The sequence below is a fragment of the Pipistrellus kuhlii genome, unplaced genomic scaffold, assembly GCF_014108245.1.
Source record: "Pipistrellus kuhlii isolate mPipKuh1 unplaced genomic scaffold, mPipKuh1.p scaffold_m20_p_77, whole genome shotgun sequence".
Classification (NCBI taxonomy): Eukaryota; Metazoa; Chordata; class Mammalia; order Chiroptera; family Vespertilionidae; genus Pipistrellus; species Pipistrellus kuhlii.
Genome location: NW_023425581.1, coordinates 35,142 through 174,698, shown reverse-complemented (window position 1 = coordinate 174,698; position 139,557 = coordinate 35,142). Strand labels below are relative to the sequence as shown.

The following is a 139,557-nucleotide window of genomic DNA, read 5'->3' as shown; positions in this document are numbered from 1 at the left end:
GTTGTCCCAGAGGCTCCTTACACTATCTTCAACTTTCTGGATTCTCTTTTCTTCTTGCTTCTCCAGAGGAGTGTCTTTTGGCTCTTTGACCTGGTTCTTGTGTTCCTCCATTCTGCTATTGGATCTCTACATAATATTTTCCCATTTAGTCAGTTTATGTTTAATTTTTAGTTGGGTCTCATGAAATTTATTGGCCTTTTCTAGGATATTCTTGCATAATCTTAAAACCGTAGTTTTGAACTCTATATCCTCCATCTCTTTAGTTTGAGATCTCTTTCCTTGTCTCGGCATTTTTGCTGCTTCCCAGAGTTGGTAGGATGGCTTTGTGTGTTTGGTGTCCTATATGGCCCAGGGGGTCAGCCTCCTCAGTGCTCCCCTTTGTGGACTGCGTGTACAGCCTTGTTGTAGTTAAGTCTTGATTGTTGGTACCCTGGGAGGAATTGACCTTCAGGCCAATTGGATGTGAGTATCAGTTGTGTATACTCTGGGATACCTTCTGTATTGGAGACAGTCTTATAGGATCAGATTTGAAAAATTGCAGAAGCCTCTGTACTCAGCTTGGATGGGGAGGAGTCTCAGGGCTGAGTTGACAGTCTTGGCTTTTCGTCAGCCCTGCCCTTGTGCGTTTGCCTGAGTTTCTGCCTGACCTCTGCCTTCCGAGGCTCCCAGATTCCCCTGCAAGAGTGTGGGTGCCCCAGGGGCTCATCCGGAATTGGGTTGGGTCTCTGTAATCTGGAGCTTCTGACTCTTTCTGCTACGGAGAGGCTGCGGCAACCTCTGTGATCAGACCTCTGCGTGTACTCCCTCATGCGTGCACAACTGCAGACCCTGCCTGCTGCAGCTCCCCTGGTCTCCCAGTCTCTGAATCTCTGGGTGTCTTTCTCTACATTCCAGACTCCACCCATATGAGCCTGGGTCCATGGGGTTTCGGCCGGGGTTGGGGTTCAGTACAGTCGGAAAGGATTCAGTGCAATCGGGAGTTCCTCCCCTCCCGCCAGCCAGGCATTTGGCCACACTTCCTCTCTGTGTGCGAGCATCTCCCTACCTCAGCGCTTTGCAGCTCCCAGTCTGATCCCTGAGCCTCTCTCCTTCTTTCTCGGTGTAGATTTCCCACTCCGCCAGCTTTCCTGTGTTTTTAGATGAAGTTCGTTCTGATTTTAGTTGTTTTTTAAATTGTTGTGTGAGGTGGCAGCTTAGATGCTTACCTAGGCCGCCATCTTGGTTCCTCCCTTCAACAATAAAAATTTTGTTGACACTTTAAGAACAGCTTTTTGTACAGTACAATCAGTTTTTCTAGAATATCAATTAGCCAATTTAAATTACTCTGAAAACTTTTCCTCTGTTTTTATATATTGCAATCAAAGGAGGGGAAGTAGGTGGGTTACATGAAATCCACTGGTGATAGACTGGAGAGGCGGGAGAAAGCAAAGCGGGAAACCCCGGGATTGGGTAAAAAGTAAAATGATGGACACGTCCTCAGGTGGGTGCAGGGCCAATTAACACGGTAATGAAGGACTTTGTGGTCTCTGTCCTGGCGTCCAGCACGTCAGGCTCTGCCCCAGGGGCTCCGAGAAAAGGGAAGTGACAAGCTACCAGACACTTCCACGGTGTGTTATCACTGATGCCGAAAGACTGACGGGCTCCGGGAAGGTAAAGGCTGGCCTTGTCAGGGAAGATACCGGCCTAGGAGGTGACTGCACCATCACTGCTTTAGTAAAGGTTTCATTTCACACCATCCTTGTGGTGACTTTGGTCTGAGTCTGCAAGACCGCCATGCAGGCCGCCCTGAGCTGTCAGGTCCGCACACGGCCCCTCCGGTCCACACCCCCAATGGCTGTTTCTGTCCTGGTCGCACACACAGACAGTTCTGTGGTCACAGGGAGCTTTCTGAGTGCAGAGAGGGAGAGAGGAGAGCCCGCTGGCTTGAGCTGGATCAGGACCCATGTGAGTGCTCAGGCCTCTCTCCGCAAGCTGCACCTGGGCCCTGGGAGGCTCAGGGGCCTCCCGCACGGGCCTCAGGCCCAGCGGCATCTCTCACCCGCACTGGCAGGCGAGCAGCCCACATCCTGGCTCCTGCGGCACAGCCGCTCTGGCTGCCGCCCCACAGAGAGAGGCCGCCTGCTCCCGCCCCCCTCCACCGCCCCCGCCACCGGCTGCTCTTCCTGCCTTTTTCTTTCTTTATGAAAGCTTTTACCAACATTCTGACAGAAACATATCTGTTCATTTACAATCAAATTAACCTGGTAAACAGTTTTTTAATCAACGCTTTCTGGAATGCCTTTTGGAATTAAAAATAAGGTTTTGACATCAAACCGATTGTACTACAGAAATTTTCCCTTCGTAATTTGAAGGTGAAATAGAAATGTGCCCAGGTCTCCGCACAGACTCTGACATCCACTGCGGAGCCAGGTGCGGGTCACCGCGACGATCCTGTGGAGGGGTCACCGCGACGATCCTGTGGAGGGGTCACCGCGACGATCCGGTGGAGGGGTCACCGCGACGATCCGGTGGAGGGGTCACCGCGACGATCCGGTGGAGGGGTCACAGTGGGGGGTCACCGTGACGATCCCGGTGGAGGGGTCACAGTGGGGGGTCACCGCGACGACCCGGTGGAGGGGTCACAGTGGGGGGTCACCGCGACGATCCGGTGGAGGGGTCACAGTGGGGGGTCACCGCGACGATCCCGGTGGAGGGGTCACAGTGGGGGGTCTGTGTGACGATCCCGGTGGAGGGGTCACAGTGGGGGGTCACCGCAACGATCCCGGTGGAGGGGTCACCGCGACGATCCGGTGGAGGGGTCACAGTGGGGGGTCACCGCGACAATCCGGTGGAGGGGTCACAGTGGGGGGTCACCGCGACAATCCGGTGGAGGGGTCACAGTGGGGGGTCAGTGTGACTCACCGCGACGATCCCGGTGGAGGGGTCACAGTGGGGGGTCACCGCGACGATCCGGTGGAGGGGTCACAGTGGGGGGTCAGTGTGACAATCCCGGTGGAGGGGTCACAGTGGGGGGTCACCGCGACGATCCGGTGGAGGGGTCACAGTGGGGGGTCAGTGTGACAATCCCGGTGGAGGGGTCACAGTGGGGGGTCACAGTGGGGGGTGTGTGTGACGATCCCGGTGGAGGGGTCACAGTGGGGGGGGGTCTGTGTGACGATCCCAGTGGAGGGGTCACAGTGGGGGGTCACCGTGAAGATCCCGGTGGAGGGGTCACAGTGGGGGGTCAGTGTGATGATCCCGGTGGAGGGGTCACAGTGGGGGGTCAGTGTGACGATCCCGGTGGAGGGGTCACAGTGGGGGGTCAGTGTGATGATCCCGGTGGAGGGGTCACAGTAGGGAGGTTAGTGTGATGATCCCGGTGGAGGGGTCACAGTGGGGGGTCAGTGTGATGATCCCGGTGGAGGGGTCACTGTGGGGGTCACCATGATGATCCCGGTGGAGGGGTCACAGTGGAGGGGTCACTGTGGGGTGTCATAGTGGAGGGGGTCACAGTGGAGAGGTCACTATGGGGAGATCACCATGACAATCCTGGTGGTGTTAGTGTGATGATCCTGGTGGGGGGGTCCCAGTGGGAGGGGTCCCAGTGGGGGTCCCAGTGGGAGTCCCAGTGGGGGGGACACAGTGGGGGGTCCCAGTGGGGGGGACACAGTGGGGGCCCCAGTGGGGGGGACACAGTGGGGGCCCCAGTGGGGGACACACAGTGGGGGTCCCAGTGTGGGTTCCAGTGGGGGACACAGTGGGGGTCCCAGTGGGGGGACACACAGTGGGGGGTCCCAGTGGGGGTCCCAGTGGGGGTTCCAGTGGGGGGACATACAGTGGGGGGTCCCAGTGGGGGGTCCCAGTGGGGGTTCCAGTGGGGGACACACAGTGGGGGATCCCAGTGGGGGTCCCAGTGGGGGTCCCAGTGGAGAGTCACTGTGGGGGGTCACTGTGGGGATCCCAGTGGGGGTCCCAGTGGGGGGACACAGTGGAGGTCCCAGTGGGGGGTCCCAGTGGGGGTCCCAGTGGGGGGTCACTGTGGGGGTCCCAGTGGGGGGTCCCAGTGGGGGGACACAGTGGGGGTCCCAGTGAAGGTCACAGTGCGGGTCCCAGTGGGGGTCCCAGTGGGGGGACACAGTGGAGGTCCCAGTGGGGGTCCCAGTGCGGGTCCCAGTGGGGGGACACAGTGGGGGTCCCAGTGGAGGTCCCAGTGGGGGGTCCCAGTGCGGGTCCCAGTGGGGGTCCCAGTGGGGGTCCCAATGGGGGTCCCAGTGGGGGGACACAGTGGAGGTCCCAGTGGGGGTCCCAGTGCGGGTCCCAGTGGGGGTCCCAGTGGGGGTCCCAGTGGAGGTCCCAGTGGGGGTCCCAGTGCGGGTCCCAGTGGGGGTCCCAGTGGGGGTCCCAGTGGGGGGACACAGTGGAGGTCCCAGTGGGGGTCCCAGTGCGGGTCCCAGTGGGGGGACACAGTGGGGGTCCCAGTGGAGGTCCCAGTGGGGGTCCCAGTGCGGGTCCCAGTGGGGGTCCCAGTGCGGGTCCCAGTGGGGGTCCCAGTGGGGGGACACAGTGGAGGTCCCAGTGGGGGTCCCAGTGCGGGTCCCAGTGGGGGGACACAGTGGGGGTCCCAGTTGAGGTCCCAGTGGGGGTCCCAGTGGAGGTCCCAGTGGGGGTCCCAGTGCGGGTCCCAGTGGGGGTCCCAGTGGGGGGACACAGTGGAGGTCCCAGTGGGGGTCCCAGTGCGGGTCCCAGTGGGGGGACACAGTGGGGGTCCCAGTGGAGGTCCCAGTGGGGGTCCCAGTGCGGGTCCCAGTGGGGGTCCCAGTGCGGGTCCCAGTGGGGGGACACAGTGGGGGGACACAGTGGAGGTCCCAGTGGGGGTCCCAGTGCGGGTCCCAATGGGGGGACACAGTGGGGGGTCACCGTGACGATCCCGGTGGAGGGGTCACAGTGGGGGGGGTCACCGTGATGATCCCGGTGGAGGGGTCACAGTGGGGGGTCAGTGTGACGATCCCGGTGGAGGGGTCACAGTGGGGGGTCAGTGTGACGATCCCGGTGGAGGGGTCACAGTGGGGGTTACCGTGATGATCCCGGTGGAGGGGTCACAGTGGGGGGGGTCACCGTGACGATCCCGGTGGAGGGGTCACAGTGGGGGGTCACCGCGACGATCCCGGTGGAGGGGTCACTGTGGAGGGGTCACTGTGGGGTGTCATAGTGGAGGGGGTCACAGTGGAGAGGTCACTATGGGGAGATCACCATGACAATCCTGGTGGTGTTAGTGTGATGATCCTGGTGGGGGGGTCCCAGTGGGAGGGGTCCCAGTGGGGGTCCCAGTGGGGGGGACACAGTGGGGGGTCCCAGTGGGGGGGACACAGTGGGGGGTCCCAGTGGGGGGGACACAGTGGGGGTCCCAGTGGGGGTCACTGTGGTGTGCAGCATCTGGATCATGATTGCCCCGGAGCTGTCCCCTTGGCATTGGGGACACAGTGCCAGGCTCTGCTCCGGGCACAGGGCGCAGTCAGGGCGGAGGCAGCCGCAGCCTCTGACCTCGCAGACGTTGTGTGCTGCCTCTGCAGATGGTGGAGGCCCAGGCCTGGACCTGCCCTACCTGGGCTCTGCTTTGCCTCTGCGGCTCTGCCGTTCTGCTGAGGAGAGGCAGGAGGGGCAGGGTGTGCCCGCGGTTCCTAGGGGTGAGGTGGTGCCACTGGGGAGACCCCCCTGCCCCCGCCCCCCTGGGCCCTGCACCGGTCACCCGCTGCCCGCACGCCTCTGAAGCCTCTGCCGGCCTCACCCGGTGCGGACTGGCCCCCGTCCTCTGCCGCCTCGGACGTTTTGCCCAGGAGAAGGGAGTCAATGGCTAACTGTCCTCTCTCTGGCTCCCCAGTGATCTCTCAGAGACCCCGCCGCCCGCCGGGCAGACAGAGGCGCCGGCCTGGGGACCCGCGGGGACTGTCCCAGGCGGCCCGGAGGCCTCCAGGAAGAGGACAGCGGTTCTGTCAGCCACGGGCACTTTATTCTCCTCTCCGCAGAGCCCAGCACGGTCCGGAGGGAAGGGACCTGGGAGGGCAGGGGGAGGGGAGGGGAAGCTCCGCGGACCTGCCAGCCGGACCCAGGGCGGCGCGGAGCGTCCCCGAGGGAGAGCTGGGCCAGCGGACGGCAGGGGGACAGTGAGGGTGGCGGCTTGGTCGCAGGGGCAGGAGGGCGCTGAGGACCCCAGAGGAGGGAGGAGGGAGTGTGGGGAAGAGCAGACGCAGATGTCCCGGCCGGAGTGCAGGGTGGTAGGTGAGTAGCGCCATTTCAAAGAAGGAAGCAGCAATATCCTGGGATGGCTTCCAGCAGAGGTGCGGGAGGGGGGAGCGTGGGGGGGGGGGGCGGGCTGCAGGGAAGCTCCCCTCCGGGCAGGGGGACGGATCTCCTGGGGTCCAGGGCGGAGCGGTGCCGGTGCCGGGAGAGGGAGGAGCCTGCCACGGGAGGCGGGTCCTCAGGAGGGTCAGACGCCTCTCTGGTTCAGTCCGGAGTACAGGTCCCTCTGGCCTTTCCTGATGGGCTGGGGGGAGGGAAGGAGGTCAGCAGGGCGGGAGCACGCGGGGGCCTCCGAGGATCCAGCTCCAGAGCAAAGCAAGAGCCTTGGGCCGGCGCGGGAGGCAGGCTGGCATTGCCTGGCATTGCCTGGCTCCGGTCCCTCCCTGGGAGCCAGCGACCCTTCTCAGCAGTGAGAGTGGAAAGACGCGCCTCCGGGCTCTGGCCAGAGCTGCAGTCACGGGGGCACAGTGACTGCACGTGCTTCTGGTGCCAGTGAATGTCTGTGGGTGTCCGGGTGAGAGCAGCAGTGTTTAACAGCTGCAGTCACACACCGCGCCACTCAGAGGAACCCGATGGCCGTCCGCTAGCCAGGCAGCAGCCCTCCCCTGGCCAGTCAGAGGCGGGCCAGGGCGCCGAGGCTGGGTGTCCGGCCGTGTGTGTGTGTGTGTGTGTGTGTGTGTGTGTGTGTGCTCGCGTGTGTGTGTGTGAGGGAGAGCTCTATGTCCGTGACATTCGACAACTGGCATGGCTGCACAGGTGCATGCGGGGAGCATTTACACGTGTGTTTTTCCCATGGCTGTGTCCCAGCTGAGGGAGAAATAAGCCAGCCTTGTTTGTCTGGCTCAGTGGATGGCGTGCCGGCCCACAGATCGATGGGTCCCGGGTTAGATTCTGATCAAGGGCCGCACCCCCAGGCTGCAGGCTCATCCCGGAGGGGGACGTGCGGAGGCAGCGGATCAATGATTCTCTTCATCACTCTGTCTCTCTTCCTCTCCCAAATCAATGCAAATACGTTAAAAAAGGAGAAAAGAGCCAGCCGCTCCGCGGTGGTGGAACTGGCAGCCTCCCGGTGAGGGCAGAGGCGGCCTGGGGGGTCTTGGGGTTGAGCGGGGGCTGTAAGGTGTGACAGGGATGAGCAGTCCCACTGTCCCCCCTCTAGACCCGGCCCCTCCGTCCGCGTTACCTCATAGTCCGGGTTGGGCACCGGTGGCGGCCTCTCCTTGTTTTGTCCTGCAGGGGGGGGGGGGGATTGGTTTTCATGCGGGAACGCCACCAGATGGAGGACGCACCCCCTTCCCTCCTCTCCCTCTCCCTCTTCCAGTCCAGCCACCTCTTCTCTCTTCCCCGAGCCCATCCCGAACGCCCCCCTGCTCCACCATCTTGTGGCTCCTCAGCTCCAGGTGCTCCCCGGCTCCCTTTGGGGAGGAAGGGAGGGAAGGAAAGGCGGAGCGGTGCCCCGGGCGGGCGGAGCCCCAGGCGCTGGAGGGAGCCCTGCCCAAAGGAATGCTCGCCCTTTCTGAGGGGAAGGCGAGGCGATCTGAGGCTGGAGCCCTGTCAGGATCACGGCCACACAGTGAGGGCCCTGCGGACGCCGTCCTGCCCGCGGGCCTCGCTGCCCGCCCCGCCGGCCGCTCCTCCCGCAGCCCCGCTCTCACCGCCGGGCCGGCCGCCGCCCCCGCCTCTGGCCACCGGCTTGGCCCTGGCCTTCCTGCTCTTGCTCCAGCGGTACACCAGCAGCAGCACGCCCAGCGTGAGGCACACGTCGGCCACGATGATGCCGGCCACGGCCATCAGGTCCACCTCCATGCAGTTCTCACACACTGCGGGCGGCGGGGAGGGCAAGTCACCGAGACGGCAGACACAGGACCCCGAGGCCAGGAGGGACAGGCCAGGCTCTCCCTTCAGGCCTCACGCCCGGCCATCGCTAGCACCAGCCCCCGTGCAGGACGTTGTAACAGCCACAGAGCGTGGCGTCCTGGGGAGAAGCTCTGGCCTCAGACAGTCCGGCTCAAGTCCCAGCTCCTTGCTCTCTGCCGCGAGGACGAGAATGTGCTCTCAGCCCCCATACATGCCCCCTCATCTCTGTGGGAAGCACAGGCTACTTCACTTGTATGGTTGTTGAGAGGACGACATGAGAGGAAAAAGTCCGCCATGGCCGGTGTGGCTCAGTGGATAGAGCATCTGCCTGTGGACCAAAGGGTCCCAGGTTCAATTCCGGTCAAGGGCATGTACCTCGTCGCAGGCTCCTCCCCAGCGCGGTCCTGGTCAGGCGCGTTGCAGGAGGCAACCAATCGATGTATTTCTCTCACATCGACGTTTCTCTCTGTCTCTCCCGCTCTCTCCCTCTACCTAAGAATCAATGGAAAAATATCCCCAGATGAGGACTGACAAAAACACAAAGCCCCCGGCCAGTCTATGGTATAGTGCTTGAGACGTAAGCACCCCATAAATGCCAGCTGCCGTCAGGGTTTACTGCGATGCCTGGGCGCTGCCATTTACCACAGCATCTTTGAGTCTCTCTGCCAGTCCTTCGGAAGGATGCACATCTGGCTAAAGCGTCAGGTGAGCTCACGTGGTGTGCCGTCACGGGGTGTGGGGTGTGCGTAAGGCCAGGGCCCCCTCCTGTCTCCCAGGAGTTGCTGTAGATGGCGTGCTGACGGAGCTGGCCTAGGCAGTCCCCCCGCCCCCCGTTGGTGTTTAACCGGAGTTGCAGAAAACGTGGTGCCGTGGGGCCCAGAGTGTAGGGGAGGCACAGAGAGGCGGGGCTGTGAGCTGGGGAGGGGGTGACGGAGGAGCCCTTTGAGATGGTCCTCCCTAAAGGGCCTAGCAGTGCTTGCTGAGACCCGCATTACCTCTTGCTTTCAGGTAGAGATAGTGGCGACTGCTATCATCTTTGTAGCAGCTGTAATGGCCACTGTCTTTCATTTCGGAGAAATTGTCTATTAACAGATGTTCCTCGTTATGACTGGATATTTCTACGCCATCTTTTGTCCATTTTATTTGATCAGAATCAGGGTCCTCAGGACATGTCAATTCCACGCTGGTTCCGGAGATGGAGACTTTAAATGCTGGGGAGTGGAGAGAAGAGAGGGAAATCAGAAGAAGAAACCAGTAAGATTTCAGGAAATGCAAAGTAGTAACAAAAGAGCCAACCATGCCGAAACCAGTTTGGCTCAGTGATAGAGCGTCGGTTTGCGTGTGGACTGAGGGGCCCCGGGTTCGATTCCGGTCAAGGGAATGTGCATTGGTTGTGGGCACATCCCCGGTGGGGGGTGTGTAGGAGGCAGCTGGTCGATGTTTCTCTCTCATTGATGTTTCTGGCTATCTCTCTCCATTCCCCTCTGTAGGAAGTCAATGGAATATATTAAAAAAAAAAAAAAAAAAAAAAAAAAAGAGCCAACCAGATGCAGAAAGTCATCTGTCATTCAGGTCTTAGATTTTGTTGTCAAAAGGGAACTCTGTTGGCAGGAAGGTATGACAATGGGGTCATACAAAAGGGGGCTTAGCCATGGCCAGTATTGTTCAGTGGTTAGGGCGTTAGCCCACACATGGAAGGGTCTTGGGTTGGATTCCTGGTCAAGGGCACGTAGCAGGGTTTCAGATTTGCTCCCTGTCCCTGGTTGGGGAGTGTGCGGGTGGCACCCGATCGATGTGTCTCTCTCACATAGATGTTTCTCTCTCCCTTCCTTTTTCCCTCCCTTTCTCCCACTCTTCTCTCTCTGAAAACCAATGGAAAAAATATCCTTGGGTGAGGATTAGCAAAACCAACCTCCTCCCCCCAACAATAACAACGGGACTAGACAACTTTTTGAAGGTGACGCTAGTGCTTAGGAATGGACACGGGGACTTGGGAAGGAGCGGGTGGAAGCAGAGAAAGACTTCACAAGTCCCTGCTTGCAACGCGTCTGAACAGGAGCTGGGAACACACTGTTGGCAGGGCCCCCTCTCGGGAGCGCCTCACTCCTTTCCTTTCCTTCTGGCCTTACTGACTCGCACCCTCACCAGGCACACCTCAGCGAGGGCTGACTTACTCTTTGCAGGAGATGGAGAGTCACCTGGAAGTGAGAAGAGGAAGGGATGGTGAGGAAATGACGTTGTTGGTAAAAATTTTCAAGTCCCCAGGGATCCCCAAGAGGGCCCGTCCTTAGGGTACCCTAAGCCGGAAAGGGGTACACTCTGTTGTTAGTCCATGAGGTAACTTTATAGATGCAACTCAGACACGTCAAATTGAAAACATACCAGCATGTGCCCTTAAACTATGGAAAGCACTATAGACATTTTAAGGGAATGGTTCTTCCCATAAAAAGTGGCTTTATTTTAAATGTCCCTGAATATAACCAACTCCCGGCTATTTTGTGGAGGGAGGACGCCTGGAATCCCTTATGGAGTTGGGGGTCCAGCACGTCCCCCACAGCGACGACCTCCCCCGCGGCTGCGGGCTGCGGTGTGTGCTCGCCTCTTGGAAGGCTGCTGGCTGGGACTCTGGCGGCACTGGCTGTGCTGCAGCCCGGACAGGGCGCCTGAGAGGAGAGGGGCGGTGCAAAGGGACAGCCTGCCCGCCGGCGTGGCTCAGAGGTTGTTGACCTATGAACCAGGGGGTCACGGATCCATTCCTGGTCAGGACACAGGCCCAGGTTGCAGGCTCGAACCCCAGTGTGGGGCGTGCAGGAAGCAGCCGATCAATGATTCTCTCTCATCATTAATGTCTTTCTCTCTCTCTCTTCTTCTCTGACATCAATAAAAATATATTGAGAGAGAGAGAGAGAGAGAGAGAGAGAGAGAGAGAGAGAGAGAGAGCCCTCTCTCTGTTGAGGGTGTTTTGCTACAGGTGCTACTGGGGACAGGTCACTGGGCCGAATCCAAAGTCCCGTGTTTGAATTCCAGATCTGCCTTAGGCTGTGGCCAGGGCAGGCAAGGCGTTTTAACTGCTCCAAGCCACAGTTCTTATCTGGAAGATGGAGCTATAAAACATCTGCCTCACCAGGTATCTGTGAGAACCAGATGGATTAGGAAGGAGAGAACGGGCGGCGCAGAGCAGATGCGTGAGAACAAGGTGAGTTCTCCCTCCCTTCGCTGGAAGGTTCCGCTCCCGAGGGGCACAGTGCTGAGCCTCTCTCTGGCTGAGATCCCAGAAATGTAAACAAGCCGTCCCCACGTCTGTCCGTCTGCCACTAACTGGGAGTGGAGTATAATGATAATAGACCGTCGATAATATTTTGACTTAGGAATAATTTTTCAGCACTGCCATTTTTTAGAAATGTTAAACAAATGAGAAATCGTACATAAAACCATTTAAAAGGAAGTAGACATTTCACTGCTTGGTGTGTGGACAAGAAAATGTAAAGAAAATTGTTCACAGCCTATATCAGCACAAATTTAGCGGCAGAGCCTCGGCTCACAATGCTCACACAAAGGCCCAGTGCTCACGCTCTCCACACAAGCCCGGGCGCAGTGTTCACAGAGGCTGAGAACGCGAGCTTCAGGGTCAGCTAGGCCTGCATTTTCACTAACCTCTGTGACTGGACTATTGACTTCCGTTCTAACCTTGGTTTTCTGCAGAATAGGGATGTTAGATGAGACGTGAGTAAATATGCAGGGTAGAACCCAGAACATCCATGCTCAGTGACCTTCAGTGCCTGTTATCTAAGCTGCATGCTTCCCATATGATAACAGCTAAAATTCACCAACTGTCTTCCAGCCCAGATAACATCCTGTGAGAACTACTCATCAGCCCTCATAACAGCCCTGCAACCTGCGTGTCCTTGTTCTTTCCATTTCACACATGACGATGCTGTGGGACGGAGAGGTTCCAGAAATTAGTCAAAGGAGCCAGCAAGCCAGCCCTGCCGGGACTCAGATACGGCCGCCAGCCTCAGAGTTAGACTCTCAGCCTCCTCCTGCGCAGCCCACCCTTCTGCCTAAAATACTATTTTCCCCTAAAATACAAGCTCATGATTTCAAACTCAGCTTCCCCAGCTACTCTCTGCAGAGTTTACCACTCTTTATATTTTACTTTGCTCTGCATCTGCCCACCTCATAGCAGACAACACACTGTGCCACACACATTTGCTTCTTGAGGGGAGGAATTAATGATGCGTGCATGTGTCTGATCACTCACGCTCTCAAAGAATATGCATGGAGCACCTGTTCTGTGCCGGCCAGCTGACTCAGACACCGTCTCTGCCTGCAGTGACCTCGAGATTCACACCAGCGCTGTGGTGGCTCTGCCCTCACCCACAGGCATCTTCCCGGAGTGTGCGCTCAGGGACACGCGTGGCCCACACGCCCACTGGAGGAGGCTGGCACGTTTCCTCTAGCAGTTCTGGTCCTCAGTGTGTGTTATGGCGACTGTCCCCCACCACCATTTGGTTCCACATTTGAAAGGAGGTTGTAAAGAGGAAACATTCTCTTACCACTGTCTTTATTCTCTGAAAGAGAAAGCATGAGAAACCGTTAGCAACACTTCTAGCAGCTGTGAGATCAGAGCCCGCTCCGGGAGTGAGCACTGTCCCCCAGCCTCTAGGCACATGCTCTCCGCGTGGCCCTTCGTCCTACGTTAGACAACCGATGGCCACGTACACACGTGAATTCTGAGTCATCATCTCACAACACATACACAACCATCACACTGCACACCTCACACTTACACCGAATCAGCTGTCCCTCTACCGCGGGGAGCGGGAGCAGCAGCTGGTCCGCGTGCTGCCGCAGCGAGCCTGAGGCCTACACCGAACAGAAGCCAAAGCTGAGCACAGTCAACGCCAAGCGGCAACAGCCTTCAGAAGGGACGAGCTGTCTGCAGCGCACTGCGTGCTGCACACCCCCCTTTGTCAGTGCTGAGCGCCGGAGCCTGCTGCGTGGCAGGAGAAGGAAAAGGAAGAAAAGGCCCCACGGACGCTGAGCGCAGGTCGGCACCGTGACGGCTCCCAGGTCCTCGCTCAGCCTGGAGCAGCTGGCAGGCTGGGGAGTCTCCCCACACTGGGACACGGACACTGCTGCTGGACAGAGACTGCAGCCCCGGCATGTCCCACATGCAAGCATGTGCACGCGTACACACACACACACACACACACACGCACGCACACACGCACACACATGTACTCGCACGCAGAGTATTACATTCCCTCCTTAAAACCTCACACCAACTATGGATGCAAGTGATTAAATGGTTGGCACTTTCATCTCGCAGCCGTACTTGTTTCCTCTGAATTGTCAGGGCTCACTCATTGCCACGGTCTCTACAATTCCCCTCTCCCTGGCTACAGCCAGACCTCCAGAATCAGGAAGGAAAAGCAAAGACCAGGTGGCAGGAACCCCTGCTGCGTGCCCAGGGAAGCCCTGTGGGAGGCCAGCTCCCCTCACACCTAAAGAATGTGGGCGGGTTTCATAACGAGGAAAGAACAGGAAAGAACGCAACTCACCTTCTTGCCCCCAAGCGCCAACTGGAACAAAATCAGAAGGAAACCGTTAGTCAGTGTGGTGCCTGCAGTCCCAGGCAGAGGCCTGTCCTGTCCGGCCCTTTCTGGACACTGATTGCCCTGCCCACACCCTGCGGGTGAGTCACTTCTGTACCCCAACTCCTAGCCAAGCCAGGGTGAAACAGAGCAGGAGAGCACCTCGCATTCAGCGCGAAAGCAGTGTTTGACAAACAGTGGGGAGACAAAGCCGGCTGCTTTCTGGGTGATGGGAGGGAGAAGGCAGCCACGCCTTCACGGTGGAAACTGGTCTCCGACCAGGGAGGCCCATGAGCTCCTGGCAGGGCCGTGGGGGGGGGGGACAGGGACGGGGGAGGTGTGCATGCGGGGGCCGATGTCTCAGTGTTTCCGTTTGTTTTGCATTTGGGAGACGGACATGTTTGAGGCCCTGGTTGCTCACAGGTGCAGTCTGTACAACAGAGAAGCCTGGCCCCTCCCAGGCCCCGGCCCTCGCTCTGCAGTAACTGGGATTCGTCACCCTGACCAGTTTCCCTGGGTTTGCCTGACAGGTCTCTGTGTGCCCAGCCCTGTCTTACCCAAAGCCCCCACACTGGCTGAGACTACGCCAGTGCCCCTTTCCTACACTCACAGCAGGTGGCACATCCTCATGGGGCCAAATGGCCATTTCTCCCTCCTTTTCTCTCCCTTCCTCCCTCCCACCCCCTCTCCTTTTCTCTCTGCAAAGCATCCTTTATCCTATAGGCCTCTAAGGGAACTGCCCGCCCTCTTCCTCAGGAGCCACCCCTGCACCTGACACTCAGCATGTGTCCCTGGGACCAGGACCAGGAATGGACTGAGCCTCAGAGCCTGTTAGACACAGAATCACAACCCCTATCCCAAGCCCCAGCCCAAGCTGCAGCCTAACAAGGTCCAGCCGGTGTGTGCACATTCAGGCCCAAGACACTCAGGAGGAGCCGGCCGGGCAGACCCTGCGGTGACGGCTGGGGTGCAAGCCCGCCAGGGGCACTTCCCAGGGCCCTGAAACCAGGGTCCGGGACCATCGCCTGTTGCGGTGCAGCCCCTATGGGTGCAGCTTGCAGAGAGAGACAGTGCTCAGGTGAACTCAGCACTCCCATGAGGTTTGAAACAAGCTCTTTACCCTCAGTAAGGATCAATTTCTTCATCTACAAAATCGGAGGTGATGTTTACCCTCCAAGATGGATGTGAGGATAACCTGGGTAACACATGTGAAGGTTTTTATTTATTTATTTTTTTACAGAATATCTAGAACTCAATAAATGGCCACCTTAAAGAAATGTATCATATATAAAATATTAGAGGCCTGGCGCACCAATTCAGGCATGGGTGGCATCCTCGTCCTGGCTGACAACCGGGGCGATTGGGGCCGGCTGGCAGGGTGAGGGTCTGCAGGAGGTTGGCCGTGGGAGCGCACTGACCACCAGAGGCCAGCTCCTATGTGACTCCCCTGGTGGTCAGCACATGTCAAAGTGACCAGTCAACTGATTGTTTGGCCCACTGGTTGTAACGGTCACTTAGGCTTTTATATATATAGATTGAAAACACTCTTGGTTATTTACCCATCATTCCACTTTGCTTCACAAATGACTTCACACCATGGAAAGCTCTTGAGTCACTGAGAAGAACCGAAAACTATGGAGTATTTTGCTGTCTCAAGTGAAGCTGGCTACGCCCTGCACAGAGCTGGGGTTCAACCAGTCAGCATCCCCCTAACAAGGAGCACCCTCAGCTCTGCTCATTGCCTTCAAATCAGCTCCCAAGGGCTGGGAGGCCAGGGACGGGAGGAGATGCTACTTGAAGGTACAAAGCCCAGTTTCAGGAGAGATAATCACCCCACTGCTCTCCTCAGCTGCCTCTGAGAATCCAGCCACGTTTCCCCATCAGCCTCCGCTACCGTGACACATGCAGCCCCTTACACCTCCCAGTGCATGATGCCCCTGGCCTTGCCCTTTTCGATTCATCCTACTCACCGGATAAGAGGCAGAGCCCCAGGACGCTCCAGAGCTTCCCCGATGGCATCTTCCTCCCCGGAACTCACTGAATGGAGATGGTGCAGGCCCGCTGGCCTAGAGCTTCTGGAAGAGAAACCAATGACCTTTTGCGGACTCCCGCTGAGGACGAGGACTCTGGGCCACTGCTCCCAGTGCTGGGTGAGAAGGGGGCTTTGGAAGAGGGAGACACACCATCACCCGAAGCAGGCACCAGGGCTGGGAGGGGAGGCGGGCTCTGAGCCGACACAGGAAGTGGGGGGGTGGGGAGCCTTGGGCCTGCTGGGCTCAACGTCACTTGGAAACGGTCGGTCGAGGCAGAGGCAGCCACCTGTGTTGGTGGGGAGCTGGGTCCCATCTCTTTTCACAGGACAAGTGAGAGGACTGGCAGAACTGAGGGCACAGCGAACAGTACGTGCCATTTAGCTGCTGGGGCCTGGCACAGTGCACCCCCACATTGGAGACCCCTTCCCAGGCACCCTTCCCCCAACGAGTTGTGACAGGAAGAGAAAAGCTCTGTGCGGTGTGGGCTGGGAGCGGCGGGTGCTGTGATCTTACTGACAAAACTATTGGCTTAAAAGCACGTTGACTTAAAACTACAAGAGGCCATTTTTTGGCCTAAAAGATTTATAAAAACACTTACAAACACAACATTCAACACTGGAGAAGTAAAGAGTGAGAGTGTCAAAATCTGCTGGCGTGTATAGACTGATATAGTCTTTCTTGATTGTTAACAATGCATGGAATCACATGCCTACTTTATGCCAGGAGCCATGCTAAGGGCTTTACCAATACATCGCATTTAATCCTCAAAACAACCTGTGAGGGAGGCATTATTATCCCCATCTCATACTCTAGCAAACAGATGCTCAGACAAGTGATCTAACTTGTTGCAGAGCTGAAATCCTAGGAGTTGCTTTGGCAAAATCCACTTATTTAGTCAATATTTAATGTCTACTGTCCTGTAGTATATGCTGCATACTAGTCATATAGCAGTAACATGCTAGCTAGTCCTTGTGGAGAATGAAAAGAAGTGTGGACACTAAATAGATTATTTCAGGGGATTGAGGCTGAGAAAGAGAAAAAAGATGCTATAGGAGTGATGGAAGGGGGTTTGACATAGTCCAGGAGGCGGAGAAGGTCTTGAGGGTGACATCTGAGCTAAACTGTGATGGGTGAATAGGAGTGAACCAGGTAGCAGGGAAACAACTATTCCAGATGAACTCCTTTAACTTTTTCTTGTCTAAGCCCTTTTCTGTCCTTTAATTCTAAATGATAGTCTTGTTGGGTAGAATAACCTTGGTTGTAGGTCCTTGCTTTTCATCACTTTGAATATTTCTTGCAATTCTCTTCTGGCCTGCAAAGTTTCTGTTAAGAAATAAGCTGGGGGAAAAAAGAAAAAAAAGAAAAAAGAAAAAGAAATCAGCGGACAGTGTTATGGGTACCCTTGAAGGTAACTGCTTTTCTCTTGCTGCTTTTAAGATTCTTTCTTTGTCTTTAACCTTTGGCATTTTAATTATAATGTGTGTTGGTGTGTGCCTCTTTGGGTTCCTCTTGTTTGGGAGTCTCTGTACTTCCTGGACTTGTAAATCTATTTCTTTCACCAGGTAGGGGAAGTTTTCTGTCATTATTATTATTTTTTTTTTCCAATTTCTTGCCCTATCTTCTCCTTTTCCATGATAAATGTTGGTATGCTTGAAGTTGTCCCAAATGCCCCTCACAACTATTCTCATATTTTTGGATTTGTTTTAAAAATATATATGTTTTTATTGATTTTTAGAGAGAGATGGAGAGGGAGAGAGGGATAAAAGCATTGGTGAGAGATAAAGATTGATGGGCTGCTTCCTGCATGCCCCCCTACTGGGGATCAAGCCCACAACCCAAGTATGCACCCTAACCAGGAATTGAACCAGTGAACTCTTGGTGCATGGGATGACACTCAACCAACTGAGCTACACCAGCTGGGCGATGGATTCTTTTTTCTTTTTGCTGTTCTGATTGGGTGTTTTTTGCTTCATTATATTCCAAATTGCTGATTTGATTCTTAGATTCATGTACTCTACTGTTTATTCTCTGTAAATTATTCATTTCAGTTAATGTAGCCTTCATTTCTGATTGGTCCTTTTTTATGCTGTTAAGGTTCTCATTAAGTTCCTTGAGCATCTCTATAACTAGTGTTTTGAGCTCTATATCCAGTAGATTGCTTGTCTCCATTTTGTTCAGTTTTTTTTTCTGGTGTTTTGTTCTGTTCTTTCATTTGGAACATGTTTCCTTATCTCCTTACTTTGGCAGCCTCTCTGTGTTTGTTTATATGGATTAGGTAGAGCTGCTATGTCTCTCAGACTTGATAGAGTGGCCTGCAGAAGTAGGTGTTCTATAGGGTCCAGTTCCACAGCCTTCTCTATTATCCCAGCTAGAAACTCAAGGTGTGCCCCTGAGTGGGCTGTATACCCTCTTATTGTAGTTGAGTCTTGGTTGCAGTTGGTATTTCAATGGGAACAATTTACCCAGTCTGATCAGCTGCAAGGACTGGCTATGACCACTGGCAACAGACCTTCAATCAATTTGGAGGATCAACTGTGTAGGGACCCGTTTCACAGAGCAGGACTTACTTCAGCAGGGCTCTGGTACCCACTGAGTCTGCCCTTGAGTGTGTTGCTCATGAAGGTGGTTGGGTGATGGTGCTGTGATGTGACCTGAAGCTCTCCACTGGGTGCACAGGATCTGAGGTCTTCCAGAAGGTGCAGGTCAAGGTCAGCCACCATCTGTGTTCTGCCTGGGGCCACCTGACATAAACTACAAAGCCATCTGCAGATGGCTGCTTCTTGTGCTGGGCTTGGAGGTGCCCAGGTGAGGCCAAGCTGTGAACCAAGGCTGGCTGCTGTTAGTGTGGGGCCTACGTCAACTTAGCTAGATGTACAGGGCTCCCTTAGGCCAACTTCAAAGACTGACTCTGACCACTGACCACTGACCTCCAACCACCTTGGAGAATCTCCCACGTGTTTGAGAGATTTTAGGAAAATCTGAAGCATGAGCCAAGAAAGGCCATTCCTATGGTAAAGCCCCTGGAAACAGCATGGGTGGGCTAGAAAGTTGTGTGGAGAAGGGTCTCAGGGAATCACCATGGTGGGGCAAACAGCGTAGGCCAAGTTGATGGAGTCTCAGATATGGTGCCCACCTGCTGGCTCTATGGGGCAGAGCTCAGAAAAGGAACAATGGCCTCTGCCAGCACTTCTGTCTGAGAGAAAGCTGCCCCTCCAGCTCTTGCCCTAATGCCAAACAATTCAGTTCCTTCCCACATGTCTCTGGTGCCTTTCAAGATGCTGGATTTCAGAGGGAATGAATCCAGGTCAGTATATGTGCAGGCCCTTTGGGAGGAACTGCCTGGGACTCTAGCAGCCTCAGACTCAATCTCCACTGTTTACAGCCAGAAGATATAGGGTCTTCTCTTCCTGGGATTGGGACCCTAGGCTGGGAGTGGGTCTGGGATTCTCACTCCTCAGGGGGGATTTCCACAAACAAGGTATCACTCCTGATTTTTATCTGCTGCACATGGGTGTGAGACCAGCCCTATCCATTCCTCTGCCTCTCCTATCAGTCTCCACGTGGATTCTTTAATTTTATAGTTATAGGACTTCCATTCAGCTCGATTTCAGGAGTTCTGAATGACGGATTTCTGTAGTTTAGTGTAATTTTGAGGTGGTAGTGGGAGGAGGTGAGCACTGTGTTTACCTATGCTGCTGTCTTGGCTGGAAGTACCTCTGTGTCTAAATACTTTTGTTATAAAGTGGATCTAGACAAGATCAAATGCTGGTGGATTAGACAATATGTGAACTTTTGGATAGCAGGGCTAGCTGAGGCGTTGCATGCAAGGAAATCAAACCCATATCTACAATATGTGCCAATTTCTATAAAATAAAATTAGCATTTTGGGGGAGGAGTACAATTTAATCAACTTGTCCAAGAAGTGACTGCTTGGTTTCCCCCAGGGATGATTCCAAATCAGATGCTCAGCGGTGGACTCTGTTTTGGCAGCAGCAGTAGGTAGACCAGTGGGAGCCCATAGAGTTGGACCCCTAATGTCACCATAGTGACTACACTCATAAACCATTGTCCTTCTATTGGGGTGATTAAGACAGAGGTCAAGTCATTTTCTTCTACTTTGCGTTGTAGTGTCTCTTCCATGATGGCCATCCTCTGGTGAGTGTTAACATGTGACACAAAGATCTTCACACATTATTATTCCCACAGGTCCATACACAAGCTTCTTCTCTATATTTTCTTGCCCCCAATCTTTTAATCTTACACATTCTAGGTCCCTGACCAATAAATTAAATTCTTCACCACTGCCTTCGGATCTCTATATATTCTTACACCAGGTTATGCCTCTTTTCACATACAGGGGGTGACCAGGTGCAGTACCAGAAGCTCAGCCCTTTGAGAGAATTTGCCCTCACCACTGTCTTTTTTGGCCACTTCTGTGTGAGCCTCTAGGGCTGCTGCAATCTATTTGGGCTTGCATCCATGCACTTCGTTCTCTGCTGTGAGCTGGTCCTTGAGGGTGGTCCACCATGCAACTGTGGGTCAACTGAGGGTGAGGTGCTGGTGCTGCCAGGGTGATGACCGAGGGGACTTGTTTCCTCAAGCACTGCTTGGACCTGATCTAGATTGTATTCCTTCCATCTTTGCTGCACCCACCCAACTTCCTAACTTGGATCTGACAGTGCCTCCCTTAGAGCAGGATGTTCTGGTTCAGTGGCTGATGGATGTTCCACAGTTGGCCACTCTACTCTATCGGTGTATCGACTCTAGCAGCAACCCAGGATGTCAGAACCCCAGGGTCAACATTATGATTCTCCTACTAGATCTTGCCATAAACTTCAAAAGACATCTTCTCCACCACAGATTCTTCTCATTACCATCAGGAGGGCCAGAATGTGGCCCAAGTGGCACAGTCCCATGCACAGCAACCTGGACTTGCCGTTTACTGCTCTATACTCCATTCAAAGCTAGAAGAGTTCCATGTCACACGGAGAATAAACCAGGTATGGAATACGCTTCTTCACAGCATGTGCCTATACAATATTTTGTTTCGTTCTTCATGGTGATGGCAGTGAAAGGCCAGTAACATGTCCTTTACTTCCCCAAGACTGGAGTCCTAAAAGGGTCACATACGGGGCAGCCCTGAATCTTCACCGAGTTTATCTCCCATTTCCAAGATCTCCAAGTACTCGCTGTGTCTTGCTTCCTTGACTTGGTGAGCAGATGCCATTGAGACAGGGAACCAATGCAATGCTATGAAGAATGTCCAGACTATCCAGGACTCTTCTGACTGTGTTATGACAGAGTGGACACAGCCCTGGGCAAGACCAAGAAGTATTTTATTGTGTGTGAATGCTTTAGTAAAGACATGACATTTGGCTCAGCGGCGGGGATTGGGACAAGTATTTGGCTAAGTTTGAAGTAGTCCACTCATGCACATGAATTCCTCATGTTTTGAGAAGGCCAGATTAGTGAGTTAAATGGGGACGTGTTAGGACTACCTCCCTGCATCCTGTAAGCCTTTCAGAATGACACAAATCTCTACCTTTCCCTTTAGGATGCAATCTTGTTTTCTTTAAAAATATTCTTATTGGTATCAGAGAGGAAGGGAGAGGGAGAGAGAGATAGAAACATCAATAATGAGAGAGAATCATCAATCGGATGACTCCTATACTCCCCCTATTGGGGATCAAGCCCACAACCCAGGCATGTGCCCTGACCGGGAATCATACCGCAAACTCCTGATTCATGGGTCGATGCTCAACCACTGAACCACACCGGCCGGGTACAATATTGTTTTTTATTTACATTCTTAGCTGGGAGTCATAGAGAGCACCCGGGGTTTCACTAGCTTCCCCTAACACAGTAGCTCTTACTAATAGGTAAGCAACTGAGGTGAGGGTTCTGCCAATTGCTATGTCCATGAATGTCCCTTGGGCCATTTACAAGTCACATGAGATGTAGGACAATACTTTGTTTTGCTGACCTGTTCTGTGCATTGCAAGATGCCAGTGTTTGGTTGATTCTGTGTCACTAGCAACTTCCCCAAACATCCCATGCATTTCTGTGCCTTCTCAGTTTGGCTGTGAGTCATGTTCTAGAGCCTTCCTCCATCCTGGGCTCATAGAACCTCATCTCTAGTTTCTTCCCCAGATGAACAGAAGGAGGCAACAGTTGACTAGGAAACCAGCATTCCGGGCACACAAATGCTCAGGGTGAGATGATTGTTCCTCCCAACCTTGCCTTCAACCTGTACCACAAGCTACGGGACAGCCCGAAGGCACCTCTGGCTACGGGGTCTCCTGATGCATGCCCCCCTCTGATTTCTTAACGATCCCACCTCCTCTCAGGTTCTGGCAGACTTGCAGCCCCTAAGCAGTGGCTCTATTTTTTTTTTTTTTAAAGGATTGTTATTTGTTAAATTGTGGTAAAATATATACGACATAACATGTACTATCGTAACCGTTTTAAGGTGCACAGCCCAGGAGTGTTGAGTACATTCATACTTGTGTGCAGCCAATCTCCAGAACTTTTTCATTCTGGAAACCAACACTCTGTACCTATTAAACACCAACTCCCCATCGCCCCTCTTCCCGGCCCTGGCAACCTCCATTCTACTTTCGGTTTCTCTGAATCTGACAATGCAAGGCACCTCATACAAATGGAATAGGACGGCACTGGGTAGTTTGGCACCGTGGAGAGTTGGCCTGTGGACTGAAGGGTCCCAGATTTAATTTTGGTCAGGGCGCATGCCTAGTGGGCTCAATCCCCAGTGGGGCTGTGCAGGAGACAGCCGATCAATGATTCTCTCTCATCATTGATGTTTCTCTCTCTCCCTCTCCCCTCCTCTATGAAATCAATAAAAATATATTAAAGGATAAATGGAGTAAGTATTTGTCTTTTGGTTTATTTCACTTCACAAATGTCTTCAGATTAAGGCTGAATACTGTTTTATTGTATGCGTGTCTCTGTTTCATTGTCTGTTCGCCTGTTGATAGCCTCTTGGTTTGCTTCCACTTTTTGGCTGAGTCATCCTGCTACAAACATGGCATGCGAATAGCTCATCAAGACCCTGCTTTCAATTCTTTGGGGTCAATACCCAGAAGTGGAGTTCTTAGATCATATGTTAATTCTATGTTTAATTTTTGAGGACCTGCCATATTGTTTTTCAACATTTTACATTCCCACAGTGCATGAGGATTCCAAATTCTACACATCCTTGCTAACACCTGTTATTTTCTGTTTTTTTTTTTTTAAATTCTCACTCAAGGATATGTTTATTAATTTTTAGGGGCAGGTGGAGAGAGAAAGGGAAGGGGGGAAGAGAGAAGAGAGAGAGAGAGAGAGAGAGAGAGAGAGAGAGAGAGAGAGAGAGAGAGAGAGAGAAACATTGCTGTGAGAGAGAAATATTAATTGGTTGCTTTTCATAAATGCCCTGACTAGGGATTGAACTGCAACATAGGTATGTGCCCTGACTGGGAATCAAACCTTTTGATGTACAGGACAACGTTCCAACCAATTGAGCCACCAGGCACCAAGCGAGGCTGTCTTTTTTTTTTTTTTTTTTTTTTTTTTTTTTTTAATAGCAGCCATCGCAATGGGTGTGTGGTGATATTTCATTGTGGTTTTGATTTGAGTTTCCCTGATGGTAGTGATGGTGAACATCCTTATCCATGCTTACTGGTCATTTTGTATATTCTGGGAGAAACAGATATTCAAGTCCTCTGTTCACTTTTTAATTGGGTTCTTTTTCTCTCCTTCGGTTGAGTTGTGGGAGTTCTTTACATGCTCCAGACACAGCCCCTACAGCTGTATGATTTGCAAGTACTTCCTCCCAGGCTGCAGGGCGCCTTCTCTGTGTGCCTGTGTCTCCTGAAGCAGGTTTAAATCCCGATGTGGTCCAATTTGTCTGTTTCTTACCGCTGTTGCCTGCGCTTTTGGTGTCATGAAGTGACCCCTGTGCTGCCAGCCTCGAGAGCCCCTGAGGCGGGGGGATCGGAGGAGGATGGGATCGGCCGTGTGAGTCTCACCGACTAGCCAGGCGGCCGCTCTGCCTCCAGCCTTGGTTCCCTCCATGGCGGCACAGTGAGCTCACACCCCCACAGCCGTGTGTGCTCCAACAGCCCATCACCCTCGGGGCGACTCCAGAGCCCAGGGCTGGGGGCGAAGGGGCGCTGGGATCTGGCCCCTGATTCTCTGACTTTAATTTCTCCCCCCTCCTCCTTCGTGCTTTAGTTATTAGAGAATTGTTAGGAGATGCCTTAAGCACTCCGTGCTTTTCCTTTTCTTCGTTCCAAGCCTCAATATACCCTTGTTTTTCCGCTAGAAAACTCACCCTCATCTTGGCGATTCCTACTCCTGCTTCAGGGGTCCGTGTGGACACGTTTCCTGCGGGAAGCCCACCAGGCCCCATGTGGAAGGTCAGGCGAGGCCACCCTGGACCATTGGCTCTTGGCCTCCCCCTTGAGACCGTGTGTCCTCAATGTTCTCCCCAATCCAGCCCTTCGCGAAGGAGCAGGATGGTGGCTGCATGGAACCAAGGTCTCAGTCAGATCAGAGCTGTGGTTCTCAACCTTCCCAACGCCACTGCCCTTTAACACAGTCCCTCATGTTGTGGTGATCCTCAACCATAAAATCATTTTCGTTACTACTTCTTAACTATAATTTGGCTACTGTTAGGAATCGTAATGTGAATATCTGGGTTTCCGATGGTCTTAGACGACCCTGCTCGCGGCTCTCAGCCTGTGGGTTGGAGCAGGCAGCCCTTGTGGAGTGGCGGCCGGCTCTCATGCCACATCCCTCAGCCTTTGGGATGCCGGCTGCACTGTGGTCACCTCTGAGCGCAGACATTGTCCCACAGCGGAGCTGCCACGGGGACACGCAGCCTCTGCCACCTCTGCCACCGCTGTGGGCAGCGGGCAGCTTCTGAGTGCGGAGCGGAGGAGCTGGTTTCCGCAGAGGCAGCCCTCCATGCGGCGATGGCGAGGAGTCAGGGAGCCTGCTTGGCCTCCCGTCAGTCTGAACATTCACTTCGGAAGCCCATTCTCCATGGCTCCTCAGGGGACCCCAGAGAGAGTGTCCCGCGGCGGCGAGCAGTCCCTGGCTTCGTCATGCCCTCTCAGGTGGTGCTCTCTCTTTCACTCCCCTGGTGCCTCATTGGGACCCATCACATCAGTTCCCAAGTAAAGCCAGTTCCAAAGCCACTCCCTCCTCCTGCCTGAAGAGCTGCCCCCTGCCTCTCAGCTCCCCCCACACTCACTGGCGAAGAAAGCCCCTGGTTTGTCCTCTTCTACCCTCAGTGTCTGAGGGACTCTGCACGGGCCAGCCTTCCCACTTCTGGCTTCACAAGTTCTCGGTCTCCTCCACTTCAGTGGCTTTTGTTTCCGTTCCACGCAGACACTCCTTGAGCCACATTTTGGCTTTGTCATCACCTGGCATTTTCCTGTGTCCAGCGTTCCCACCCTTCTCCTTTGCTCGTGCTCTCCGCAAAATGGTCCATTGACCAGAGGGACCGCCATGAACCGAGCATCCCCTGCTGATGGGCATGGCTGTATGGAAGTTTTGTGGTTATTGGAAACAATCTTGCAACAAGCATCCATGCACCCGCCTCTTTCAGCAAGAGTGTTTGCAGGAGAAACTCCAACGAGAGACATTGCCGGACCAATGGGTGTGTGCCGTTAACCTTTGACAGATATTTTCAAATTGCCTTCCCAAAACATGGTACCGATTTATGCTCAGTTAGTATATGAATGTTATTTTCATCATAACTTTGTTAACACTGGAAATTTCTCTCTCTTAAAGCATTTATTTAGGTCCTGGCCAAGTAGCCAGCTGGTTAGAGTATTATCTCAATACTCCACGATTGCAGGTTTGATCCCCAGCCAGGGCACATGCAGGAATCAACCAGTGAATGCAGAAATAAGGGGGACAACAAATCAATGTTTCTCTCTCTTAAAATCAATAAAATAGCTTATTTATGTTTTTAGAATTAATAAATATATATTGCAATTTTAATATATTTTCATTAATTTCAGAGAGGAAGAGAGAGGGAGAGAGAGAGAAACATCAATAATGAAAACCATTGGTTGGCTGCCTCTTACACACCCTCTACTTGAGATTGAGCCCGAGACCTGGGCATGTTCCCTGACCTAGAATCAAACCATGACTTCATGGTTCATAGGTTGATGCTCAACCACTGAGCCACACCAGCCAGGAGAATTAATTTATATATATATATTTAGAGTTTATTTATTATTATTTTTTAAAATACATTTTATTGATATTTTACAGAGAGGAAGGGAAAGAGATAGAGAGCCAGAAACGTTGATGAGAGAGAAACATCGACCAGCTGCCTCTTGCACACCTCCTACCGGGGATGTGCCCGCAACCAATGTGCATGCCCTTGACTGGAATCGAACCTGGGACCTTTCAGTCTGCAGACCGATGCTCTACCCCTGAGCCAAACTGGTTTCGGCTTAATTTATATTTTTATTAAAATAACACAACAGTCAGATGTTACTGCAGGCTCATCATGAAACCAATAATCTCCTGCCTGCCTGCCTCCCTCCTCCATTCCTTCGGGCGCCATCTGCTGTTAATTTTTTTGTAGATGTAAACAAGAGATCTGATTGCATTTTTTCCATTCAACATTTTTCTTTTGTTGAGGTATGATCCCTCTAGTCCCACTTTGCTCAGAGTTTTTATCAAGAAAGGGTGTTGGATTTTGTTGAATGCTTTTTCTGTATCTATTGATATTATCATGTGAATTTTGTCTTGCAATCTGTTTATGCGATGTATAATGCTTATTGATTTGTGAATATTGTATCAGCCTTGCATCTCTGGAATAAATCCCACTTGGTCATGATATATAATCTTTTTAATGTATTGCTGGATTTGCTAATATTTTGTTGAGGATTTAGCATCTATGTTCATCAGGGATATTGGCCTGTAATTCTCTTTCTTTTAGTGTCTTTATCTGGTTTTGGAATTAGGGTAACGCTGGCTTCATAGAAATAGCTTGAAAGCGTTCCTTCCTCTTGGATTTTTTGGAATAGTTTGAGGAGTATAGATGTTAGTCCTTTTTTGAATGTTTGATAAAACCCTCCTGTGAAGCTGTCTGGACCAGGGCTTTTGTTCGCTGGATTTTTTTTTTTTAATTACTGCTTCAATTTCATCAGTAGTTCCATACAGCATTTTTCTAAGCTCCATAATTTTAAGATCTTTTCTTTCCCCTCATATCTGACATGACATCTGTATTATATATCAAAGTTTCATACATTGCAGGTCTAATTAATGGGCTAAGCATTGTTTCATCAGTTAGTTTTTCCATCAATACCACTGCATCTTATTATCTATATATATAAAAGCCTAAGTGATGTTTACTACCGGACAACTGGATGACCGGACAACTGGCTGGTAGCTATGAAATGCACTGACCACCAGGGGACGGATGCTCAACACAGGAGCTGCCCCCTGGTGGTCAGTGTGCTCCCACAGCCAACCTCCCACAGCCTGCCAACCTCCCTCGGTTCCTCTCCTGGGCCAGCCCCTATCAGGACTGGATGAAACGGCTCAGATCAGCCCAATCACTGGCCAGGCTGAGGGACCCCACCTGTGCATGAATTTGTGCACTGGACCTCTAGTAACTTTATAATAAATATGAATTCTTGCACTTGGGGGGGAGGTCCCTCAGCTCAGATTGCAAGAGGGCTCAGGCCAGGCTGAGGGACCCTACCAGTGTGTGATAAAGGCCAAGGAGGAATGCAGGAGGTTGGCCAGCAGGGGAGGCACGGTGGGAGGGCTCCAGAGCATTTCCAGCCTGTCTTACTCAGTCCTGATCAGCTGGACTCCAGCAACAAGCTAGCCTACTGGTCAGAGTGCCTGCTCCCTGGTGGTCAATGCACATCATAGTGAGAGGCTGAGCAGCCTTAGCATATCATTAGCATATTATGCTTTGATTGGATGAACGGACTACTGGACACTTAGCATATTAGGCTTTTATTATATAGGACTAGAGGCCCAGTGCACAAATTCGTGCATGGGTGGGGTTCCTAGGCCTGGCTGGCAATCAGAGCCCATCAGGGCTGGACCTATCAGGTCCTGCCAGCCAGGGGAGAGATAGGGAGGGACTGTAGGCTGATCAGGACCTGCTGGCTGTGGGGAGGGACAGGGTAGAGGGAGTTGGCTGCAGGCCTTAGGAGGGAGCCAGCCTTCAGCTCCCCTGGGAAAGAGACTGTGTTTGCCACCACTCACCCCCGGTTCCCTGACTGAGCCCAGAGCCCAAAGGCCCCAGTAGGGTCGGGAGAGAAGATGATGGTTGCCAGGTGGGGCATGGAAGGAACATATGCCAGGTGCCGATGCTGCTGGCTGGCCATAGGAAGTTGACTGTGGGAGCACCCTTGTCCACCAGGGGGCAGCTCCTGCATTGAGTGTCTGCCCCCTGGTGGTCAGTGCGCATCATAGGGACTGGTTGACCTGTTGTTCCCTGTCAATCTGGTCATTTGGTCATAACGATCGCGTAGGCTTTAATATATATATAGATTGGTATCTAATAGAACAAGTTCTCTGTCTGCCCTGCTCCTTTCTTTTTGGAGGTGTCCTGGCTATTCTTGGCTTTTTACTTCTCCATATAATTTTCAAAATAATTTTTCAATTTCATAAAAACCCTGCTGCGATTTTGATAAAAAATGAAATAAAATTTTAGATAAATTTGGGCAGAATTGATATCTTTATGATATAAAGTCTTTGAATACATAAACATTGTCTAGCTCCCCATTTACTTATTTAAGAATGTCTCTTAAGGTTGTTTTATAATTTCCTTATCCAGGTCATCTATATTTTGTTGGCTATACTCTGACACAATAGTAAATGCTATCTTTTTTTTTTTTTTTTTTTTTTTAGCTATGTTTTTAGATGATTATTGTTGGGACATAAAAGTAATTGTCAATATTATGTATATTAATTTGATATCTTCATTGCTAAGCTATCCTATTCTTTCTAATAATATGTTTATATAATTTTTTAATGTGGAAAATCATGCCATCTGCATTCAGTCTTAGCCTCATCTCCTCTTTGTGTTCTAGAAGCCTCTGCTTCCTTTCCTCCATGTCCTGCCTGACAGGGCCTCTGGAAGGGTGGGGCCAGTGCGCATTCTTCTCGACTCTGAGTTTGGGATGAATCTGCTATTTCCCCGATAAGGACAATGCGTGCTGTAGGATTTTAATAGTTATTCTTTTAAAAAATATATATTTTATTGATTTTTTACAGAGAGGAAGGGAGAGGGATAGAGAGATAGAAACATCTATGAGAAAGGATCAGCTGCCTCTTGCACACCCCCTACCGGGGATGTGCCCTTGACCAGAATTGAACCTGGGACCTGAGCGTCCGCAGGCCGACGCTCTATCCACTGAGCCAAACCGGTCTTGGCTAATAGTTATTCTTTATCAGGCTAAAAAACTGCCCCTAGTTTCAATTTACAAAGAGTTTCATCTTGAATAGGCATGGGGTTTTAGTCAATACTTTTTTGCTTCTATTGAGATGGTCACATGGTTTGTTTCTTAATCTGTTTATGTAGAGCGTTACATTGGTGAATTTTTTATGATATTAAACCATTTTTGTACAATTGGATGAATTCTAGTTGGTGCTGGTGACTCCTTTCTTTGCCTGGTTGGGATCCATTTGCTTATACTTTGTTTATGATTTTTGCCTCTATTTTCACTAGTGAAATAGGCTTAATGTTTCCTTGTTATAGTGTCTTCATCCAGTTTTTGTATCAGGATTATTATGTTGTCCAGATGAATGAATTGAATAGTATTTTATTTCTTCAATATTCTGAAAGGATTTAGCTTTTCCAGCATGTTAATTCATTTACTACGTTCCATTTCCTATCTGCTGTTATCTTTATAGTTTCCCTATCTCCTATGGGTATATGCCATCTCTGTAGGGTTTCAGGAGAGAAATATGTATGTGTCCAGTTTGTTATCTTTAACCCAAAGTCTGGTATCTCTGTTCCTTTTCTACTTGTGCATTTATCTGTAAAGTTTGACTGTTTTTTCCCTCAAAATACATTTTTATAGATTTCAGAGAGGAAAGGAGAGGGAGATATAAACATCAATGATGAGAGAGAATCATTGATGAGCTGCCTCCTGCATATTGCCTACTGGGGTTCAAGCCCACAACAGAATTCAACTAAGTAAAATTGAACTCTCATTGGCTTTACTAGGCAGTTCCCGAATCAGGCAGCAACCCATCTTTGTAGGAATCTTGGGAGGAGTGCCTGGAGACCTGCTAGCTGGATGCCATTTAAAATCAGAATTACCACAATGTAATCATTTTCAGTCACTTTCTTCTATTTTTATATTTCTAGATTCTTAACTGGCTTTTCTTTCATTTGTCCCTACCCCTTCAATTGGCAACCGAGGTGTGAGCCCCTTGCTACTGACCTCCGTAACCTTGAACAGGTCCCCGTCTCTCTGGGGTGCAGCACGCCCACATGCACAGCATAGAGCGGCCGGTCCGTGTTTCCTGCACCAGTTTCTGCAGCAAACGCCACGTGTGACGGAGCTGCTTTTCTGGGGCCTGTGACCCCCGAGGCTCACACGCTGCCTCCGGCCACGGGGGGCGCACCTCTGATCGCGGCCTCAGAGAGCGGGGCCACGGTGCTGCCATCCAGCAGCTTTGTGTGCGCTCAGGGTTGTGTCTATCGCCTTGGGCCCGGGGACCGCTCCAGGCCATCTGCAGGCCACGCTCTGAGAAGCACTGTCTCTGATCTGCTCAGTGAACAGAAGGTTCCAGAAAGATTAACAGGTGATGTGTGTGTAAACGACAACCACCCCCAGACGTGCCCATGCTAACAGACGTAGAGAAAACAAAGTGGCATCTGTTCAATGAGACTGAGCCCAGCCTCCTGTGAGCGCAGGGCCCTTTCCCATTCGGACCTCCTGGGCCGGAGGAGTGGGTTCGCCCAGTGCCCTCGGGGTGCCAGGGCCCAGGGCGCCCGGGGCCCCGCCCTCTCTGTCCCCGAGCACCAGCTGCCTCTGTGGAGGAGAGACCCTCTTCTCGCTGTGACTGGCCTCGCCTGCTGCCATGCACCCCGCTCCTTACACCGCTGCACAGGCAGAGGGGCGGTGGGTGCAGTGCCAGGAGGCCTGGGCCAGAGCCGCGGGCTGAGCGGGGAGAGCATGGCCGATGCGGATATTGAGTCAGGTTCAGGCTCCTTGCCAGTGTCCCTGGAGCAGTGGCTGCAGCCCAGCCTCCCTCCAGCAGCTCAGGTCACTTTCCAGAGGTGGGTGCACGCCTCACGATGTTTATGGAGCAAAGTGTCTGCAGGGGTTGCAAAGGGGAAGCTTTCCCGCCCAGCCTGGCACAGGGCATGTGTGCGGAGACTCCGCCTTTTCCTGGGCCAGCGGGCGATCCGTCACCCCTCCTGCTCTCACCATCCAGCCAGGGCCCGGTGCAGCCCCTTCTGTTTATGCCGAGCCCTGCCCTGTGTGCAGCTCCTGGCTGCTGTCCGGGACCCTTAGGAAAAGGAAAAGCCTCCTTGGCACCGCTGACAAGTCCTATTGCTTCTTTCCCCTCACCCAAATTCCCACTCCTTTAGAGTGTACAGCAGGGGTCTTCAAACTTCTCTCATTATGAGAATCACCTGGTGGAGGTGTTAAAACACAGATTCCTGATAGCACTTCTTATAGTTGGGATCCGGGAATCTGTGTTTTAACAACTCCACCAGGTGATTCTCATAATGAGAGAAGTTTGAAGACCCCTGGTGTACAGTGTCTCTCACATTGGAATTTAACTGAAACGTCATGTGATACAATGGATACAAAAGAATCTAAGCTTCAGATGAAAACAGACCACCAGCTTATACCAGACACAAGAATAAACTCAAATGGATAAAAGACTTAAAGAACTGTAAGGCGCGAAACCATAAAAACCCTACAAGACTCACAGGCAGTAAGATCTCAGGTATCTCCCAGAGCAGAAGGTTTGCTGCTACTTCTCCTAGGGCAATGGAGACTAAGGAGGAAATAAACAAATGGAACTACATCAAAATAAAAAGCTTCTGCACAGCAAAGGAAACCATCACCAAAATGAAAAGGGCACCCACTGCACGGGAGAACATATTTGCCAATAGTACAACTGATAAGGGTTAATCTTCAAAATTTACAAAGAACTCGTACAGTTTAACAAAGGAAGATAAATAATCTGATCAATAAGTGGGCAAATGCCAAAACCGGGTTGGCTCAGTGGATAGAGCATTGGCCTGCGGACTGAAAGGTCCCAGGTTCGATTCTGGTCAAGGGCATGTGCCTTGGTTGCAGGCACATCACCACTGTGCAAGAGGCAACTGATTGATATGTCTCTCTCATCGATGTTTCTAACTCTCTATCTCTCTCTCTTCCTCTCTGTAATAACTCAATAAAATATATTTTAAAAAAATAAGTAGGCAAAGGACCTAAATAGACATTTCTCCAAAGAGGACATTTTTTTTTTTTTTTTACCATTTGCAACAGCATGGATGGAAATAAGCCAGTTGGAGAAAGATAAATAATACATGATCTCAGTCATGTGTGGGATATAATTATCAACATAAGCTGATGAACAAGAATAGATCCAGAGGCAAATGGCAGGGGAGGTGAGGGGGTAAGAGATCAACCAAAGGACTTGTATGCATGTACATTAGCATAACCAATGGACATAGACACTGGGGCCGTGGGGTCTTGCCCTTGGGGGTGAAAATGGCTTGGGAGGGTCAATTGGGGGGAAAAGGAGACATATGTAAACTGTAGCAATAATAAAAAAAGACAAAGCTAAAGTAAAAAAAAAAAATGACTCAAAGTATGGAGGCATGAAACAGACTGACATCTCATGATATGGGGGTGGGTGGATGAGAAGAGATAAACCAATGAACTTACATACTTACATGCACAGCCCATGGACACCGGCAGTAGTGTTGTGAAGACCTGGGAGGAGGGATTGGGAGGAGGGGAGTAAAATGGGGGCAGGGGGAGGCAGGAGACATTTATAACATTATCAACAATAAAAAATAACAACAACAAAAAAGATTCTAACCTTCAATAGCTCATTTCCTGCTGTTCCACCTCTTATGATCTAAGCTTGTTATGTAGAGAATGGATCATAGATGTCAGAAATAAAGCCCAATGCCATTGCCTAGCTGCGTGACCTTGGGCAAGTTAGTAGATCTCCCAGCCTCATTCTTCTCATCTGTGAAATGGGAATGTTAGTAAGGTGCTTTCTGAGGTGGCTGTGAGATCCCAGTGTAAAGATATTAAAGGCAAATTATAACATGTGGCAGTGACACCATCGCCACACTCCCCTCTCCTACGTGGGTTCCTACAGCGCTGTGCCCCTTCATCCCTGACTCCAGGCCTCGGGCCCGAGCGCCCTTTCCTTTCGCCACCTGGTCTTCATTGCTCAGGAATCACTGTCTGTCTCACCTTCCCTGTGTCTGTGCTCCAGCCAGAGTGTGTCCTGATTCTTGCGCTACCGCGTGTACCTGGCAGGTGCTTCATTATTGCATAACAACCTGTATTGCGACTGCCTCTTTTTTTTTTTAAAGCCTGTTCACTCTGTAAGGGCTAAGATATTATCTTAAAAAAAAATTTTTTTTTTGGTTTCATAGAGGAAGAGAGAGGGATAGACAGAAACATCAATGATGAGAGAGAATCATTGATCGGCTGCCTCCTGCACACCTGCCACTGGGGACCGAGCCCACAACCCAGGCCTGTGACCTTGGTCGGAATCGGACCTGGAACCCTTCAGTCCCCAGGCCAATGCTTTATTCACTGAGCTGAACCAGCCAGGGCGAAGATATTATCTTTTTTTTAACCCTTGACTTTCTGAGGACAATGGCTGACACTTAGTAGTTGCTCAAAACTATTTTTTAAAAAAGACACAGAAGAAACAAAATGGTAAGATTTTTGGCCCGGTCTAAACCTTACTTTAGACACAATTTACAAGTATCTCCTCATCAAATCCTTTATTTCAGGAGAGATGCTGAAAAAGGATGCTTACTGCTAATTTAAGTTCCGTTTGCTCCCGAGGTCTCCTGGGACTGGGAGGTGGCAGGGCCGGGAGAAAGGGAAGTTCTATGGTCAGAGCGCAGTTAGGCTGACTCGGAGAAAAGCCAGAGGAGGAGAGGCTGGCACTGCAGAAAGCGTCCACGTTGGCTCTGCCGTTGGCTGGGGAGCCAGGCAGCCTGGCTTCAATTCTGACCATGTCCCCAGTGTGAGGTTTGAATCCATACCCCTCCCCTGGGAATGACCTGCAGGCCCTTTCCGTGGACCTGCCCTTTGCTGAGACCCACGTCACTTGCTGAGCCGCATTCCATGTGTCCCCTGGGGATCTGCACAGGATTCTCCGCCCGGAGGCTCCCTGCAGCCCGCAGACTGTCCCTGGCGCAGCCCTCAGGCTCGGCCACCCGTGTGCAGCTGAGCAAGCAAATTCGTTCCTGACGCTCAGGTAGCCAACGGCGAGGATGCCGCTTGACTCCGAGTCCCAGACTGTGCCTGACTTTCATTCTCATTCTGTGCCAACCCTGTGAGCCTCCTTTGAAATTTCTTTCATTTTTTCAGATTTCTGCTCCTTCATCTCCTTGTCTCACTCTAGTTCTCATCTAACTCCTCCAGGAGGGGAAAAACCACTTTATTCACACACACACACATACACACACACACACATCACACTCACACACGCTCACACACACACTCACATACACACACTCACACACACACTCACACTCACACACACTCACACTCACACTCTCACACACACTCACACACACACTCGCGCACACACACACACACTCACACTCACATACACACACACTCTCACACACACACTCTCACACACACTCACACACACATCACACACACACACTCACACACACACTCACACACACACTCGCACACACACTCTCACACACACTCACACACACACACACTCACACACACACTCACACACACTCACACACACTCTCTCACACACACACTCTCACACACACACTCACACACTCACACACACTCACACAGACACACACACTCACACACACACTCTCTCACACACACACTCACACACACACTCACTCACACTCACACACACACACTCACACACACACACGCTCACACACACACTCACATACACACTCACTCACACACTCACTCATACTCACTCACAAACACACACACTCACTCACGCACTCACTCACACACACACACACACACACACTCACACACACACTCACTCACACACTCACACACACACAGACACTCACTCCATGTTTGGTGCCGGTTACCTTCACAGATGGCCACCCCTGTCGGTCCCGGGGTAACATGTGTGGAGGGGTACTCATAGGACAACAGGTGCGCACCACACTGATGTGAGTGACCAGAACATTCTTCCCCTCTGTCCACAGAGAAAGAGGACTGCTGCTCCTGTTCACGGGCTCGTTTCTGTAAGCATTCCTTCTAACACGTAAAACGTCGCCTTCTTAAAACCACAGTGAGCCCCACACTGAAAAAATGTCCCCTCCCTCCTCTCGGCTCTGCCCTCAGGTCCCCGCACAGGCTCTGCATCTGGAGATGACTTCCTCCTGCGCCCTCCACAGCATCTCCTGCGCGGCCTCTGCCCTCCTGACTTGTCTGTGAAACTGCTCTCACCAAAATCACCAAGTAGGAGACCTGGTGGGGACTCCCAGTCCTTGATTATGTGACTCTCTCCGCATTTGCTATTTTTTAGGGTGGCTCTTAAAAAAAAAAAAATCTTTATTATTGAAATTATTACATATGCCCCCATTTCCCCCCATTGACCTCCTCCACCCCGCACCCACCTGCTCCAGCCCCTCCCCGTCTGTGCCCAGAGCCATGCAGAGATGCACACAGGGTCTTTGGTTGATCACCTCCCACCCACTCCCCCTCCCCGCCTTCCCTCCGAGAGTCCGCCCTCTGCGCCATGCCCCATGGCTCTGGGTCCACTCCGTCCATCAGTTCATATTGCTAATTAGATTCCTCATATGAGTGAGGTCATGTGACACGTGTCTCTGACTGACGGCCTTCACTCAGCATGAGGCTCTCCAGGCCCCTCCGTGCTGTCCCAAGGGTAAGAGGCCCTCCTTTCACCGCTGCATCGTGTTCCGTGTGTGAATGCCCACAGCTGCTACCCACTCCTGCTGACGGGCACGTGGCTGTTTCCAGGTCTCAGCTGTTGTGAACTGTGCTGCTGTGAACACAGGGTGCAATATACTTTCTGATTGCTTTTTTTGGTTTCTTAGGGTATATTCCTGAAGTGTGATCACTTGGTCAAGTGGCAGTTCCATATTTAACTTTTTGAGAAACTGCATACTGTTCTCCACAGTGGCTGCACCAGTCTGCATTCTCGCCAGCAGTGCATGAGAGTTTCCTTTTCTCCACATCCTCACCAGCAGTTTCACCAGAAAAGTCGTTTGTTGATTTGCTGATGGTAACCATTCTGAAAGGTGTGAGGTGATATCTCATTGTCATTTTAATTTGCATCTCTCTGATGATCGGTGACTGAGTATTTTTTCATATGTCCCTATGTTCACTTTGGAGAAGTGTCTATTTAGGTCCTTTGCCCATTTTTGGGTTGGAGTGTTGGGGTGTTTATCTTCTCTTTGTTTAGTTGTATGAGTTTCTTATATATTTTGGGTATTAACCCTTTATCAGATGTATCATTAGATGGCTCTTTTTTAAAACCTCCTCTTCCCTTAGCTTACACTATTCTCTTCTCTCCTATCCTCTCTCCCTCCCTCCCCCCACCTCCCTTTCTTCTGGTTACACTTATTCAGTCTCTCCAGGGATCTCATTCTCTTCTTGCCCCTTAGCTGCTGCTCAGCCTGTGGATTCTGTCTTGGACCTTGTCCGTTCTCACTCTGCAGGGGTCCTGGAACATCTTATTTCTTCTCATTCCTTCTACGAGGGCTAAAGATCTCACACAGGCCCCTCTAGGAAATCCCTACCCCTACTCCCCTACTCCCCAAAGAGAAAATACTGTTATAGTTTTGCCTGCATTACAACTTCATAAACATGGAAACTAAGAGTATGTAGTACTTTAAGTCTGGCTAATTTTGTTCAACCTATTATTGAGATTCATGTGTGTGGTTGTGTGTATCAAGTCGGTTCCTTCTTATTGCTGAGCTGTCTCCTGCTGCATGACTGTTCCACAGAGTATTTACCATTTTTCTGTCGATGGGCCCCTGAGCTCTTTCCAGTTTGGGGATGTTATGAATAAAGCTCCTACAAAACTTCAAGGCTTTTTGTGCATCTATTTCTTCACTTCTCTTGGGTAAATACCTAGGAGTGGAACTGTTAGGGTGGTTAGCTTTATATTTTCATATAAACTGCCGGACCTTTCCTAAAGTGGTCATGGGAATCAGTTTTCAACATTCTAAGTATAACTACAAACAGCTAGATTTACTGAGCATTTTCTGTGGGCACTGAGCTTTATTTATTTATGTTCTCTTTACAAAAAATCTTTGAAGGAATTACAGATGTCCCCCCTTTTCCGTCTATTATTCCCCTCCACCCAGTTTGTGCCCCACCCCAGACCTTCACCATTCTGTATGTGTCCACAGGTAACGCATACCTATATATATATAAAAGTCTAATCAACTGGCTGACTATTCAATCATCCGACCAGTAGCATGATGCACACTGACCACCAGGGGGCAGATGCTTAATGCAGGAGCAGAAACCATGGAACTGAATCTCAGAGGGAAGGGGAAGGGGGTAGGGCAGGGAGGTATTAACCAAACATCTTATAGGCATGTTAGAGGCCTAGTGCATGTATTCATTCACTGGTGAGGTCCCTTGGCCTAGCCTGTGCCCTCTCGCAACCCAGGACCCCTCGGGACATGTAGCAGTACTGAAACAACAGGTAGGCCGCTTATCTCACCCCATTGCACCTGCCACTGCTGCCCCGCCATGAGCCCGACTTCTGGCTGAGCAGTGCTCCCACTGTGGGAGTGCACTGACCACGAGGGGGCAGCATCTGTGCACATCATAGTGACCAGTCAACCAGTTGTTCCAGTCATTTGGTTGTAACAGTCATTTAGGATTTCATATATATACACCAGTGACCTGGCACATGAAATCACGCAGCCCCACCCAACCATGTGCACTCCGCCCACCTGCCCGCTCCCCTGCCTTGATACTCTAACCTCTCCACCCAGAGCTCAAGCACGCTTGGCCCTGCCCCTGACCCCTCTGGCCTTTTCTGGCCACTTCAAGCCCCGCCCTTGGTCCTGAGAGTCACCTTGGGCTGGACCCACCTCCTCTGGGTAGCTTCCCACTTCCACCCCATCTCCAGAGCATCCCCACGGCTCCACCCAGTCATGACACTGGAGGAGAGCGTGGAAGTCTCCCACCTGCTCCAGAGTTTTGAGCACTGCTTCCTGGTGGCATACGCGCTACGTTCCTTCCCCTGGCAGGTGGGCAGCAGGCACACTGAGTGCAAGCAGAGGGTGGCAAAGGACTGGTGAGGGGGGCACTACAGGCTCTCACCCCCGTCCTCCCCACCACTGATGGCCCCGCCTCCTCCTTGAGAACTAGAGTGAGACAAGGAGATGAAGACACATGCAGGCTGCTGCTGAATGGTCATTACGCCATGAGGGCATCACAACCATTAGCATATTAGCTCTTTATTATACAGGATGATACTGGTTTGGTGGTGACAAACTCCTTTAGCTTTTTCTTGTCTAGGAAGCTCTTTATCTGATTTTCAATTCTAAATGATATCTTTGTTGAGTAATCTTCGTCCTTGCTATTCATCACTTTGACTATTTCTTGCTACTCCCTCTGACCTGCAAAGTTTATGTTGAGAAATCAGCTAATAGTTGTAGGGTGCTTTCTTGAAGGTAACTAACTAGTTGCTTTTCTCTTGATGGTTTTAAGATTCTCTCTTTGTCTTTAACACTTGGCATTTTAATTATGTGTCTTGGTGTGGGCCTCTTTAGATTCCTCTTATTTGAGACTCTGTGTTTCCTAAACTTATAAGTTTATTTCTTTCACCATGTAGGAGAAGTTCTCTGTCATTACTTTTTCAAATGGGTTTTCAATATCTTGTTCTCTCTCCTCTCCTTTTGGCATCCCCTTAATGGGAATGGTGGTACGCTTAAAGTTGTTCCAGAGGCTCTTTACACTATCTTCATATTTTTGGATTATTTTTTCTTTTTGCTCTTCTAATTGGGTGTTTTTTTGCTTCCTCATATTCCAAATTGTTGATATGATTCTCAGAATCCTCTACTCTACTGTTGAATCCCTGTAAATTATTCTTTATTTTAGTTAGTGTATGCTTAATTTCTGACTGGTCCTTTTTCAAGTTTTTGACATTTACACTAAGATCCTTGAAAGTCTCACTAAGTCCCCCAAAGTTCTCTTTAAGGTCCTTGAGTAACCTTATGGCCATGGTTTTGAACTCTGTATCCAGTACTTGCTTACTTCCATTTCTTCCATTTGTGACATGTTTCTTTATCTTTGCATTTTGTCTGTTTCCCTGTGTTTGTTTCTGTGTATTAGGTAGGGCTGCTATGTCTCCCGGAATTGGTGGAGTGACCTTGTGCATGAGGTGTCCTGTAGGGGCCAGTGGCTCAGCCTCCCTAGTCACCTGAGCTGGGCACTCTAGGTGCACCCTGTGTGGGCTTTTCGCACAGTCTTGTTGTAGTTGAGCCTTGATTGCTGTTGGTGTCACTGGGAGGAATTGACCTCTGGGCCAACTGCCTATGAGGACCAGCTGTGACTGCAGTGGAAGAGCAGCTGTGCAGGAGACGGCCCTGTGGAGCAGGACTTGCTTCATTGGGCTTGGTGCTCACTGAGTCTGCTCCGGAGTGTGTCACTGTGGATGTGCAGAGTTGTAATATGGTGTGGTCTGAAGCTGTCCACCAAGCACACTGACTCTGGGGCCTCTGGGAGGTGCAAGGTCAGCCACTGCCTGGGGCTACTTGGCAGGAGCTACAGAGAGTTTTGCAGATGGCTGTTACTTGTATTGGGTTTGTGAAGGCAAACTGGTGTTAGTGCCCAGTCTTGGTCCTTTTATTGATAGGTTTGGGGCACACTGATATCACCTGCTGCTTGTTTGAGAGATTTTAGCAAACTCTGAAGCCTAAACCAGGCCATTCGTATGGCAAAGTCACTGCCAACAGCTTGGGTGGGGCTGAAAATTGGATGGGATGGGATCTTGGGGAAAGCAAACAGTGTGAGCCTGGTTGATGGAAAGTCAAATATGGCTGCCAGTTAGCTCTATGATGGGGGAGGCCCCAGCACAGGAACAATGATCCCCATGAGCACCCCTGTCTGGGAAAAAGCCGCCCCCGAGTTCCTGCCACGATGCTAGACAATCCAGTTCCTCCTTGTATGTCCCTGGGTCCCCCAAAGCTGCCCGCAGTGGAGCTCAGAAGGATCAGGTCTGAGTAAGTCTGTGTGCCAGCCCTTCAAGAGGAACATCTGGGTCTAAAGCAGCTTCCACGCCTCAGCCACAAAATGCAGCTATAGAGGCTTCTCTTCCCAGCTCTGGGACCCTGGGCTGGGGCTCTGGTGTGGGGCTGGGTTCCCTTGCTCCTCATGGGAGGCCTCTGCAGCCAAGATATCCCTCCCAAATAAAAAACACCACATGTGGGTGTCATCCAGCCCGTTTGGCCCTCTGCCCCTCAGTGTGCTTTCTTCTTTACTCCTCTAGTTGTGGGACTTCCACTCAGCCAGCTTTTAGGCAGTTCTGAATGATGGTTGTTTTGTATTTTAGTTTGTAATTTTGATGTGGTTGTGGGAGGCAGTGAGCACCTGCCTTTATCTACACCGCCATCTTGGTTCTTCATAGAACTTTATGTAAACACAGCATTTCACAGTGATCCTTGTATGACGCCTACTGGGTAGATGTTACTATTCTCACTTCACATGTGAGATAATTAGGGCACAGAGAGTCCCTTAACTGCCCACGGTCAGTGGTCAGGTTTGGATTTGGATCTAAGCAGGTCAGGCACAGCTCCTGTGCCTCATGCTTCTTGGCATTTAGTAGAGAAAAAAAAAAGTGGCTAAATCAACGATTCTCTCTCATCACTGGTGTTTGTATCTCTCTCTACCTCTCCCTTGCTCTCTGGAATCAATAAAAATGTATTTTTAAAAAGTGGCTATTTCTTTTCTCAGGAAATGAATTACTTTCCTAAGAGTAAAAAGTGGTCATGGTAACCAGGAGATACCGTGTTCATAAACACACACAGTATAAATGTAAACCCTCGCCCATTCTGTAGATATGGTCCGGATGGTGAAGAGAAAGAGAGGAAAACGCACCCATCAAGGCCCTTCAGTCTCATGGGAGACTCAAAGTTCCTTTGAAGACACACCACCGCTCTGGCCCTTAGATGAAAGCAGCTATTAGTCGGAGAAGCTGGTTAATAGGAGCCTGGTCTCTCCTCTAATTAGGAAGGAGCCGCAGGCTCTCCTGGATGGTGTCTCAGCTGCAGAGAGGGGAGGTGGGCCAGGCCCTCCAGGTCTTCTAAGCATCAGAGCTCAGGCTCAGACCAGACCTGCTCCGGAGTATCTCCAGGAAACGTGAAACAGGAGGAGAACCACAGGGGACAAGAGCCCTCTCATCCAGGACTCAGCCCCTTCACCTCCCTCTCTCATCTGTAAAAGGAAGTTTGTTTTTTCTAAGGAGGTATAAATAGGAATTGTTGGTAAGGGAAAACTGGGAATCTCTGAGTCCTTTGAAAACTCGTGTTAAGTTTCTACTTTCATTCTGGCTCCTAGTCCGGGAGCCCCATGACTTTCATTAATTCCCCTCACTGTTTCCCCTCAGGCTCGATGAGCACCTCAACATCCAAGCCCTGCATCTCTTCCGCTCCTGCCTGGCCCTCCTCAGCATTGAGGGATTGCTTGGGGACCCCAAGGGACACCATATTCCTACCCATTTGTTCCAACAGGAATACCTTTGTTTCTCGTCTCTTTCTAGAATTCTTTAAAAAAATATTTTTATTGATTTTAGAGAGGAAGGGAGAGGTAGAGATAGAAATACCAATGATGAGAGAGAATCATTGATTGGCTGCCTCCTGCATGCTTCATACTGGGGATCAAGCCAGCAACTTGGGCATGTTCCCTGATCGGGAATTGAACTGTGATCTTTTGGTTCCTAGGTCAACGCTCAACCACTGAGCCACACCGGCTGGGCATCTTTCCAGAATTAAAAATATATATATATTTTGTTGGTTTTTACAGAGAGGAAGGGAAAGGGGTAGAGAGTCAGAAACATTGATGAGAGAGAAACATTGATCAGCTGCCTCTTGCACACCTCCTATTGGGGATGTGCCTGCAACCAAGGTATATGCCCTTGACCAGAATTGAACCTGGGCCTCTTCAGTCTGCAGGTTGATGCTCTATCCACTGAGCCAAACAAGAGTTAGGGCTCTTTCCAGAATTCTTATTGGTCCTTTAGGTTCAGTTCAAAGGTCACAAATGTACTTATTGTTTATTTACACCCATACTTTACTTTCTCTTTAGATTCTGATCACCCACACCAGGCAGAAATGTCTAATTCTACTTTACATGTCTAGCCCAGTATCTGACAACAATGTAATAAAACTTTTACTGGTAAGAAAGACACGGCAGAAACCTTTGAGTAAACACACACTGTACTTGAACCACCCAAAGAGCTAAATTTACCTGCTTCACAGAATGCCAATTCCATCTTTTTTTAAAAATATATATTTTATTGATTTTTTACAGAGAGGAGGAGAGAGGGATAGAGAGCTAGAAACGTCAATGAGAGAGAAACATCAACCAGCTGCCTCTTGCACACCCCCTACTGGGGATGTGCCCACAGCCAATGTACATGCCTTGACCAGAATCAAACCTGGGACCTTTCAGTCCGCAGACCGACGCTCTACCACTGAGCCAAACTGATTTCGGCACCAATTCCATCTTGTGGTGAGGAAACCCCTTGTGCGGGACGTTGAGACGGCCATTTTACAAATGATGACCTGGGCCCTCTGTCCTCTGTGTCTTCTGGGCCCTGCGAGCCCTCCTGGCCAAGGCCGACCTCTGCCAGGAATGTGTGGGGATGTGTGTGGGCGGCTGGGACAGAGGGAGGAGCTTCACTCCCCTTTTAGTCTCTAGAATTCCTCTTCCTTTTCTTTCATTTGCCTACACACCAGCTCTAATCTAGGCCTTATCTGGATGCCTCCAGTTGTTGTTTTAATAATTTTTACAAACATTTGGTTTATTTCAGTAGAGCTAATACAGACAATGTCCACTGAAAGCCCACATCCCCAGAGTAGAAACGAGGTGAGAAGAGCAGTGTCCTGCTACACACACGGCTGCACAAACAGCTGCTCTGCCAACGGGTCAGAGCTGCTCGGGGACCTGCTGGCAGAGCTCTCCTCCCGCTGGCAATGCTTCTCTCCAGCGAGTGGCTTTGGAGGTGGTCTTCATCTCACCGTCTGTCATCGGACTCCAACCTGAGGCCCCTCTTCTCTCAGTCCAGACATTCAGGTTTTAATTTTTTTTTAAAACATATTTTATTGATTTTTTACAGAGAGGAAGGGAGAGAGATAGAGAGCCAGAAACGTCAATGAGAGATTAACATTGGCCAGCTGCCTCTTGCACACCCCCTACCAAGGTACATGCCCTTGACTGGAATCAAACCCGGGACCTTTCAGTCTGCAGACCGACGCTCTACCACTGAGCCAAACCGGCTTCGGCTTTATTATGTTTTTTAAATCTTCACCCAAAGGTATCTTCCCAATGATTTTCAGAAAGAGGGAAAGGCAGAGAGAAACATCGATGTGAGAGAGACACATCGATTGTTGCCTCCTGCATGTGTCCTGACCAGGTCAGGGAGGACCCTGCCACTGAGGCACATGCCCTTGAACAGAATCAACCCAGGACCCTTCGGTCTGCAGGCTGGTGCTCTATCCTCTGAGCCACACCGACCAGGGTTAGACCTTCAAATTTTAAAGGAAGCTTAAGTCAAGGAAAGATAATTTTCCCAGAGTTCAGGTCTCTGGGAACTTCCCCCATGGGAAGTCCCCATCCTGAAGTGAAGTCACTGGCTGGAAACCAGGGCTGTAAGATGTCATTGTGAACACTGCGTCCATTCACCTTACTCATCACTTAGGTGAGGATTAACAAAACCAAACCAAAGGAGAGGCGCTGTGGGGGGCGGAGGTGTGACCTCCCGCACCATGAGAACAAACGAGGTGCAGATGGGCGCTGGCAGGCCCATGAGCAGGTGTTTTAAGGGGTTCAATTCCATTGTGAACACCGCGCTACAAAAGGACGATTTTTAACAACAAAAAGGGGGAAATAAAATAAAACAAATACCCGAATCATCGAATGAGCCCCCCATGGACTTCAACCCCATCATCCCGCCACTGCTCATCCTCCTGGGGTCTGATCACCAGCGTCCCCGACCGCAGGGGGACCGGAGCGCAGCCCCTGGCCTCCCACGGCGGGCGGTGCGGGCCCTGAGCCTCCTGGGGTGCGGGGGCTTTTCCACTCTGAAGTGACCCTCACTGCTCTCCCGCCCAAGGACTCCGAGTTACTGTCTTCTCCTCCCTGCTCACCCAAGTCCTCAGGTGCCGGTCTTGGCCCCCCCCCATCAGACATGGGGGACCATACTTTTTGCTCCATTGGGTCTCCCACAGCAGCGGCCTCCCCGCCCGTGGGCAGAACCCAGCCGATGCCTCCAGCTTTGACCCAAGTCCTGCTGACTGGCATTCTGGGACTCTTAGGGGCAACCCTCCTTCTTACGTTGTGTTTTCTCTACTTAGTCCCGCCCTGGCCTCCTCCCTCCCCACCCAGGGAGGGAAACTGGGTGACTCCTGCTAACTGGAAGGAACTGGGCGTCGCCGGGCACGAGGCCAGGTGCTTGAACTCTGCTGGCCCCCCTGCGGGGCTGGCCTGGCCCCGGGCGGCGGGCTACCTGGGGGTTGCTCTCTGCTCCCGACAACAGGCAGTTTGTTCGGCTTCTGGCCCCGTTCCTCTCCGGCTGCTTCTCTGCCTCCCGCCGCGCTGGTAACCCGACCTGCGCACACTGGGCTCCGACCTCAGTCCTCTCCTTCCCGAGCTGCCCCTGAGGGGACCCTCCCTTAACCCCTGCTTTCCGGTCCCGGTCCCGGTCCCGGAGCTGAACTCCCGGACCTCTCCCCAGGACGGCTCTTCGTCCGCTCCCTGTTGCAAAGGGCCCGCACCCTTCACCCCATGTGAGGTGATCGCAGGCCGGGCAGCTGGCAGAGGAGCCGCACACCCACTGTTTTCAGAAAAACCCTCCCCGCCCCTGGCTGCGGCCTGCATCCGGGCGGCCTGGGGCGCAGCCTCCACTTTTGTTTCTCACCTTTCTCCCCTCCCTTCGCCCGCTACTTCTCTCCTCCTTCGCTTCTCTTGTTCTGCACTTTTGCACTCTTCCTCTCAGTGGCTTTCTCTCTCCTTCCCCAGGTTTTAGCCTATACAGGCGGCTGCCCCGCCTCCGCTTCTGCCTCTGCCTCTGCCTCCCGTCCCAGGATTTACCTCTGCCTCCTGTCCCAGGATTTAACTGCCTCCTGTCCCAGGATTTAACTGCCTCCTGTCCCAGGATTTGCAAGGGCCATTGGTCTGCGTGGGAGAGACCCCGGGCTAGCCGAGCCCACGCCTTCGCTGCAGGGAACCTGTGCTCTGCCTCCCTCTCGCTGCCTCCGGGGCTGCTCACCACCCCACCGGCCTGTTTCTGGAGAGGGCGGCCTGGGCCCAGCGGAACCTCTGCCGGAGGGGTCTCCCCGCAGCTGCCCCAGAAGCGGCCGGAATGTGCGGCCTTTTCCGTAGAGGCCTCTGTGGGTGGCTCCAGAGTGTGATTTTGTAGAAAGAGCAGTAGGTTTAGGACTCCCAACTTTGGGCAAAACATTCCCCTCCTCTGGGCTCTTCGCCGGTGAAGGGAACACTCTCCCGGTGAACGGGCGCACGGGGGAGGGTGGCGGAGATGGGATAGGTCAGCGTTTTTCAACTGCTGTTCCGCGGCACACTAGTGTGCCTCGAGATGTTGCCTGGTGTGCCGTAGGTGCAGACAAGACAAGAATTTTATAATTTTTCACTATTTTGTTTACTTAATATTTCATAATAAAGTAATTATAAAATACTTTCTTTGTGTTTATTTGATTCCTATTCAAGAGAATTACTTTATATATAGTCAATATAGGCACAGAGTTAAATTTTTTAACATTTTCTAATGGTGGTGTGCCTCGTGATTTTTTTCATGAAACAAGTGTGCCTTTGCCCAAAAAAGGTTGAAAAACACTGGGAGAGGTAACAGGCGGAAAGCGCCCTGCGGGCTGCGGGCGGAGCAGGGCACGGGGTGGTCTTGAAGCGCCGCGGCGGAGGCGCAGTGCGCAGGGGCTGCGGGCCGGCTCTGGCAGGCGGCCTCAGGGAAGCTGGCCCGCCGGGTTCAGGGCTCTGGGCAGCTTCGCCTCGGGCTGCGGCGCAGGAGGACTTTGCCCACAGGGCGCCGAGCGGAGGCGCGGAGCGGGGAGGTGCTTCGGAAGGCCAATCCCGGCCCGTCAGTTTCGACACTCGCCTCCCGGGCCGCCGAGCTGCCGGTGAACGGTGTGCAGGGGCCACGCCGAGGCAGCTGGGACGGCGCTTCCGAGGGCGCCGGGAGGCCGCAGGAGGGGCTGCGGCCGGCTCTGTGCAGACTCGCTCCGGAGAGGCGGAGGGAGGGGAGGCGCCGAGCGGAGCCCCGCCTTTCATTCCAGCGGAGAGCACCGCGGGGCGGGATGAGTCACAGGCGCGGGTGCTCGGGTTCCCACAGGTGAGGCCGCCGCGCTCCGGGCACGCAGGCCGCGCCGCTGGCCCTGCAGGGGGCTGCCGCCCTCCGTCCGCCCGTCTGGCCGGCGGGCCGGGGCCGGGCGTCCTCATGTCCGGCCGGAGCCTCCCGCGCGCCGCGCTGCTCCTCCTGGGCTTGCAGCTCACAGGTGAGGCCGTGGTGTGTGAGTGTGTGTGTGTGTGTGTGTGTGTGAGTGTGTGTGACAGTGTGTGTGTGTGTGAGTGTGTGTGTGAATGTGTGTGTGAGTGTGTGTGTGTGTGAGTGTGTGTGAGTGTGTGTGTGTGTGAGTGTGTGTGTGAGAGTGTGTGTGTGTGTGAGTGTGTGTGAGTGTGTGTGAGTGTGTGTGTGAGTGTGTGTGAGTGTGTGAGTGTGTGTGAGTGTGTGTGTGTGTGTGTGTGTGAGTGTGTGTGAGTGTGTGTGTGAGTGTGTGTGTGTGGGGGGGGGGGGCGCTCAGCACCCCTCACCGTCCACCCCTGGAGGAGCGAATCGTCTCGGAAGGAGCAGAGATTTCCCTGGAGCTGGAGCCGCGGGGCAGCCGTTTGGGGGGGACTGGACTGAAACCCAAGCTGGTGGGCACTGGGAGGAACTGCTTTTGGACAAACAGGTTTCCGTGTGTTTCGGCTGCCAGCAGCTCGGGCACAGAGAGGGTTTTCAAATCTCGGGTTACCAGCCCTTTTCCTGGCAGGCGGGCGGCGGCTCTGGCGGGGCCTGGCAGCGCCCTGCCCCGGGGAGGCCACCGCGCCCTGAGGGCACGGTGCGGGGCAGGCCGTGGGGGAGGCGGCGGGGTCCGGGGGAGCATGAACCGCTGGCCTGGAACCTGCTTTCTGCAGAAGACACAGCAAGGGCCCCTCAGACAACCCCTGGCTCAGGGACCGCACACACAGCTCACATGCTGTGCTCGAACCCTCGCCAGTGCCAGTGCATGCTAAGATCTGTTCAGACGTCTAGGTTTCTGCTTTCCTTCCGAGTTGCTGTGATTGTAGTTTCTCCAGCAGCTTGAAGTGGGTGTTGTGCGGGGTGGGGGTGGGGGGAGTGAGGGCGCAGGAGGCTCAGCGGGGTGTCTGTTGCTGGCACAGCGAGGGGAGGGCAGGCTGGGGCGCAGAGTCCGGGGGGCCGGGGCCTCTGAGCTCTGCCCTCCGGTGGCTGTGGTGGGGGCAGCGCTCTGCTCGCCGTTAACCCTCCCCCGCCCCCCCCAGCCCTGGGGCCTGCGGCTGCCGTGGAGATCTACACGTCCCGGGTGCTGGAGGCGGTGAACGGCACGGACGTGCGGCTCAAGTGCAAGTTCTCCAGCTTCGCCCCCGTGGGCGACGCTCTGACCGTGACCTGGAACTTCCGCCCGCAGGATGGGGGCTCCGAGCAGTTCGTAAGCACACGAGCGTCGTTTTCTCAGGGGCCCTGCGCCAGGAACACACACCGATCTGTTCTCCCGCCCTTCCCGTGTCTGTGTACTCTTTTATTGAACTCAGAGAGGAAGGGAGAGGGAGGGAGAGAGAGAAACATCAATGATGAGAGAGAATCATGGATTGGCTGTCTCCTGCCTGCCCCACACTGGGGATGGAGCCCGCAGCCCAGGCCTGTGCCTGACGGGGAATCAAACCGGGACCCTTCGGTCTGCAGGCCAATGCTCTACCCATTGAGCCAAACCAGCTAGGGCTGGCTATGTATTTATTTGATTTTAGCATGAGCACAGGCTAGGGGTGGGAAGCGGTTCTGGGATGGAGGCCGCTGGCAGGGGGAGCCGGGAGCTCCTGCCGAGTGCTGCCGTGGGGGGCCCCCCCCAGGCTGGCGGGGTCTCTCTGCTGCCCGCGGCCCCCGGCCCCGAGGAAGACCTTTGCCACTTCTCCTTCCCAGGTGTTCTACTACCACATGGACCCCTTCCAGCCCACGAGCGGGCGGTTCAAGGACCGGGTGGTCTGGGACGGGAACACGGATCGGTACGATGCCTCCATCCAGCTCCAGAGGCTGCGGTTCGACGACAACGGCACGTACACCTGCCAGGTGAAGAACCCGCCCGACGTGGACGGGCTGGTCGGGGAGATCCGGCTCAGCGTGGTGCACACCGGTGGGTGCCGGGACGGCGGGGGAGCCTGGGCGCTTGTCGGGAAGAGAGGGCAGTGCTCGCCGGGCGGCTCCGTGGATGGAGCGCCGGCCTGCGGACCGAAGGGCCCCAGGTTGGGTTCCGGTCAAGGGCGCATGCCAGGGCTGCGGGCTCAATCCTCAGTGTGGGGCATGTCGGAGGCAGCTGATCAATGGTTTTCTCTCATCATTGACGTTTCTATCTCTTCCTCTTCCTTCCTCTCTGAAATCAATAAAAACAAAGAAAACAAAAATAGTAAAAACAAGAAGAGAAAAGAGAGGGCCATCTTCTGTGATGAGCCCTGTAAATCCAGGCGCTACTGAGCGGGCGGGGAAGCAGAGAATCGGGTGTGAAAGACAAAGCTCTCCAGTGAGAGACACAGAAAGAGAAGCAAGGGCATCCCAGGAATGTGCTAGGAACTGGAGGAGCCTGGGAGGGGGCGGCTCTGGGGAAGGTCTGGTCTGCTCCTCCAGCCCTCCTCCCGAGGGCCCCTGCCGGCCTCCGCTGGGCCTGCGCTGGCTCCTGGTCTCACAGCCCCTGGTCCAGGCGCCAATCAGGGCTCTCCTTACGGAGCGGCGTCAGGGGCTGTGTGTACCTTCCTTAATCCTCACATATCACATCAGTTCATGTGTTCTTAGGACCCCCCCCCCCCCCCATTTTCCTAACGGGGACACTGAGCTCACAGAGGTGAAGGCACCTGTCTGCAGTCACGTAGCTGAGGGCGGGGCATCTTTGGCTCCAGAATGATGTTCCCAGCAAGGGCCGGCTGCAAACTCTGTGTCCCAGGAAGCCAGCCGCCCGCACCCGGAGGAGGGAGGTGCGGGCGACGGCAAAGACTGAGGCACTGCAGCTGTAGACACATCTTTCCCTCCGGGAACGTGAGAGCAACATAGCGAGGATGGTGGTGAGGGTAAATGAGATGACAAATGTAAAAATCCCCAAACTCTGATTGTGCTGGAAATTATAGCAGTTACCGTATACTGGGTGTTTATTACATGGAGGCACAGCCTGGACCATTTGAATGAACAGTTTTATTGTTATTGTTATTTTTATTTTTATTTTATTGATTTTTTACAGAGAGGAAGAGAGAGGGATAGAGAGCTAGAAACGTCGATGAGAGAGAAACATCTACCAGCTGCCTCTTGCACACCCCCTACCGGGGATGTGCCTGCAACCAATGTACATGCCCTTGACCGGAATTGAACCCAGGACCTTTCAGTCCGTAGAACGACGCTCTACCACTGAGCCAAACCGGTTTTGGCCAATTTTATTTTTAGTAAGAACTCAGGAAGTGGATATTGTTATCTCTGTTTTGTACATCACGGAAACAGACGCTCCAGGAAGTTAATTATCCCAATCGCTCAGCTAGTGAATGGGGAGCTGGTATTTTAACGGCGCTTGCTCTGCTGTGCGCTCTGAACTAACACACAGTCCACCGCCCTGTGCAGCGGTGTCTCCTCCTCCCTCCCCCACCGCCCTCCAGGCCCTGCCAGGAGAGAGCTGGGGGCTGGAGAGAAGTAACACCCTATCCTTGGGCCTCAGTTTCTCCATCTGAAAACCGAACAGATTAGGCAAGACACGTGGTTCTTGAACATACGGGTCACTGCTCTGAGAGCTAACGAAAGCCGCGGCCCTGCGTCCACAGAGAATACACACACAGTGTGCCGTGGCCTCCAGACCGGGAACCCCCGAGCCAGCCCTCTCTACTGTCCTTTCTGTGCTGAGGGTTTATTGATTTTAAAGCAGAAACCAAGCCCTAGACGATTTGGCTCAGTGTATACAGCGTCCCAGGTTCGATTCTGGCCAAGGGCATGTATCTCGGCTGGTGTGTTTCCCTCACATTGGTTTTTCTTTCTGTCTTTCCCTCTCTCTAAAAACCAATGGGGAAATATCCTCAGGCGAGGATTGAAAAGAACGACAGAGACCCAGGCGTCACAGACGCAGGCCCGGTTTAGGCTCCTGGCCTGGGGGCTCCCTCTTGCATCGTTAACCGTGTGCCACATGACGATGCTTCGGTCACACAATGACAACGGAGCCGAAAAATCCCATCCTCCTGTGGTGCTGGAGCCACGTCACCTCACAGCCCAGAGGTTGCAAAGAGCAAGGATGTGGTGCGATGGGAACGATGTTAGCTCAGGGTGAGGCCAACCCAAGGAGTCCGAACGGACGGACGGGGAGTGGCTGGATTGGCAGGGTGGGCACGGCGGGCATGCTGCAGAGGAGGCAGAGGACAGAAACTGCAGGGCACGAAAAAGACCCTCAGGAAGAGCCACAGGGAAGCTGTAGCAGGGCTTTGCAGACCCAATAAACTCTTTAAAAAGGCGGAAGACCCGGGCCTGGCGGCTGTGACCTGGTGCTTGGGTGTGGCCCATTGGTCAAAGGGTCACCAGTGTGATTCCCAAATGCCCAGGCTGCAGGCTGCCCCCTGGTGGTGGACGGCAGGGGCAGCAGCTTGATGCTGTACTCGCCAATTAATATTTTCCCCTCCCCCCTCTCTAAAAATCAATAAACTATGCTTTTAAAACATTTTTTTTAAATTTTTACTGATTTCAGAGAGGAAGGGAGAGGGGGAGAGAGAGAGATAGAGACATCAATGATGAGAGTGAATCATCAATGAGCTGCCTTCTACACACTTGATCTCCTATTGGGGATCAGAGCCTGAAACCTAGACAGAATCGAGCTTCCTGGCTCATAGGCTGATGTTCAACCAAGGAGCCCCGCTGGCCAGGCTTCTATACCATACTATGGCCCGGTGCATGAAATCTGTGCATGGGGGCGGGTGTCCCTCAGCCCAGCCTGCACTCTCTCCAATCTGGGACCCCTTGGGGGATGTCTGACTACTGGTTTAGGCTCAATCCCTCAGAAATAGGGCCTAAACAGGCAGTTGGATGTCCCTTTCACAGTCTGGTACCACTGGCTCCTAACCACTCACCTGCCTGCCTGCCTGATTGCCCCTAACCACTCTGCCTGATGGTCTGCTTGCCCCAACATTCACACCCACCTCCCTCCCCAGCCTGCTCTCCTCTGCCTCAGCCCCACCACCATGGTTTTGTCTGGAAGGACATCCAGAGATCTGGTCTAATTAGCATATTACCCTTTTATCAGTATAGATTTTTATCATACCTTTTCTATGTGTAGATATGTTTATTTGCACAAATACCCCTGTGTTACAACTGCCTGTGGAGTTCAGACAGTAACGTGCCGGCCAGGGCCGTAGCCTGGGAGCAGTGGGCTGCACCAGACAGCTGAGGTGTGCAGCAGGCTCTCCGGGATGTCCTCAGCATCGCCTCGAGGCCGTTCCCAGAAGGCGCCCCTGTTGTTAACGAGGCACGACTGTAGTCACTGACTTACTCACTGTCTTCCCAGGGGCGTGAGCTCCTTGAAGGTGATGTCTGATTTTGGCTTGGTGTTTCCATCAGTGCCTGGAACATCTGAATAAATGACTGACTGAACGGCAGAGGGACTGAGGGAGAAGGTTTGGGCCCTGCATGTGACTAGGTCAGCAATAATCTTACTCAACCGGCCCAGTGGTGCTCCCAAGGCTGGTCGGTCACCCGCAGGACCTGCTGGAACAAAGCCGGGCCCCACCTGCAATTCAGTAGGTCTGGGGCGGGGCCTGGTCCTTTGCGTTTCAAAGTCCTGCTGCTGCTCCTCTAGGGACGTGTCTGAGAACCACCAACGTATGCGTGGCTTTCCTGTGCTATGGAGTTCACAAGGTAACATGGCGGGTGAACGAGTCCATCTGATGATAAAAGCACCTCCCGCCTGCCTCAGTGGGTGAGCATTGACCTCTGAACCAGGAGGTCAAGGTCACATGCCCAGGTTGTGGCCTTGATCCCCAGTAGGGGTCATGCTGGAGGCAGCCAGTCAATGAGTCTCTCATTATTGATGTTCTATCTCTCGCTCCCTCTTCCTTTCTCTCTGAAATCAGGAGATTGCAATAAAAAATATTTTAAAAGTGCATCCCTATGGGATCCATAGCTGACATCACAACCCTCCTCCGTTAGAGAACCTCACTGGACCGCTTTTCTCTCCCCAGTGCGCTTCTCCGAGATCTACTTCCTGGCGCTGGCCATCGGCTCCGCCTGCGCCCTCATGATCATCATAGTGATCGGCGTGGTCCTGTTCCAGCACTTCCGGAAGCGGCGGTGGGCTGAGAGGGCGCACAAAGTGGTGGAGATCACACCGTAAGGCTGCCCGGGGCCTCTCCTCGCTCTCGTCCAGGGCGGCGCCTGGAGCTCCCAGGGCGGCTGCTCACTGCGGAGCCGTGCTCTGCCGTCTGGGTGAATCTTAGAGGAAGGGTCAGAGCCACAGGATGAGCACATGGGTGGGGACTGGTGACTTTACAAAAGGACTCTTAGTTTTACAGACTTTCTTTATGATGGAGGATTTGATATTGAAATCTGTTTCATCAGATGGGTATGAAGTTTATCCGGGAGATCACTTAGTAAGTTATGTAATGTCTTATCACCGGGGTGTGCACCTGAAACTAATATAATAATGCATAAGAAACTAAAATCTGTTAGATAAAGCTTTTTGAGGTCACTCCTGCCATGGCCAGCATGCTCGGTGGTTATAGTATACCCTGTGCACCTCAGGGTCCAGGGTTCAGTTCCCGGTCAAGAGCATGTATCTGGGCTGCAGGTTCAATCCCTGGCCCTGGTAGGGGCACTTGCAGGAGGTAAGTAATTGATGTGTCTCTCTTAGATCCATTTGTTGTTTTGTTCTCTCTCTCTTCCCCTCCCTCCTTCCCACTCTCTCTAAAAAGTCAATGAAAAAAAAAATCCTCGGGTGAGGATTAATCAAAACAGAAAAAAGAGAGAAAGAAAAAAGAATACTCCTTACCTTTAATGTAAAGCATACATTTCTAAGAATCCCTGGGCAGTTAGCAGGTGACTATGAGTCAGTACCTAGGGAAGTCAGCCATGCTGCTGTTAGGTGCTCAATAAATATTTTTTACTGAGATAAAATTTGCATACTATTAAGATTCACCCTTTTAGTAGTCCACAGTCACTACTAATGCCAGGACATATTCATCCCTAAGGGAACTCCATACCCTCTTGCTGTCACTCCCTACGCCCCACTCTCACCGGCCCCTGCCTACTCTGCCGTCTGCTCTGTGGGTTGGCCTGTTCTGGACATTTCCCCTAAATAGAATCATACAACATGTGGCCTTTGTGTCTGGATTATTTGACTCATTATAGTGTTTTCAAAGCTCATTCATGTTATAACATGTAGTAGCACTTCATTCCACTGTATGTGTATATCACATTGTTTATTCATTTAATCAATGGACATTTAAGTTTTCTCTACTTTTTGGCTACTATGGCTAATGCTGCTATAAGCATGTGCCTATAAATTTGTGTGTAGTCATATGTTGTTTTTTTTATAATTTAAATTCTTTATTGTTGAAAGTACTACATATGTCTCCCGTTTCCCCAAGTGACCTCTCCCGGCCACTCCCGCCCAGACACATGTTCTCACTCTTCTGGGTCTGTACCTGGGAGTGAAACTGCTCTCATACCCGGTAACTTTATGTTTACCTTTCCCAAGTATTCCCAGACCATTTTCCAAAACAGCTGCACCAGCTTCCATCCCACCAGCGATGTGTGAGGATCCCAGTTTGTTCGCGTCATTGACAACACTTATTATTGTCTGTCCTTTTGATTATAGCCACAGTGGTTGTCACGTGGCTTCTCGTTGAGGTGATTTAAAAAATTTTTACTTATTGATTTGAGTGAGAGAGGAAGAAGAAGAGAGAGATTTGTTGTTCACTTATTTTTGCATTCATTGGTTGCTTCTTGTATGTGTCCTGACTGGGGATCGAACTGCTAACCTTGGTGTTTGGGGAGATGCTCTAACTAACTGAGCTACCTGGTCAGGGCTCATTGAGGTTTTGATTTGCATTTTCCCAAGGACTAGTGATACTGAACATCTTTCCATGAATTTATTGACCATTTGTATATCTTTTTGGAGATATATCTATTCAATGTTTTGCCTATTTAAAAATTGGGTTGTCTTTTTTATATTGAGCTGTAAAAGCTCCTTATATATTTTGGAATGTCTAAAAGTGCTTCATTAGATGGATGATTTGCAATGATTTTCTCTCATTCTGTGGGTCGTCTTTTCACTTTCTTCATGGTGCCTTTTGAAGCACAAAAGTTTAAAATTTTGATGAAGTTCAATTTTTCTTTCTGTTGTTGCTTATGTTATTGGTGTTGTATCTAAGATACCATTGCTTACCCCAACATGATGCAGATTTGTGCTTATACTTTCTTCTAAGACTTTTACAGTTTTAGTTCTTACGTTTAGGCCTTTGATTGATTTTGAGTTAATTTTTGTAGATGAAGTTGGAGTCCAAATTCATGCTTTGCGCAGGGTGCAGGTTTTTGGTACTCCCAGCACCATTTGCTTCTTTTCCTCAAGAAATATTTACTGAACTAAATAGAATCGATTTTAAGGAGCCTAAGGAACTCACCTCTGAGGCTCTGGTTTAAACAGAATATAATGAATAAAGATGACTTCTAGGTCAGCACAAAACCTTTTCTGTCTTTTTAAAATGTTCAGGTACAATTTACTCTCAATATTATTTAGTATTGGTTTCAGGTGCACAGTGTAGTGGCTGGGCAATCATATACTTTTCGCAGTGTTCCCTCGATATGCAGGGCTCACCTGGCCCCAGCTGTAGTTACTGACTGCATTCTCTCTGCTCCACTTCACACCCCCTGGATTATTTTGTAACTACCATTTTTACTTAATTCCTTCCCCTCCTTCCTTCCCCTCAGACTATTTTCTATTTTGAACAAGAAGTAGAATTAGAGGTAAGATACTAATAGTAAACTAAAATGTCTGCTTTAAATCCCTGGAATCCCCTAATTATATGATTCCCTTCTAAAGATATTCTGGAAAGTGTCTGAGTTCAGACACCCAGGGTCCTGGGAAGGCACTGAGTGAGAGAGGTTAGACGGCCTGGTGCCCTGGCTCTCTGGAAGCTGGGCTCCATATCCAGGTGCCTTTAATTCTCCCCCAAATGTGGGGAAGAGTGCCTTGCCTGAACCTATGTAGGATCCGCCTCTCTTGCTCTGGTCTTGTTGGCTTGACATTGGTTTCCGCTTCTGTCTTCCAGAAAAGAAGAAGAAAGACTCAACCAAGAGAAGAAGGTCGCCGTTTACCTGGAAGACACAGACTAGCGTTCCTCGGCCTCAGCGGTGAGGTCACAGATGGGTTCCTTTCTTTCCGCATCTTGTCCGCTCATCTCCAATGTGGGCCTCCCAGATGATATGATTGTTAAGTGTTTCCTATGTGGAAGGAGAGGAGCTGGGTCAGGGAGGTAAAGTCTGTAATGGATGGCTTCTCCTTTGAGTGTGATTTGTGCAGTCTTAGGAAGCTAGGCTGTTAAAGCTGGGAGAATTCTGATTTGAGAATTCTTTATTTAAGAAGAATAAATTAACTTTCAACATGGAAATAAAATAGTTTTATTGATTAGGTTGGGAGAGAGAGAGAGGGAGGGAGATTGGTGTGTGTCCTACTTATTTATGCCTCAGTGGTTGACCCTTGAACATGTTCTGAGCGGGGATGAATCTGAAACCTTGGGGTCAGGATGACACTCTAACAACTGAGCTACCAGCCAGGGCCTACTGAATATTGCTTTAAAAGAGATAGGCCCTTCATTTCAAAAGAACTAGTCACTCCTCTCATGTCGTTATTGGGACCATTGGTCCAGTTTTAATAGTGTGTGATTTTGTTTTTCTAGTTTTCCGGTTTATCAGGCTTAAAACATAGGATGATTTTTTTATATGATCAGAATTTCTTCTATTCTCTGAAGTAGGTCCACTATTATTATTTGTAAAAAGAGTCACATTTTTATAGCCTAAGACTCCAGTGAAAGTACCGTCAGGATCTATAAAGCAGACTACGGAGAGAAAGGATTCTATCGTAAACCCAGAAAGACAAATTTGGTGTCAGAGAGATTTTTCAAAAGGCTATTTTCTTTTCAAAATCAAGCAGATTTTCCAACATGTGCGGGTCCTGGAAAAAAGATGGGGCTCTTTTACATACAAAAAATGTAAGGAGCTGACACAGTCAAGTGCGATGTGTGGACCCCGACTGGATGGCGCTAGTTTGAACAGACTAGTTGTAAAAAGATTTGGGGGACAACTGGGAGTCTTGAATATGAAACTTTGAATATGGATATTAGGAAATCATTAATTTTATTAGGTATAACAAGGGTGTTGTGGTTAAATAGGAAAATGTTCCTATTCTAAAAATCGGAATATTTGCCAGGGAAGCAATGTCAGCCGAAAAGAAAATCTAAGTAAGGCAAATGCTTTAAGATTAGGCGATGGGTGAATGCCTAGCTTATCTACTTTTCTGTTTGTCTGATTTTGCTTACAATTAAAGGCAGAGAGGGAGGGAGGAGAGAGGAGAAATGTGTGTGAGAGTGAGTATAGATCAACCAGTATCCAAAGGGGCAGCGGCCATGAATTAAGGACACTGACTCTGAGAAAAAGGATTAGGAAATGACTTTTAAAGCTAAATCAGGGGAGGATAAATACATTTAAGAACATTTTCATTCACAATGGGGAACAGGTCTATCAATATGTACTGACAGCAAACCCTCCGTGTGTCAGACTAATTCTGGCGAGGGGGTGTCCGCCAAAGCTCAGTCTCTTTCCTAAGAACGCAGGTTTTCCGAATGCATGTGCTAAGAAATGGACACATCGGACAGTTTCCTGCTTTCACCTGTGTAGGCCCATCTGTGTAACTGGGATTATGCAGAAGTTTAACTTCTTGGGCTTCTTTTGGTAGTGCTGGAACTTTAGTGTGTGTGGAGTGGGCCTCTAGGAGAGGGCCTATCTCCTTTTCCTCTTTGCACACAATATGCCACAACTGCCTAACCCTCACCCTTCCAACCGCTCCGGAACGTTTAGTATGAATGCGTGTGTCCCCTGCGGGGGAAGGGCTGACCCTCCCGGGCTGACCAGCCCCGGCTCCTGGGTTCACAGACACTGTGGCTGCAGATATGAGACACTTATTTATGTCGGCGAAGTCACAGTGCTATTTCCAACATGTGGCCTACTCAGGACAATTTGTTAGAAGTAACGGAATTGACAACAACAACAACAACAACAACAAAATAACCGTTAACTCAATGATAAGCAAAGCCGGGCTAAGAGCGTGTTAGGAAGAACAGGTGCTCGTTTCCCACCCAGCAGCGGTTATGGAGGCTCAGAGCCGGGGCTCCCTGCAGGCGGAGCGGGTCCCCCGCCCCTCCCGGGGCACCGCCCACTGACGCTCTGTGTTTCAGGAGGCGGAGGAGCCCGGAGCTGCCGTGGATGGACGCGTCCGCCGACTCCTGTCCCGGTGACCTGTGTCCGCCAGCTCTGCACTGACCCCCCACAGCACCCCGAGCAAGCACCCCACCGAGGACTCCCCCTGTGGGGCCAGTGCTGCTCCGGTGAGAGCCCCTCATCCCAGGCAGCGTCTGCACCGGGGAGCACCGGGAGCGCCGGGAGCACCAGGGAGCAGGCCTTGCTGCAGCCCTGTGGATGCCGTGGCTTCTGTCCCTCCCACACCCGCTCTGAGAGCCCCGCTCCTGCTTCGGGAGGCTCTCCGCCCTCTCCTCCTCCCTCTACGGCGGGGAGGGGCCGCCCTGCTCTGGGACAGGAGAAGCCCGCGGTGGGTCTCATGCTCCCTGTAACCTGGGCCACGTCTCACTGTGTGGCCTTCCCTTCCATGTCCCGGATGGTGGTTTTCCCCTTATCTTTGTCAATTGATCCGTTTACCAGAGAGCAAGTCTGAATCACAGAGCCCCAAGGAAAGGTTTCCCGGGTGCTCACCGGTGGACAGATGCCACCCTGCGTGAACTGCTCCCACCTTTTCTGTTTGGTGGAAACAGTCAGCAGCTCGGGGCCTCCCTGGGCGGGAATGGCCGTCTCCTGCCCGCCCGCCTCTGCGACCTGCACCGCAGAGCTGTCTGTGCCCTTCACTGGTAGCCGGGATCACCAAACAGCTAAATAGAAGAATTCTTAAATGGTATTTTATGACTTTAAAAATTTAGGGCTGGTGAAAAAACAACAACCCTAACTGATGGTGATTTTGTTCAGTGGTGCACAAAGCTCTGAGAACTGGAAGAGATTCCCTACTTCTTTCTTTCTTCTTCTTTTAAACTTCACTTGTTTTGGGGGAGAATTTGGTGCAGGGCAAAGAAATGCCAAAACTGACAGAATGAAATCGACTTTACTTTTTTTTCTCTTATACTAGCAGATAAAATAAACGTTGTGAGCTACAAAAAGAGAGCTTTTTAAAAAGTGTCTAGTTTTCTGGTTTATTTCCAAACTTAAGCAATAGCAGCATTTATTCAAAAGACAGAAAACAGCTAAAATTTAGGCCTCCCCCAAATCTTAAGAACATGATATGTTAGTTTTCACTGACAGGGCTACAGATGTTATTTCTTTTAATAAACTGGAATTTTCAAACAGATGGTCTGTGTTTAAAGATACTGAAGGAAAGGTTAAATGCGTGGTGGGCAGGCAGGCTGAACAGCCCTCTCAGGCGGTGGATACAGGAAAATGGAATTTCTCTAAGGAAAGGGGCTGGAGGTGGGGATATCCCAAGGGAAGGGCTGCACAGCACTGAGCCTGAGGGCACAGGGCCCATGGCGGCAGCAAAAATGGACTCAGGACAGTGAAGCAAGGACAGCAGGGAAGAAGCAACGGGAGAGCCCAGGCTGAGCTGCTCTGGCTTGCCAGGAAGTCAGAGCAAAGGGGCCTGCAGACAGGACGAGCTGGCACTGCCCACTGCTCCCCTGGGGGCAAGTCTCATGAGGCGGGGACCCGTGCCTGTGAGGGAATGGCGGCTGTGTTCCTTAGAGGGAGAGTGCCCACAGGGCCCTTTGCTCCGAGCTGTTGCTCTCTCCTGCAGGTGGGGTCTGGGGGCAGTCTCAGGGGAGGGCCTTTAGAATATTCACCAGCTTTCCCGGTGAGCTCTCCTAGGGCCCTGGTCTCCGCTGATTGGTGGGCACCAGGGCCAGAGGCCATTGGTCAGTTTAGCTGGACCTAAGGCGGCCACGGTGTCACTTGTCTGGTTTCGCTGCTTTCCTGGGCCTCGATGCCATCTCTGCGGAGGAAAGGTCAGGGGGTCTACACCGCCTCAGCAGGCTCTGATGACCTGGGTCCGAACCGCAGGACCCGTGCTGTGCTAGGGAGGAGAGTGGCCCTGGGACGAGGTTGTTTTCCCAGCTCCGCCCCTGGCTGCGCATCTGGAGCTTTCTGTGCCTGGCCTTTGCCCTCGCTCTGCTCACGTCCAACACTGAACTTGGATATGTTTTCCCCCAAGAGTTCTTTAAAAACTGGTGTAATTTATAATACATACAAACCTTGATTCACAAATACATTCCATACCTGTCTTGTTTTGCTCATTACACAAAGTAAAGTTTCAAAACCCAGTTTTAAAACTAAAAATCAGATTTAGAGTCTATATTATTTTTTATTCACATTTTCTATTTTTCTCCATAATACACCCTTTTAAAATATAAACACTGGATGTTTCTTTTCACAGATGGCCTGGATGATGTCCCAGAATAATGAGAAAGTAGTTACAAACTCAGGGAATGTGTTTCCAGCAAAACTTGTAGCTGTGTCTTGGCCAAATACCCAGTTATTCATTGTCTTCTTCCTAAACAGAACTTAAACATTTACGTAAATAACCTTTAGCAATAAAAATTTATCAATTGTACAATTGGCTTTATATACACATCTAAATTTTAAATAGTAGGTCACAGAAAGCAGATGGATATGCATTTCATCTTCACTAACCATTTTCTTACTGGCAGCCTGGAAGTTAATAATGGATAGAATTAACATCTACTGGAGAAATAAACTGACATGGAATTTCACAGAATTTTCACATTGCCATGGACAACTCAGAATCCGGCACAATGAGATATCGGGTCTAGTAATAATTAATGTCGTTTTTAAACATTCGTTTAAAATCTTGCTTGGTGTTGACTTGTATTGACATAACCTTCAAACACGTGGTATCTACAGAACGTGTGAAGTGCAATTAACAAGTTTTGCTTGAAAAAGTTTGTGTTTGGTTTGGTTTTTGTTGCAAAACTAGGGCTAAGAAGATGGCGGATGAAGAGCATATTCGGCACTGCATGCTTTACGAGTTCCAATTAGGAAGAAAAGCAAGTGAGGCTGCAAAAAACATCTGTAGTGCTCTTGGTCAAGATGCAGTTAGCGCCAGAAAATGCCAGCGTTGGTTTGAGAAATTTCACGAGGGAAATTTTTCGTTAGATGACAAGAGTGGTCGAGGCCGTGTGTCCAATTTTGATCAAGAAGCTCTTCAAGCTCTTTTGGTGCAAATTACCCAACAAGAGCTTGCGACAACTTTAAATTGTTCACAAAAAACAATTTCCAATCAATTGCGTGCACTTGGCAAAGTCCAAAAGTTTGGAAAATGGGTTCCTCATGAGTTGACCGACAACAACCGTAATCAAAGAGTCACAATTTGCAGTTCGCTCCTCTCTCATCAAAACCGTTTGCCGTTTTTAGAGCAAATTGTTACCGGAGATGAAAAATGGGTGAAAAGGCGGCCTCAATGGTTGGACAAAAATGAGGCTCCGCATCCCACGCCAAAACCTGACTTGCATGCGAAAAAAGTGATGTGTGGAATTTTAAAGGAATTCTTCATTATGAACTTTTACCATCTAACCAAACCATTACAAGTGCAGTGTATAGTGCCCAATTGGAAAGGTTAGCCCAAGCTTTAAGAGAAAAAGAACCTGCGCTGATTAATCGGAAGGGCGTAATTCTTCACCACGATAACGCACGACCGCATACTGCAAGAATCACTGCTGAAAAACTGCGCCAGTTGGAATGGAAGTTCTCCCTCAACCTGCATATTCTCCTGATATTGCCCCTTCTGATTACCATTTGTTTCGTTCTTTGCAAAACTTTCTTCTTGGAAAAAAATTTAATAATGAAGAATGCCTCAAAAATGCATTGACTGAATTTTTTGCATCAAAATCACAAGAATTTTACAACAGAGGGATTAAAATGCTTCCTGAGCGTTGGGCACAAGTAGTAGAAAACAACGGCAACTATATTGTTGATTAAATTTTGTTGTATTGTTTAAATAAATTCGATTTAAAAAAGTATTAGAAAACGACATTAATTATTACTAGACCTAATACTTAGTTTGGGGATTCTTTTGTGAGAAACGCTCACCTGTCTGAATTCAAATAACAGACTTGGAGACAATATGGCAAAAAACGAGACTTTTAATGCCATCTTGCAAGATCGGGCACTGGTTGAGCAGGCATGCTGGGCGCGTGGGTTCCAGGCAGTGTACTCCCAGTCCGGGACAGCCCCTCCCTGGCTGCTCATGGCTGAGCACTATGGGGCTAACAGTTTCCCCAGCCTTGCCTATGGCTTACTGTCTCCTACAGGATTATTTTAAAAATGGACTGAGGCCTTTTCTAGTTGTCTCCACCTCCCCTTGTCTAGTTGTGGAGGGTGGATCTTCCGGGGAAATGTGCTGCTGGTCATGCACACAGTTCTTTTTAAAAAAATATTTTTATTGATTTCAGAGAGAAAGGGAGAGGGGTAGTTAGAAATATCAGATGTGCCTGCAACCAAAGTACAGGCCCTTGACCTGAATCGAACCTGGGACCCTTCAGTCCACAGGCTGATGCTCTATCCACTGAGCCAAACTGTTGGTGCAGACAGTTCTTTGTGCTTATACCCTTTCCCCTCCTCCCTACATCCTTTGCCCCGCCTCCTGGACACCCCCCTCCCGCCCCCGCCTCTGAAAATTCAGTAACCAACTGGCAACTGCGCTGTCAGTTTTCTGCATGAAAGCTGACTTGCTGGAGATGGTCACACAGGCCTGTGACCTGTACTTTAAGGCAGAGCATCATCCATTCCATTTGGGGCCCTTCCATTATCTTCTTAAAGGTGAACACACCGGTTTTCACCTCTAGTAGACTCTAAGTAGAGGAATGAGGTTGAAAATGGAAAGTTATGAAAATTCCCGAAAAGTGAACAGAGTCTGGCTCCCCTCTGCTTTCACTCACTGAGAGGCCAGGCTGGCTGGAGAGGGGAGCAGGCACCGGCCGCTGCTTCTTTAGAGAACATGAGGCCATGGCTTCCTTCCATGGCCAGCTCGGTGAAACTTCCTCCTCCCTGGCCCAGTGAAAGGCCGGTGTCCGGCCCGGGCCCCGCTGCTCCGTCTGTAATGTTAGCCACTGCTGGTCACCGCACCGCAACAAGCAGATCCCGCAGGACAACGGGGATGACCAGCTGCTCCGCTGAAGGCACCGACTGCTCTTCTCTAAGGCCCAGCAGTTTAAGTTCTGTTTAGGAAGAAGACAATGAATAACTGGGTATTTGGCCAAGACACACACACCCTGTCCGAATGCACACACCTATCCGAATGCACACGCCCCTGTCCGAAAGCACACACCCCTGTCCAAATGCACACGCCCCTGTCCGAAAGCACACACACCCTGTCCGAATGCACACGCCTATCCGAATGCACACGCCCCTGTCCGAATGCACACACCCCTGTCCGAATGCACACACGCCCCTGTCCGAAAGCACACACACCCTGTCCGAATGCACACACAAGCACACACACCCTGTCCGAATGCACACGCCCATGTCCGAATGCACACGCCCCTGTCCGAATGCACACACCTGTCCGAATGCACACACGCCCCTGTCCGAATGCACACACCCTGTCCGAATGCACACGCCCCTGTCCGAATGCACACGCCCCTGTCCGAATGCACACGCCCCTGTCCGAATGCACACGCACCTGTCCAAATGCACACACCCGTCCGAATGCACACACCCCTGTCCGAATGCACACGCCCCTGTCCGAATGCACACGCCCCTGTCCGAATGCACACGCCCCTGTCCGAATGCACACACCCGTTCGAATGCACACATTCCTGTCCGAATGCACACGCCCCTGTCCGAATGCACACGCCCCTGTCCGAATGCACACACACCCTGTCCGAATGCACACGCCTCTGTCCGAATGCACACGCCCCTGTCCGAATGCACACGCCCCTGTCCGAATGCACACACCCGTTCGAATGCACACATTCCTGTCCGGATGCACACATCCTTCTCCGGGCACCGGTGGGACGGCGGGAGGGAAAGACCAGAAACGGGAGAACGACGGCCTGGCGGCAGGATTCGCACCGAAGAGCCCGTTTCCAGGCGGAGAAGCCGCAGCGCCCGGAGGTGCGGCCTGGGAGAGCCCTCCCGCCTCCGGAACCGCCATCCTAAGCGCTTCCGACGCCACCTGCGCGAGGCCACTTCCGGTGACACCTGCGTGACGCCACTTCCGGTGTCACCTGCGCCGTCAGGGAGGTAAACACGGTGCGGACCAGCCGCCGGGATGCAGCCGCCTGGAGCCGCCCCGCTGGCGCTGCTGGGCGTCCTGCTGCTCCGGGGTGAGCGGGGGGCAGAGGGGTGAGCGGGGGTGGGGGGTGAGGGGGGTCCTGCTGCTCCGGGGTGAGCGGGGGCAGAGGGGTGAGCGGGAGGGGGGGTCCTGCTGCTCCGGGGTGAGCGGGGGGCAGGGGGTGAGCGGGTGGGGGGGGGGTCCTGCTGCTCCGGGATGAGCGGGGGTGCGGGCAGGTGGGTGGGTCTTGCTCCTCGGGGTGAGCGCGCGGAGCTGGGGTGGGCGCGGGGTCCGGGGAGGAAGGAAGCACGATGTGGGGAGGATGCTCGCCCCCTGCCATCACCCCCGTCGGCCGGTCCGCACTTTTGGGGGCCCGGGACTGACCGCGGGCCACGCGGGAGGGTTCCGGAGGCGGAGGGGACCGGGCTGGTGAGGGTCAGGCAGGGGCAGCCTGGCGTCCAGGACTTGGTCCCAGGATGTGGGGGGAGAAGAACATGCCTGGGTGACTTATTTTGGGGGGAGTGAGTATCAGAGCCTAGGACACAAAACATTAGTTACAGGAAAGATGCGCTGATTTGGTTCTGTAACAGAGGCGCCTTTTGTTGAGGAAGAAGCTTTAACAGTTTAATAGCAATTATTTTATTTTATTTTATTTATTTATTTTTAAAAATATATTTTATTGTTTTTGTACAGAGAGGAAGGGAGAGAGATAGAGAGTTAGAAATATCGATGAGAGAGAGTCATCGATCAGCTGCCTCTTGCACACCCCCTACTGGGGATATGCCCACAACCAAGGTACATGCCCTTGACCGGAATCGAACCCGGGACCCTTCAGTCCCCAAGCCGACGCTCTATCCATTGAGCCAAACCCGTCTCGGCTAATAGCAATTATTTTAAATAAAAGAAAGGGCACATTGATTCTGTTAGAAGCTTAGCGTGTAGCATTAACTGATATCAGAGTACAGAATCCACACTGACATATTCTTAAGATTTGGGTAAGTTTTGCTTTCATGCAGTTCCCAAATTGCAGAAATTTCAATCCAGCATAATCACTTGGTTTTAAGTTTCAGTTGTTGGTTGGATTTTTGAAAACGTGTGTGTATCTTTCTGGGGAAATCCTGTTAGGAGAGCTGGCAGGACTGTTCCCATGGTGACATGGCCGGTGGGGAGTAGGGCCTCCCTCGGGGACCTTAGCAGGAAGACAGGCGAGCTGCATCCCGCGGGAAGGCGGGGAGTTGTCCTTCGTTTGTGAGTAATATTCCTGCCCGCACGCACGCCCATCCCTCCCGCTGCCGCTGTCATTATAAGTGACCAGTTTTTCAGCTAAATTATTTTGCAACAGGATACTCCGCTTGACTTGTCACTCCTTGTATCCGACCCCTCCCCATAAAAGCGTTCAGATGTTGTCACACGGAGATTAAAAAAAAAGTAGAAATGATGGGTGGTTTCTTAAACTTGATGTCATTTCACATCTAGCCTGCATCAAACCTAGCAGCCACATAATTCACACAGTAGAAGTGGATTTTATGATCGGTGTACTTAAGGAATTGATTTATCTTTTGCTTTTAAATATAAGTTGTTTTAAAAAAATAAATATTTCTATTGACTTCAGAGAGGAAGGGAGAGGGAGAGAGAGAAACACCAATGATGAGTGAGAATCACTGACTGGCTGCCTCCTGCATGCCCCTCACTGGGGATGGAGCCCACAACCCGGACATGTGCCCTGACCGGGAATCGAACCGCGACCTCTTGTTTCAACCACTGAGCCATGCCAGCTGGGTTATAAATAAGTTCTTTTTGAGATACAATTCACATGCCATATAATTTGTCCATTTAAGTGTACAAATTGGTGGCTTTTAGTATATCCACAGAATTCTACAATCATTTCACCATCCATTTGGCATCATTTTCATCACCCCGAAGAGAACCCCATATCCATGAACAGCCACCCCCCATCCCTCCCTTCCCCTCGCTCCTGGCACACGTCAGTCGCTTTCTATTGTGGTGGGTTTCCCTTTCTGGACACTTCAGAGCCTCAAAATCCTATAATCTGTGGATTTGTGAGTGTGTGCGTGTGGGACTGGCTTCTTTCAATGAGCGTGTTTTCAAGGTTCAGCCTTTAAAAACAATCCTTTGAATCTGCTAGGGATACCTTTGTTCCACACGTTTGTCTTTACTCTTCGGAGATAGGACCCGTTACTTATTAGCGTGTTTGAATTCTCCCTGAGTTATACCGCGGTCCGGCTGTATCAGTTGTCTGAGTGCACCTAAGGTTCTTACACTTCTCTCCTTTTCATTTAAGCCGAAGTTTTATGAATCAAAGGCTGAGAATGTATATTTTGGAAAACTGGGTGTACAAAATTGGGAGTTTGGTCATTTAAAAAATTTCTTCCATGTCTAAAATTACTTATGTTTAACTGTGATTTCCCTGCTTTCTTCCCAGATGAATTTTTTTTTTAATTTACTGATTTTAGAGAGAGAGGGAGGGGAGAGAGAGAAAGAGGGTAGGAGAGAGAGAGAGAGAGAGAGAGAGAGAGAGAGAGAGAGAGAGAGAGAGACATCAGTTTGTTGTTCCACATATTTATGCGTTCATTAGTTGATTTCTGTATGTTCCCTGACTGGGGATTGAACCTGTAACCTCGGTGTATGGGGACAACGCTCAACCAACTGAGGTACCTAGTCAGGACAAAATTAAATCTTAAAAAGGCAGGGAAGTTACTTAGAGAAAGGGAGTGAGGAGAATTCCAGACATACAGAGGAACATAAACAGCACATGGAAGCATTAAATAACTCTCCAAGCAGATTTTCTAAACAAGCCTTTCCTGGGTTAGCACAAAGCGCGCAGGCTGGCCGGACGTCTCTGATCAGCAGGGCGTGCGCTGGGGTCAGCCCCCACGGGTATCGGAGCGGGGCGCACATTCCCTCCTAACGGCCTCCGAGACTTCACCTCTGTAGCTGGGAATTAGCCATGGTGGGAATGTGTTCTCACACAAATTGTCAAACCCTATGTATTTGATTTTTTTTAACTATTTTTTTTTATGGATTTCAAAAAGAAAGGGAGAGGAAGAGAGATAGAAACATCAATGATGAGAAAGTATCATTGATCAGCTGTCTCCTGCATGCCCCTCACTGGGGATCCAGCCTGCAACCCAGGTATGTGTCTGACTGGGAATCGAACCTGGTTCATAGGTCAACCAACACTCAGTCACTGAGCCATGCTGGCCGGGCTTGAATTTTTTTCCTTCTAGCTGTTTCCCAGCACACCTCTGGATGTAGTGATTGTTTGAATGATCTGGGTCCTGCCCCCACTGCCCAGGCCGGGGCAGGGTCAGCTGCGGGGTACACCGCATTTGCTCCTCCCTCCCCTGGCCCATGCACTCTCCGCTCTGCTCTCTCCTCCCGAAGGCGGACCTTTGGCGCCAGGCAGGCTCTCCCGCTGGCCTCCACGCAGGTCTGGCCGCTGGTGGCACGGGCAGGAGGTGAAGGGCATCTGCCCTGCTCCCTCCTCGCCGTGGTGCCCTGGCCTGGGTGCCGAGGCCCTCCGTGGCGACAGCCCCTGGTGGGTGGCCTGGAGCCACCTCCACCAGACTCTGTGACGCCCTGCTCCCCCTTCCCCCCTCAGGCTCGGGGGCCACGGGCTTGTGCTCTGCGGCTTCCTTGACCCTCTGGAAAGGGCCCATGCGCGTTTCAGGCTCTCAGCTGATGATGGCTCTGTGCTGCCGGCCTGTCTGATCCGGGCATTCCCCCGGGCTACGTGGGGAGGGCGGGCATCCGAAGCGCATGCGTGTATGTTAGGAGGGGGTGAGGGGATGGATCCACCTCGCAACACAGCTCATCCCACTCCACCTGAGACCCTGCGGTGGTGTGTTCAGGGCTGTCCCCAGGCACACGGGCGCTCGGAGGTCAGTGTGACCAGCGATTCAGGCGGGTATCCTTAGCCGGTTGGCAGTGGTTGCAACTATAGAAGTGGGTAGGGTTGTCCCGGAACGGTGCTGTGTGAGGAACGTGGGCCCAGGGGACGCTAAGGAACACCGGTGTTTAAGGGGCGGGCAGGAAGGGAAGAGCCTGAGAAAGAGATTTTATAAAAACGTCAGAGCTGCGGGTGGTGTGTGTGTGAGTGTGTGTGTGTGTGTGTGTGTGTGTGTGTGTGTGTGTGTGTGTCTGTGTGTGTGTGAGTGTGTGTGTGTATATGAGTGTGTGTATGAGTGTGTGTGTGAGTGTGTGTGTGTGAATGTGTGTGTGTATATGAGTCTGTGTATGAGTGTGTGTGAGTGTGTGTGTGTATATGAGTCTGTGTATGAGTGTGTGTGTGAGTGTGTGTGTGTGAGTGTGTGTGTATATGAGTCTGTATGAGTGTGTGTGTGTGTGAGTGTATGTGTGAGTGTGTGTGTGTATGAGTGTGTGTGTGTGTGTGAGTGTGTGTGTGTATGAGTGTGTGTGTGTGAGTGTGTGTGTGTGTGTGTGTATGAGTGTGTGTGTGTGAGTGTGTGTGAGTGTGGTGTGAGTGTGTATGAGTGTGTGTGTGAGTGTGTGTGTGTGTGTGAGTGTGTGTGTATGAGTGTCTGTGTGTGAGTGTGTGTGTGTGTGTGTGTGTGTGAGTGTGTGTGAGTGTGTGTGTGTTGAGTGTGTGTGTGAATGTGTGTGTGTGAGTGTGTGTGTATATGAGTCTGTGTATGAGTGTGTGTGTGTGTGTGTGTGAGTGTGTGTGTGTATGAGTGATACAATCAGGGAGGAGAGTTGGTTGGAGGGAGATTCTGAGTTGTAACTCTAACCCATATTCTTTGCTCTAAATCAGGGTGGCAGCCTTCAGTAAAGGACGGGAGAATCAATAGCTTATGGTCTGCCGCAGCCACCCGCTCAGCTCTGCCCTGGAGGCAGGACAGCGATGGCAGTGTGGTGTGTTTCTGTGGATATCATGGGCTGACGTGGCCGTGAGCCACAGTTTGCCGACCCTGCCCTCAGCCAGCTACCCGCTGGGCATTATCGCTTCCATACATCCGAGGCGCCGTGGACTCCTCCAAAATAAACTCGTATTCTTCCCTTCCAAGCGTGGCACCGTGCTCGTCTTCCTGAGAGTGCAGTGAACGGCAGTCCCAGGCTGGTACCCGAGCGTCCTGATGCCTCTCTCTCCTGCATCCACATCGGATCTGTCACCAGTTTGGCTGATTTTACCTCGAAAGTGCCGTCTGCCCTGCCCCCTCATGCCCACGGCCACCAGCGTTGTTCCGGCTCCCGGCCCCTCACTGGCTGCTGCAGTGGCCTCCTGTCTCCCTCCCTTCCTCTCTCTGTCTCTCCCTCCCCGCGGTGTGTTAAGCCACACTGCCTTCATTTCAGTTCCCTGCCTTGGCACAGGGCCTTTGCATCCGCTGTGCCTTCTGCCTGGACGCTCTCCCTCTCTTGCTTCATCGCCCTCAGGACTCACCTCAAAGCAGGCTTTTCCGGGGTGCCTGCGGTTCCGGGGTGCCTGCGGTTCCGGGGTGCCTGCGGTTCCGGGGTGCCTGCGGTTCCGGGGTGCCTGTGGTTCCGGGGTGCCGGCGGTTCCGGGGTGCCTGCGGTTCCGGGGTGCCGGCGGTTCCGGGGTGCCGGCGGTTCCGGGGTGCCGGCGGTTCCGGGGTGCCTGCGGTTCCGGGGTGCCTGCGGTTCCGGGGTGCCTGCGGTTCCGGGGTGCCGGCGGTTCCGGGGTGCCTGCGGTTCCGGGGTGCCTGCGGTTCCGGGGTGCCTGCGGTTCCGGGGTGCCGGCGGTTCCGGGGTGCCTGTGGTTCCGGGGTGCCTGCGGTTCCGGGGTGCCTGTGGTTCCGGGGTGCCGGCATGGCCACTCCCTGCCCGGCCACACGGGGGTTTCCAGGCCACGCTCTGGTCTTTTCTTCATGGTACTCACCGAGTTTGTCGTTATGATTTGATTAATGTGTTGAACTTCTGTATATTAAGTTCCAAAAGCTAATATACAGAAGTTCATTAAGGAATGAATACGAGTTTTATTTTGGAGGAGTTCTAGGTGCCTTGGATGTATGTAAGGGATAATGTCAAACTTATTTTGCTCACACTTAATTTGTTGTTGAGAAAGTGGCACAAACAGATGCTCAGTAAATCTAAGTTAAAGGCTGAGCGAATGAGTGAGAGCACGTGTCCTGGGAGCCGTGGGCAGAGAGGCCGGGAGCGGAGCGGGACATCGGAGCGGAAGTGCCTGGCGGAGTTTTCAGTTCCCTGTGGCGGGCCCAGAAGCGGAGGGAGTGCGGCCGTCATGGCTGCCGGCCCAGGAGGGGACGGACGGACGGACAGGGCGGAGGGGGCGGGCGGAGAGCCCAGCGGAGGAAGGGGAGAGCAGTGGTTGATAATGAATAGCGTTACAGGTGCAAGGGGAGATTGTTATTGTTTTTGTTGTTATTTATTGGTTCGCTTGTTTTTCAAGGCGAGAGTCTCCGCTTAGAGGCTGAGGGAGAGCCTCCGCGGGAGGGAGGCTGCGGCTGGAGGAGGCTGTGCCAGGGCCGGCGTGGAGCGGAGGGGCTGGCAGAGGGGCTCGCCTTGCGGAGGAGAGGGGGAGGGGAAGCGGGATGGATGCCCATGTGGGAGGTGGCGGCTGGGCCGTGTGATGGCCGCAGTTTCCTGAGGAAGAGGAGACATTGTCTTCTGAGAGGGAGGGATTTGTGGGCGCACAGAGGGTGAGAGGGGCTCCCAGAGGGCGGGGAGCTGGCCAAGGCCGTTAAAGGCCGTCCTCCATCCAGGGCTCCGCGGGGGCAGATTCAGGAGTTTCCGAGGTGACTGCGGGGGTGAGTTTCTCCCTCCGCACACCAGCCACGGGCGGAGGCCACGGAGCCAGGGCTGAGAACGCTGGAAACGCTGTGACACGGCCTTTCCCCCAGAGGGACTGTCGTTTGAAACGGTCTAACCAGCGGCATGCGCACCTGAGGAGCGTTGTGTACTCTGTGCACCGAGAACACTCAGAAATGCGGGGAGCTGCCTCCATCAAGGGCTGTGACCTTGGGGGGCAGCCCAGGCAGCACCCGTGGGGTGGGGAGATCCTTCCGGACAAAGACAAGGCCCGAGGAATAGCACGTTAGGAAATGGCAGGGCATTCGGGGCCCGGGAGGGAGGGATGGGCAGAGGTTTGGGTCAGATTGTCACTATTTGGATTTATTCTGTGCCCCGATAGAGAATTCCTGAAGGGTTTTGAATGTTGGTGACATTCATTGTAATGATAGTAACTTCCAGGGGAGGCTCCTGTTCCAGGTGCTGTGTTAGCGTTTGTGGTTACCTCACTTACTCTGTCACCCTCCCCTGGTCCGGGAAGTAGGTCTCCCATTATCCCCACCTGCCGGCTGAGGAAGCGGGTGGAGCAGAGCAGGTGACTGATCAGGCCCTCAGCCAGAGGGTGGCTGGGCTGGGAACGCAGCCCAGACCTGCTTGACTCGGAACGCGCTCCCGTAAAACGCTGCGTTCTGGTTAGAGGATAGGCCTGGGGTCTGGGAGGGTGCGGCGTACCATCCGCTCCCACCTTCCTTTCCTCAGCTGCAGCTGGGGTGGTGAAAGGGGGCTCGGGAGGGAGGGCCCAGGAGAGAGCTGGGCGCGCACCCCAGAGGCCTTGGCAAGGGCAGCCTGGCCCGGATGCTGCAGACACCCGGAGCCGGCGGCACCGTCATCGGCTCCGTCATCGGCTCCGTCATCGTGGGGCAGGTCAGAGGCTTAGCAGCGCAGTGAGCAGCCTGTGCCCTCCTTCCGGAGGAATGTGCCCGGGCGGGATGGTCTGGAGGAGCGGGAAGAAGGGCAGGCCCTGGCTGGCCAGGCCCACCCGCCTCGCCTCGCCTCGGCCTGCCTGGGCGCTGGCAGGACAGAAGCGGCCCTGTGAGGAGCTCGGACACGGTGAGCACTCGCTCTGGGTGGGTTGGGCCTCCCAGGCTGTACGTGTCTTAACTCAGGAGTTTCTCACCTGCGACAGAGCGGGACTGAAGCAGGAAAGTCACCTGCTGAGGGCACAGGGCCACGTGTGACGGCCCGGCCTGCGGCCAGCGCTGCCCGGGAGCTGGGCTTCGGGTCGTGCGTGGCTGCGGCCGTCAGCCTCCTGCCTGTGAGCCCAGAGCCGGCCTTCGTTCGCCTGAAGAAGGGGGCAGGAAACAGCCCCGGCGGCTCGCTGTCCTCAGAACCGGTGCCCCCGGGGAGGCCGAGCTCCACTCACCGTTCTCCGGACGCAGAGGGGATCGGTCAGAAGAAAAGGGCCAGCTCTTTCGGAGGGTAGAGCTTTAGAGCTGGATATGTGAGGTGGTCTTGGAAAGAGTAAGTCTCTAGAGAATTTATTTTTACTTTAAAATACATATATTTTTTATTGATGTCAGAGAGGGAGGGAGAAGGAGAGGGAGAGAAACATCAATGATGAGAGAGAACAGTCCATCCGCTGCCTCCTGCATGCCCTCTGCTGGGGATCGAGCCCACAACCCAGCAAGTGCCCCGATGGAGAATCCAACTGTGACTCCTGGTTTATTGATGAGAGAGAGAGAGAGAGAGAGAGAGAGAGAGAAAGAGAGAGAGAGAGAGATAGAGGGAGAGACATTAGTTAGTTGCCTCTCCCACTGGCCCCAACGGGACCTGGGGAACCTGCAACCAAGGTACCTGAGGAATTGAACCCACGACCCTTTGATCGCAGGCTGACAAGGCTAACCATTGGGCATCTGGCCAGGGCTTTTATTTTTACACCAGAGGCCCAATGCATGGAGATTCCTGCAAGAATGGGCCTTCCTTCCCTGGCTGCCGGACCGCCTTCACTCTGGCTGGAGCCCCGTTTCCGCTCGGGCCCGGAGCTGCCTTTTCACCCTCCCAGGCTGCCCAGAGGCCCGGAGCGGTGGGGGTGGTGCGGAACGCCTGCATGGTCACCATGGTGCCTGTGTATGCTAATGAACCCACCATCTTTGTTGGGTTAATTTGCATACACACTCCTGATGGCTGGTGGATGTCTCGAAGGTATGGTCACTTAGCATGTTACTCTTTTATTGGTGTAGACCTATGGTCGGCAAACTGTGGCTCATGAGCCACATGCGGCTCCTTGGCCCCTTGTGTGTAGCTCTTCTACAATACAAAATACCACGGCCTGGACGAGTCTATTTTGAAGAAGTGGTGTTAGGAGTTTAAGCTTAAAAAATTTGGCTCTCAAAAGAAATTTTAATCATTGTACTGTTGATATTTGGCTCTGCTGACTAATGAATTTGCCAACCAGTGATGTAGGGGCCCAGTGCACGAATTCATGCATCTTGAAAGGAACTGTGGGCCGCAGTGGGCACAGGGGCAGGTCTCGGCCCATCCTCTGCACCCCTGCCCGGCCCCTCCTGCCACGGCCCCCTGTCCCGTCTGCTGGCAGCCCTGCTCCCTCTGCTGCTGCTCCCACATGCTGACGGCGCTGGCCCCGCTCACACCTGCTGACAGCGCAGAGCGATTGGGGCCGGTGCCAGCAGCAGGTGCGAGCAGGGCTGGCGCTGTCCCGATTGCCCCTCAGGAGCAGGGGGAGGTGGAGAAGAACTCGGGGGCAATCGGGCCAGCAGCTGCTGCTCACACTCACTGATGGCACCACGTGATCAGGACCAGTGCCGGGAGCCAGCAGAGGGTGTGAGCGGCGGCTCCAGCTCTGGCAGTGGGTGTGAGCAGGGCAGGCAGCGGGTGGGAGCGGGGCTGGCACCGGTAGCAGGTGTGAGCGGGGGCGGGGGGGGGGGGCTGGCAGCGGGTGGAGCGGGGCAGGCAGCGGGTGTGAGTGGGGCTGGCACCGGTAGCAGGTGTGAGCAGGGGGTGGGGGGGGCCGGCAGCGGGTGGGGGGGGGGCAGGCAGCAGGTGGAGCGGGGCAGGCAGCGGGTGTGCGTGGGGCTGGCACCGGTAGCAGGTGTGAGCAGGGGGTGGGGGGGGCAGGCAGCGGGTGGGGGAGCAGGCAGCAGGTGGAGCGGGGCAGGCAGCGGGTGTGCGTGGGGCTGGCACCGGTAGCAGGTGTGAGCGGGGGAGGGGGACAGGCAGCAGGTGGAGCGGGGCAGGCAGCAGGTGTGAGCAGCAGGTGAGACTGTGGCTCATGGGAACAGAGAATTTTCAGTAACCACCAGAGGCTCACCCCAATGACACTGACTGGCACCCCGCCTTGGTCTGGCGCCCCCACTCACCTGCTCCACCATCCTGCTGCAGCTGACACCCGCCATGCTCTGTGCTCTGCTGCCTGCTGCCAATGCCCTCCATGTTCTGCACGTGCCCCCTGGTGGTCAGTGCACGCCATAGTGACCAGTTGTTCGGTTGTTCTGCTGTTTGGTCTATCTGCATATTAGGCTTTTAGATTTTAGAGTGATTAGATTGTGCTCGCTTCAGCAGCACATATATTTAGAGTGATTAGGTTGTTTTGTTTTCCTCCCCCTGGTTTACTTAAAAACATTTTTTTCTTTAATATATTGTATTGGTTTCAGAGAGGAAGAGACAGGGAGAGAGAGATAAAAACATAATGATGAGAGAGAATCATTGATTGGCTGCCTCCTGCAGGCCCTCCCATTGGGGATCCAGGGCACAACTCAAGTATGTGCCCTTGACCAGAATCGAACCCAGGACCCTTCAGCCTGCAGGCTGACACTCTATCCACTAAGCCAAACCGGCTAGGGCACCCTGGTTTACTTCTAATGGATGTGTGAGTCATTAACCCACTTTAAGACCCAAAAAACCAAAACAAAGCTAGACAGAACCTTAGGGCAGCTTTTTATGATTTTTTGAAATGTAAACACACACACACACACACACACACACACACACACACACCCCTGTTCTTTTCCATCCACATGGTGCCAGTGGCTGAGGCAGAGGTAGCTGCAGGTGGCAGCCAGGCTTCCGTGGGGCAGTCCCTCAGACCACGGGGGTGACACATTCCCCGAGGAGCGTGAGGCGTGGGTGGGGGCGTGGGTGGTGCCGCCGCTCAGCCTGCCGTGGCTGACCCACTTGTTCGCACCAGCCCAACCACACGTCTCTGTCGGGGAAAACCAGCTTTTACACCTTACCCAGCATTCCTCCTACGATTTCAAATGTAAGACGACAAAATACTGCCCATGATGGATGCAGGTGTCCACGCCTGTCCCCGGCCGGTACGGGAGGTGTTCATTGCGATGGTTATAGGAGGGCCTGAAAAGCGATAAATAGCACGTTTATGCTGTTCGGCCATCTGTGTATTCCAAATGAACCCATCTCCAGTGTCTGGGCTTGCTTTGACCAGGTGTTCACACGGTCCTCACCTTGGAGATTAAAGTGGATGCGCATGTCCGGGGTTACGTTGGAGAGAAGGTCAAGTTGAAATGCATTTTCAAGTCGACGTCATCTGTCACTGACAAGCTCACCATAGACTGGACCTACCGGCCCCCCAGCAGCAGCCGCACCGAGTCAGTAAGTGTGCGGGGAACAGCGGTCCTCGCCTGTCCTGTGCTCCGCAGGGGGACCTGTCATTCCTGTCCAGGCGCCCTCCGCGTCCCTCTCGGACTGGAGGATGTGTCCCCGCCTGACCTTCCCGGAGTCACGCGAGGCCGTTGGCTCTTCCTGCGAGAGCCCTGCAAACAGGCGATGGAAAAAGCTTGTCCGGTGGAGAGGAAATGTACGCAGTGGTCCCGCCAGGACTGGCGGGTGGAAAGGTGCTCTGGGCCTGCCGCGGGCACCCTGCTCTGCCAGCTGCTCACTTCCGCCGCCCAGGTGGCCAGTGGGCGTGTTGCTCTGAGCCGTGCTCTGTGGATTCAGCGGGCCGCGCCCGTCTGTAAACCTCAGCACTGATTTCCACAGTTCCTTTGATGACTGACAGGTGCTGTCGGTGACAGATGGTCTGTCCATAGTAGAAGCAATATCTTTGTGTCACACATATAAACTGCATTTATGGCTCAGGTCCCATGTGGATGTCTATTTGAAGGTGGCAGTGCTTAAAAAGCCCCTTCTCTTGCCCTGGCTGGTTTGGCTCAGTGGATAGAGCATCGGCCCTTGGACTGAAGGGTCCCAGGTTCGATTCCTGTCAAAGGCACGTACCTCGGTTAAAGACTCCTGGCCTGAGCCCTGGTCGGGGCATGTGCAGGAAGCAACCAATCGATGTGTTTCTCACAACGATGTTTTCCTTTCTCTCCCACTCTCTCTAAAACATCAAAGGAAAAAATCCTCCGGTGAGGATTAACAACAAACAAACAAACAAAACCCCTTTCTTGTATGTTTCCAGCAGTATCCTGAGCTCAGGATAGCTGCTGTCACGAGCGTGGATGTCACTGCTGTGTACAAGACCGTATTTCTGGAAGTCCCTTAACTGAACTTGGAATCGAGGCCACTTCCATCTCCAAGTGCACAACAGGCCTTGCTTGGACATAAGGAGTTTCAGACCCTTTCTTTTATGATCATCAGCAGCAAGCACTCTTTTTTTTAAAATCCTCACCCAAGGGCATTTTTCTAGAAAGTGTAAGAGAGGGAGGGACAGAGAAAGTTTTCATTGGGAAAACTTTCCGTTTGTTTTTAACGTGCAGCTTTGCATTGTGTGTTAGGAGTCCTTGTTGAATGCCAGGAGCTCGGGGTGAGGGAAACCAGGCTGTGTTCGTGGTCCTGTAGACTTACAGGAGCTCCCTGTGTTTGAGTGGTTGGAAACTGTGGCTGGCCTTGTTTCGCTCTGCCCCCGGGGCCAAAAGTAGGACAGGAGAAGCCAGGGGGCTTTCTTGGGTCAGAAACCCCAGATGCTGACAGCACGCGGTTCTCGGTGGCGCTTCCTGTGAGAGGGTCAGGAAGCCGTTCGCCCGCGCGGAGTCCTGGCCTTTAAAGGCACACGAAGCGGTGCTGCCAGAATGTGGCCGGTCAGGGTCCTGGCGGACTAACAGGATTTGCACCTCAGCTGAACTTGGAATTGAGGTCACATCCATCTCCAAGTGCACAGCAGGCCTTGCTTGGTCAGTAAGGAGTTTCAGACCCTTTCTTTTATGTTAATGCTGATCATCACAGCAAGAATTTTTTAAAAAAAATCCTGACCCAAGGATATTTTTCTAGAAAGTGGAAGAGAGGGAAGGTCAAAGAGAAATATTGAAACACATTGATTGGTTGCCTCCTGCATGATTGGTTGCCTCCCTCGTGCGTCCTGACCAGGACCTGGGCTGGGGAGGAGCCTGCAACCGAGATTCGTGACCTTGCCAGGGATAGAACCTGGGAGCCTTTGTCCGCAGGCCGACACTCTGTCCACTGAGCCACACCAGCCAGGGCAGCAGTAGGCGTTCTCTACGTCCCTTTGTGGAACACAGAGCACACATGCTCTTGTTCATTGATGTCTGTATTTCCCACTGACTGAGGCTCCATGAGAGAGGGCCTGTGCTCTGAGGCTCCCATCGTCTCCTTTGGCGCAGCACACAGTAGGCGTGCAGTACGTAGTTGTTGGATGAATGCATGAACAAGTGAACCCATCAGTGATTCAGCGTCCGCTTTGGGAAGTTGCTCTTCGCAGTTGGGCAGTGCTTCCAAAGTGGGGAGGTGCTGAGTAAGCAGAGAAAGGGGACAGCCGGACTCCGCATGAGACGATAGTGTGGTGCTTCTGCTGGGAAGCGTCCGGTCACCCGAGCAGCGGTGCTGTCACTCAGCACATTTCTTATTTCCCTCTGCCCCCTGGCCACGCGTAGGACTGAGTGCTGATCATGCATCAACCGCCAAGACAGGTAACCTGAGAGAGGCTTGGCTGTAGTATACCCTCCTGGTGATTTTGAAAATATACGAATATCCCCCCTTTTCACTTTCTAGCCATGTGCCTTTGATAATTCACTTAGTTGTTTGTTTGTTTTTTCTTAGCCTGTTTCCCTTTCTGTAAATCTGGGAGAATTACTAGCATACTTGCCCCAAATGTAGTTGTAATGAGGCTCAAATGAACAAATGCATAGGAATCACTTGTAAACCCTACAGGGTTATAGGAATACTGGAGGCCCAGTGCATGAATTTGTGCAGGGGTGGGGTCTGGCCTGCCCACCCCCATCGGGCAGATGGGGCCCGGGCTAAGGGGGGTGGGTTGCAGGCCGCTGGCCGGCCCCACCTCCTGGTCGAAATCTTGGCTGAGGGGACAGTTTGCTTGTTAGGCTTTTATTACCTAGGATTAGATGCTACTTTGGCCTGGGGTTTCTCACCTTTGGCACTACTGCCATTCTGAGCTGGAGGATTTTTTGCGGTGGGGGCTGTGCTATGCATCATAGGATTTTATTTTATTTTTGTTTTTAACTATATTTTTTATTGATTTCAGAGAGGAAGGGAGAGGGAGAAAGAGATAGGAACATCAATGATGAGAGAGAATCATTGATCGGCTGCCTCCAGCACACCCCTCACTGGGGATCGAGCCTGCAATCGGGTGTGTGTCCTGACTGGAATCGAACAGTGATCTGGTTCATAGGTTGACGCTCAAGCACTGAGCCATTGCAGGATTTTAGTAAGATCCTGGCCTCCATCCACTGGGTGCCGGCAGCTCCCCCTGGTAACAAGCAGAACTGTCTCCAGACGCTGCCCGGTGATCCCCACGGAGAGCCCCTGCCTCAGGCCGGGAGAAAGCCGCAGAAGAGGCTGCAGAGGCAGGCCTGCCTCTGTGCTCCTTGGCTGCCTTGGACCTGCAGGAGGGAAGCAAACCAAGAATAAACAGTGCTCCCCGGGGAGGACCCCTGACACAGGGCATTTTGCTTTAGACTACTAAGCTTGCCACTGTTCTGGGTTTTCCGAATTAACTGCTTCTCTCCTGTGCTGCTTTCTTAGATTTTCCACTACCAGTCCTTCCAGTACCCCAGCACCGCAGGCACGTTTCGCGATCGGATCTCCTGGGTCGGAGACGTGTACAAAGGGGACGCGTCCATAAGCATAAGCAACCCCACCACCAGGGACAACGGGACCTTCAGCTGCGCCGTGAAGAACCCCCCAGACGTGCACCATAACATTCCCCTGACGGAGCTCACAGTCACAGAGCGGGGTGAGCCTCCAGCCTGAGGGCTCACAGTCAGAGAGGGTGATCCCCCAGCCCTGAGGGCTCTCAGTCAGAGAGGGTGATCCTCCTCCAGCCCTGACAGAGCTCACAGTCACAGAGCGGGGTGAGCTTCCAGCCCTGAGGGCTCTTAGTCAGAGAGGGTGATCCCCCAGCCCTGAGGGCTCACAGTCAGAGAGGGTGATCTTCCCCCAGCCCTGAGGGCTCACAGTCAGAGAGGGCGAGCCTCCTCCAGCCCTGAGGGCTCACAGTCAGAGAGGGTGATCCTCCAGCCCTGAGGGCTCTCAGTCAGAGAGGGTGATCCTCCTCCAGCCCTGAGGGCTCACAGTCAGAGAGGGTGATCCTCCAGCCCTGAGGGCTCACAGACAGAGAGGGTGATCCTCCAGCCCTGAGTGCTCTCAGTCAGAGAGGGTGATCCTCCAGCCCTGAGGGCTCTCAGTCAGAGAGGGTGATCCTCCTCCAGCCCTGAGGGCTCTCAGTCACAGAGGGTGATCCCCCAGCCCTGAGGGCTCTCAGTCACAGAGGGTGATCCCCCTCCAGCCCTGAGGGCTCACAGTCAGAGAGGGTGATCCTCCTCCAGCCCTGAGGGCTCACAGTCAGAAAGGGGTGTTTCTCCAGCCCCTGAGGTCATGGGACTCTCACTCTTGGGAGAGACCTGTGACAGCAAAGCTGCCTGTTTGCAAGCCAATTGAATTGTCGATTAGGATGCAATTTTAAATCTTTTTTCTGCAAACTGACGTTTTTCTTTTCTTTTTTCCCCCCTTTATTCATTAATCCTCACCCAAGGTTTTTTCCCCATTGATTTTAGAGAGTGGAAGGGAAGGAGGGAGAGAGTCACAGAGAAGGAAACATTGATGTGAGAGAGACACATGGATTGGTTGAATCCAGCCTGCAGCCAAGGCTTGTGCCCTTGACTGGAATTGAACCCGGGACCCTTGAGTCTGAGGGCCGATGCTGTATCCACTGAGCCAAACTGGCAGGACCAAGCTGAAGTTTTTCTTCAAACATTGTCATAGTTTCTCCTTTATTGTGTTTAGACTCAGGTGACCAGGGGTCTTGTGGACAAGGCGGGACAAATCCTCACAGAAACGGAGGGTTGTTGTCTCTGTGATGGAAGCCATCTGGTTTCCCTCATGTGCCCTCACCCTCAGTGATGAGACAGTGTGCTTGCCTGGGTCATGAGGGTCCCTCCCCCAGTGATGGAGGGTCCCCCCGTTTGGTGATGGAGGGTCCCTCTGCTCTGTGATGGAGGACCTCCCAGCATGTGCTGTGCTATGAAGACCAGCAGTGGCCTTCGGTGGCCGCAGAGCAGGTGAGGGACTCACCTTTCCATCCTCCTTCCTGCTGGGCCTGGCGAGGGGCCCTACCAGTCCTTGGTTGGATCAGACCCACAGACTTGGAGAGACAGGACCACATTGTTTTTTTAAAGACCATCACCCATAAATTTCCAAGACAGGTGAGCACATCCCTCTGGCGGAGGAGAAACGGGTACGTTTCCAGAAGACAGTCGGCAGTGTAACGGGTCTTGAAGGTGTGCACTCTTTCACCCAGAATTCCAGTTTAAAAAGTTATCTTAAATAGAGCACAGCATGAAGGTTTCTGGACAAGGACGATCATGATGTAATTCATAGCTTCGGAGAATGGGGGTGACCTGAATGCTCAGCACCCGAGGACCGAGTCCTTAAACTACGCGGAGTGACAGACTGCTGCGCAGCCATTGAAAAGGTCTCGCCCGCCGGTGTGGCTCAGCAGGTGAACGCCGACCTAGAAACCAAGAGGTCTGGTGACCGATTCCTGGTCAGGGCACATGCCGGCTGCGGGCACAGTCCCAGTGCAGGAGCAGCCCATCGATGTTTCTCTCTCTCTCCCTTCCTCTATCTCTAAAGATCAATAAAAATATTTTAAACAGGGTCGAATCTGGAAGGAACCTTTAATGACATGGAAAGTACTTATGTAGTGAGTAAATAGGCGTGATATGTAAAACATGACTCACACTTTTAAAAACACACACCGCCCTCCCTGTCGCAGACCCCAGTCACGTGCTTAGAAAGAAGATGGAGCGGGCAGGTGACAAAGTGTTACTCTAGGTAGTAGGATTCGGGTCAGTTTTTCTCCTTTCTGCGTGTTTAGTTCTTACCTTTGTGTATGTTGAATCTATTCCTTTTGTAACAAGAAGAGACGAGCGTGCAAAAGCGAGACCCATCTCCTGTCCAAGAAACATCTCTGCAGGGGCCTCTCTCCTCCCTCCCCCAGGCTTCGGCACCATGCTGTCCTCCGTGTCCCTGCTTTCCATCCTGGTCTTCATCCCCTCGGCAGTGGTGGTGGTGCTGCTGCTGGTGAGGATGGCGAGGAAGTCTGCGGGGCTGAGGAAGAGGGGCAGGTCTGGCTACAAGAAGTCCTCCATCGAGGTTTCCGATGAGTAAGTACAGCCGGAGCCCCAAGCCCTGAATCCTAACCCCCTCAGACCCCTGCCCTGTGGGTGGTGCCCGCCCTGCCCTGTGGGTGGTGCCTGCCCCTGCATCCGTGCTTTTCTTACTTCCAGGCTGAGCTTAGTTCTGCTGGTGAAATTTTCTTTTTTTCTTTTTAAATATATTTTTAATTGTTGGTAGTATTACAGATAGCTCCCATTTCTCGCCTTCCCTCTCCTCCCTCCCCACCCCCCGGTCTTCACCACCCTATGGCCCATGTCCATGGGCTACAGGCCGTGCATTACGTATGTAAGTTCTTTGTTTATCTCTCTCTCCCCGCCCACACGGAGGTACGGCTGCCTGTCCTGCCCCGGCTTCGGTCTCATTTGGTTGGTCAGTGCCTTTGTTCATTAGGTTTCCAAGTAAGTGAGACCACGTGATGTTTGTCTTCGTGGTTTGGCTTATGAAATCTCCTCTTCTTCTTTTTTTATTGTTTACAGTATTACACATAGTAGTACATATGTCTCTTCCCCCCATTTACCTTCCCCCAGCCTCCTCCATCCCCCGGGACATGCCCTCACCCCTCCACACCCCAGTGTCTTGCATCCATTGGTTATGCTTATATGCATGCATACAAGTCCTTTGGTAGATCTTTACCCCCTCCCCAACACTCCCCAGCCTTCCCGCTGTAATTTGACAGTCTGTTCCATGTTTCTCTGTCTCTGTATCTATCTTTTTGTTCACTAGGTTATAATGTTCTTTATTATCCATAAATGAGTGAGATCATGTGGTATCTTTCTTTCATTGCCTGGCTTATTTCACTTAGCATAATGCTCTCCAGTTCCATTCATGCTGCTGAAATGGTAAGGATTCCTTCTTTTTTATAGCAACGTAGTATTCCATTGTGTAGATGTACCATAGTTTTCTAATCCACTCATCTGCTGATGGGCATTTAGGCTGCTTCCAAATCTTAGCTATGGTGAATTGTGCTGCTATGAACATAGGGGTGCATATATCCTTTCTGATTGGTATTTCTGTTTTCTTGGGATATATTCCTGGAAATGGGATTACTGGATCAAATGGGAGTTCCATTTTTAACTTTTTGAGGAAATACCATACTGTTCTCCACAGTGGCTGCACCAGTCTGCATTCCCACCAGCAGTGCACGAGGGTTCCTTTTTCTCAGCATCCTGCCAGCACTTGTCGTTTGTTGATTTGTTAATGATAGTAATTCTGACAGGTGTGTTGGTTGTTTTGATTTGCATCTCTTGGATGATAAGTGACTTTGAGCACATTTTCATATGTTTCTGGGCCTTCTGAATGTCCTCTTTTGAGAAGTGTCTACTTAGGTCCTTTGCCCATTTTTTTATTGAGTTGTTTATTTTCCTTTTGTTCTATGAATTCTCTGTAAATTTTGGAGATTAAACCCTTATTGAAGATAACATTGGCAAATATGTTCTTCCATGCAGTGGGCTTTCTTATTATTTTGTTGATGGTTTCTTTTGCTGTGCAGAAGCTTTTTATTTTGAGGTAGTCCCATTTGTTTATTTTTTCCTTAGTCTCTCTTGCCCTAGGATCTGTGTCTATAAAGATATTGCTACAACATATGTCTGCAATTTTGCTGCTTATGGAGTCTTGTAGGATTTTTATGGTTTCCCATCTTATGTTCAAGTTCTTTAGCCATTTTGAGTTTATTTTTGTGTATGGTGTAAGTTGGTGATCTAATTTCATTTTTTTCTTTTTGCATGTATCTGACTAGATTTCCCAGCACCATTTATTAAATAGGTTGTTTTGACTCCATTGTATGCTATTGCCTCTTTTATCAAATATTAATTAAGTATAATAGCTTGGGTCCATTTCTGGGTCCTCTATTCTGTTCCATTCTTCTATATGTCTGTTCTTGTGCCAGTACCAGGCATTTTTGAGAACAACCTCTGTGCCATTGGGTTGTGACCCACAGGTTGAGAACTGCTAGCAGGATCACCTAAGACCATTGGAAAACACAGATATTTACATTACAGTTCATTAACAGTAGCAAAATTAAAGTTATGAAGTAGCAATGAAAATAATTTTATAGTTGGGGGTCACCACAACATAAGGAACTGTATTAAAGGGTTGTGGCATCAGAAAGGTTGAGAACCACTGCCTTAGGCTCTCCTCCTGTTTTTTTAAGTCTTTTTACTAGATCTGCTTTGCTTGGGTATTTTTTTCTACCTTGTCTTCTAGTTTACTGATGTGATCCTCTGCTTCTTCAAGTTTACTGTTGATGCTTTCTATTGAGTTCTTTATAGCAGTGATGCCATTTTTCATTTCCTCTTGCTTCTTCTCCATTTCCTCTTGGTTCTTATACATATTGTTGAATTTGTCTTCCATTCTTTTCATCCACCTTATGACAATTTCTCTGAATTCTTTCTCTGACATATTGCTTGCCTCCATTTTGTTTACTTTCTTTTCTGATAACACCTCCTTTTCTTTCATATGTGGGCTGTTTCTTTGTCTCTCTATGATTTCTCTTCTCTGATTATCTGGTTATGTAGTTCTCTCTCTCTCTCTCCTTTTCCTCGGTGAAATCTGACTTTTTTGTGAGAGGGTGCAGAGTGCATCCGAGTCTGCATATTCATGCTGCTTGAGGTCCGGTGTTCCTGGGTTCACAGCTGTTCCCTGCCACTCTCTCTGAAATCCTTGAAGAGGCAGAGCAGTACTGGTCAGGAGGTTGAAAGTGAAACCTAGGGTGTGGATTTGGGGAAAGATGGGGGCTTGATAACAGGTACTAGCTTCCTGCTCTGGAAATCAGATGACACAATCCTTTGGTTCTGAACATAAATTCTGAAGCAGAGGCCTCATTCCTTCAAAATCAGTGGAATTTCCACAGCCACTTTGTTTCCTGCCATTCGTCATTCACTCTGCATTCCAGCCACAGCGAGCTTCTTCTCTTCTCTCACAAGCTGTACTCAGACACACTCTGTCTCCCCTGGGGTCCCCGCTTCTTTCTCTCTTTTGCCGGGAATACTCTTCCTATTCTCTGAGACCCAGTGGAGATGTCCCTTCTCCTGAGTTTCCTGAGTCTCACAGGGAGAAGTGGCCATTCCCTCCTCTGCTGCTGCAGCAGAGACCTTAGCCTCATTCACACCTCGATCGCCTTGTATGAGGGCGTGCTTGCTATGGTTCAGCAGGCCTTGTCCCCAGGAGATGGGACACACCCAGGGGCTGTGCTTTATCATGTCTTCATCCCCCGCCAGCATGAGGCCTCAGGGATGCCTGGTGCTCAGTGCATTTCTAAAGAAGTGGCTGTGACCAACTCCCATTTATTGAGTACTTACTTGTGCCAGCCACTGTGGTATGTGTTTGATGTGTGTTTATTTACTCCTAACTACTATGCTTGAAGCATAGATGTAATATCTGCATTTTATTTATTTATTTTTTAAAGCCAATATTTTTTTGAATTACATCTTTTTTTTTTTATTGCTTTCAGAAAGGAAGGGGGAGAGAGAGAGCGAGAGCGAGAGCGAGAGCGAGAGAGAGAGAGAGAGAGAGAGAGAGAGCAAAGCATCAATGATGAGAGAGAATCATGGATCAGCTGCCTCCTGCACACCCCACACTGGGGACAGAGCCCACAATGCAGGCATGTGCCCTGACGAGGAATCGAACAATGACCTTCTGGTTCATAGGTCGATGCTCAATCCCTGAGCCACACTGGCCGGGCTAACATCTGCATTTTATAGATGAGGAAACAGTCCCGGAGCTGAAGTAACCTGCCCAGTCACCCTGCCGATAGGTGGCAGAGCTGGCTCTGACAGCCGAGCTGTCCCTCAGGGCCTGTGCTGTGCCTGCTGTGCCGAACAGAGCCAGTGATGGTTTTGGGTGGGGTGTCCTGTTTTGCAGCACGGACCAAGAGGAGGAGGACTGCATGGCAAGGCTCTGCGTCCGCTGTGCCGAGTGCTTGGTAAGCCACCCCCTTCTTCTGTGCCCTGTTCCTGGGTCGCTTCTTGGCTCATTTATGGGGACCCTTTGCCTTCGGTGACGGCAGAGGATCATGCCAGGAGGTCCAGGGCATGGTGGCAACCGAGGTCTGTTAGGGTTCAGGGGGCTCCCTCAGCTCTAACCGTTGTTTTTTGTTTTCTGTCTCCTGGACACAGAGTGGTGGCTTTGGACTGGGGTAGGGACTCTGTGGAGCAGTCTCTGCTGGGTGACAGGGGACCTGCTGGTGGGGAGGGGGTGTCCTCTGCCCTGTGGTCACGCTAGGAGACTTCAACCAGCTGCATCCAGAGCCCTTAATCAAACTTTTCTGCAGACCCTTGGGTTTTTCCTTCAATACATGGCTTTCACTGCATCTTTTAAAAAAATGTATTTTTATTGATTTCAGAGAGGAAGGGAGAGGGAGAGAGAGAAACATCAGTGATGAGAGAGAATTATTGATTTGCTGCCTTCAGCATGCCCCACACTGGGGATTGAGCCCACAATCCAGGCATGTTCCCTGACCGGGAATTGAACTGTGATGCTTAGCCAGTGAACCATGCCGGCCAGGCATTGCATCTTTAAAATATTGCAAATAAGTCTGAGGAATCATCTGACATCTTGCTGTTTCGATAGCTGGGCAACTTAGATCTTATTTATCAGCCTGCGAAACGTCCTTTTTAAAGAAACATAGATACTACCCAAACATTTTCTGATCTCCTTGCTTTAACTGTTGTGGCTCACTGAATCAAAGCAGTTGAATTTGATACAAGTTCAATGTCATTTCCTTCAAGAATCAACTAATCTTTCTGGGCTTGAGATACTGAGCAAACAACGCCTGACCCCCTTTGAACCCTGTGGGTGTATTTTTCCCCCAAGAAACTTCTGATTTCAACAAAAGAACCATCTTCCTGAAAAATGACATTGATGGGGCAGTGCATGTGCACAGCCCTCATCTTGTCAGGGACGCCATGTGACCCCTCCATTACATCTGTACGTGACTGTGGACGGTGCAAACGCTGGCTCCTCTCTGCTTCCCACCACACGTCAACCCGGAGCCTCTTCTCCTTCCCAAGGAGACCAAGCTCTGCACTGAGGAGGCTGAAGTCCCTCCTCAGGGACCTCTGAGGCCTCCCAGTAACTGTGTCGCCATCAGAGTGAGAGCAACATTTCCTGGGGTGCCGACAGTCTGATTGGTTATAGGTTCTTCTCATCACAGTATTTCTTGCCTTAGCCTTCTGCCTGCAAAGTTTCTGTTGAGAAATCAGCTGACAGTCATATGGGCTCCCTTGTAGTAACTAATTGCTTTTCTCTTGCTGCTTTTAAGATTCTCTCTTAGTCTTTAGCCCTTGGCATTTTAATTATCATGTGAGTTGGTGTGGGTTTCTTTGGGTTTGTCTTGTTTGGGCCTCTCTGTGCTTCCTAGACTTGTATGCCGATTTTCTTCACCAGGTTAAGCAACTTTTCTGTCATTATTTTTCAAGTAGGTTTTCAATTTCTTGCTCTCTTCTCCTTCTGGCACCCCCCAGGATTTTTAAGTTTCCACTTTTGTTGGTCATTGTTGAAATGACCAGCCATCATTACCTAACAGATAAATCATAAGTAAGAATACAAAAAATAATAATACTATCATACTTATTAGATAAATAACAGTACAAGAATAAACTGTTTTATGTGCTCATGACAGTAAACCTCCTTTGCTCACCCGTGTTTTTCTTCAGAGACACGATGTCATATCTTTTAGAACATTGTAGGGATTGTAATGACTTGGATGTTTGTTTTTAATGACATAGAATCCATTGGAGGTTTTTGACAGACTGTGAACTGATATATGTCTTAAAAGGCTCGTTCTGGCCTCTGGGTTGAGAATAGGTGGTAAGGGACCACAAAGGAGCCGGTGAGCCCGGCTAGGGGACTTTAGCAATAATGCCAGTGAGAGGAGAGGGTGTTGGTTCAGATCAGGGTGGTGGTGGTAGAAGTGGTCAGAAGTGACTGTGCTCTGATTATAGTTTGAAGGTAAAGCCAATGGTATTACTGATGGGAGATATACATATATATGAAAGAATGAGGGGAGTCAAGGAGTATTCCAAGGTTATGGACTTGAACAAGTAGTGGAATAGAGTCGCTGTTTTCTAATATGTACAAGTCTGAGAATGCAACAGGCTTTAGGAGGGAGAGCCAGAGCTGAGTTTGGATAGATTAAGTTTGAAATGCTTGTTAGACACCCAAGGTGAGATGTGGAGTAGGCAATTGGTTTTCCCAAGGTGTGAAGTTCTGAAGAGAGGTCTAGACTGGTGATATAGACGTAGGCGTCAATAGCAGATAGAGGCTGGGAGAGCTGTTTCCACCGGAAATGAGTATAGATAGAGAGGTCCAAGTATAGATAGAGGTCCAAGACAGATAGAGTGGGGAGAGGAAGGGAAATCACCAAAGGAGGCTGGGAAGGACTGTACAGTGAGGTATGGGAGGACCAGGAGAGTGTGGAATCCTGGGTTCTACTGAAGAGAGTGTTTGAAAAGGGAAAAGAGAACGATGGTGCCAGTTGCTCCCCTGTTGGTCGAGTAACACAAGCCTTGATTCTTGGATGACCTGGGGTTGTGGAGGTGAAGGGTGACTTTAGCCAAAGCAGCTACAGGGAAAAGTGGGGTGAAAGCTGGACCAGGGGTATTTGCTGGTTACACTGGGTGTACAGTGTTTCATGTTTTTGTTTTTTTTCCCGTGGAGAAAGGCCCCGGAATAGGACACTGGGTGAGAAAGGTGTGTTAGAGAGAGTTGCTTTCCTTTTAAGATGGGAGAGATGATAGCACATTTGTATGCGAAAGGAGGGGAAGTGGCCGAGCAGGAGAAATATGCTCTGCCCTTGAGAGGTAAGGGCCCTGCAGGACTCCGGGCTCCGGTGGCCAGTGAAGATGCTGGCTTAGATATGAGCAGGGCCAGCACATCCTTCCGCAGAGCTGGGAAGGGCACGTAGGTGGGCCTAGATGCAGGTGGTCGGTAACCATGGGGATGGGAGCTTGCGGAAGTTCCCATGAAGGGGGAAAGCAAGGTCACTGCTGCAAAGGGCGTTGAGGAGGCGGTTTGGAGGTCTGGGGGAGGGGAGGTCTGGGGCCGTCATCTGGGAGAACAGGACAGTGGACGGACTGCAGGAGTGTGGTCCGGGGAGCGCTCACCGGCCCACTTGCAGTTCAAAGCCGAGTACAAGTTGGAACATGGGTGCTTAGCGTACCGAGAGCCAGGCCAGTGTTCAGTGGTTTACAGACACCGTCCCATTCAGTTCTCAGAGCTGTTCTCTGTGCTGTCAGTGTTTTTATTTTCCCCATTTTACAGATGAGGAAATGGGCTTAGAGAAAACAGAGTGTGACTCCAGGTCACAGCCAGCAAGGGATTGAAACTCAGAGGGAGACTGACTCCTGGCCTAGCGCCAAGCCCGGCCCTGCATGTTCCGCAGCCTCCGGGCACCTTGCGATGAGCGCTGAGGTGCTAGGGAGCGTTCACCGAGGAAGGGGGGACGCTCAGGGTTTCAGAGCAGAAACTCGCCGCAGACCATGGGAATGCCGGTGTGTGGAGCCAGCGCCGCCTCCTGTGGATGTTGCTCCAAACTGGGTTCCTTTGGGGGGTCCATTGGCTAAATTCTGACTCTTTTTGTACTTCCCGTACTCACCGCAGCTGCTGTTCCTTCCTCTCAGGACTCGGACTATGAGGACGCGTACTGAGGGAGGTCTGCACAGCGTAAGAAGAGTCGGAGACTCACCGAGGAGCATTGCCGTGGCATGGAAGCCTCTGGAGGAGTGGAGCCGACCGGACTGCCGGGATGGAGGGTTCCGGAACCCACCAGAAAAGACTTTAGGAGCCATTACTGATGGACGAGATTTCTTGTATTTATAAACTGTTCAGGGACTTTCAGAAGAGACTCCTAACGACCCCCTTTCACACCGTGTCCTCTGATTGATGAAGGAACCTCTCCCTGAGGAGAGAAAGAGACTGTATTTCTCCTTGCTCTTGAATGTATCCATGTTCTCTTCCATTGTTTGAGGGAGAACCTGAATGTTAGCCACACTGCTGATGCCAGAGTCTTTTATTCTGAAGGGATGGAGCTCGGTCCCGATGTTCTGGCGGAGGGGGTGTGTTGGGGATCAGTATTCTCCGGAACATTCTGGCTGTGGGTGAGCACACGCGTGCGCTCCGCTCGGCGCCTCGGCGGCAGTGACGGGGGCGGCGTGGTGGCCGCAGCCTGTCCCTGTGGTCGGACCAGGAGCCAGGCTCCCGGCGCCCTCAGTTTACAGCGAAGTGAGGGCGGCGAGGCAGAGGGGGCCTGCCTTCTCGCCCCATGCAGGTTGTCAGTTCATTCCTTCCGCTGGCTTCCTGCGTGACTTTTAAGATCCGAGGCAAGAAGCAGGCTTCAGCCGAGTCGGGCTTGTGGAGCGCTCGCACCGTTCCTCACAATGAAATGCTCTTTCACCGAGCGCTTCGGAGCGTCTGTGCTTCCCAAACTGCCCGCCTGGCCTGGAGGCCTGGCCGGTGTGTAACACGCGGGACAAGGCCGTGGTGCCCTGCCTAAGCTGCACCCTCCCTGCTGGTCCCCCGGAACCTTCCAGAGCGCCTCTCCTGCCGACGCCCTCGCGTTTCTCTGAGCCGCTCGGGGGCGGGCGGCCGTCAGGAGGCCCGCGGGGCAGCCCCTGCGCCGGAGATGGTTCACGCTGGGTCCCGACGGGAACCGTGCCCCCTCCCTTCTCCGTTCCCCAGGCGCCCCCTCCACGCACCGCGCGGGGGTGGCGGGGGTGGGGGGAGGGAGGTGTCCCTAGGACGGCAGCGGCGGCACCGGGAGCCATGACAAGCCCGGACGGTTCTGCCCGGGCCGAGGTGTAAGGTGGTGGTGTCAGCGCTGCCTCCTGGCCCTGCCCGCCCTCGTTCCCTGGTCCACAGAGGAGCGTCCGGCTGGCTCCTAGGCCTCACGATGGACCCTGCTCAGGCGAGGAGGTGGAAGAGGGAGGAGGGTTTGCCGTTCACATTTCCAGCGGTGACACCCCCGTCCGGGCCCCTCGGGGGCGGAGGCCAGAGGCCCGGCCGGTGGGCCGGTGGGCGCTCGGCAGGGAGGAGGGCAGGCGGAGCGGTAAGGACAGGCCCCGGGGACGCGGGGAGCTTGGGAGGCGGCCTTCCTGTGGGCGCTCATTTCTCCGAGGACGGGTTGTGACGGGGCCCCGCCGATCCACCTCCCACTGAGGGCGGAACCCGTGCGTGTGCTTGTCATTCCCTCCGGCCTGCGGGGAGCGTGCTCCCGTGTGCGGTGTCTGTCACGTCAGACCAGGGCGCTGGGGTTCCTTTTGCGGCCAGTTCCTCCCAGGCCCCTCGGGGGCAGAGCACGCTGGCAGCGCAGCGCTGCCCGGGCCCTGCCACTCGCAGCCGCCCCTCCCCGGGCGGGAGCAGGGCCTGGACAGCGCTTCTCAGGGCGGAGGCGGCGGGCTGGGTCTGACCTGGCCCGGGTGCTGTCTCCCTCCGCTTTCCTTCCCCATGTGCGCGGGTGTGGCCACCCGGGAGCCAGGCTGGCCTAGAAGAAGAGTTAGTCTGCCATCGGCAGGGGCTGAGGCCTTCGGCAGTTCTCTCTGGCCAATAAGTCTTCCGTGACCTGACGGGTGCTGTGCACTGAGCTGTCCCTGCCGGCAGGTGTGCACCCCCCAGCCTGGGCCCGGGCTTCCTGGGCAGCGGCCGGTCTCTGCACGGGGGCTCTGAGGGGTACTGGAGGCCACATCCCGAGGCGGCAGGTTGGGGGCGCCCCTCCGTTAGGGTCCCGGGGGTGAGGGCCTGGGGCGGTCCGGGCTGCGGTCTCAGTCCACCGCGCACACCTGTGGCCAGAAGAGAGCTCCGTCGTGGCCGGGCCACGCTGTTGGACTGGAATTGCCACTTCAGTGGGGCTTTTGTGTCTGTGTCTTTGTAAGAGGATGTGCGTGTGTGCAGACACCGTAGCGCTTGATCTCTGCCACATCAGAGGTGGCGACCGTCTCGGCACTCCTGGTGCATGCTGACGTGAGACGAGAGCAGCAGGTCTGTGGTTTCCAGCATCGAGCAGCGGCTCCTCCGAGCTGCTCCCGGCGAGGTCTGCTCAGACGCAGAGCAGCGGGGCCTGGGGCTGGAGGGCGGCTGAGGTTCAGGGGCTTAAACCCTTAGGTTGGTGCTGGCAGTTTGCAGTGGGCCATGCGAGCGCATTAGGAACATGCTGGCTCCCCAGCGCCTCCCGCCCTGCGTGGCGCACGGAGGGGGTGGCTGTGCCTTAGGCCGGAGGAGCAGGGGCCTGAGAAGGCGTTTAGGGCTCAGGACGGGTGGCGAAGGCAGTGTGCAAGGGCGGCGGCGGCCCGGCCGGGGACAGGCCTGGGCCCTGGGACACTGACGGGGAGGAGGTGATGTAAAGGCAGACTCCTGGAAGCGAGAAGCCTTGAGTGCCCCTCTGGTGCGCAGGGCACCCGGCCTCGGGGGCACAAGCCCACGGGCGGGCGGAAGCGGGCAGGTGGGGGTGGAGGGAGCCGTCAGAGGTCGGCGTGTTTCAGACGCGTTCTGTGTTCGCCTTACATGCATTGTGCGCGGTGTGCGCGAGGCTGGCTGACGCCGCTGAGGACCCCTCGGGAGCTGGTGGCCGGCGAGGGCCCTGCAGGGCCTGGCAGGAGCTGCTCTCAGTGGGATCCGAGAGCGTCCGTGAGAGCGGGGCAGCGGCCAGCGGAGGGAAAGCAGAACCTGACGCAGAGGTTCCTGTTTTGCCCGCGGCCGTCGGCCGGACGCGCACGTCTGCTGCTCTGAGCGGCCCGCGGCGTCAGACGGGGCTGCGGCGAGCCGCTGGCAGACGCTCGGCGGCCTCTCTCGGGTAAGTGCTGCTTTGTGTTTCCTGAGCGGCGATTGCACTTTCTTCCGGAGGAGCTGACACCTCAGGGGCAGCCCTTTGGGCCGGCGGGGCCTCGGTCACAGACCTCGGGCTGCAGTGGGGAGTGACTTCTGTGAGGATCTCAGTGGAATAGGTTTGCTCTCAATAAGAGAGTAAATGGTGACGATGAGCTTTTAAGTTCAACTTGATGCAGAAAACCACCTGTGGCTGCAGGCAGACTCCTTCGCTGCTGCCCCCTCTCAGCCCGAGACGGACGAACATCGGACCCTAGGAAGCCAGGGGCTCAGACCTCGCAAGAGAGCCAGGCTGTTGTCCGGGCTGTCACCCTCTGTGAGCCCTGGCCTCGGGGCCGGCATGCGGCAGGGTGGGCCCCCGGGTCGGCGGGTGAGCAGGAGTATGACTTCCAGGCCTGCTGAGGCCGGCCGGAGGGTGTGGGTGCGGGGAAGATTTCACGGCCCGGGGTCAGCGAGACGGGAAGGCTTGGGGTGGGTAGAAGCAGCAGCGGGAGAGCCGGGCGGGGCTGTGCTTAGCTCGGTGGAGAGCGGGAAGGAGCGAGCCACGCTGGGCTGTGCGATTCCCGGGAAACACCGGTCACGGCAGCAGTGAGCCGCGCAGGGCTGCCGCTCACACGGAGTCAGGAAAGGGGGCCGTGGAGGTTCAGCTCGGGGAAGTTTGGGATGAACTGCTGCTGCCGCCGGCTACACCCCAGGGAGCCAGTCGTGGGGACCCTCAGAGTTTAGGAGAAAGAGAGTAAAAAGTTCACTCCCGAGAAAAGGCGGGCAGGCTCCAAAGGCCGTGCCAGCTTCGTTCTGAGGGGTTCGTCTTCCTGCTGGCGGAGTCAGGCTCTCGGGGAGGGTCTTACAGAGCAGCCATGTCCCCCAGGCGTGCCCCTGGAAATGTGGGTGCTTCACGGCAGCCGAGAGGGGAGTGGGTATTCCCTGGTCGGTTTCACTCCTGTGTCGGGTCTGCCTGGCTCTGATTGCTGCCATTGTTTTGGCTCTTTGTTCCCCTGACTTATCTGTCCCTGGGTTGGCTGGCACAATGGGCATAAGTTGGGTCTCTGCTGCCTGACCCGCGGATTTAAGCTCTGTGCTCCCTGTTAGGGAGCGGAGGGGTGGACGTTTGCTCTCAGGTGGCCGTGGCTGGGGAACATAGGGTCGCTGTGAAGTTAATTGTTTGGCCTTGTTTAACAATCTCGCCTCAGTTTCCCCGTCCCACTTGCCAGGAGTCCTCCTAGCTGCTGTGCTCCTGCCTCCCTTACAGGAGGGGGCAGGCGGGTGTAGCCTAGACTGTGTGGCAAGAAGCCTTGTAACCCACCAGTCTGCATTGAACAGTCTGACTAGGGAAAGCGAGGACATGTTTTAAGAGGTTCGTGCCTCCTGGCTGTTGTGTGGACTCATGTATCTAAGGCCATGGCAGCCACGGCCGCTGAGGGGCGGAGCTGCAGGTGGACAGCGGGGCGGGGCAGGCTGTGCCGCTGCTTTGGCTCGGTGGCTGGTTGTCGTATGCGGGGCCAGCACTTTGAGATGGCACCTCTCCCGGTTCTGCCTGTAATGAAATACATGGGGGTCCTCTCCATGTCCTGAGTCTTCTTGCTCTGAGTCTCTTTTCTGAAGATTTTTCTCTATCATATTTGGGTCAAAGATATTAATCCCCTAAATGATTAATAATAGGAAAGCGGATCCCGAGGTGCAGCTCCCCAGGAGTGATAGATATTTGCCAGGTATTATTAATATAAGTGCAAGAGCCATGAGCTCAGGCCGGGACATTTAGCCAAGAAAGGAGATAACTTACTCTGTAGAATTACCACAAGAACATCTGCCGAGGAGCTACATCAGTCTGTGGAGAAGGAAGCAGGGTAGAAAGTGAGAATTCAAAGGGAGTCTGTTATTATTAAGGTGTTTAAGGTGCATTTGAATGCTTTCCTGGATTTTTAAAGACAGATTTATTTTATATACTGTATATCCTTACTTCCTATTATCAATAAGTTCTTGGAAACTCTGACTTTAAAGGAAATGATGTATACTGAGACTGACCTTTTGTAGATTGATATAACCAGGAGTTCCATTCTTACAGCATATTCCTACTCACAGAAGCATCACCAAACTTCTAACTAAAGACCTGAATACTTCTGATGCTAAACATTGAAGTAAAACTGAGCTGTACAGACATTTAGGGAAGATTAACAAAAACTGGTGAGATAATTACTTCCCAGGTCACTTTCTCCAGTTCCTGGTGTCTCTCTGTAGCTCATGGGCAAGGAAGGAACCCACTCTGGACAGGACACCTTCCATCACAGGACACTCACACCACACCCACCTCCTTAGCGTGGGCAATGGGGATTGGGAGGAAGCTGGACTCCCTAGAGAAAACGCACACAGATGTGGGAGAAGTGCAGACTTCACAGACAGTGGCCATGGCTGGGAATCAATTTTTAAAAATATGCATATTTTTATTGATTTCAGAGAGGAAGGGAGAGGGAGAGAGATAGAAACATCAATGAGAGAGAATCATTGATTGGCTGCCTCCTGCATGCCCCACACTGGGGATTGAGCCCACAACCCGGGCATGTGCCCTGACTGGGAATCGAACTGTGGCCTCCTGGTTCATAGGTTGATGTTCAACCCCTGAGCAACAACACTGGACAGGTAGGAATCATTTTTAAGAAAATCAACATTATAAGTGAAATGATGTAGAAAAAATGAGGTTATTTGAGGGCTGATGTATATAACTAGTTGGACTGTGTGGGTTCACTTATATGTAGTCTTTAAAATAAATATGTATAGAGCTGTAAATATGTCTTCTCTTTATTTTTACTAGCACTTTTTAATAACAAAGAGTTGATTAATACATTGTATGTTATAGAAATGCTATTAATAGTTAAGTTTTGTGTGAGTCAAAAGTTATACTTGAAATTTTGAGGGATTGCACCCTCAACCCGCACGTAGAATTCAGAATTTTATTAGTCAGATGTATAATCCTGAATTTATGCATAAACACATGTGTATTCAGAAATTCCTGAGGCAGACTAAGATGGTGGCAGATTAGGTGTAAGCTACACTCACCTCCTCCCAGCACCAAACTGGAATTACAACTAAATTATAGAGTAATCATCCTGAATAATCAACTGAAGACTAGCTAGAGAGAAGCCATATAACCAAGGACTTATCTAATACACAGAACAAACACAAAGAGGTGGCCAAAATGGGAGGACAAAGGAACAGACCCCAAATGAAAGAACAAGAGGATTCTTCGGGAGAAGAGTTAAACAAAATGGATCCAAGCAATTTATCTGCTAAAGCACATGTGTCAAACACAAGGCCCGCGGGCCAAATCCGTCCCGCCAGGCCTTGCAATGTGGCCCGCACCGCGCTGTCATCACTGCACTCCGCTGCGTTTCCATCACAATGACAGTTTATGACTGTTCAGTAAACCATTCGGCCCGCGATTTAGGCTGGATTTTAGATTTTGGCCCCTTCTCTGATTGAGTTCGACACCCCTATGCTAAAGAGTTCAAAGTAATAATTATTAGGATGATCAACAGCATGACAAAGGACATAGATACCACAAAAAAGGACAGTCAGAGATGAAGAATGCAATATCCAAAATTAAGAATACACTGGAAGGAATAAACAGTAGATTGGATGAAGTGGAGGATCAAGTCAGCGATTTGGGAGACAAGGTAGGGAAAAACACCTAATCAGAGGAGTAAAAAGAAAAGAGAATTAAAAAAAAAATGAGCATAGTTTAAGGGACCTTTGGTATATGAAGTGTAACAGCATTCACAACATTGGGAATACCAGAAGGAGAAGAGAGAGAACAAGGGATTAACAACTATATAAAGAAATAATGACTGAATACTTCCCTAACCTGGTGAAAGAAAAGACACACAAGTCCAAGAAGCTCAGAGAATTCCAAACAAGATGGACTCAAAAAGGGTCACACCAAGACATAGCATAATTAAAATGCCAAAGGTTAAAGACAAAGAGAAATCTTAAACCACAAGAGAAAGGCAGTTAATTACCTACAAGGGAATTCCCATAAGACTGTCAGCTGATTTTTCAACAAACATTTCATGCCAAAAGGTATTGACATTACATATTCAATACGATGAAATACAAGGACCTACAACTAAGGCTACTTTACCCAGCAAGGCTATCATTTAAAATTAAGAGATTTTTTTAAAAGTCTAAAACAAAAGCTAAAGGTGTTTGTTACCACCACACCAGTAGTACAGGAAATGTTAAAGGGCTTGCTTGAGAAAGAAGGAGAGGGAGATGAGGAAGGAAGAGGAAAGAGGAAGGAGGAGAAAGAAGAAGAGGAAAACAAAACAAAACAGGAACAAGTTAAAAAATAAAATAATAGTAAATATGTACCTAGCAATAATCACTTTAAATGTAAATGGCTTAAATGTTTCAATCAAAAGACATAGGGTAGCTGAATGGATAAGAAAACAAGACCCATATATATGCTGTCTTCAAGAGACCCACTTGAGAATGAAAGATAGACACAGACTAAAAATAAAAGGATGGAAAAAGGTATTTCATGCAAACAGAAAGGGAAAAAAATCTGGGGTAGCAATACTTATATCTGACAAAATAGACTTTAAAAGCAAGCTGATAGTAAGAGACAAAGGAGACCACTACATAATGATAAAAGGAGCAAAACAACAGGAGGTTATAACCCTTGTAAACACTATGCACCCAACATAGAACACCTAAATATCTAAACCAAATCTTGATGGACACAAAAGGACAGATTGACAGTAATACAGTTATAGTAGAGATTTTAACACCTTATTAACATCAATGGATAGATCTTTCAGACATAAAATCAACATGGAGATGGCAGCTTTAAATGACACTCTAGATCAAAATGGATTTAATTGATATCTTCAAAGCATTTCACCCCAAAGCAGCAGGATATATATTTTTTCAAGTGCACATGTAACATTTTCTAGGATAGACCACATGTTAGGAAGACAAAATTCTCAAAATATTCAAGAAAATTGAAATATCAAGCATCTTACAAATGATGGTAAGAAAATATTATTAGCAGCTAAATGCTAACAAATTGGATAATCTGGATGAAATGGATAAAATCCTAGAAACATAATCTTTCAAAATGAATCAGGAAGAATCAGAAGATCTGAATAGACAGATACAACTACTGAAATTAAAGAGTAATAAGAAAAACTCCCAACAAACAAAAGTCCTGGACCACTGGCTTTCATAGGCGAATTTTACCAAACATTCGAAGAATAACACCTATCCTTCTCAAGCTATTCCAAACAATTCAAGAGGAGGGAAGACTCCTAAGCTCATTTACAAGGCCAGCATGATACTAATTCTAAAACCAGATAAAGATACTACAAAAATTAAAATCATAGGCCAATATCTGATGAACATAGATGCTAAAATCCTTAATAAATTACTCGCAAACTGAGTCCAGCAATACATTAAAAAGATCATACACCATGATCAAGTGGGATTTATTCTGGGGGATGCAAATTTGGCACAATATCTGCAAATCAATAAATGTGATACACCACATAAACAAAATGCAGGATAAAAACCACATGATCATATCAATAGATGCAGAAAAAGCATTTGATAAAATCCAGCACCCGTTCATGATAAAAACTCTCAGAGTGGAATAGGGGGAACATACCTCAATGTAATAAAGGCCATATAAGACAAACCCACAGCCGGCATCATTCTCAATGGGCAAAAACAACGGCTGCTCCCCTTAAGATCAGGAACAAGACGAGGATGCCCACTTTGACCACTCTTACTCAACATGGTACTGGAAGTCCTAGCCACAGCAATCAGACAAGAAGATGAAATAAAAGGCATCCACATTAGAAAGGAAGAATAATAAAACTGTCATTATTTGCAGATGGCATGATACTGTATATAGAGAACCCTAGAGATGCCTCCAAAAAATACTAGAACAGATTAATGAATTCTGTAAAGTAGCAGGATACAAAAGAAATATCCAGAAATCATTTTTATACATCAATAATGAACTATTAGAAAGGGAAACTGAGAAAAAAATTTCATTTTCAGTGCTTAAAAAAGAATAAAATACACAGGAATGAAATTTAACCAAAGATGTATAAGACCTGCACTTGGAAATAATAAGACACTGAAAAAAGAAATCGAAGAAGATACAAATAAATGGAAACATACCTGTTCATGGGTAGGAAGAATTAACACCTTAAAATGTTCATACTACCCCAGGCAATCTACAGATTCAATGCAATTCCTGTCAAGACACCAGGGTGTATATCACAAATATTCCACAAATTTATACAGAACCACAAAAGACCCTGAATAGCAAGAGCGATCTTGAGAAAGAAGAAGAAACTTGAAGGAATAATGCTACCTAATGTCAAACTGTACTGCAATGCCATCGTATATAATGAAAGCCTAATATGCAAATCAACTGCATGGCAGAAAGACAGGTAGAACAACCGGTTGCTATGATGTACACTGACCACCAGGGGGACGATGCTCAACACAGGACCTGCCTCCAGCCCAAGATCTCAGTCCAGCCAAGACAGATGCCAGTGGGGGCTCCCCCGATTGCCCTGCTGGTCGCTCCTTCTGTGGGAGGCGACCTGTGGTGGTGGCAGGGGTGGGGCTGGTGAGTGGGTGGTGCTAGGCCAGCCAAGGTGGGTGCCAGTTGGGGGTCCCCCCTGGATTGCCCCACAGATGGGCTCTGATTGCCAGGCAGGCCTAGGGACCCTGCCTGTGCCCAAATGTCGTGTATTGGGCCTCTAGTAGTAAATAACACAGCTTGGCACTGGCATAAAAACAGACGCTTAGATCAATGGAACAGAATACAGAGCTCAGAAATAAGCCCACACCTTTACAATCAATTAATATTTTACAAGGAGGCAAAAACATAAATGGAAAGGACAGTCTATTCCATAAATGGTGTTGGAGAATTTGGACAAATGTGTGCAAAAAAGTGAAACTAGACCACCTTTTTTTACACCACACAAAAGACAAGACTAAACTCAAAATGAAATAAAGACTTAAATGTTAGGCTCGAAACCCTAAGACTCCTAGGAGAAAACATAGCAGTAAAATCTTGGATATTTTTATAGCAATATTTTTTTCTGATATATCTCCTCAGGCAAGGGAAACAAAAGAAGAAATAAACAAATGGAACTACATCAAACTAAAAAGTTTTTGCACAGCAAAGCAAACCAACAAAATGAAAAGGTAGCTCACCGAAAGGGAGAACATATTCACCAATAACACATCTGATAGGACTTAATATAAAAAATTTATAAAGAACTTATAAAACAACATCAAGAAACAATCCAATTTAAAATGGGCAAAGGATCTAAACAGACACTTCTCCAAAGAGGACGCACAGATGGCCAATAGAGATGAAAAGATGCTCAAGGTCACTAATCACCTGGGAGAGGTAAAGGAGAATGACAGTGAGCCACCGCCTCACACCTGTCAGAATGGCCATCATCAGTGAATCACAGACGACAATGCTGGTGAGGATGTGGGGAACAAGGAACCCCTGTGCACTGTGAGTGGGGGTGCAGAGTGGTGCAGCCTCTGTGGGAAACTGGAGGTTCCTCAAAAGATTAAAAGTGAAATTGCCTATGGCCTGGTGATTCCACTTCTGGAAATTCTTCCGAAGAAACACGCAACGCCAGTTTGAAAGAATATGTGCACCCCTATCTTCATATTTACAATAGCCAGGGTTCGGAAGCAGCCCAAGTGCCCTGAGCAGATGAGTGGATAAAACAGCTGCGGTACATTTGCTCAATGGAACAGTACTCAGCCATACAAATGGAAGAGAATGTTACCCATTGCGACGGCTTGGATGGATCTGGAGAGCATTATGCTAAGTGCATTATGCAGTTAGAGAAAGACAAGTACCATACGGTCTCACTAATATGTGGAACCTAATGAACAAACTGAACTAACAAGTAAAATACAGACTCTAGAGAGCAGGCAGACAGCTCTTGGGAGGTGGGGGAGGGCAGGGGAAATGAGGGATTGAGCAAAAAAGGAAAAACAGAAGGAATTCATGGACATGGATAACTGTGTGGTGATTATGGGGGTGGGTGGAGGTGGAGGGGGTGTATGGGAAAAATAAATTAAAGAGAAAAAATAAATTCCTATCATATACATATGTAATATATATATATATATTACATATGTATATGATATATATATGAATATATATATGCTGAATAATTATAAAGGCAGCGTTTATTAAAATACATTTTGTTTTCAAAATGTAATAGAAATCAGTGTGTATACATTTTTGGGACACCTGTATATGTGATAGGAATTTCTGAATAATTGCCAACTAACTAGGACATTGAAACTCGACTAGTGTGTCCCTGGCCCTGTGCCATCGCCTCCTGGGTCAGTGGCCACCGGCCCCTCCTGGGCCTTCCCCATGCGGGCACTGGGGAGGGGGTCACATACCACAGTGATGGCCTCCTGAAGCTTTTAGTCTTGAATGGGGGGGGCTTTAATCAAACAAGCGTTCACAGCAATAGGTCATTAGAATGGTGACTAATGACAGACTGCGGTTCACGAGCCACATGCGGCTCTTTGGCCCCTTGAGTGTGGCTCTTCCACAAAATACCACGACCTGGGCAAGTCTATTTTGAAGAAGTGGCATTAGAAGAAGTTGAAGTTTAAAAAATTTGGCTCTCAAAAGAAATTTCAATAGTTGTACTGTTGATATTTGGCTCTGTGGACTAATGAGTTTGCCCACCACTGCCTAGAAGAGGAATGGTCAATAGCGCTATTAAAAACTGAGCCTATTGAGATAGCACGGAGGGGCCTGGAGAGCCTCATGCTGAGTGAAGTCCGTCAGTCAGAGAAAGACACGTGTCACATGACCTCACTCATATGAGGAATCTAATTAGCAAAATGAACTGATGGACGGAGTGGACCCAGAGCCATGGGGCATGGCGCAGAGGGAAGGCGGGGGAGGGTGAGTCTGCATCTCTGCATGGCCCCTGGGCACAGACAGTGTGTGGGTGGGTGGGAGGGTGGTAAGGGCCTGGGGCAGGGGGCAGGGTGGGCTGGAAGGGGTCAATGGGGAAAAAGGGGACATACGTAATACTTTCAACAGTAACGAATTACTAAAAACAACAACAGAATAGAAACAGGAAAAAACAAAACCAGAAAACCTGGGCCCCGGCATCTGGGGTCGGAGAGGGCTCCTGAGGAAGTGACATTGCCGGAGGCTGAGAGAGGAGCCAGTGGACGGGGTGAGGGTGAGCGGGTGGGACAGCTGAAGCGGGAGCAGGAGGTGCTCAGGTTCCTCTGCAGACATGAAGGTGCCATGAGGGGCGGGGCGGGGCGGGGCCGTGCTTGGATCCTGGTTCTGCCACTTGGATGTGTGAGCAGGCAAGTCACTCACCGGCCTGCGCCTTAGTTTCCTCCTCTGTAACGCCTCCTGGGGCTGCTGTGAGCCTTAAACACCTGGCGGGAACGCACCCTGCTTTCCTGCATATTGACTACCGATGTCTAGTGGGGGCTACACTAACGAGGGGCAAAAGAGGCGGAGCCTTTGCCCTAGCTGTTGTGGCTCAGGAGTTGGAGTGTCGGCTCTAGCACCAAAGAATCACAGGTTCAATCCCTGGTCAAGAGCATGTACCTGGGCTGCAGGTTTGATCCCTGACTCTGGCTGCCCCGGTTGGGACACCTCCAGGAGGCAACTGATCAATGTCTCTCTCTCACATCCATGTTTCTCTCTCTTTCTCCCCCGACCCCTCCACTCTCTTTAAAAATCAATGGAAAAAATATCCTTGAGTGAAGATTAACAACAACGAAAAAAGTCCGAGCCTTTACTGTGAAGGAAAAGGCGTAGATAGATTGATTTCCCAAAGATCAAAGAATTAGCTAATGGAAGATCTGACCTGGGACAATAGTTTTTAAAGAATTCATTTTGTGCTTTTTTTCTTCATTAAATCATGCTTCATTCATTTATACAGCCAGTGATGCATTTGAGAGTTTAGAACAGAAATGGCTGTTATTCATCAGATGGTTTTCACAGCTCCTAGGGTTTGTTTGAAAGTGGCTTGGGTTTGGCTCTGAGTGATGTGAGTTTGGTGATCAGATCCGGGGTCCTTTGGGGGTGGCTGTTTCCTCTGACAATGGCCGGGTGCAGTCGCAGGGGATCTAAGGTGATTTCCACCCGGTGGTCTTTGTGGCAGCCCTTCCCCGGTGGTCCTGCCTCAGGCGTGTGGATGGATGTGGTTGGTGTTAGTCACGGAGGGGGCACCGCCTCTCTGTGCAGATGGTGCTGTGTGTGGGGAGCTTCTGAGAACTGCTTGCCGGGATTCCTGGAGGTCCCGGGGGTGGTGTGCTACAGGTATGGCACGCTGTGATCATGCTCACCATGTGTGTGGCGGTGAGTGGGGGGTCACGGGGCAGGAACAGGGCTGTGGTGACTTTAGGGGCCCGTGTTTGGATTAGGTGTACTGTGTGGGGGGAAACTTACCGTCACTTTTGGTGTATCTGTGTCAGTGTAGTCATTTTCGACATTGCTGGGATGGGATTCAGAAATGGAAACTTACAAGTTTCCAGTTCATTTAAATCAATTATTTGCTATTCTTCTAAAAGTAGATGCTCTAAACCCCCCCCCCCCCCCCCAAAGCTTCAGACTATTTCCTTTCAGGTTATAAACAATAGGATCTTATGTGGTTACTAGGGGCGCATTGCACGAATTCGTGCACCTTAAAAGGAACTGGCCGAAACCGGTTTGGCTCAGTGGTAGAGCATCGGTCTGCGGACTGAAAGGTCCCAGGTTCGATTCCAGTCAAAAGCATGTACATTGGTTGCGGGCACATCCTCGGTAGGGGGTGTGCAGGAGGCGGCTAGTCGATGTTTCTCTCTCATCGATGTTTCTGGCTCTCTATCTCTCTCCCTTCCTCTCTGTAAAAAAATCAATAAAATATATTTAAAAAAAAAAAAAAAAGGAACTGTGGGCTGCGAGGCTGTGGTGGGCACAGGGGCGGATCTCAGCCCATCCTCCACACCCCGGCCCAGCCCCTGGCCCCCTGTCTGCCAGCACTCCCCACCGCCATTACAGCTCCCACACACTGACAGCACCAGCCCTGCTTGCACCCACTGACGTCATGGAGTGATGGGGCCAGTCCAACAGTGGGTGTGAGTGGGACCAGCGCCATCAGCAGGTGCAAGCAGTGGCTGCTGCCCCTATGGCCCCTCAGGAGCAAGGGGAGGTGGAGAAGCCCTGAGGGGCCATTGGGGCCAGCAGCCACCACTCTCACCTGCTGATAATGCTGAGTGATCAGGGCTGGCACCGGCAGCAGGAGTGAGTGCCCAGTGGAACCGTGCCATGGGAGCAAAGAATTTCCAGTAACCACCAGAGGCTCCCCCCAATAACAGTGACCGGTGCTCTGCCTTGGTCTGGCGCCCCTGCTCACCTGCTCCACCATCCCACCGTGGCCAATGCCTGCCACATTCCTCGTGCGCTTCCTGGTGGTCAGCGTACATCATAGCAACTGGCTGTTCAGTTGTTTGGTTGTTCTGCCATTCAGTCTATTTGCACATTAGGGTCATTATATATGTGTGTGTGTGTGTGTGTGTGTGTGTGTATGCTTTATATTTTTTAAAGCACGATTACTTTATTAGAGGTGGTCTTTGTATTAGTAGCTGAGGTTATAGGTGAGAGACGGAGGTTCAGGATTTCACCTGACTTCTCCAAGTTGGGACCCAGGTCGGACCTTCTTGGACAGTTGGACCCTGGTGCTCCTTGTGGAGGCGGTGGCTGATTAGAATACAGGTAAGGGCTCTTTCAGGAGATCTTTTTTACAAGGTCACCTGAGGATATTTTTCCATTGGTTTTTAGAGAGAGTGGGAGAGAGAGGGAGGGACAGAGCGAACATCCATGTGAGAGAAGCTCATCGATTGGTTGCCTCCTGCAGGAGCCTCAGCCAGGGTCCAGGCCGGGGAGGAGCCTGTAACTGAGGTATGTGCCCGTGACCAGAATCGAACCTGGGACCCTTGCCGATGCTCTGTCCACTGAGCCAAACCAGCAAGGGCTGTTTATGGATCTCAGAGAGAGAAACATCGATGTGAGAGAGAAGTATCTATGGGATGATGCTCCAATGAGCCACCCGGCCGGGCTGCCCAGTTCTCACTCTGCTCAGAGGCCCCGGCTCAGGAGGCATCACCGGGGAGAGCAGGAGGCTTTCCTGTGGCTTCTGTGCCGTAGAGCTGAGTGCCATAGAGCTGAGTGAATGCCACAGAGCTGAGTGAATGCCACAGAGCTGAGAGTGCCATAGAGCTGAGAGTGCCGTAGAGCTGAGAGTGCCGTAGAGCTGAGAGTGCCGTAGAGCTGAGAGTGCCGTAGAGCTGAGCTGCCCCAGCCAGGCACAGGCCCCTCTCCACCCCTGGCCTGGGCAGTCTGCATCCCTGTACAGGCAGTTCCAGGCTGAGGGTCCCGTCGCCGCCTGTGCAGGTGAAACTCCAGCTGTCGAATGCCCAGGGCTGATCTCGCCAGGGAATTCTGACACCATGTGCTTTTTTCTCTCTTGAAAAGCAACTTTCATCCCATCTTCCCTTCTAGCTCAACTCCCGCAGCCCCAGCCACCCTCATAGCAGCCCCGCCTGCTGCTCTGGGGTTCGCTCCTTTGCTTCTATTACCTCTGCCCCCGCCCAGCCCCGCCTTCCAGAGCCGCTGCCTCTCCCCGCCAGCACTGCGCCCTGAGCCTGGCGGGCGGCTCGGGTCTCGCTGTTGGTGTGGGACATGAATGAACTTCCCTTGAAACTGCTCTGACGTTTTCCCTTTTCTCTCCAGGCTGAAGATGGAGAGCAGCGTGCTCTGCCCCCTGAGGCCAGTGCTGCTGGGTAAGTGGAGCCAGGGGGGCGCGCGGGGGGGCGCGCGGGGGGTGATTTCTCAGAAGTCTCGTGAGAAGAGCCATTTGGGGTGTTTTCATTTCCCCTCAGTTTGCTGGAACTGGGACCCCTAAGCTGGAACTGCAGTCTGTGGGGACCGTGGTTTCAGAAGCCACTGTCGGCCCCGGAAGGCCCAGGCTCCTGTGAGACAGAGAAACCTCCCTCTGCCTTCCTGCCCTTCAACCATCATCTCTTCATTCATTTTTATTCTTCATCCTCACCCGAGGACGTTTTCCCGTTGGTTTTCAGGGAGAGTGGCAGAGAGAGGGGGAGACGGAGGGAAACATCGATGTGAGAGAGACACATCGATTGGTTGCCCCGTGCACGAGCCCTGACCAGGGTCTGGACAGGGGAGGAGCCTGCAACCAAGGTACATGCCCTTGACTGGAATCGAGCCCAGGACCCTCACCAGCCAGGGCTCATATTATCATCTTTAAATTCACCGCTGGTGTCAGATCAGGAAATGAAATCACCAGAGAAAGCCCCAGGATCCCTGTCATTGCTTCCTGCTTCAGCAGGGCAGCCTTCTTGGTTCCCGTTCCTGATTCGAGTGGTTTCTGTGCCGGGGCCTCTCTTCCCGCCGCCCGAGCGCCTGCCGGTCCTCCAGGCCCCATGCCTGCTCTGCCTCCGCCCGGCGGCCTCCCTGTTGCCGAGAGCTCGGGTGCTCTTGCCCGTCATGTCCAGCCTGCCCATTGCTCCCGTCCTCCCCTCCCCAGCTGCTCTGCTCGCATGGCCTGTCCCTTTTCTCTTTACCACCGTTTTCACCCAGGATGGTGACTAAACACAGACTCAGCAGGCACACGAAAGAGCTGCCTTGGCTCTAGTTCCAGGCACACACGGATACATGTGGACACGTGTGTACACACATGTGTACACGAACATGCCTGAGCACACATACATAAAGCGCACGTGCACACACGGAAGTGCAGGTGTCAGAGCTTTTCTCGCGGTGGAAACACTCGCAGAGGTCTGCGGCATTCCCCAGGGTGTGCCCGCAGCCAGCGGAGGCCGCCCGCCCTGTTACTTGCTGGCGGTTCGTGCCGGGCGGAGAGCTTCCGCTTAGAAAGCCTCCTTTTCCTCGCCGTTTCTCTACAGTCACCGGCGCTCTGAGCCCCTTTGCTTAGGCTGCGCTCTGCCTTCCTACAAACCGTTTTACCTGCACACAGCGTGCTCAGCGCCAATCACAGCCCTCCTTACAGCCTTCCTCACAGCCTCCACACGCAAACTTCTCAGTTCCTCCTGACAGCAAATTCCAAACTCTTTTTGGAGCTCATTTTGATTTCTTCCCAAATAATTCTCTACAGAGGGTCTGGAGTCCCCTTTTCATTTTCCCTCTCCCCGCTGTGTGCCCGTTGTCTCCAGTATCTAAGCTTCTCTTTCTTTTTCTTTTCTCTTTAATTTAAATTTCATCTTTGTGTTATAATTTACAGCATTGTGCTCAGACAATCATATATTTTAGGAAGTGTGCCCCCAGATCTTTCCAATGCCCACCTGGCACCATACACAGTTATTACAATACCAGGGGCCAGTGCACAAATTCATGCACCTTGAAAGGGCGGGTCTCAGCCTATCCTCTGTGCCCTGTCCAGCCCCTCCTTCTGTGGCCCCACTCCCCTGTCTTCCAGCAGCCCCACTCCTGCTACTGCTGCTCCCATGTGCTGACGATGCCAGCCCCGCTCGCACCCGATGACAGCGTGGGGCAATTGGGGCCGGTGCCAGCAGTAGATGTGAGTGTCGGGCGGGACTGGCACGTGGGAGCAAAGAATTTTCAATACCACCAGAGGCTCACCCCGATGACAGCAACCAGTGTCCCACCTTGGTCTGGCATCCCCACTCACCTGCTATACTGTCCTGCCATGGCCGATGGCCACCATGTTCCATGCTCTGCCACCTGCTGCTGATACCCACCATGTTCCACATGCACCCCCTAGTGGTCAGCTCATGTCACAGCAACTGATTGCTTGGTTGTTCTATTCAGTCTATTTGCATATTAGGGTTTTATATAGACACACTAGAGGCCCGGTGCACAAAATTCATGCACAGCGGGTGTCCCTCAGCCCAACCTACACCCTCTCCAATCTGGGATTCCTGGGGGATGTCTGACTGCCGGTTTAGGCCAGATCCCACCAGGAGTTGGATATCCCTCTCACAATCCAGGACTACTGGCTCCTAATCACTTGCCTGCTTGCCTGACTGCCTGCTCACCCCTAACCACCTCTGCCTGCCTGTCTGATTGTCCCTAACTGCCTTTGGCTGCCTGCCTGACCACTCCCTAACCACTCCCCTGCTGGCCTGAATGTTCCTTACTGTCTCTCTCCCTGTACCCCCCTCTCCCCACCATGGCCTGATTACCCCCAACTGCTTGCTCCCCGTGCCAGCCTGATCTTGCCCCTTACTGCTTGCTCCCCTGCTGGCCTCCTCACTCCTAACAGCCTTTGCCTTGGCCCCTGCCACTGTGGCTTTGTCCAGAAGGAAGTTGGATGTCTGGAAGATGTCTGGTTGACCTGGTCTAATTAGCATATTACCCTTTTATTAGTACAGATCACTGTGTTTCCTGTGCTGTACCTCCCATCCCCAGGGCTGTTCTGAAACTGTTGATCGCTGGTCCTCAGTCCCTTTCCCTCTCCCCAGCCTCCCCTTCTGTGAGCATCGTCTCTAAAGGTGTCTTTCTTTCTTGGCGATATTTTCTCTTTCTTGTGAAAACACAGCATGTCTTCTGAAAACAGGAGTATCCATCTAACGGTTCTCCCTGGTAGTGAAAGGAGGAGTGACTGGAGCAGTGCAGAGATAGTGGGCTGGCACCGTGCGTGTCCCCATCTGCTGGGAGCCAGGGCTGGGGTGGGGGGCGTGGCAGGAGACAGACACAAAGGCCCAGCAGGCCTGATCCCGAGGACCCGCACGTGTGGCGGCCAGAAGCAGCGGCGAGTGCAGAGATGAGCGTTTGTGAAGGAACCAAAGAACCGAGCGAACAGCGAGGGAGGGAAGAGGCCGGGAGCTGCTTTGTCCATGGGGACGGTTGGTTAACCAGGAACTAGGGACATCGCTTCTGTGTGTGGGTGTTTCAGTACCCGCCCGAAAGCAGGGACCTCAGGCTTCTCTTCTTCCTTTGGAAAGGAGTGGGGTGGGGGATTCTGGAGAAGGGAGGGCCGATGGGAGAGGGCCAGTAGTGAAAGGAGTGGATGGGGTGGGGGATTCTGGGGAAGGGAGGGCCGATAGGAGAGGGCCAGTAGTGAAAGGAGTGGGTGGGGTGGGGGATTCTGGGGAAGGGAGGGCCGAGAGGAGAGGGCCAGTAGTGAAAGGAGTGGGGTGGGGTGGGGGATTCTGGGGAAGGGAGGGCCGAGAGGAGAGGGCCAGTAGTGTGTGTCGCAGAGCCCTTACCCGGTCCCTGTGGCGGCCAGAGGGTGTCCCCTCCTCCGAAAGGCCGTGCTGCCTCGAGTGAGGGCCTCTGCGCACAGGTCCTCGCTGGGCCAGCGGGGAGGGCAGGTGTGAGGCCCGTGGTGACCGGTACTGGTCTGTGCCGCCCGGCACGTCCCTAAGGGTGCCTCCTCTTGCCCTTGGCTTCTGCAGGCTATTTCTTGGGCCTGAACGCCCTGATGGTGTCCTCCCGGGAGCTGACGGTGCACGCGGGGGAGCCCGCCCTGCTGGGCTGCATGTTCCAGAGCGTGGAAGGGAAACGCGTGACCAAGGTCGACTGGACATTCTCACCCAGGGAGCACGACGACCAGGTAACAAGGACACGGGGCCGAGCAGCGGGGAGCTGCCCGGGGTTGGGCCACAGGGAGGCGGTCAGGTCTCCAGGGGCCGGGAGTTGAGTGTCTGGAGCTCAGGCCCAGGAGCGCGTCAGGAGCCGGCAATGCTGGACGGTCAGCCTCGCGGCCACTCCGTCTGCAAGGCCGAAGCTGACGACCCCCTGAGGGGCAGGTGGAGGTGTGCGTGCAAGTGTCAGTTCCTCTTCTCAGTGCTGCCCTCTGTGGAGCAGCGCAGGTGCTGGGGAGGGAGGGAGCTGTGACACATTGGTCTGCAGTTGGCTGTGGCCTCGGCATGCATGTGCGGCAGAATATTCTCCGCCTCCTTCCCAGCTGCGGGCCACGTGGGTGGCAGTCAGCACAGTGTGGGCCACGTGGGCGGCAGTCAGCACAGCTGTGGGCCACGTGGGATGGCAGGTCAGCACAGTGTGGGCCACCTGGGGTGGCAGTCAGCACAGCTGTGGGCCACGTGGGTGGCAGTCAGCACAGCTGTGGGCCACGTGGGTGGCAGTCAGCACAGCTGTGGGCCACGTGGGGAGGCAGATCAGCACAGCTGTGGGCCACGTGGGCGGCAGTCAGCACAGCTGTGGGCCACGTGGGTGGCAGTCAGCACAGCTGTGGGCCACGTGGGTGGCAGTCAGCACAGCTGTGGGCCACGTGGGTGGCAGTCAGCACAGCTGTGGGCCACGTGGGATGGCAGGTCAGCACAGCTGTGGGCCACCTGGGGTGGCAGTCAGCACAGCTGTGGGCCACGTGGGTGGCAGTCAGCACAGCTGTGGGCCACCTGGGGTGGCAGTCAGCACAGCTGTGGGCCACGTGGGTGGCAGTCAGCACAGCTGTGGGCCACGTGGGTGGTAGTCAGCACAGCTGTGGGCCACGTGGGTGGCAGTCAGCACAGCTGTGGGCCACGTGGGCGGCAGTCAGCACAGCTGTGGGCCACGTGGGTGGCAGTCAGCACAGCTGTGGGCCATGTGGGCGGCAGTCAGCACAGCTGTGGGCCATGTGGGATGGCAGGTCAGCACAGCTGTGGGCCACCTGGGGTGGCAGTCAGCACAGCTGTGGGCCACGTGGGTGGCAGTCAGCACAGCTGTGGGCCACGTGGGTGGCAGTCAGCACAGCTGTGGGCCACGTGGGGAGGCAGATCAGCACAGCTGTGGGCCACGTGGGTGGCAGTCAGCACAGCTGTGGGCCACGTGGGTGGCAGTCAGCACAGCTGCAGAGGATGTCTCGTGGGCTCCTCAGAGCAGAAAGCGAGCTTCTGTGGAGCTGTTCCATGTCAGGATCATCTGGGGAAAACGTCCTCATAGTATGTTATTAACCACAAGCCCCAGTGTTTGCAAATGAAGGATTATTTCCGAAGCTCGGGACACGCCATTCTCAGAATGCTGCGCTCACTCAGTGCTCATGACCATGTGGTGCTGTAAGCGGGAGCCCATGGTGTAAGCACAGGAAGGGTCCACCAGGCCCGCCCCCGGCACTTCCTGTTGATGCCTCCTCCTGCCTCACTGAAGCTGCCGAGAGGGAGTGGACGGGGGAGTGACAGCCACAGGCTGGGCCGTGCGAGCCAGGGGTGTCCCATCTTCCTCTGCAGCCGCTCCCGGGGCTGTGGCAGAGGACGGGGTGAAATGGGAGGTGGTTTCCACAAGGAGTGAACCCCCAGAGCCAGCTTCAGAGTGGGTGCTGCATTGCACCCCAAGGTCGGGCCCAAAACTGTGGCCCCTCTGTCTCCATCGGGCTCTGTCTGCATGAGCCATGGAGCCGCGAGCAAGAGATGCTTTCTGGCATACGATGATTTTAAAAAATCCTATTCAAGTGTTTCATTTTGCCCTGGCCGGTTCGGCTCAGTGGATAGAGCATCGGCCTGCAGACTGGAGGGTCCTGGGTTCGATTCCAGTCAAGGGCACATGCCTGGGTTTCAGGCTTGATCCCCAGTGGAGGGTGGGCGGGAGGCAGCTGATAAATGATTCTCTCTCATCATCGATGTTTCTATCTCTCCCTCTCCCTTCCTCTCTGAAATCCATAAAAAAAAAAAAAGGAAAAAAATAATAGCAAAATATTTCCCTTTGAATGAGCACCTTCTGATGATCCACATGAGCTTTCTGGTCATGTGACGTGGCCGTGCCGCTGCAGGGCAGGGTTGAGTGCAGCCCGGGGTTGGAGCGCTGACCCAGGCCCCATGCCTGCCCTCCAGGTGGACTACGTGCTGTACCATTACTCCAACCTCAGCGTGCCCGTGGGGCGCTTCCAGCACCGGGTGAGCCTGGTGGGGGACCTCGCACACAACGACGGCTCTCTCCTGCTCCGAGACGTGGAGGAGGCCGACCGGGGCACCTACACCTGCGAGATCCGCCTGGAGCTGGAGAGCCGCGTGTTCAAAACCCACGTGGCGCTGCACGTGCTGCCGGCAGAGCCCCGAGGTGCGTGGCTGCGCTCAGAGGGGGAGGGCTGGAGGCCGGAGGGCTGGGACGGAGGCCGGTGCCAGCCCCGGGCTCCGTGCCCGCCGCAGCACAAGCTGCAGGCAGCAGTGCTCTCCAGGTAAAGGGAGGATCCCCTAGCCAGCGTGGCTCAGTGGGCGGAGCGTGGCCCTGCGGACTGCAGGGTCCCGAGTTCGATTCCAGTCAGGGGCACGTGCCTGGGCTGGGGGCTCGATCGTGAGGAGAGGCGTGCAGGAGGCAGCCAGTTCATGATTTTCTCTCATCATTGATGTTTCTCTCTCTCCCCCTCCCTTCCTCTCTGAAATCAATAAGAATATATTTAACAAACGAATAAAATGCGGATGACGGTATTGTCACTTCAGACAGCTTTCCTGCTCTGGGGAGTGCTGAGAGGAGGTGCAGGCCGAGAGGGCAGTGCTGCGCCAGGCCCGTTTGTTAGGTGTCAGGCCCGTGCCTGATCCCGAGGCCTCTGACCACACGTCCTTGTCACTGTGCCCGGCCCTTCCCGCGGCGCCCACGCTCTGCCACACGTGTGCCGCAGGGCCTGCAGTCAGCGCTCTGGGGCATGAAGGGCACGCGCAGATGTCCCCAGCTTCTTGGCTTCCAGTTTCCCATTTGTAAACGGAGGGCCTGGCTTCGGCAGGAGGCGGTGTGAGAACTGCTCTGTGGGGCCCCGGATCCAGGGAACCTGGGGGCGCTGGAAGGATGGGAGCAGGGAGGGCGGTTTGGAAACCCCAGATCTCTGCGCGTGTTTGAGAGAGGGAGACAGAAGGAACAGTCTGTGGCCTCAGGACCGGTCTAGTTGGGGCACTGGAGTGTGCTCCCCTCCCCCCATCTGGCTGGTTTGGGCCCCTCCTTTAGAGAGATCCTCTGGGCACCCCACCTCCAGCTGACACTCCTCCCTGCTCAGCGTCTGCCCTGGGACACTCCTCCCTGCTCAGTGTCTGCCCGGTGACACTCCTCCCTGCTCAGTGTCTGCCCGGTGACACTCCTCCCTGCTCAGTGTCTGCCCGGTGACACTCCTCCCTGCTCAGTGTCTGCCCGGTGACACTCCTCCCTGCTCAGTGTCTGCCCGGTGACACTCCTCCCTGCTCAGTGTCTGCCCGGGGACACTCCTCCCTGCTCAGTGTCTGCCCGGTGACACTCCTCCCTGCTCAGTGTCTGCCCGGTGACACTCCTCCCTGCTCAGTGTCTGCCCGGTGACACTCCTCCCTGCTCAGTGTCTGCCCGGTGACACTCCTCCCTGCTCAGCTGTCTCTGCCGGTGACACTCCTCCCTGCTCAGCTGTCTCTGCCCGGGGACACTCCTCCCTGCTCAGTGTCTGCCCGGTGACACTCCTCCCTGCTCAGTGTCTGCCCGGGGACACTCCTCCCTGCTCAGCTGTCTCTGCCGGTCACCTGGGTCTGTGTGCTTGGTCGCCTGACCGGCACAGAGGGAGTGATCAACACACTTATGAATGAATGGGACTCTTAAATGTGCCCCTCACGAGTTTGTCATCTGAAAACTGGAGTTGTAGGCGGTAGCTTCTGGCCCCTCTCCTAATTTACTTATTTATTTTCTTTACTTTTCTTCAATTGTCATTTTCCCCTGACGCCCAAGCGGTGCCCTCGGGGAAGAGGGCAGCGATCAGCGCCCATGCTCCGGGCCGCGGGCCGCGCTCTGCTGCCTCCTGATGCCACGCCATCGCGGTCCACACGGCGGGGCCCACCGAGCGCGGAGGGAGCGACCCGAAGGAACCGTCCACGCAGCCGGGACAATTGTCGGCAGTTAGGTGCCCCAGAGCTGTGGCTGCCTTTCCCTCTCGCCCACGTGGGAGGAACCGGCTCCTGGAGAGGCGTGCTCGCCCTGTGACAGTGCCGCTCTGCAGGCTCTGATCTCTGCCCAGGCACCTTCAGCTGACGATTTTCCCGATTCCAGTTCTTTAGTTCTTTCCCCACATTTCTCGCTTAAACACCACAGACCATGTTCTCACAAATAAAGCAACGCCACTTCCTGTTTGGCTGCTTTCGGGTGGCCGTCCGTCCGCTCTGAGGTGTGGAGTGGCGGAGTGGGAAGCGGGGCGTGGGCCCACTCAGGGGCTCTCAGCTGCTGGTGCTCCTGGCTCTGTCTCCACGTTCATCCTCTGGGCACAGGGAGGGTCAGATTCATCCTCTGGGCACAGGGAGGGTCAGAGTTCATCCTCTGCGCACAGGGAGGGTCAGAGTTCATCCTCTGGGCACGGGGAGGGTCAGAGTTCATCCTCTGGGCACAGGGAGGGTCAGATTCATCCTCTGGGCACAGGGAGGGTCAGATTCATCCTCTGGGCACAGGGAGGGTCAGATTCATCCTCTGGGCACAGGGAGGGTCAGATTCATCCTCTGGGCACGGGGAGGGTCAGAGTTCATCCTCTGGGCACAGGGAGGGTCAGATTCATCCTCTGGGCACAGGGAGGGTCAGATTCATCCTCTGGGCACAGGGAGGGTCAGATTCATCCTCTGGGCACTGGGAGGGTCAGATTCATCCTCTGGGCACAGGGAGGGTCAGAGTTCATCCTCTTCAGTGGGGAGGGTCAGAGTTCATCCTCTGGGCACAGGGAGGGTCAGGGTTCATCCTCTGCGCACAGGGAGGGTCAGGGTTCATCCTCTGGGCACGGGGAGGGTCAGAGTTCATCCTCTGGGCACGGGGAGGGTCAGATTCATCCTCTGCACGTGGGGAGGGTCAGAGTTCATCCTCTGCGCACAGGGAGGGTCAGATTCATCCTCTGGGCACAGGGAGGGTCAGAGTTCATCCTCTGGGCACGGGGAGGGTCAGAGTTCATCCTCTGCACATGGGGAGGGTCAGAGTTCATCCTCTGCACATGGGGAGGGTCAGAGTTCATCCTCTGGGCACGGGGAGGGTCAGATTCATCCTCTGCACGTGGGGAGGGTCAGAGTTCATCCTCTGCTCTTGGGGAGGGTCAGAGTTCATCCTCTGCACGTGGGGAGGGTCAGAGTTCATCCTCTGCTCTTGGGGAGGGTCAGAGTGAGCAGCTCCAAGCACTGCAATGCCCGGCCACAGGCTCTGCAGGGCGCCGCCCACATGCCTGCCGCACTGGGAGGGCTCAGAGGGCTCATTATTATGTCACCTTTAAAAAGCAGAGTTCAGTTTTAAATAATATACACATTTTTATTATTGATTTCAGAGAGGAAGGGAGAGGGAGAGAGAGAGAGAAACATTCATGATCAGAGAGGATCATGGATAGGCCGCCTCCTGCACGCCCCACACTGCGGATGGAGCCCACAGCCCTGGCCTGTGCCCTGACCGGGAACCGAGCTGCGACCTCCTGGTTCCGAGGTGGGCTGAGCCGTGGAGTCATGCCGGCCGGGATGGAGTTCGGTCTGTGAAGTGTTGCTGGAATTCGAGGGTGTTCCCGCCTCCCCCGGCGTGAATTCTTATGACTTCAAGTTCATAGTATTTTCTTTGCTTCCCTCCCGTCCTGCATTCGTCCTGCTGGGCAGAAGCTTGCTCCGGGAAACGGGGGGAAAGGTCGGCCTGTGTGCTGTCTGCTCCCTCTGAACGTCACCTGGTGAGCTTCGGAAGGCGCTGTGTCCAGCGAAGGCCTGCTTCTGCCTCCCTCAACAGCCCTCCCCGCCCTCTCTGCGCTGGCTCTGTTCAGGGAGGCAGGAGCGGGTCTTCGCTGGACACAGCTCCTCCCCAAGCTCACTGGGCGAAGCTCACCAGGCGACGTGGAGGAAGGAGCAATGAGGAGAGTGCTGTACCTTCCCACTTCCTGTTTACGCGAAGCAGAGGTGGGGCCCTTGGGGGACAGCGGGGTGGGCTTCAGGTTCTGCGCTGCCTTCTCTGTGAACTGGGGTGGAGCGGGGCCGTGGAGGGAGAGGGACTGAGGACCAGGAGGTGTTTGTTGTACGAAGACAGCAGGACTCCCGGCTGGGTGTGCGTGGCGGCTGGAGGGCTCGTCCTTGGAGCACGTGAGGTGTGAGGGAGCTTCTGAACCGGGACCCCACGGGCCTTTCGGGGCTGCCATGGAGAGGATGTGTGTCGTGGGGGTTGTAATGCTGATCGTACTGTGGAGGGTCTGCAGCTGATATCATCTCTCTGGAAGCTCTTTGGCCTCTACTGAATATGTCTTGGGTTTGACCTGATTTATCCTCTTCTCCCAGAGCTCGAGGTCCATGTGGGTGATACGGTTCCAATGGGCTGTGCTTTCCAGAGCACGGAAGAGAAGCTCATGACCAAGGTCGACTGGACGTTCTCCCCAGGGCAGCACGCCAAGGTACCGGGGAGGGACCGCGGCTGTGGCGGCCGCCAGTGACAGGAGCCGGAGAGGGGCATCCCGGCGTCCGGTGCCGTGTGGTGGCACGCTGGGCCACGTGGCTGGGACGCTTCCGCTTTTGGGTGGGAAGAAAACTCTAATGAATACGATAAGATAAGGAAGGGGAGCCCTGGCCGGTGTGGCTCAGTGGATGGAGCACCAGCCTGTGGACCAAAGGGTTCCAGGTCTGATTCCGGTCAAGGGCAGTACCTCAGCTGCATGCTCCTCCCCAGCCTGGGCCCTGGTCAGGGTGCGTGCAAGAGGTCCGAGTGCAGTGGCGTCTTACAACAAGAGGCAACCGTTCAATGTGTCTCTCTCATCGATGTTTCTCTCTGTCTCTCCCTCTCCCTTCCACTCTCTAAAAATCACTGGAAAATTTTCCTTGGGTGAGGATTAAAAAAAAAAGATGATGAGGAAGAAGAAGGAGGGTGAGGAGGAGGGGGAGGAGGAGGAAAAGGAGGAGGAGCGGGAGGAGAAGGAAGAGAAGGAGGAGGAGAAGGGAGGGGAGGGGGATGTGGAGGAGGAGGGGGAGGAGGGGGATGTGGAGGAGGAGGGGGAGGAGGGGGAGGAGGGGGAAGAGGAGGAGGAGGAAGAGGAAGAGGAGGAGGAGAGGGAGAAGGAAGAGGAGGGGGAGGAGGAGGAAGAGGAAGAGGAGGAGGGGGAGGAGGAGGAAGAAGAGGACGGGGGCGGGAGGAGGGGGAGGAGATGCCTGATTGTGTGGCAGTGGAGCCTTGTATGGGCACCTGTATGGCTCGGCCTCTGCATACAGCCCTCCTCCCTTTCTCTCCGGAGCTCCTGGGAGAGCAGGCAGGTTCTGGGCCGGGCCAGAGCGCTCTGGGCCGGAGAGAAGCACAGTGGCAGCTGTGCTCTTACGTGGGTTACGTTTGTGAGTTTCTCTTCGCCCCTCACCCCTCTCACGGGTGGAGACAGCCCTGTCGCAGGGGCTTCAGAGGCTGGACTGCAGCTGGGAAGGTGTGAGACAGCATGTTCGTTCATGAGACTGGGATGTCACTGGGGGAGGCGCTCAGGCCACGCCGTGTGGCTGGGCCCCCAGAGGGCTTACTGCTAATGTAGGAGAAGCTGGGAGCTTGTGCGAGGTTCAGGTTTTATAACCAAGACAGAGGCCATCCTGTAAACAGCCATGCCATCACTGCTCCTCTCCGCTCCGGGCCGGGGGCTGCACCCCGGACACGGGGAAGCCCTGCGGAGGGTCCATCCGCGCGTCAGCGCCCGGGAGGCCCCCTTTCACTTGTCTTTGTGCCCGAACGGCCATCCCCGCTTCTTTCCTTGAAAGCTTTTAAAAATGCGACTGTTTATGCTCCTTACTTTAAAAATGCCAACCTGTGCTCCTTTATGCGTATTTTTGGGGCGTCTGCTGCGCAGTGAAAGCCCGCCCTGACGGGGACCCACGTCGGGGGAGGAGCCACGGGCGCTAATGCAGGAGCAGCACATGCCTGCACACGCGTGTGTGTCCTTGCTGACGGCACCTGTGCTGGTTCACATTGAGCCCCCCCCCCTCGCTCACGCCTTTGCCTCCCTCCAGGAGGAGGCGGTGCTGCACTATTCCGCCGGAGGCAGAGGACCCCCGGGGCCCCCCCAGAGTGGGGGCCGCTTCCGGAACCGCGTGGTGCTGGTGGGGGTCACGGCGCACGACGGCTCCGTCCTGCTCCAGGGAGCGCGGGAGTCCGACGCGGGCAGCTACACCTGCAGCGTCCAGCTGGGGGAGCTGGCCTTCAGGAAGACCTTCGCGCTGCTCGTGAGGCGGAGAGAGCCCGCAGGTGTGTGACCCGGGGCTGGGCGGCGGGACCGGCTGGTTAGCGTGGCCAGCACGAGCGAGGCCCGGTGGCCTGGGGTGGGAACGGCCAGGAGGCGCCCCCGGGGCTGACCCCGTGCTGGCCCGGCCCCGAGGCTGGTGCCTCTTTCAGTGTGTGGCCCTGGGCAGCGCGGTGGCCTCACCTGGTCCCTGCCTTGCCGGTGGGTCAGGGTCGAGGAGCTGGTACGTTCGGGGACCGGCCTTGGCCAGCCCTCCCGGGCAGCGCGGCCGCCGGCTCCACAGCCTGGGACGCGGAGCCGGGAGCCGCAGCTCAGACGCCTGGCTGTGCTCTGGGGGGAGGGGACGGCCCCTGCGCTGGGGGGCAGAGAACAGGCAGGAAGGCAGGGACAGAAGTGGGTGAGGGTTCTGAGCAAAGGCGCTGTGTTCTGGGAAACAGGGAGGCGCGTGCAGGGGCAGAGGCTGGCTGTGTTGACTGGAGGTTGCTAAGTGAGGGTTAGAGGTAAACCTTAACCCAGTTAGCAGCCAGGATGTGGCTGTGGAGTCTGCCTTGCACCAGGGCCTCGGGGCTTGGCTGTGGTTGGCTGGAGGGGGCCGGGGTAGGATGGAGCTTACCTCCATGCCCTGGCCTGGGACTTAGTCTGTGGAGGCCCCTTCTTGTCTGTAGCAGAGTCCCGGCTGCAGAGGGGCAGGACAGAGGCTCTCCTCACCCTCCGAAGTCTTATCCCAGCCGCACAGACCAAAGCCTGGCCACGGCGCCCGGTCGCTCACGGCGCCCGGTCTCCCCAGCGCCCGGTCCCCCCAGCGCCCGGTCCCCCCCAGCGCCTTGGTAGTGCCCCCTCCTCCCCCCCGCCCTGCCCTCCATCCAGCCCTGCAGGTGCCTGCCCTGCTCCCTCCCAGGCACTGGCAGTGGCTCCTCAAGCTCAGGACATAAACATGCTCCTCTCCTCTTACCTCACGTTCTTCTCTGCTTAGCTCTCATCCTATGGCTTTTTTTTTCTTTAGTTAATCTCACCCGAGGATATTTTCCCATTGATTTTTAGAGAGAGAGGAAGAGAGAAATATTGAGGTGAGAGAAACACGTCGATTGGTTGCCTCCTGCAAACCCCCAACCAGGGCCTGGGCCGGGGAGGAACTGCAGCTGAGTTATGTGCCCTTCACCGGAATCGAACCTGGGACCCTTTGGTGCGCAGGATGCCGCTCTATCCACTGAGCCACACCGGCCAGGGCCCTTTCTTTTTCCTAAAGCAGCTTTATTGAGCTAGGAAAACAGCGCACCTGCTTAGGCGCACAGCTCAGGGAGCTGGTGTGAGCGGAGCTGTGCAGCCTGACCACACCAGGTTTGATGGCCAGATGCTGGCTGCAGGGTGCAGATGGCGTCTCTCCTCTCACTTCCTGCTGTCTCATTCCTCCATGCACCGCCTTCTGGCGGCCGCTGCTGCCTCGCTTGCTTCCCATCCCGAAGGCACTCGCACACCCCGCCTCCTTTCCGAGCGGATGGGAGGCCACATGCTCTGTGTGGGACAGTCTGTCCATCTCGGTAGAGCTGTATGCGGCCCACCCCATGCCCCCCAATGCAAGACACCCAGCCGCGGACTCCTTCCCAGCCCACCTCCTCCACTCCCATCACCCACTCCCGCCATCGCCTCCACTCGCACCCCCGCCCCCAGCGAACGGCGCCCCCTGCCCGCTGTGCTCTCCGCTGCCAGCTCCCAGGGCCCCGTCTAACCGATGATGGTCCTGTGGTTTCTGCGCCTGACTCCGGATCTGCCTTCTTTCCCGCCCACCCACCGCCTTCGTGCGGCGTCCTCATCTCTGTCTTGAGCTCAGGCCTCTGCCTGTCTCTGCTCTCAAGCTTGGCTTCAGTCAAGGGCTCCCTCTTCCTGCAGCAGCTGGCCCGCCTTCCTCAGCCACAGTCCCTGCACTCAGGCCCATGGCGATGGCCTCTCAGCGCGCCCCCTGCCTCCGTGACAAAAGCCAGATCGTGTTTGTGTGTTTGGAACGAACCCAGGAAATGTGCGAAGGGCACCCTGTGTGGGAATGTGCCCCCGAGGCCTCCCGGGCGCCCTGACCGCAGGCCGGGCTCCGTGGCAGAGAGCCTTTGGAAGAGTCACTGCCCTCGGCAGCCGCGGCTCAGCGGGTGAGCACCGACCTGTGAACCAGGAGGTCAGTGTGATTCCCGGGCAAGGGCACATGCTCAGGCCAGGGGCTTGATCCCCAGGGAGAGGCGTGCAGGAGGCAACCGATCCATGGCTCTCTCATCATTGATGTTCCTCTCTCTCTCCCGCTCTGAAATCAATAAAATATATTTTAAAAAACCATCACTTTCCCGTAGAAACATCAGTAGCCTCTAGGAGTGTGTTGTGTCAGCGTCATCTGTGACCCAAGTGTTAAGAGAATTGTTGGCGCCAGAGGGGCCTCCGAGCGAGGCTGCCTCTCCTGCCCGTACGCAGGGCACGGCTTCGGCTCTCAAGCCACAGGGCCCGCTGGGGTCCTAGTGCTTCCACCGGGTGGAGCGGGCCTGCGCCCCACTCCCTGCCTGGCTGTGCTGCTGTGCCGTCACCGGTGACACTGAACCCCACTGCTCCGTCCCCCAGCGCTGGTGACCGCCACGGCCCCCAGACCCGAGGTGCTGGGCGGGACCCAGCTGCTGATCGTCGTGGGCATCGTCTGCGTCACTGTCCTGCTGCTTCCGGTGCTCATCCTGACCGCGAGGAGGATCCAGGGGAGTAAGAGGTACGCGCTCCGCGGGAGACGGGGCTGCTGGTGCCCGGCTGCTTCTGCCGAGGGGGAGGGGAGACCGGCTGAGCGGAGCCCTCTCCCCAGAAGGGCTGTTTCCGAGGGGAACGGCCTCTGTGCACCATGTGGCACCAGATGCCCTGGGCATTGTGACCGCCCCTGCTCCCAGGCCGTGTGCACCCCACCCCCTCCGCTGTGGACGAGCAGCTCCTGGACAAACGGTGGTCCAGGCGCAGCTCATTAAGAGTCTATCCTAGCCCGGCCAGCGAGGCTCAGGGGCTGAGCACAGACCCAGGCACCAGGAGGTCATAGTTCGATTCCCAGCCAGGCACAGGCCAGGGTTGTGGGCTCAGTGCCTAGTAGGGGGCGTGCAGGAGGCAGCCAATCGATTCCCTCTCATTGATGTTTCTATTTCTCTTTCCCTTTCCCTTCCTCTCTGAAATTAATAAAAACATATTTTAAAAAAACTTTGTAAATCTTAAGCACAAACTATAATGGTGCCATTCAATGCCTGAGATAAACTATTTTAAAAAAAAATTAAATCAATTTTTAGAGAGAAAGAGGGAGAGAGAGAGAGAGTGAAAATAAAAAATAGGCCAAAATACAAAAAAAGTGTCTTCAATGGCAAATGCAGAAGGCAAATGGCCAAGACATCACAGGCCAAGGAGTGGGAAGCGGCCAGAGCACACAGTGGGGTGCTTGTGGGGTGCAGAGCACACAGTGGGGTGCTGCTGGGTGATTCCACTGGGCCTTTGACCTGCCGGCCCAGCAGCACTGCCTGGTCCGGGAGGTGAGCAGGTAGCCTGGGGCCCAGCTCCGTGCACCCACTGCCCCGTCACAGATAGAAAGCCGGGGGCCGGGGTGGGGGGCTGGGAGCTGCTGCCCAGCCCTCAGGTCTCCGGTGCTCTCTGCTCGCCGGGAGGCGCCGCGGGCTTCGGGTGAGCTGGGAGAGTCCAGGGAGAACAGCCCGGCTCGGTGCCTCTTCCTGAGCGCCGAGGGCACCTGGACTGGCCAGCCTGGCCGCTAACCGCCTGCATCTCCTGCCTTGCAGCTCCGGGACGTCCAGGGCCCTGGAGAAGAGCCTGGAGGACAGGGACAGGGCTCGGCCCGAGGTAAGAGGGGGCTCTGTGCGTGGCTGTGCCTCTCAGGGCGGCGGGCCCTCACTCAGCCTGGGTCTCAGCACGTGGGCACGGCTGGCGCAGAGCCCGGCTCGGCCTCTCCCCGCTGGACTGACGCCCCCGGGAGGGGGTGCGTGTGGGCAGCTGGGCCGCCAGTGTGTGAGCGTGTCTGGGGGCCGAGCAGGGAGCACTGGACTCGGGCCAGACAGCCCGGTGTGGGCCCAGCCTTGCGCCCTCCCTGAGCCTGTTTGCTCGTCAGTAAAAGCAGGACCAGGGCCCGGACCCACCCTGCATGGGCTCAGGTCTCGGGGTGACAGGAGGCGGAGCGGGGCGCCTGGGGAGTGTCCGGGGAGCCAGGCTAGGGGGAGATGCAGGCCCGTGAGCCGAGAGGACCCTCGGCCCTCTCCTCTGTGTTCGCTGGAACGGCTGTGATGGCTCGGCCAGGGGCTGAGAAATGGGCTCGTTCCTTTTAGCTCCTTTTCCTTTCTTTCTCTTTTAAACTTTTAACCCCCCTTTGGGATGTGAGCCTCCCGTCTCTGGTCTGTCTGGGCTCCAGTGTCCCGGAGTCTCCCCCGGGTGACGCTGCTTCCCCAGTAAAGGTGGAGATGGCCTTCGCCGTGCGCCCAGCCTCCCGGAGGCTCCGGAGGCGCCCGGCCACGGCCTGGGAGGCTGGGCGCAGGTCGGTGGCTGGCTGGTGCCGCCTCCCCAGGCCGAGGAGGAGGTCACCACGGAGCAGATCGGATTTGGCGAGAGAAGGATTGGGGCTGCTCCCTAATGCCACCAAACAAAGGCTGCTTGGGAAAGATTTGGTTCCTAAGATAGGGCTCTGAGGAGTTAATTCTCTGGAACACTGATGATGGAATTATCGTATTGATGATAATTCCCTAACTTTCAGTGACCTCTGTGCCCGCCCGTGTGGGTGGCTGATGCCATGAGAATCGTAGCAGGAGGCCTTTTCATAGGACCACTGAGCCCCTGGGGGTGGCTCAGCCCGGAACCAGGAGGTCAGGGTCCAATCCCAGCCACGGGCACAGGCCCTGGTTGCAGGCTCGATCCCCAGAGTGGGTGTGCCTGAGGCAGCCGATCCGTGATTCTCTCTCAGCATTGATGTTTCTCTCTCTCTCCCTCTCCCTTCCTCTCTGAAATCAATACAAATATATATTAAAAAGCAGAACTGCTGATTTTCAGGAGTGTTTTACCTTTTCCCTATAGAAGCATGTTTACTCCTCAATCACCACGTGGGAGGTGCCCAAGGAAGAAGAGCCACGTGACAGGTCAGAGGCCACCTACATGACCATGGTGAGGAGGGCAGGTGTCGGAGGGGGCGGGCCTGGGGGAGGGTGTGGGGGAGGAGATGGCCAGGGCTGGAGGGGTGGGATACAGCGGGACTGGGGGAGCTGCTGCTGAGGGCAGGGAAGTCAGATGCTGAGCTCTGCCGGGAAGAAGACTCATTCCAAGGTGCCTCACCCCCGGCCTTGAGTACTAGGGGCAGAGGGCCGGAGTGAAGAGGGGCCTTCACTGTGGATGACATGGTGCCTCTGCCCCAGGTCCTCGCCTAGGCCCTGTGTGAGGTTACACACCTAATAAGGGGGTGCTGTTGCCAGGGCAGATGGCAGATAGCGGGCAGGCACACGGCGCTGTTGGCCCGGGAGGCAGAGGGTCCTGGGGGGGCGGGACTGAGAGAGAAGGAGAGGACTCGTGGCCATGGGGCAGTGTGGCTGGGGAGAGGGTGGTGGAGATGGAGGAGGCAGAGGGGATGAATGGCGATGAAAACAGATGCTTTCCAGAAGGTCCCCCCCAGCCCCTACATTCCTTTATTCCGAGAGCGACTTATCATGGCTGGGCTGGGCTGGCCTGACCTGACCTCACTCTGGCACATCGCTCTGGGCTCAGCCCCCCAGGGAGCACAGCAGCTGGAGGAGGCCCCTGGGTGCCGGGCGGGCAGGACAGGCCTGGCCCTGGAGCGGGTTCCGCTGGGCAGCGGGTGAGGCTCGTGCGCTTCCTGTGACCCGGGGCCGAGGACACATGACTCCCCGAGGACACAGCCCGGAGCCTGGCCGGGTGCCGCCGCTGGCACAGGGCCCCTCTCTGAGCTGGAGTCGGATGTAGTCACCCCCTCGGCCCTCACTGCCGTGTGACCGGCCGTGTGGTCTGCAGGGACCTCCGGCCGGCTGCCCTGAGACCTGCTGACGCAGTGCCCTGCTCCTGCCCCGGGCCGGGTTCGCAGAGGCCGTGAGGTTGGGGGCTGGGGGGCGGGGGGGGTGAGTGTCTTCAAAGCTCCTTGCCCAGGTTCAGTTTAGATGCTTCAAATTTACTCTCTTATTTTTTATTTTTATTTTACTTTTTTATTCTTACTTTTATCACCTGAGGGTTTTTCCCATTGATTTTTAGAAGGAGTGGATGGAAGAGAGGAGGAGAGTCAGAGAGGAACACTGAAGGATTGGTTGCCTCCCGATGACCCTGAGCCAGCCAGGAGCCTGTGACCACCGTGTGTGCCCTTGACAGGAATTGAACCCGGGACCCTTCAGTCCACAGGCTGATGCTCTATCCACTGAGCCACACCAGCTAGAGTGGTGGCTTATAAGTTAAACTCTGCAGGAAATAGCACCTCTGTCCTCTTAAAACGGGCTCCAGCCCCCAGATCTCGGGCTGGCAGGGTGCTGTGCAGACTCTGCACCCAAACAGCAAGCTTGTGCAGGCCTGGGACGGGAGCAGGCGGCACAGGACCTTTGGCTTTGGCGTTGAGCTGATTCAGACGAAGGGCCGCATACTGTGCCCCTTTCTCAGCTTGTACAGCAAAGTGGCTAAGTCACAGCTTTGGAGCTGGCTGACCCATGAGTCTAAGTCCTGACTCTGACTTAGAAGCGAGGTGACCTTGGGCAGGTAACTTAGCACCTCTGAGCCTCAGTTAAAATGGGAATACTTCCCGGGTGGTGAGGTTCAAAAGAGACGGTACACGTGACATTCGGAACGGGGCCAGTGGGCGGGAAGAGCTCAGTGCGTGGTGACTGTTCAGAGGGAAACGCGTCTCACAAACGTGCTTTGTGCCGCTTTCTTCCCTTCCCGGCAGCGCCCAGTGTGGCCTCCCGTGCCGAGAAACCCACCTGGGCAAGCCTTTTAAGAAGACAGTCCCTCACCTGCAGGAGGCAGAGGAGCCCCTGTGTGGCCAGTCCCCGTGCCAGCGTGCAGACCCCTCCCAGCTGCCCTGCCTGCCTGGATGGACAGAGGCTGAAGATGGGGGCTCGGAGCCTGGCAGGAGGGTGGGCACCTCTGGACCAGGCCCCGATGGGAAGCATGGACATGGCCCTCTGGAGTGGCCCTGGGACCCCGGCTGAGCTGCCCTCTGCACCCAGCACCCCGTCCGGTCAATCCCTCGAGTTGGCATCTTTGCGGATGTGACCCTGGGAAGAATCGCAGTGAAAACCAACCCGAATGTTTCCTTCAGCACATCGTCCCTAAATAAATGTGATCTGTGGATGTCTCCTCTCGTCTTGCTCTGGCTGGGGGCGAGAGGAGTGGAACTCTGGAATCAGCGAGGGGACTGAGAAAGCTTTGGAGGGTTGAAAGTGGGGTATGAATATACCTCTAGGATTTGGGCCAGCGCTGCTTTAAAAAAAATTATACACATACACACACATACACTGAGTGGCCAGATTATTATGATCTCTGAACTCCTAATAGTCTGGCCACTCAGTGTATATCCTATATAATAAAAGGCTAATATGCAAATTGTCCCCTCCACCAGGAGTTCAATCAGCAGGCAGGCCAGCCAACTGCCCATGTCCCCTCCCCCTGGCCAGGCTGGCCGGACCCACCATGCACAAATTCATGCACCACGCCTCTAGTGTGTGTGTGTGTGTGTGTGTGTGTGTGTGTGTGTGTGTATGTGTGTGTGTGTGTATACTAGAGGCCCAGCGCATGAAATTCGTGCATGGGGGGTAGGGATGGGGTTGGGTGGCATCCCTCAGCCCAGCCTGCACCCTCTCCAATCTGGGACATCCCTCTCACAATCCAGGACTGCTGGCTCCCAACTGCTCACCTGCCTGCCTTCCTGATTGCCCCTACTGCTTCTGCCTATCAGTCTGATCACCCCCTTGCCAGCCTGATTGATGCCTAACTGCTCCCCTGCAAGCCTGATTGCCCCTAACTGCTCTCCCCTGCAGGCCTGGGTAACCCCCAACTGCCCTTCCCTGCAGGCCTAGTTGCCCCCAACTTCCCTCCTTTGCTGGCCTGGTTACCCTAATTGCCCTCCCCTGCTGGCCTGATTGCCCACAATTGCCTTCCCTTGCAGATCTGGTGCCTCCCAACTGCCCTTCCCTGCTGTCCATCTTGTGTTCACATGGGGAAAACCATCTTTGACCACATAGGGGCATCCATCTTGTTTGTTGGAATGATGGTTAATTTCCATATTACTCTTTTATTAGATAGAATAGAGGCCTGGTGCATGGGAGGGGGCCAGCTGGTTTGCCCTGAAGGGTGTCCCGGATCAGGGTGGGGGCTCCCTTGGGGTGTGGGGTGGCCTGAGTGAGGGGCCTGTGATGGTTTGCAGGCCGGCCACACCCCCTGGTGACCCAAGTGGAGGCCCTGGTATCTGGGATTTATTTACCTTCTACAATTAAAACTCTGTAGCCTTGAGCAGAGGCCAGGGCTGGCCAGGGTGTGTGGGAAGCTTGGTTTCCTCCATTGCTGGGGAAACCCAAGCCCGCTGCTAACTCTATGGCTGCAGCCATCTTGGTTGGGTTAATTTGCATACTTGTTCCTGATTGGCTAGTGGATGTGGTCAATTTGCATATTACTCTTTTACACACACACACACTCTGAGTGGCTGGTTACTATGGGTTCAGAGATCGTAATAATTTGGCCACGGAGGAAGTGAGATGGAGAGAGAGAATCATTGATGGGCTGTCTCCTGTAGGCCCACACTGGGGATCAAGCCCACAGCAGGGCATGTGCCCGGACTGGAAATTGAACCCTGACCTCCTGGTTCATAAGTCAATGCTCAACCACTGAGCCACTCCAGCTGGGCTCACCAGTGCTTTCTCTCTGGCTGGGCTCAGAGTGGCTGGTGGCTCTGTGAGCCCCACAGAGGCTCCCGAAAGTCCCGGGTGGAGCATGAGCATTTCTTTGTCTTTTTCAGAAGCGACGCGAACAGGTTGCCAAGGTAATTAGCCAACGACTTACCTCGTGGTCTGAAACGTGAGGTTCCTATACCTTGTGGTTACCATTAGGAGGCTCACTACGGTTCATTTTTAAATCCCTGGTTCTGGGCTCTGATTTCTAGCCTGGGCTCAGCTCACAGCCCTCGAGATGCATCCCGTCCTCCTCATCCTCTGTATCGGTCCTCCCCTTGGGCGATCAGGCAGGCGGAGGCATGCGTGCCTCTCCCTGCTGGTACAGTTGGAGTGGAGCTGCATTGTTCAGAGCTTCCTAACTCACCACCAGGACCACCCACTAGTGACGCCTCTCTCTCCCGGCTGCTCTGGGGCCTCCCCTTGGAGGCCCGTGGCCTCCTGTTGTCCTTGCTCAGCCATGGCGAAGGGTCATTAAATATTGTCTTCTTGCCCCGGCCAGTTTGGCTCTGCCTAGAGGGCTGGCCTGCCGACCGCAGGGTCCCAGGTTGGATTCTGACCGGTCAAGGGCGCGTACCTCAGTTGCGGGTTCCTGGTCAGGTCTCGTGTAGGAGGCAACCCATCGATGGATGTGTTACCCTCACATCGATGTTTCTCTCTGTCTTTCCCTCTCTAAAATCAATGGGAAAATATCCTCGGGTGAGGATTACAAAAGATAAAAAATATTGTCTCCTTACCTTTAACTCTAAATGAGGACAGTGTCGATGATTTCACTGTGTGTGCCCCGAGGGGACACTGGGTGCCATGAGGAAGTGACTTGCTTTCTGGCCGTTAAGCAATGTCCTGGCGAGGTGGCCCTTTTCTGCTTCCTCAAACCCTGGTGCTTAGGGTCAGCTGGGGGACAGAGGTTTCACAACTGCTGCTCTGGGTCAAAGAGAATAACTGGGAGGGAGCTGGCGGGGGCGGGGGAAGGGGTGAGCACGCCCTCCGGGGTCTGATTGCCCAGATTTGAATTTGATTAACTCAAAGTCTGGCTTTTATTCCGGGCTCAGCAGCTGTCCGGGAGGAGGAGGAGGGAGAGGAGGAGGAGCAAGCCCACTCCCCCATCCTGCCTCCCTCTTGTCCCAGGACGGAGTCAAGGTTGAGAGGAAGCCCACAACTCTCAGCAATGAGCCTGCCTAAACCCGAACTGCCCCAGGGGCCACGGAAAGCTCTCCCCGCCCCCCCCCCCCACTCCCCCGCGCCTTCTCCAGGGACCGCCCAGCGCCCGCCCGCAGGAGCGGGAGGCCGAGGCGCAGGGATGGGCTTGTTCCAGCGAGCCTGGTTCCAGCCCTGCTCTCTCTGCAGCTCTGCAGCTGTGCCCCTGCACGGGCGTGGGGGCTCAGCGTCTTGGGGGGCTGCCGAGCTCCTTAGGGACAGTGCGGGTCCGAGCCTCCCCCGCTCCGCTGTGGTTCCCCCGGAGGGTGCTGCTGCTGACTCCGTCCCCAGCTCTCATTCATCTTACTTTTAATTAAAAAATATTTTTAATTGATTTCAAAGAGGAAGGGGAAGGGAGAGAGAGAAGGATCAATGATGAGAGAGAGTCATCAATCAGCCGCCTCCTGCACGTGCCACACTGGGCATGGCGCCACATCGCAGGCCTGTGCCCTGCCCGGAACCCATCTGTGACCTGGTGCACAGGCTGACGCTCAATCACGGCGCCGCTGGCTGGGCTCTCCCTCATGGTTTATTCTTTGTGCAGGAAGCTCTTTAGCCGGAAAAACAAAAAAACAAAAACCAAGTCCCTCTCCCCACCCGGAGAGAGTGAGGAGCTGAGCGCAGGGAGCGCTCTGCACACTCGGCGTTCGAGGCGGGCGGGCGGACGGCGCTGGCCTCCGGTGGCAGGACCTGCCGCAGCCGCTTTCCCAGTGAACCTGCTGCATTTTAAGTCCTGGGAGCACACAGGGCCCCGCCCATAGGAAGCAGCCTACAGCTGCAGGGGGCGGGCGCCCGTAAATAACGAAAATCCAGCCCTCACAGTGTGGCTCAGTGGTTGGAGGGTTGACCTGTGGACTGAGGGGTTGTGTGTGTGTGTGTGTGTGGCACGTGCGTGTGCGTGTGTGCGTGCACGTGTGTGTGGTGTGTGCGTGCACGTGTGTGTGGTGTGTGGCATGTGCGTGTGTGTGGTGTGTGTGGCATGTGTGTGTGCGTGTGTGAGTGTGTGTGTGTGGTGTGTGTGTGGTGTGTGTGGCGTGTGCATGTGTGTGGTGTGTGTGTGTGGTGTGTGTGTGGTGTGTGTGGTGTGTGTGTGTGGTGTGTGTGTCAGTGTGTGTGGTGTGTGGTGTGTGGTGTGTGGTGTGTGTGGTGTGTGTGTGGTGTGTGTGTGTGGTGTGTGTGTGGTGTGTGTGTGGTGTGTGTGTGTGGTGTGTGTGGTGTGTGTGTGGTGTGTGTGTGTGGTGTGTGTGTGGTGTGTGTGTGGTGTGTGTGTGTGGTGTGTGTGGTGTGTGGGGGGGCTGTGTGTGTGTGGTGTGTGTGGTGTGTGTGTGTGGTGTGTGTCAGTGTGTGTTGTTTGTGTGTGTGTGGTGTGTGTGTGGTGTGTGTGTGGTGTGTGTGAATGTGTGGTGTGTGTGGTGTGTGTGTCAGTGTGTGTTGTGTGTGTGGTGTGTGTGTGTGGTGTGTGTGGTGTGTGTGGTGTGTGTGGGGGGCTGTGTGTTGTGTGTGTGTCAGTGTGTGTGGTGTGTGTGTGTGTGGTGTCTGTGGTGTGTGTGTGTCAGTGTGTGTGGTGTGTGGTGTGTGTGGTGTGTGTGGTGTGTGTGTGTGGTGTGTGTGGTGTGTGTGGTGTGTGTGGTGTGTGTGTGGTGTGTGTGTGGTGTGTGTGTGTGGTGTGTGGTGTGTGTGTTGTGTGTCTGTGGTGTGTGTGGTGTGTGTCAGTGTGTGTCAGTGTGTGTGGTGTCTGTGCTGTGTGTCTGTGGTGTGTGTGTGTGGTGTGTGTGGTGTGGGGGGGGCTGTGTGTGTGTCAGGCAGGGCCAGGCAGCTGTTGGAGCAGCTCAGTGACTTGGCTGCAGTTCTCTGCGCAGGGACCAGCGCTCTCCGGAGATGGACCCAGTTTCCCAGAGGACGCGCCCGTCTGGCCAGGGGTTTGCAAATGTGGTCAGTGTTCCGCCGGGGTCAGGCCATCGGCGCCGCTTCTGCAAACCAGCTGTCCAGACGGCGCTTCTCTCTCAGGAAAGGGGGGAACTCTGCATTTTCTCAGAAAGCTGGGGATGCCGTGTGAGAGCCACAGCGCGTGCGTCTCGGTACCTTTGAGGCGCCTGCCTGAGCTGCGCCCCCTGGAGGCAGGTGCCCTGGCCAACCCAGCTGTCCCTCTGCTTTCATGGCAGAATCTTCTTTTTAAAAAATATCTATTTTTATTGATTTCGGAGAGGAAGGGAGAGGGAAGGGAGAGAAAGAAACATAGATGATGAGAGAGAATCATTGATGGGCTGCCTCCTGCATGCCCCCTATTGGGAATCAAGCCTGCAACCCGGGTATGTGCCCTTGACAGGAATCAAACCCGGGACCCTTCAAAGTCCACAGGCTGGTGCTCTATCCACTGAGCAACCCCGGCCAGGGCCACAGCAGGACCTTCTGGTACCAACACCTTGGTCTTCCCTGCCCCTGCGCCTGAGCTCTGGGAGCCCTGCCTGATTCCCTTGCCCTCCCGCGGCCGTCAGCTGCCTTCAGGTGCGGGGCCCTGCCTGCCGGCCCAGCTCCTGCTTCTCGCATCGCCTGGATGTTTCTGCTTTCCAGGTGGTGTCCCCTGCGGCTCTCTGGCTGTTTTTATGGGTGCGAGGCTTTGCTTTCTCGCAGAGCTCCTGAGCCTTAGAGACCTTGTGTCGGATCTGCCGGGACCCCGTGGGGCACAGTCTGGCCTTGAACAGTTCCCAGGGCCGGAGAGGCCCCATGCCCGGGAGCCGCACCGCCCCCACCTGCCCACCTGGGCCAGGCTGGGGTCTCCCTGTCTCCGATGTCAAACCGGCGTTCGCTCATGCGCATCTGCGGGGGCCCAGGCCAGGCCCAGCGCGGACTCAGGACAATCAGACGTACCCTGTGCTCACCGAGCGGCAGTCTGCCTGCGGTGGGAGTGCCGGCGGGGACAGTGCTGTCCGCTGGCCGCACGGCCTCAGAGACGCCGGGCGCCTGTGCTCCGTTCCTCTGTGGAGCCGAGGCCTTGGTCTCCCCCTGGACTGGGCTCTTGGGGAGCTGCGGCCCATGCGTTGCTGGGTCTCCCGTTTCCAGCTGGGAGCCTGGCACAGACGGGGCATTAAACAGACACTTGAGTTTATGAATGAGGGACTCCGTAAGCAAGTGAGTGAGTGAGCCCAGCGTCTCAGGAGCGAAGAGGAGAGGGAAGTGGAAGATGGGACGCTGGTGACTCCGTAGCAGGAACTTAAAGAGCGACTAGGCGTTGGCTGAGAGGCGAGGAGTCACCGGGAACCCGCTGGGCCCCGGCTGCCTGTGGCTGTGTCCAATCACGAAGGCAGGGCTGAACACACGAGGCATTTACTGAGGCCAGCCCACCGAGAAGCATCGGATTTTGCCTTCCAGCAGGTGCCGGGGACGGGTTATACAGGGGGAGGGGCCGCGGTGAGGAGTGCAGTTACATGCAGGCCTGGGGCCCGCAGACGCCAGCCACTGTGATTGGTCATCAGGCTACGAGAGGATGTGGATGAGATGATGGTTTGTCTCCTGACCCGGTCACTGCCTCCCTGAAACACCCTCTCTTGCCGGGCAAACGGGCCTCGGGAGGCTCAGTGAGCGGGGGCTGGGGGCGGGGGGGGGGGGGGGGTAGGGGAGGGGGTACTGGGGAGCCCTCCGCCTGTGCCCCACTGCGAGGGACCTCATCCCCACTCAGGACCTCTGCTTACGTCCCATACCTGGTTCCTCTTGGTCCAACACTGAATGGAAGCAGAGGGAACTTCTGGATCCACTTCTTTTTTCTTTTTTTTTTTAATTAAAAAAAATTGATTTTAGAGAGAGAGGAAGGGAGAGGGAGAGAGCAACATCAATTGGCAGCCTCCGGAATGCTCCCTACTGGGCATCAAGCCGGCCACCTGGGCATGTGGCCTGACCAGGGATGAACCAGCAGCTTTTTGGTGCATGGATGGTGCTCAACCAAACTGGGCCACAGCCTGACCTTATCGCAAATGTCCCCCAACGGGGGCCCGGACCCAGTGTGAGACCCAGGGAGCTGGAGACGCGGCTCCCTGGGCCGCAGGCACCCTCAGCTGCACTTGGAAAAAGGAGGAGGCCGGCCACGTCAAACCAAAACTCTCCGGCTGACATTTGCCTGCGGCAGCCTGGGTGGCGGGGTGCAGCCTGGGGCCTGGAGGAGGCTGAGCCTCAGCAAGGCCCTGGTTGTGCCAGGCTCCCACCCCCACCTGCAGCCCAGCTCCTGGGAGGGGGGCAACCGGGAGAAGCCTGCTGTGGCCACGGGGTGGGGACGGGGGACATTTCTCCCTGGGCTGCCCCGTTTCTCCTCCCTGATTTTCATCCCTGTGGACTGTGCGTCCTGGGATGAGCCAGTGGGGGCCGTAGCTAGCGTATTGACGAGGTACCTTGAGGACAGAGCTGTATAAGGTCCAGGCATGGACACCCCTCGGGGTGGTGGGGAGAGCCCCAGCATTTCCTTGTCTGCCCTCTGGCTCCAGCACCTGCCACCCACACCTGCCTCCTCCCCTCCTCCCCGCCCAGGGCAGCCCCAGAGGCCGAGGTGGGCCCCACCCTCACCATGATGGCTGCTTCCCTCACTCCCTCTCCAGATCCACTCAGTCACTCACCGGGGGCCCTGAGCCAGCCCTGTTCCTGCAGGCCCTGCCCTGGCACCCCCTCTTCAGCACGGGCCTCCCTGTGGCCCCAGACAGCCCGGGGCAAGGCCCCCCTGCTGATGGGCAGTGCGGCATGCTGGGAAGGGCCAGTGCTCCGCGGAGGTGCCCGTGCACCCAGCTCTGACCCTTCCTGACTCCTGTACACATGTCACATCGGTGGCTAGGACCGGCTGGCATGGCTCAGTGGTTAAGCATCGACCTGCAAACCAGGAGGTCACTGGTTCAATTCCAGGTCAGGGCATGTGCCCTGGTTGTGGGCTCGATCCCCAGGGTGGGGCACGCAGGAGGCAGGCGATCAATGATCCTCTCATCATTGATGTTTCTATCTCTTTCTCTCTCCCTTACTCTCTGAAATTAAAAAAAAAGTAAAACACACACACACACACACACACACACACACACACCCGGTGGCTAAGACCTGCCAACCGCTGTTTCCTCATTGGCGGATAAAAACAAAAAACAAACAAACAACAACAGAAAACGAAGAAGAAGCCACCTTTGGTTACAGCAGGGGGAGCAGGGGCAGTGCGCTGCTCCGGATGCAGTGCCCGGGGGGCAGCCCTCAGGCCACCGGCGGCCGCCCCTGAGAACCTGCTTCAGTCTCCCAGGAAGTGGGTGTCCTCTGCTGAGGGGCCCAAGTTCTCCTACTCTTTGGAATTAGCCTGTTTTCCTTTCTTTTTAAAGAAAATGTCCAGCGTACACAACAGGAGAGAGCTGTGCCATGAACCCTTAGCATCCACCACCGGTTTCAGCACCACCTCCGCCCCCTGCCTGCTCCCCTGGAGTGTTTTCAAGCAAATTCCGGCCAGCATCTCATTTTCCTGTAAACACTCTGGGTGCGGCAGATACAGGTCTTAGGGCACATCGCCACAACTTCTTTCATACCTAACAAAACTAATAAATGTACATTAATGTAACTATTACACAGTCCATGTGCATTCTCCCCAATTGTCTCCTACTGCCCACGTAAGACACATTCAAACCCGCGGAGAACTTGGAGTTTATTCGAGCCAAACTGTCAACAGGGAAGCAAAATCCCACCTCATGGAGCTGGTGCCCAGGGAAAGGCAGTTCCCACCTATTTATACGTCACAATCCGAAGAGGAGACACAGCGGGTTGCAGAGATCCATTGGTGACAGGTTAGGGAGCGGGAGGAAGCAAAGTGGGAGGAGAGGGGATCTCTGGGATTGGATAAAAAGTAAAATGACAGATGGACACGTTCTTCCCTTACACAGGGTGAAAGGTTAAAGTTGGTGGTGCGCGGGCAGGCTACACAGCCATCTCAGACGGTGACCGAAGAAAATTGAGTTTATTTAAGGAAAAGGGGATGGGGAATGGGGATATCCAGAGGGAAGGGCTGGAGGCAGGGTCAGGGGGTTAGCCCGGGACTAGTGACCACTGCCCACTGCTCCCCTGGTTGCAGTCTCATGGGGGCCCTTAGAGGTTGGGGATATGTGCCTGTAGGGGAAGGAGGAGGAGGGAATGGCGGGTGTACTCCTCGGAGGGAGAGTGCCCACAGGGCCCTTTGCTCCGAGCGTGTTTCTCTCTCCTGCAGGTGGGGTCTGGGGGCGGTCTCAGTGGAGGGCCTTTAGAATATTCACCAGCTTTCCCGGTGAGCTCTCCCAGGGCCCTGGTCTCCGCTGATTGGTGGGCACCAGGGCCAGGGGCCATTGGTCAGGTTAGCTGGTCCCGAGGCAGCCACAGTGTCACTTGCCTGGTTTCGCTGCTTTCCTGGGCCTCGATGCCGTCTCTGCGGAGGAAAGGTCAGGGGTCTACACCACCTCAGCAGGCTCTGAAGGATCTGGATCTGAACCGCAGGACCCGTGCTGTGCTAGGGAGGAGAGTGGCCCTGGGACGAGGTTGTTTTCCCAGCTCCGCCCCTGGCTGGGCATCTGGAGCTTTCTGCCCTGGTGACCTGCACCTGACCCTTCGCCCTCGCTGGGGGTCTAACTGCGGGTACAGGATAGTAGTTAGCAGTCAGCAGCATAAAATAACAGCCAGGGGATTCGCAGTCTCTGCTCTGTGTGCAGTGGCTGTGTCCAGAGGGGCCTGAGAAAGGCAGTTACCTGACATTCCAAGGCATGTTATCTTAGATGCAAAACACAATAGACGGCTCAGTAAGGTAAAGGTGACCTTTTTTTGAGCATGGAAACCATTGGGGAGTGTTTTGATTATTTATTTATTTATTTGATTTCAGAGAGAGGAAGGGAGAGGGAGAGATAGTAACATTAATGATGGGAGAGGATAACTGATCCATTGCCTCCCGCATGCCCCTATTGGGGATTGAGTTCAAAACCCAGGTTTCCCCTCCCACTCCGAACACGGCCATGCACCTTGGCTATCACCCCTTCCTCTAGCTTAAACACAGCTCCTGGGCAAGAGAAACAAAGGGAGAATGAACCAATGGGACAACATCGAGCTTTAAGCTTCTGCGCAGCAAAACAAGCACACCATCCGCGAAGCGGACAGACAGCCACTGCGTGGGAGAACTGACACATCTGACAGGGTCAATTTCCAAAATACATGAAGGACTGATACAGCTCAACAAAAGGAAGACAAATAACCCAACTAAAAAAACCTGAATAGACACTTCTCCAACGAGAACGTACAGAACATGAAAAAATGCTCAACAGAGAGATGCAAATTAAAACCACAGGGAGGTACCATCTCACACCTGTCGATGGCTACCATCAATAAATCTACAAACGACAAGTGCTGGCAAGGAACCCTCGTCACTGCTGGAGGGAATGCAGGCTGGTGCAGCCACTGTGGAGTTTCCTCAAAAAGTTAAAAATGGAGCTCCCCTTTAACCCAGTGATCCCACTTCTAGGAACATACCCCAAGAGACCCGAAATACCAATCAGAAAGGATATATGCACCCCTACATTCATAGCGGCACAATTTACAACAGCTAAGATCTGGAAACAGCCTAAGTGCCCATCAGCAGGTGAGTGGATAAAAAAGCTGTGGTACATCTACGCAATGGAATGCTATGGAGCAGTAAAAATGAAGGATCTCGGACCTAGAGAGTCCCATGCTAAGAGAAGTAAGTCAGTCAGAGAAAGACAAGCATCACATGATCTCCCTCGTATGTGGAATCTAATGAATAAAAGACACTGACAAATAGCCCCAGAGGCACGGAAGCCTGGAGCAGACTGACCGCGCAGAGGGAGGTACGTGGGAGAGATTAACCACGGCCGTCCATGCACACAGAAATGGCCACGGATGCAGACGTCGGTGTGGTGAAGGCCTGGGCGGGGCGGGGCAGCAGAAGGGCAGAGGAGGAAAACGGGAACACGTGTGTTCTCTCACCAGTAAAAAGCCTAGGACATGACCACCTGCCATGAACGGCTTTTAGCTAAGGGTTCATTTCAGACATCTTTTGTTGTGGATCTGCAGGTGGCAAGGCCCCTTCGTCCCCCTCATCCCACTGTGAGCTGGATTCGGTGCTTTGCACCAGCTTGCTTGGACAGATTCCGATTTCAGTGAAAATGGGGGGATAATGAGGAAGTCCCTACTTCCCCAAAGTCTCTTGGCTCCTGGCTCACTTCCCCCAATGCTTTCCAAACCACAGGAACCAGCATTTCCTTTTTTTGGGGTGTTTTTAAATGACAAAAGGAGTCTCCTCACCCTTACAGCAGCTTTGAAATAAAGGGGTTCCTCTAATAGCTTTCAAACCCAACAATGATCCAGGTTAAGCAACAAGGCAGGCTCTGCTTTAGTTCTTGTTTTCGAGGGTAAACATTTCCAGGGAACTTCTTTTCAGAGAGACTCTTTTACGCCCTCCCACCTGCTTTTTGAAATCCAACAACCACAAGATTTACTCCATCCCCCTTTATCTCTCTCCCTCACACACTCCCTCGTTCTTTTTAGCAGCAACATACAGGCCAGCCATATTAGAGAGATGGAAATAAAGCTTCCTTTCTGCCGTATGTCTCCCTGAAGTGCACCGTGTGTCCCACTCTATTTTCTGGCACTAACATTCCTCCCCACAGCCCTCAGCGCCCTCTGCCACCTCCCAGCGATCCCAGGCTCTGGAGATGCTCAGAGATGCCTGGCTCCCTCGCCCTGCCTTCGGCCTCACGGGGCTCAGTCTCTTTTTCTCTCTGGGTAAGTCTGTTTGCACATCGCGCATCGCATGCTTGGAGGGTCCGCGGTGCAGCCCCCAGGAGGCCGGGCGGGCGGGCGGCCTCCCGCCGTGTCCTTGGGAGCGGGTGAGGGAGAGGAGGCAGCCGGGGCTGCGCAGCGCTGGGCTAGAAGTGCTGAGTGCGGCTGAGGATGGCAGTCGTCAGGGGAGGCAGTTCTGCTCCCAGCCTGGCAGTGACCTGCGTGTGTGTGTGTGTGGGGGGGGGGGGGCTCCAGGTGCAGAGTCTGTAGGTTTCTGGAAGCTGCTGCACAGGTGGGGTGCTGAGCCTTAATGGGAGTATGGAATCTGGCCTTGGAATCTGGTGGGTCACGACATTGGGGTAGGGGGGCAGCAAGTTGAATAATCTGTCTGGCTTCCTAAAACCTGAACCACTGATGTTTTGTGTGTGTGTGTGTGTGTGTGTGTGTGTGTGGAGAAGGGGGGTGGTTGAGGCATGGTCTCTGGGTGGGAGGAGGCTTGCTGCTTGGCGCTGGCCGGAGGGAACAGAGGAGGGGTCAGGTGAAGGAATCAGGGAGGGAAATTTTTAAAAAAGAAGGAAGCCACGGGCCAGTGAATCCGTGGCCCTTTCAGAACGGCCCAGCCGAGCACCCAGAGCGCCCATCGGGGATCCAAATGCCCATTTCCCATCAGACGGTTCAGGACCCTCTGGGGGAGGGGGCTGGAGAGTTATGCACGAGGCTGCTCCTAAACGGCGCCATAGCTGGTCAGCAGTGAGGGCAGGGGTCCCAGGCCGTCTGCTGGTCTCCCGCGCTGGCAGGGGTGCGGGACAGAGGTGCGGCCTGGGAGCCGGTGCCCTGAGACCCGGCAGCTCTGCCGAGTTACTGGACATCTTAACAGCGGAGCACACGTGTGGCAGTGCCGAGAGCAGGAACTGCGAAGCTGGTCTGGGTTCAGGCCGCTTGGTCATTTCACGTCCACAGACGGCCACTGGCCGCCTGGCTCCGCTCCTTCCTGGGCGCCTGGGAGCGCTGCCGCCGCTTTCTGGGGTCTGAGGTGCGAGCAGGCGCTCAGTGCCGGGCACCGTGGTGCAAGTGTGGCCTGTGCCCGGGCTGTCCGTCACGGAGGCCGGTGATGGGGGCGTAGGAACCGTTGTCACCCCCGTGTTACAGGGAGGAAACAGGCACAGAGAAGCTAAGCCACGTGCGCACTGAGGTCAAGGACAAGGGTAAGGCCAGCTGAGGTCGAACCCCGGGTGTCTGACCTCAGCCAGTTCTGAAGTGTGGCCTCTGCTGCCCCCGGTGTTCCAGAAGCGTTACTGCTGCCTGAGCTGATGTCACAGCATCTCCGCAGCGGGCAGAGCTGGGGGGAGCTGGGGGGAGCTGGGGGGAGCTGGGGGGAGCTGGAGGGAGCTGGGGGGAGCTGGGGGGAGCTGGGGGGAGTGGGGGGAGCTGGAGGGAGCTGGGGGGAGCTGGGGGGAGCTGGGCGGAGCTGGGGGGAGCTGGGGGGAGCTGGGGGGAGCTGGGGGGAGTGGGGGGAGCTGGAGGGAGCTGGGGGAAGCTGGGGGGAGCTGGGCGGAGCTGGGGGAGCTGGGCGGAGCTGGGGGGGGAGCTGGAGGGAGCTGGGGGGGAGCTGGGCGGAGCTGGGGGAGCTGGGGGGGGAGCTGGGCGGAGCTGGGGGGAGCTGGTGGAGCTGGGGGGAGCTGGGGGGGGTGCTGGAGGGAGCTGGGGGGAGCTGGGGGGAGCTGGGGGGAGGAAGGCGCCTCCACACAGCGTGGGGGCTCCCCGTGGGGAGGCAGCCTGGAGAGCCAACTGCGTGCGGAAAGGAGGCTCCTGACGGGATTAGGTGCTCAGGGGAGGGTGGATTCTGGGGTGAAACGATCAGGCCCAGGCGGCGGCGGCGGTGGTGGGAAGAGGCGGAAGCCTCTGCAGACCTGGGCGTGGAGGGGGAGGAGACCGGCCGCCTGAGGGGCTGGGAGGTGACACGCTCCCCGTGGCCGGGCAGCGCTGCCTCCGCGTGGCTCTGCGGCCACTGGTGCTCACCAGGTCTGGCGGTGCCAGGCGAGGCCCTGAGCGCAGTCTGGTCCCCTCCGGCCCTTGCACGTGTCTGCTGCAGGGCGGGACCCCACGGCACGGCGGGCCGGACCGGCCTTCCTTCCCCTGCGATGTCCGTCAGTGCCCACCACTGGTGCCACCTGTGACAGGGATGCCAAGGTGAACGGGAATCGGCCCAGCTGCCATGGCTCAGGGGTTGAGCATCAACCTATGAACCTGGAGGTCCCGGTTCAGTTCCTGGTCAGGGCACAGGCCCAGGCTGCAGGCTCGATCCCCATTGGGGGGCGTGCAGGAGGCAGCAGAGCGATGATTCTCTCTCACCATTGATGTTTCTCTCCCTTTCCCCCTCCCTTCCCCTCCCTCTCCCCCTCTCTCTTCCTCTCCCTTTCCCTCTCTCTTTCCCTTCCTCTCTGAAATCATTAAAAACATGTATTTTTTTTTAAAAAAAGATGCAGTTCCTCAGAGCCTCTGGAGGGACCCAGGCACAGAGACAAATAGCAGCCCAGCACTGAAATGCTGTGACAAGAGCAATAATGATAAGAATAGCAGCTAACCCCTGGCCAGTGTGGCTCAGTGGACAGAGCGCCAGCCTGCAGACCAAAGGATCCCGGGTTCGATTCCAGTCAAGGGCATGGACCTTCGTTGCAGGCTCCTCCCTGGCCTGGGCCCCGGTCGGGGCTCATGCAGGAGGCAACCAATCAGCCTGTTTCTCTCACGTGAATGTTCTCTCCACCAAAAATGAATGGAAAAATATCCTTGGGTGAGGGTTAAAAATAACAGTAAAAGGAAAAGAAGAGCAGCTGACACACAGGCGCTGGGTGGGCGTCCTGCTGGGGAGTGAGCGAGCTCCCAGCAGCCAGGGGCTCTGCTGCTGTCCCCGGGCGCAGGCCGTTAGCTCCGCTGCCTGGGCCGGTGCCGCACTGAGCCCGGCCTGCCCTGTGCCACGTGAGGCGGGCGGGGCTGCGTGTGGGCACAGGCTGGCGAGCCCGGCACCCAGGCGACGCCTCGTCGGCTGGCAGCGGCAGGTGCGTGGGAGGCCCAGGCGGAGGTGCGCGCGCTCCCTGCTGGAGGCAGTCAGGGTGCAGGCGAAGGCGTGGAGGGAGCATGGAGGAAGGCGTGTTTCCAGGAAAAGCCGGAGCCCGGCCCTGGCGCGCAGGAAGCAGGCTGGCCGCTGGCAGAGGCGTGCATGCGTGCGCAGCGCCTGGCGTGGTCCGGGCACAGGAGCTGGGGAGGTCTGGGTGACTG

General features: G+C 53.6%; 4 protein-coding genes across 7 annotated transcripts in view; 3 read left to right on the top strand and 1 right to left on the bottom strand.

The window, feature by feature from the left end:
- Nucleotides 1-6,343: 6,343 nt before the first annotated feature.
- On the bottom strand, nucleotides 6,344-15,975 carry CD3E (CD3e molecule). 3 transcript variants are annotated; one of them, XM_036423118.2, is made up of 9 exons: nucleotides 15,914-15,975; nucleotides 15,701-15,805; nucleotides 13,698-13,718; nucleotides 12,690-12,704; nucleotides 10,308-10,331; nucleotides 9,129-9,344; nucleotides 7,932-8,096; nucleotides 7,460-7,506; nucleotides 6,344-6,520 (listed from the first exon to the last, which is right to left on the bottom strand). In XM_036423118.2, exons 2-9 carry the CDS (start codon nucleotides 15,747-15,749, stop codon nucleotides 6,464-6,466), a joined length of 594 nt encoding a protein of 197 aa, XP_036279011.1. In that variant the 5' UTR covers nucleotides 15,750-15,805; nucleotides 15,914-15,975; the 3' UTR covers nucleotides 6,344-6,463. The 3 variants fall into 3 exon arrangements, with proteins under 3 accessions (XP_036279011.1, XP_036279014.1, XP_036279013.1); XM_036423121.2 differs by lacking the exon at nucleotides 10,308-10,331 and having other exon boundaries at nucleotides 15,701-15,966; XM_036423120.2 differs by lacking the exon at nucleotides 12,690-12,704 and having other exon boundaries at nucleotides 15,701-15,966.
- A 30,450-nt stretch (nucleotides 15,976-46,425) lies between these two features.
- Nucleotides 46,426-58,808, top strand: MPZL2 (myelin protein zero like 2). 2 transcript variants are annotated; one of them, XM_036423116.2, is made up of 6 exons: nucleotides 46,435-46,718; nucleotides 47,767-47,933; nucleotides 48,422-48,632; nucleotides 52,687-52,834; nucleotides 55,774-55,855; nucleotides 57,955-58,808. In XM_036423116.2, exons 1-5 carry the CDS (start codon nucleotides 46,661-46,663, stop codon nucleotides 55,835-55,837), a joined length of 648 nt encoding a protein of 215 aa, XP_036279009.1. In that variant the 5' UTR covers nucleotides 46,435-46,660; the 3' UTR covers nucleotides 55,838-55,855; nucleotides 57,955-58,808. The 2 variants fall into 2 exon arrangements, with proteins under 2 accessions (XP_045432174.1, XP_036279009.1); XM_045576218.1 differs by lacking the exon at nucleotides 52,687-52,834 and having other exon boundaries at nucleotides 46,426-46,718.
- A 5,180-nt stretch (nucleotides 58,809-63,988) lies between these two features.
- LOC118710577 (junctional adhesion molecule-like) lies at nucleotides 63,989-124,739 on the top strand. Its single transcript, XM_036423115.2, has 13 exons — nucleotides 63,989-64,116; nucleotides 75,274-75,440; nucleotides 78,786-78,996; nucleotides 81,262-81,427; nucleotides 105,061-105,110; nucleotides 108,726-108,877; nucleotides 111,093-111,321; nucleotides 115,479-115,591; nucleotides 117,174-117,408; nucleotides 119,999-120,137; nucleotides 121,192-121,252; nucleotides 122,471-122,557; nucleotides 124,329-124,739. The coding sequence occupies exons 1-13, from the start codon at nucleotides 64,062-64,064 to the stop codon at nucleotides 124,377-124,379; spliced, it is 1,716 nt and encodes a 571-aa protein (XP_036279008.1). The 5' UTR covers nucleotides 63,989-64,061; the 3' UTR covers nucleotides 124,380-124,739.
- Nucleotides 124,740-136,007: 11,268 nt separating this feature from the next.
- The window catches only part of SCN2B (sodium voltage-gated channel beta subunit 2), a 12,849-nt gene continuing 9,299 nt past the window's right edge, over nucleotides 136,008-139,557 (top strand). Inside the window, exon 1 of the mRNA XM_036423147.2 lies at nucleotides 136,008-136,284. Within this exon, the coding sequence (XP_036279040.1) occupies nucleotides 136,215-136,284 (70 nt within the window). The 5' untranslated portion in view covers nucleotides 136,008-136,214. The remainder of the gene's footprint in view (nucleotides 136,285-139,557) is intronic.

What these genes read in the sequence shown, in the direction of transcription:
- CD3E (XM_036423118.2), bottom strand. Translation starts at nt 15,749, where the DNA reads ATGCCATCGGGGAAGCTCTGGAGCGTCCTGGGGCTCTGCCTCTTATCC. An exon ending in CTCTCCATCTCCTGCAAAGA is followed by an intron (nt 9,345 to 10,307) that starts GTAAGTCAGCCC and finishes TCCACTCCCCAG; the next exon opens with CATTTAAAGTCTCCATCTCC. An exon ending in TGCCCAACCCGGACTATGAG is followed by an intron (nt 6,521 to 7,459) that starts GTAACGCGGACG and finishes CCCTCCCCCCAG; the next exon opens with CCCATCAGGAAAGGCCAGAG.
- MPZL2 (XM_036423116.2), top strand. Translation starts at nt 46,661, where the DNA reads ATGTCCGGCCGGAGCCTCCCGCGCGCCGCGCTGCTCCTCCTGGGCTTG. An exon ending in CCTGGGCTTGCAGCTCACAG is followed by an intron (nt 46,719 to 47,766) that starts GTGAGGCCGTGG and finishes CGCCCCCCCCAG; the next exon opens with CCCTGGGGCCTGCGGCTGCC. An exon ending in GCTCAGCGTGGTGCACACCG is followed by an intron (nt 48,633 to 52,686) that starts GTGGGTGCCGGG and finishes TTCTCTCCCCAG; the next exon opens with TGCGCTTCTCCGAGATCTAC.
- LOC118710577 (XM_036423115.2), top strand. Translation starts at nt 64,062, where the DNA reads ATGCAGCCGCCTGGAGCCGCCCCGCTGGCGCTGCTGGGCGTCCTGCTG. An exon ending in GCTCACAGTCACAGAGCGGG is followed by an intron (nt 78,997 to 81,261) that starts GTGAGCCTCCAG and finishes TCCCTCCCCCAG; the next exon opens with GCTTCGGCACCATGCTGTCC. An exon ending in CCTGAGGCCAGTGCTGCTGG is followed by an intron (nt 105,111 to 108,725) that starts GTAAGTGGAGCC and finishes TGGCTTCTGCAG; the next exon opens with GCTATTTCTTGGGCCTGAAC.